The sequence below is a fragment of the Etheostoma spectabile genome, chromosome 6 (genome assembly GCF_008692095.1).
Source record: "Etheostoma spectabile isolate EspeVRDwgs_2016 chromosome 6, UIUC_Espe_1.0, whole genome shotgun sequence".
Classification (NCBI taxonomy): domain Eukaryota; kingdom Metazoa; phylum Chordata; class Actinopteri; order Perciformes; family Percidae; genus Etheostoma; species Etheostoma spectabile.
Window position 1 is genome coordinate 9,488,379 of NC_045738.1, and position 144,179 is coordinate 9,632,557.

General features: G+C 41.2%; 2 protein-coding genes across 2 annotated transcripts; one reads left to right on the plus strand and one right to left on the minus strand.

Moving 5' to 3' along the window:
* Positions 1-1,285: 1,285 nt before the first annotated feature.
* On the minus strand, positions 1,286-33,275 carry efna4 (ephrin A4). The gene is made up of 5 exons (XM_032519551.1): positions 32,703-33,275; positions 13,186-13,484; positions 9,443-9,511; positions 3,842-3,868; positions 1,286-3,145 (listed from the first exon to the last, which is right to left on the minus strand). Exons 1-5 carry the CDS (start codon positions 32,813-32,815, stop codon positions 3,057-3,059), a joined length of 597 nt encoding a protein of 198 aa, XP_032375442.1. The 5' UTR covers positions 32,816-33,275; the 3' UTR covers positions 1,286-3,056.
* Positions 33,276-57,634: 24,359 nt separating this feature from the next.
* efna3b (ephrin-A3b) lies at positions 57,635-113,233 on the plus strand. Its single transcript, XM_032519217.1, has 6 exons — positions 57,635-58,256; positions 58,488-58,700; positions 102,391-102,683; positions 104,496-104,561; positions 105,668-105,745; positions 111,718-113,233. The coding sequence occupies exons 2-6, from the start codon at positions 58,591-58,593 to the stop codon at positions 111,834-111,836; spliced, it is 666 nt and encodes a 221-aa protein (XP_032375108.1). The 5' UTR covers positions 57,635-58,256; positions 58,488-58,590; the 3' UTR covers positions 111,837-113,233.
* The last annotated feature ends 30,946 nt before the right edge of the window (positions 113,234-144,179 follow it).

A 144,179-nucleotide genomic window follows, 5' to 3' on the forward strand; every position in this document is an offset into this window, starting at 1 on the left:
TTGTATTTCTGAAGATGTTATCAACACCGGCAATCTGAGCCTTAAATATTCAGCAGAGGTCCAAGTAAATATAGGCTAACTTGTGGAAAGGAGAACCTGCTGCATAATTACAGTGTCATTGGTGGAAAAGGAGAGCGGCAATATGGATATGCAACAAGGATTGTTTTATTTTTAGTCTGACAGATAATTAAAAACTAAATTTGTCGTCCCAGAATTTTTTTTGGATCACAGTCGCCCCAGAAAGCCTCGAAGGAAGCTTTGACGTGGGATTTTCATGATCTCCTAAATGTATATTGCAACATCTGTCCATAATTACAAAGTTTGATTTCGGAGGGCAAGTTCACTTCCAGCTTTAGTACATCGACGTACAGCAGACGTCTTCAAAACATCAACATTGTCAAGTTAAAAGAAATTCAGAAAATATAATAAATGTTTGACTGTTGTCTGGAATCAAAGACACAACAAACTCAATATCACACTATTGCATGAAAGCTTTTGGTCATACATGTTTCTACTGGAATAAAGCCATATAGTTTTTACACACCTAAAATGGAAGTGGACACAGGCTCGCATTACTGCTGCTGCTTTTTAAGTCCTTTTCTTTCAACATTGGTCTAAAAGTATTCCCCACTTTTTGCTGATTTCAGTATGTTTACTTCATCATTCACAATCGAAAAAGAATAAAAACATGGGCTTTGAAAATTGTGAAGGTCAAAAATCAAAGCCAGCTCATAGCATGCCTCAACACTGACAAACATGTCATCAGAAGTGATCATAAACCATGAAATAGAAGCATTAGCCCTATTATCCAGGAAATTGCCTTTCTGGCTTCACAAGAGGTTCTTGCCTACATAAATGAAAACGCATTTTAAAGCTTATCATGATGTACATTTTCACATTTAAAAAACAAAATCATCTCCTCTTGCTTTGTTTTCTACCTCAGTTCTGTGTTTACTGTAAAGAAATACAGTTACTTTAAGGTCGATGTATTGGCAATGATGCTTTAGGGTCTATTAATGCCAGGAGTGTACTGGAGTTATATCAGGCTTTGGCTGCCCATAAATACAAATTCAGCTCGATAGTCTCTAAGTTACTCACATTGCAATGGCCTCTTGCACCACAAGGTCATTTCAAGTCCCTAAGGTCTCCCTATCTTCACACCCATGTGTATTACACTGGATGTGTTCTGCAAATAAGAGTTGTGTGTGTGTGTGTTGGTACAGAAACCTTCAGTTACATAAAACCTCAATACTTTCAAAAGTTAAAATACGATTGACTGGAAGCATTTAAATGCAATCGTATTTATTTTTGTTGTCTTGCCGCGTAAAAGAAAAAAAGAAGGGCTCAGATTGCAGTTGGCTCTTCACAGAAGAAGCTACGTTCTTCACTAAAATGTGAAAGCAGAACAATCAAAACAAATTCCTAGTTGTACATGATTGAAAAAGTCTACATCACTAAAAACATTTAACACATCTTCAAACAGCGGTTTTATCACCCATTTAGGAAATAAAAAAACAAAAACAAGTGGCCTTACGGGTGTGATTAACAACATGAGGAAAAATATAACAAGTGCCAATAATGTAATTTTCTTTTAAGATGGAATAAACGGTTTAATAAATTAAACAACTATTCAATTTCCCGAGCTTATGTCACTCAAATTCTGTGGGAGAATAACCATGTAACTATAAACATATAAAAGTTCATTTAATTTCAATGAAAAACACACACCTACATTATCTCTAATTTCAATTTAAAGTGTTTAGTCATTATGATATTTTGATATTATATTTTGTCTTAATCTATGACATTCAATTAAAGCAATTTCGTTAAAATAATATTTAGCAAAAAAAACTAAATTGTAGCAGAGGATATTGAAAATACCAGTCCATACACATAAGACATCTAGAATATAAATCATTGTTTGTGTATGCCAAATAAGTATTTTTGCACTTAAATATCAGAGATCAGTTCTTACCAAAATATTGAATTATGCAGTTAATATATCTCATTTTGCAGAATACATTAACTATCCAGTAAAACCTAAGATCAAGGGTCCTGCTTAAAAAAAAGGACAACAAAAGGAACAAAAAGCTTGTGTGCATATCAGCACACTTGTTGGTCACCAGAATCATCGAGCAATCAGCCTCCTCAGTGGTCCGCCGCATGTTCAGTGGAGTGTGGGGAGCTGATGCTCTCCGTTTACCCATAAACCCCTCTGTTCAGTGCTTTATTCTGAAACAGAGAGAGGCGTAGGGAAGCAGAACAACAGGGGGTCCAATCAGAGGACAAACTCTGTCCCATGTCCCATTATTACCAAACAACACCACAATCTGACTTTATGGCCAACCCAGTCCAACTCCAGTTAAACCAGTATAATCCCAGTAGGGGGCGCAGCAGCCCTGCTTGACTATTCCAAAACATTCCCCATTTCCTCCTAAAACTACTTTATTTCCGAAATCTAATTCGTTAAAACAGTTTGACATATTTATCCTAATTCGATGCAAATGAGACAAAAATGTGTCAGTAACTTGTCTAACCATGTTAAAAAAAAAAAGTCACCAGCTAACTGATTGACCTCCAACCTGGTGTTTATTTGGCCCCATTTTAAACAGAAGGCAGCTTTTCGTAAATACACAAAAACACAATGAGGAAAAAATGAGAACCGGAACGTGAAAAAGTGAGAAAACTTGGATGGAACAATTCCAGACAGACTCATTGTTCTTCTGGCAGTGGGATATGAGTCTTATGATTCAGCCTTGCTCTGTGTGTAATATTCTGAAGAAAATAACAAAAACTGAATCACTGAGATTCGGCTTCTCTGTCCCTGAGTCACTGTAGCCCCGTTCTGGATAAGACACCCGGATTCTTTCTTTCTGGAATTTGACAGGTAAACCAGCCACAAGGTAAAATCTGTCATATGCACTAGCTTAGCATAGATTGCATTATGCCATTCAATGTCTGAGCGTAGACTGCGTTGTGTACTTGAACGTCTGAATAATATCCCCCGATCTGGGGGAAAACGGGCATGAGGTCAGCGGTGAGGAGGAACGAGGAAGTCAGGTGGTCAACAAGAGGAGGACAAGGATGAGGAGGAGTGGAAGTGAAGCAGTCCTCAGTGAGCACGTACTACTTTCAGGTACAGTTTCTGAAAGAGAGAAGGAAACTTTAGGAATTAAAAAGTTTGTATGAAATGCACAATATGGCCAAAAGTATGTGGACATTATTGTGACTTTTGGTCGACAGCTTGGGCTCAGCAGCGCCTAATTCCAATTTATGAAAATCTTAACGTTACAGCATATTATTGACAATGGTGTGCGCTCCTAACTTTGTGACAATATTTGGTGGTAGATCCTTGTTTTCGGAGACTGGCGTAGCCGTAGAAAACCTTAGAAGAAAGCACCTCTGGGATGAATTGTAACACAGACTGCCTTATCGCCCTATATCACTGATGCTCCAGTGGCTGAACAGGAGAAAAAACCTGCATCCAGGTTCCAAAAATCGTGTAGAAAAATGTCCCAGAAGAGAGATGCATGTTACAAAAGCACATTCATGGCCATTGTTCTGGAATGAGGTTTTTAGCGATCACATAAACTGTAGGTGTAACGTATTGGTGTCCTGATCAATCAAAATTGAGTTTTAAGTATGTTGTCATTTTCATTATTTCATACAGATAATGCACCATATTTTTGTTATTACTGATTTTTGAAAATAAATTACATTTGAACTTAAATGATTAGAAGAAGAACAGAAATATCAAATATGCAATTGTGCATATGTAACCAACAAATTATAAAGATGCAATGCTTAATAATACATTGAGTTTAAAAATGTTTCCTCTCACCTTGTATTTGTTTTGAACCCTCTGATGCTGTAATAGGAGAGAGGGGAGAGAAGATTTAAATAAAGTTGAGGCAAAGAAACAAGTTGCTGATTAGTCATTTTCGTATGCTTAACTTTCTCAATAAAGCTACTGCTTTGTGGAACCAAAGGAGCAAGAAACAGACAAATGACCAGGGTAAGGTATTTACCATTACTCAAAGCCTTACGCCATGAAAAATGTGTACTGACTGGCTGCTCAACCCTAAATATGTCCTCTATGCAAATTCTCTTAAAGGTCGGATAAAAAAAGAGCTTGAAAAGCATGGCAACAGGAAAAGATAGTGTTATGTAAATTAGGAGGAGTAAGAATGATCGAGATTATACAGAGAGGATACAGGAAATGAAAAAGGAGGAAAAAACACATGAAAATTCAAAATGACAGAGCGAAACCAAGATGTGGACAGAAGATGAAAGGAAGAGCAGTGGAGACCCGAGTGAGAAAGTATGGTAAAAAAAAGGTTGAAAAGAAAAGATTGAAACAAGGTCAGACAGGGAGAAAAGGGAGGGAGAGAAAGAGACGTGAGGGGGGGGGTTGTTTGTGTCTGGGCGTCACTTTCTCAGCAGGGGTTCGACTAAAAGGACATAATGGAGGGAATGATGGAGGGATGGTTAAGATGAAGGGATAGGGAGGGGTGGGAGCGCTGGTAAAAAGAAGAGGAAAAGCTTCACAAAAAATACAGGTGGAGAGACTAAAAAGCGGAAACGGGTAAAACCCCTCACAAAAAGAACGAAAAGGTCAGAAAACTGGGATGAGGCTGTACAATTGCAGCCGTTATTAAATCGATCTTTGGCCTTGAACCAATGTCTAAGACACACACACACACACACACACACACACACACACACACACACACACACACACACACACACACACACACACACACACACACACACACACACACACACACACACACACACACACACACACACCACACACACACACACACACACACACACACACACACACACACACACACACACACACGGTGACTGAGATTATGAGAGAAGAAATGGGACAACTTGTGGGCTGTATTGTCACATAGTGGAAGATTTATTAAATGAGGGTGTTTCCATCTAGTACCTACAGGTTTCTGCAGCAATGTGTCGCTTCGACAGACATGAGACACTAAATGACTCCCAGGTTCTGTACAACTCAACGAACATCTAGGGGTTAACGAAGCATTAAATAGCATGCTGGGTCTGGGCCTCTGGTTGAGTCGCCGTGTGTGTGCACATGCCCGTCTATGAAACTGTAATAGTGAGTTTTTGAAGGGGAAAAAAATCTAAGCAGACAAAAGAGAATAGTAACATTTCAGGATTTAAATACTGCTGCTGCATTTACACATAAATAAAAATCATCATCATTGTGTTTATTAATGGAAAAGGTTTAAATTTCTGCAATCAACAAATTTTAATACAATTAAACAACATATTATTTCTTATTTATATTAATTAGCTGTACTTTCATGTTTAAATTTGTTGATAAAACTGAAGCATAAAAATGTGTATAATTTTAAATCAATTAGCAAATCTAGCAAATTACTTATAAGAACAAAAACCCTGGTTATATGACTTTAACTCTTCTTTAGTCAGTTTTTTACAGATTTATTTATGTATATTTCAGATACTGTAAACAAAGCTATAAAATGAATAATTATCTTATGATAAGTGTAAATATGTTTAAATCAAACTTATTTACTTGGGTAGAGGAAAAACTTCACTGAAAAATAATGTGTGCGTGTGTGAGTGTAACCGCCGCACTTCAAAACTAAAACGTTAAATGCCTTGTGTTTACCCGGCTGTGTGTGATATGTGTGTTTTGATCTGACTTTAATCACATAATTTGCGCAACAGTTGAACATCAAGGACCACTAGTTTGTGTCAACCTCATAATTTTGGTCATGGCATGCACCGCCACAAAATGGCGACCATGGTGGCATGACTGCAAGAACTGTGCTGTCTCTGCAGTGCAGTCAGAAACATGCAGCATGTGTAACTGTACATGCACAACCATTGCTAAATGTGTGAGTGTGTGTGTGTGCGTGTGCCAGTGTGTGTGCGTGTGTGTGTGTGTGTTCTCCGGTCGGCAGAACACCCCACTGCAGAGACAGACACTGTTCCACCATCCCACCTCTCATGCCGCCATTTTACACACACAGGAGCTAATACAACCATAACTGTAGTGCTTTATTAAAAATGAAGAAAAAAATAAATAAATAGCTAAAGCGGAAAAACAGTGAACGTAAAAACGCAAATCGCCGAAAGTGGTTAAAGTCAAATTCAGAGTTTCGAGTTTGGGATCGGAGAGAGCGCGGATGAGCAAGCGGTGTGTGCGTCTGTGTCCGAGTTGTGTCCTTGTGTGTATGGAGTTCAGAGGGTACAAAGGTATTTGGGAGAGAGTGGAGGGGGTAAAGGAGGGCAGCGATGTAAGACATTTCTTAAAAAAAAAAAAAAAGAAAGAAAGTGGGGAAAATGGTGAAGCTCTGCAAACTGAAATGAATGCAATGGACTGCTCACAGCAGGAGAACAAGGGAAGAGAGACGGTGAGGGGACGAGAATCAATTAGAAGGAGAGGGAAGTTGGACTATAATGGTTTCTCACAGTAGGATGGCGGCAAAAAGAGAAAGGCGGAGAGGCAGAGCGACAAGGAAAGGAAGAGACAAACAGGAGGAGTTTGGAGAGAGAAGTATGGAGTGAGAGGCGAAACGAGCCGGTGAAAGGGCGCCCGAGATTTCACAACACCAGTATGCTGATGCCGATTCAGAGCCTTGCTTCCTGATGCAACACAGACTCAAACACCTTTCACCAAAGCACTTTGTCTGACGTGATTCACGACAGCGCTGTGTTCCAATAAATATCATTACACACATCACTGCGCCAATAAAAACATAACCAAAACTTAAAACAAAGCCAAATCATGCTTTACAATGCTGCACGCAAACAACCAGGACGAGGAAACATCTCACACGCGCACACAACCACCCACACACACCCACACCCAGGAGGTCATTAGGAGCTTCCTGCGTCACTAAAGCTGTCTTGCGTGGTTGGTTGTGTTTTTGGGTTAAATTAAGGCAATAAACACACACGTTTACACACTGGAGAGGAAACCGAGGGACTGGCCAGCGGTAGCTGACCTTGCAGCAATGACAGCGTACCTGACGGACCCTCTCACTGTCATCACTGTCCTTCAGACCAGTGTGAGGCAGGGGTGTGTGTGTGTGTGCTCGCTTATAATTAATTAAAACACCCACAACAGGGCATCCCCGCATGGAAATACCATTTAATCACATTCTTTCCGGAAGTAAAAAAATAAGTTTGGGGAGAGAAGTGCACGGTTTGAAGTTAGATAAGAGATGTAGCTGAAGGACAAGAGGCTGCCATCACCAAGGGCCACACACACACACACCACACACACACACACACACACACACACACACCACACACACACACACACACACACACACACACACACACACACACACACCCACACACACACACACACACACACACACACACACACACACCACACACACACACACACACACACACACACACACACACACACACACACACACACCACACACACCACACACACACACACACACACACACACACACACCCCTGTTGCCATGCTACCTGTCAGATTAAAGGGAACCTGACCAGAAGAAACCCGAGGGTATGTAAGATGTTGCCACAGGGAACAACAAAACAGCTGTGGTAAACCACCACTAATGGACAGTCAAAAAGAGAAAGAGAGAGAGAAAGAGAGAGAAAGAGAGACACCCTCAAACTCTCCTTCATCTCCTCTATCTCATTTGCTCTTCTTTCTCTGGCCTCATGTATTCTCATCCCAACGCACTCTACGCACAGCATGCCCACAACAGAGATGGAGCGGAGCAGCGGTGAGCGGGGAGTCGATGAATAACTGTGTGGTAGATATGGAGATACAACAAAGAGAAAGAGAAGACACAGGAAAGGTGGAGGAGGTGGTGGTAAGGAGGAATTGGGTGGAGGGGTGGGGCGGAATCCAGGGGGAGGGAGGAGGAAGTGTAAGAGACTGCCATGGATGGTGCCTAGATTAGTTTTGCGCCAGTAGCGAAAGATCATAAAAAATGAGGAAGGGCGGAGAGAGCTGAGGAGACAGAGAGAAGGGGAGGATTAGTGCCACTTCAGGAATGACAGAAGACTAGAAAGAAAGAGCAGGAGAGTTGGGTGGGGGCAATGGAAGACAAGGAGAGAGAGATCCTGACATTTACTTGGGATTAGTTTTGGTTAAGGAACAGGATGAGAGAGAGAGAGAGAGAGAGAGAGAGAGAGAGAGAGAGAGAGAGAGAGAGAGAGAGAGAGAGAGAGAGAGAGAGAGAGAGAGAAAAAGAAAGAGAAAACAAATAAATGAAACAGGAGATGGAAGTATGTGCATCTTTTTGGGTTGAAGTCTTTCTAATGTAAAGTCAAATGTGTCTCCCAGCATGCCTAATCCAGGTGATTCCAAATATTTGATTATTTTCGGCTCAGATAGGCTGGGTCAAAAGACTACATTAGCAGTTTCTCACTGAACAACTATCCGTGGTATTTCTAATTAATGACAGCAGGATAATTAACATGTTAAAAAAGTCATCAGTCTTCACTCTGGTAATAAGGCAGCAAATTACTCCCTGTCTCGCGCCAGAACAGGGATGGCATTTAAGAATTCATTTGAGACGGATGGGGCTCTTTTTATTCCGCCTTTTAATATTTTTTTTACCTTACATCAAAATGACACAAATTTAATCGAGGCGGCGCCGTTGGGAGGTATTTGTTAGACGGCACATAGGGATTTAGTGAACGGGTCTCACACACATGCAGAGACAAGCAACCTTGCGACCAGCTTTCCTGGAAAAAAGTGTGTTGGTTCAGCCTGGGACAGCACGACAAGCCCCCTGCAGAGAGCACTGGGATGGGAACTGGGACAGACGTCTCAGACACGCATATGAGGAAGCAAGCACACACACACACAAACACACACATACACAACACACACACACACACACACAATTCCCACAGGGACTGGGCAACATTCCCAACCGGAATGGGCAGCTCATTGGACTGGAAGACTAACATTACTCCAGGCGTGTTCTGGATTAGATCAACTCTGGGAATTTCACACTGGGACAGAGAGATGGAGAGTGGGAGAATGAGGGAGACAAGGAGGTAAAAAAGGAGAGAATCGAGGAAGGGAGGAGAACAAAGAGAGAGATAGGAGAAAAAAAAATATAGGGGACTAATGCTTTAAAAAACCTCAATCCAATTTGGTTTAAAAGTGGAGAGTGGAGTAAATCTCATTTTACAAGGTTAAAGATAATGCAAGATTCTGAGGGGTAAAGATGAATTTCCTTGATAAAAGTGGAGAATTAGAGCATTACCGTCATTCAGAAAGAGAGGGGTAATAGCAGTGGGGATGAGGAGCAGTCTGAAGACCATGCCCTGGTAGTGGAGATGAGAGAGATAGAGAGAGGAGTCTCTTGGTGTACAAAGGGGAGAGCATGAAAGGAGGAACAGATGAAAAGAGGAGTGTACTCACTGGGCTCACAGCACACGGTGACACGCAACTTCATACATGGCAGAGGAGGGCCTTCATCTGCGGGTAGAGCTAGAAACAACAAAAAGAGTGAGAGAGGAAGATTTAAATATGCTGCTTACCTATTAAACACACCAAGTGGTTAGTATTCAAAATGCTAAAGTGTCACATAAAAGAAATTTGCATAATGCCAGATGAAATCTTTCCATTATATCCATTCTTTCAGAACTCTTGTTATGTTTGAAGAATTTATATGACAAAAAAAAGCTAAAGAGCAGCGACCACCATGTCAATACCTCACACAACGCATGATATCAATAAAAAGAATCACACCATCTGCCTGTGTCACAGACACTACTTCACACTTATTTGCACAACTAAATAAAAACAATAAAATACGCGTTTGAGAGTGCAGCCGTAAAAAAAGAAGAAGCAACTGCTCCGATATCAACACTGATTATAGCTCATATGGGAAGACTGGCAAACATCAGCTGTATTACCTGTCAGTCTAGCATTGCTTTAACAAAACAAATCTGTCTGGAATCTGCAGTTGAAGAGCTTTATATTTGAATTATTCACAAACAGCTGCTATCTCAACAGGGACCCACCACACAAGCTGAGTGTATGATCACTAACAGTCTGTCTCACTTTGTATCTATTTCAACTGATAAGTTACAGCACTGAATAGCAGTGGGACCAAGTTATAGGGCACTATCTAAAATGGCTGAGAGAGCTCAACTCACACAGACAAAACATCTTCATCATGTTGACAGCACATATGTCGGATTAACAAAAAAAGGCTGCTAATAAATGAAACACAAGCTAAGAGGGGAGCACTTTCACAAGTACAGAACGTACAAGCAAATACAGAAATGCTGCAGAAAGTCATACGCAACACGTCAAATGTGAGTTTCAACACTACACGAGTTTCCAGGGGAAAATAAAAACTGACGAACATGCCACGACACGCAATTTTCTTCAGATTACCACTTGTCACTGATGTTGGAAGATGACCTTTTTTTCAGAGATTTGTCCCCCTCCATTCAAAAAGGACATTTGCGTGCTGTTACTTCACTTGTGTTGATGAGCTTCACTGTGCAGAATGATATATGTGCTGAGTTTGACACTAGAAGGCTTTTCACATTCATCTGCTGAAGGGAGAACATTTCTCTGTTCTCACCTTAAATCTCAGTTAAAAGAAGTGTACGTACGAGCAGGATTTTATGACATCACTACTAGTTTGAAAGCAAATCATAGTCCAGCATGCAAGTGGGATGTAGAAACTTGAAAACTCCAGGGCACATACAAAAGGTAGAATGGACTAAGAAAGTAAGAGACATCTTATATCTGGTAGTTAAACGTTTCATATGAACAATATTTGCATATTCATAGGTTTTATAAGTTGTTTTTGTTTTTTTAAATCTGAGCAAAGTAATGTAAAAAAAATTAAAGTAGTTCATTTAACTTTTTTGTGTTGAAAGAATATATTAGAAAATTATTCAAAGCAGAGTATTCTATATGTATTAAAATATGCCTTGAGGCGTTCTTTAAAATTTGTTTTTGTCAAACTTCTATTGCTAAATATATATTTCAGTTTCAACAATGGGATCACACAAATTTGTGTTTGACTATTTGCTAGTGCATGCATTCTTTAGTTTTAGGTGTCCCCTGGAAACGTTGCTGTTGCCTCAAATGGTTCCACGTTAGGAGCAACTGACGGTCAGAGGATTTCAAGGTGTTTCCTGTTTGTGTGGATCTAGACATGGAGAAGCAGCGGGCGTTGGTCAGCAGGTCAGGCGGAGAGCCAGAGACAGTGGGCTGTCAGTATCATAGTCTGTGGAGCTGTAGAGAGGAGATCAGCCCAGCTCAGACTGAGCCAGCTAATGCCATTAGTGTTTCTAATACTATTGTACTGTTCTCCCAGGCTAATGCCATTATACTGTCTCCAGTGCCGCGGGCCCATTCAGCACACAGACCCCGGAGCCAGACATTTGGACTAACTTTACGCCTTATCTTTGATGTAGACAAAACACACACAATCACTGCAAGCCCGATGTGGCCCGACCGGGGAAGGGGGTGGGGGGTGTTTTCCATTGTTGCTTTTCTCTGAACTGGCCTGAACAACCACAATAGCCCAGTATGTGAGTGTGTGTACATATATACATGTGTGCGTTAGAAAGTGTGTGTGTGTGTGTGTGTGTGTGTGTGTGTGTGTGTGTGTGTGTGTGTGGTGTGTGTGTGTTGTGTGTGTGTGTGTGTGTGTGTGTGTGTGTGTGTGTGGAAGCACTCTCTCATGCCCTCACAATGCCCCATTGTCCCTTGGACCGCAACAGTAATTTATGTAAAGATTCCTCTTTTTCTTCTTCCCATCCATCCCTTTTCTCCATTGCTTTTGTTGCTCTCCCTTGTCTCTCTCCAGTGTGGATTCTTCTCATCCGGCGTCCCCCCCCAACCCTCACTCCCTTTACTGTCAGACAGTGTCCATCTTTTGCTCTCTCTCTCTCTTTCTCAGTCACTCCTCTACGCTTCTCTACCTCTGTCTGCTTCTCTGCATGCCTTTTATTTCCCACACCTCACTGTCGTCCTGTATTGATCTTCATTTCTTCCTCCTACACTTTGCGGTCCATCTGTCTCTTTGTTGTCACCCTTCCATACCATGCATTCACTTGACTCTTTCATATGCTGTCTTGTTTCATGTCCTGCCCTCTTGGTTGGACTGACACCAGAAGTTGTAAAAAGTAAGAAAAAAAAAAAAACTGGATTTTACAGCCACTCAGCCATCTTCTGTGTCTCTCCCTCCCTTTTCTCCCTCCAATGGTTTGAAATAAATAAGTGAGGCAAGAGAAGCAAAGGAGAGTGAAATGAGGAAGAAAAAAACATCAATAAAATTGTGTAACAGCCTACAGGTTTAAGAAAACATCAAATTAATTTAATTCAGCATGATTTAATGGAAAACAGTAATGATGTATACCCTCCTGTTTTTACCTCCTTATGAGGTTCTCCTAATGTCAGCAATTGATTTTTTTGTTGACACTCAAAGCCTAATAAAAACACATGGGCTAAAGTTGCCCTCAAACTTTTTATCCCTTAAAAATGTTGGGCAGGCTGGCCACCACAATCCCTCCAACACAGGTGTCTATGCACATCTTTGTGGGCTGTGTTACTTGGCTTCAAGTGTGTGGAGCCTTAAGCAAGAAATGTCTTACAAGACATTAAGTGAAAATGCACTTTGCATATTAAAAACTGATACCTTTTAGTGATGCACTGAACCTCAATTCTTTATGAGAAATGATAGTAACTGAATCTGCAAGTATAAATTCATATTATCAAAAAGAAGTCCTGAAGAAGCAGATTACCTGAGTCTTGAGAGGAGAGAACGTTACCCAGTTCTAGATGTTTTCAAAGCTTGAACTTTGAGTTTTGCCCATTGAGTCGTGAATATTTAATGTTACAGTGAAATACTTGGGCGTAAAAATATTTGTAAGCAAAAATCCCAAACATCATCTCATTCCAGCTTCTTAATTGTAAGGATATGCCACTGTTCTTTGCCTTAAGTGATACTAACCTGAAAATCTCTGGGAATTTGACCATTGGTTGGACAAACAACCTTGAACCTGGAACTTAAAGAGGTGTCGTTTTGGTACCGATATATAAAGTATTTTAAATGATACCCAGCCCTTCCTGTAACCCACGTGAATCTCTGAAACCCCCCCCCCCCCCCCCCCACACACATACACTATACTCACAGCTGTAGTAGTAGTGGCGCCCTGGCAGAAACTCAAACCCCAGTGAGAAGGGGGTGAACCTTTGGATCTTCTCAGAGAAGCGCACTGGTCCAAACGGAGCGTAGGGGGTGTTACACTCCCACCTCTTGATAGCCCCTCTGGTCTCCACGCAGCCCTTGAAAGAGACCTCTCCCACCAGGTAGAGGGCCAGTGTCTCCGGCTGCCCGGGACTCTGGGTCGCCTTGTCGGGGTAGTGTGGGCAGTAAATGTCCAGGTAGTCATTCAGATTCACCTGGATGGACAGATCTCCTGCTGTTAACCTGGAAGACAGAATGACAGCGACATTAATATTCCACGTTAACGATTACACGGAGAAATACATGACTGAAGGGGGAAGAGAGGTGATTAAACCCAGACAGAGAGAGAAAGAGAGAAAGAAGACAGATGACAGGTATTCCATAATTCCTTTGTGCCTGGAGGAATGTAGATACAGCAGACGGCTGGTTCATCAATATTACACAAAACGATTACACAGGGTGATAAAGCAAAGTTTTGCATGTCTTATAGAATGTTTTACAATTTGATATATCACACTGATGCAACTGCATTTTACTTCCAGGCTAGCAAGGGAGCCATGTTGAGCGACAGATAGCGTGAACAACAATCCCTCATATGCTAATTAAGACCATTGAGGGGAGTTTGGTGCAAAATAAACTTGACTCCCTCTGCTTTCCACTCTCCTACTACACAGCACACATATACACAGGCGTGCGCAAACTAATGCGGATGTGCACGTGCATGCACAACCACATCTTCAGTCAAGGTTGATTGGCTTAAGGCATAACAACAACTCTGGACAAGACAGCATCATTAGAACAGAAGAGCTGCATAATGCATGCTTCTTTAGACCGCAGATTCTGACTTCCTGTCAGCTACAGTATAAAGAGTTACCTGTGTACAAACTAATATGGAGGAAGAGAAGAGAAGATGTGAGACAAATTGAGGTTGAGAAAGTCGATATAGGACAAAGTAAGTGAGGTGAATTCAACATGAAGAAATCATAAGACTTTGTAAATGTAAATGTAAATGTGCTGTATTTATATAGCGCTTTTCCAGTCTTAACAACTGCTCAAAGCGCTTTTACATCTACAGGGAACATTCACCATTCACACACATTCATACACTGTGGCCGGGGCTGCCGTACAAGGTGCCACCTGCTCATCAGATAAACTTTCACACACATTCACACTCCGATGCGCAGCACCGGGGGCAACTCGGGGTTCAGTATCTTGCCCAAGGACACTTCAACAATGACTGCAGGGGCGGGGATCGAACCACCAACCTTCCGATTGGCAGGCAACCGCTCTACCACTGAGCCACAGCCTTACCGTATGAATCATAACAGCATGAAAAGACAAAACAGGGGACAATAAATGATGAGAGATATGTCAAATGGAGGGAAGGAATGCACGTGATTGAGTGACGTTGTGATGAAGCAGAGAGAAAGACCAATGGAGACTAATGAAAAGAGAGCTGTTGAGACAGGTTGGAGCAGATAGATTAGAACACAAGAAAATGAATAAGAAAGCCAAAAGAAGAGGAAAGTTAGAAGAACAGGTAACAAAAAAAAGTGGAGTAAAGAGAAAAGAAAGTAAAGTGTTTTAATTAGCGACCCTAGAGTGTCTGAGTGCAGACACACACAGAGGTGAACAATGGAGTGGAAGAAAAAGAGGAGACGGACTTTAATTGGGCTCCTCTTCACGTGGAGCGCAAGAGAAAAGAATGAGGGGCAGAATATGGCTTGGGCAGAAGGTTCAGGACCATCAGTGGGAGTCTTTATAGAGGGGTGACAGAGCGGAGGAGAGAGGAAGGGAGTGCTGGGAGTCAGTGAAGAGGAACATAGAAAAGAAAAAAGTGTGGAACGGGGAGGGGAGGATGGCGGTAGACGGCGGAGAAGTCTTAAGTTAAGTAGGCGGACAGAGAAGAGACCAAAAGAATAAATGAGAGCGAGAGGAGGAGACAGAGATGACGAAAAAACTGAAATTACATGATAGGAAGCAGGGGACTGAGATGGTCCAGCAAATCTGCAGAGGGTGTCAAAGATGGATTGTGCATAGAGAGGAGAAAGGACAAGAGCATATGGCACAACTAAAAAACTGAAATAGAAATCAGCGTTTTCTGTTAACTCTGAACCCAAAAGTGAGGTGCAGTATTTCTGAGTGAGATAATGGAGCAGAAAAGTGTGTGTCGTGGTGGTGGATGCAGGTGAGACGCTGGAGGCAGGTATCACCAAAAGCTGCTTCCTGCTCAATAGCTATCGTGCAGAATTGGCGATCTATCAACGCGACAGAACACCATTGATCTGGATGCTTTGCTCAGGACACACACACACACTCTCCTCTGATCAATATCCTCTCTGTAAATGGCGCGCGCGCGTGCATGTATGTGTGTGTGTGTGTGTGTGTGTGTGTGTGTGTGTGTGTGTGTGTGTGTGTGGCATCCCGATAGCTCTATTACCTGTGTGTGCTAATTACAGCCGAACAAAAGAACTTGATTGTTTGGTTAAGGGAACACAAATGCACATTAAGCCAGTGTGCACACGCACATGCACCCACCCACACCCACTTCGTACTATGCTTTCTGAAACTTGCTTGAGACAGAGAAATGTTTACTTAGGTGCACCAGCTGTGGAATTGTGTGTGTGTGTGTGTGTAATAATAGACGTGTGCTGTGTCAACATGCTGCTACCCCTGCTATACGTCATTCACCTCAAGCTTCTTCTGCACTGCTCAGGTCCTGTTTCCCCTCTCACCCATCCCCCAATCTGCACTCCTCCTCACCCCCTCCCTCGCCTCGATCTCTTCCCACTTTGGAGACTGCATCTCCCCCCTATTTCTGATTCCTCTCTATCCTACACTACCCCGTCTTTCTCCCACAAGCTTCCAACCTTGGCCTGCGCCATACGCACGCCAGCAATTACAGAGACGGCGTGCTCTACTGATGTCAAACTGTCAGCCCTCTTTCTATCCTCTTCCCTTCCTTCCTCCCTGTTCCCTTTCTCTGGCCCTGGTAGGCTTGGGTACGCCCTAATTACACTAACAGCATCCTCCCCTCCTGCCAGCCACCGTGCAGCAGAGTGGTGACAGCACAGGGGCATCATGGTAGCACCAAAGGGCTCTGGGTGTAAAAGAACAGAATGCTAGAGCATCCAAACAGCAGGAGAATCCTCTGGAAGTGAAGGAGAGGATTGGTTTAGTCCAGTGGTGGAGCAGAGGAGAGAGAGAGAGACACAACACACACACACACACACACCACACACACACCACACACACACACACACACACACACACACACACACACACACACACACACACACACACACACACACACACACACCACACACACACACACACACACACACACCACACACACACACACACACACACACACACACACACACACACACACACACACACCTCTTCAGGAGAATAAAACATGCACTATCCCTCATGCCAGAGGGTGATCAGTGACACCCTTCTGAGAAGTGGTGCAAGCTCTTGGTTGATAAAGAAAACTCGCAGAGGAGCCAAATTAAAAGTAACATGCTGGGCTCTTCAATGGAGTACTTGAAAAGGCTAACATTTATCCTTTTTATAATTGCAGAATATGACATTCAAAATGCAAAAATTAAACATAACCGATGTCCTACCGTTGTGTTTCCATGTTAGTGTGTATGTGCACACGAAAGCACATTTACACATGTGTATATGAGTGTGTGTGTGTGTGTGTGTGTGTGTGTGTGTAGTTGTAATGAAATGCAGAGGGTTGACTGTGGCAGAGACCTTTGATCCTTTAATATGAGAGAATAATTAAAGGAGCAACAATCCCACAACATGGCTTCAGGAATACAGAACAGAGCAGCTGCGTACTATGCATACTGAATACACTTGGGCACTTAACGCATGTACTGCACATAAACATGGGGGTTACAAATATTCTACTATAGTACAAGGGAAATGCTAATAACATGATACACTGTACTATGCATCCCAAATGAATGGTTACTGTAGATACTGTAGTTTTAATAAACACTTTTATGCTTGAGGGAACAATATCAAGACCACAGGAAAAGTCAGTTGGTTCCTTGTAGTGAAGACAGGAGGCTGAAAGGCTTGGTGGAGCCTCAGTTCTTCTGTGGTCAATCACAGCAGGCTGATCTCCAACTCTGGTCACTATGCTGACTGGGCACAGCACGCGGTGGTCACTGTATCTTGGCTGGGCATAGCATGACACAGCTTCGGCCTCTCTGGTGGATGCTGTAATAATACTTCTGGGGGAATGGGAGGGGGTTTGGTGCTCTCTAAGAGGAGGATTTTGTGAAATGGTATTGTTTATTTTAGTTTTGGTGTTGCAGGTGGGTGGGATTTACTGCATGATGAAAGATGAGTAGATGTGTCAGGTGAGTCATGGGTGTCACAGTTGTGTTTATGGCCAAAAATCTATTCATTTAAATGGAACTGCTGAGAATAAGTAAATCTCTGCAGAGCTTTTGTGTTTAATTCTAGTGAACAGAAAATGTTGCACTGCTGAACAACTACAAACTGTCTAGCTACTGCTAACTTTTAGGGAGAGGGAGAGCCGGAGTAGCTTTGTTGCATTATGGAACTTTATACAACGCTGCCAGACTAAAACTCTTCCATAAACTGCAAAATTTGCAGTTGTTTCAACTTATTTTCGATTGGCAACCGAGATAACATGCCAGCGAGCTAGCTTGGTGGGCTACAGTGGTAAGTTGCTACACCTCACAAGCCACAGCAGCTTGCCTACTAGCCCTGCTTACTATGTCACCAGCCTTTCAGTTCCACCTGTTTTGAGGAGACTTACTAATGATTTCTGCTGTGCCACTTTCTGGTGACATCCAGTAACTAAATCACAAAGAATTATGTGCAAATATTTCTCAACAAAGGTTTGACTGGACAGGGACTGAAGAAAAAAGAACACACCTAAAAACCAGTGCATTCTAAGGTTGGCAGGTGAATAAGACCAGACTTCAGAAGCTGTTCATGGGGGAAAACAGTGCTGTACTGTGGAGAATAACTGATGCAAAGTGTGAGGGAAGTTCATGACAAAAAGAGCCCAAAGACAGTACAGAAGGAAAGGAGGGACAAGGCAGAACTAAAGAGCGAGAACCTTCTTTCCTTGAGGTCTCCAAAACCTCAGCAACCTCATGCTCCACAGGCTATCCTATCTTCAGAGGAAGAAACAAAAAAGGAATCATACACCTGTAGTGCTTCACCCATGAGTCAGAGGACGAGAGACAAAGAGAAAGACTTCATCTACTTGATATCCTGTCCAACAAACCTTTTGTTCCTCATTTCCTCTCTGCTACTGGATCTTTCTCTGCACAGATGTAAAACATAGCAGACCCCCCCCCCCCATTGTATAAGCCCCCTTCCACACAAAGCCAGGCTGTTTTTCAGGCCTTAAACACCAATGTTGTGTCTAACCTGATGCTTACTCCCCTCAATGCGCACAAACAAGGACTTCACCCCCTACCTCTGGCCATCTGGGGCCCCCCACCACCCCGGCTGCCCGGCTGGCCAGAAAAAATCCCTTTACCACCACCCTTCAATCTCACACACTCAACATTCTACAGACCCCGCCTCTTTAAATCTGGTGTCACCAAACTGTGGCCAAAGAAGGTGATCAACCGCCCCTCATCGAGAGGAAAGAGGGACTTAACGGGAACAAGCTGTTGCTCTTATCTGCTCTTTCCTGTTTGGTATGCCTACGTTTGTGTGTGTGTGGTGTGTGTGTGTGTGTGTGTGTGTGTGTGTGTGTGTGTGTGGTGTGTGTGTGTGTGGTGTGTGTGTGTGTGTGTTTCCTTCAAGGTCAGCAGGAAGTGTTGCTTATTTTTAATCTCCTAATCTCCAAATGTTGACGGTATGCTAACTTTCCTTCTTTTTATTCTCTTCCTTCTCTATCCACTTAAGTGTGTGGTTTTTCTTTCCATGCATGTTATGAACACACACACACACACCACACACACACACACACACACTATATATATGCATTAATATCTTATTGGTTTATGGCCTCTGCTAAACCATTCCCCAGAGGGAAGTCCTGTACCATCAGAAAAACCTAATGCCTCTGCCCTCATCAGACTAAAAGGATAAGAGCACACACACATTGCACTGTATCATATCAATATGAATTTGGTGCATAAGCGATGGCCGTGAGTGTATGTGTATAGCCTAGATGAAGTGATTGGTTGCAGCTTTCTTGCCCTGCAGGCTCCATTAAATGACCAGGAGAAACTGGGCATTCAAACTGTGTGGATCAGCAGGCTGCCTCCTGGACCCACAAAACGCACACACCTGCTGCTTCAGGCCCTGAGGGATTCTCTGCCTCAGGTAAAGACGGACCTTATTTTCTGCCTGTTACAACATAGGTCCTCCTCTCTGTGTGTATGTGTGTCCATTCTGTGGGACTCAGCACCACAACAGGATGTATAGCTACGGCCGTCAAGAGCTGAGGAAAATTGCATGATCCGGGCCAAGAGGACCCATCAGTATGGAAACCAATCCATCGGAACCATTTTGATACGGCTGCAGGTCTGCAGAAACCATCATCCCCCTTTGTGGCAAAGCTCTGTCATGCATAGGCACCCCACTCCATGTGTGGTCTAGTCTGATCCTAAAATAAGCTTTCCAGTGACTTTTCTGGAGGTATGAAATTATTGTCCACAATATAAACGCACAAGAGTGCAGACACATAGTCTGTGGTTCTTTTTGCCCAAAAACGACAAAAACACTCACTACGCCCTCCAGCAGCTTTAAGTGTTCTGACTTGACTCCCTCACCTGCTCTGCGTGGAGGTGGCCACGCTTGTAAGGAGTGTAAGGGTAAAAAAAGGGCACAAGAAGAAGAGTTTCAGCTCTCACGCAGAGAAGAGTGACGGGGAAAGTGTGTGGCAAAAGAAATGCGCATGGGCGAAAGCAGAGTGCACGTAAGGCGAGCGGTGTACGAAAGGGTTAATAAGGTCAGACGTGCCGTTGCCAGGACAACAACCAATCCCAAGCTGGGATTGGTGCCAAGCCAATGCCCCACCCATCCATCTTTCGCTCCATCCGTGTTTTTTCTGCATCCCTCTGTCGGACAACCTAAACCTCCGAGTAATAAGTGCTCTCCATGTTCCTGCAGTCTAAATGGAGCTGCAGTGTAAATACAGGGCTGATCTGTACAGGTGCCAGGCTCGGACACATAAACCTGAATATAGCTACAGTACCTCACCGCTCAGACACTGACAGGACGGACGAAGGAAGACAGGGACAGCGATGATGGGTGGACCCAAAAAGCCATGATTCAAACTATTTATGAAATCTATCAAAGTGTATTGCTACAACGTGAAAGCTGGGCTGATCCACTGTGTCAACATCATTTGTCTCATGTTTATGTTCCAACTTTGCTGTTGGGGCCCTTCAGTTTTGCACACAGTGTCGGAGCAGATATGTCTGGCTAAATAAAGAGTGTTAAATAAATCAATGTTTACTTTGAAGTAAATAACACACAAAGGTCGGTCCTATTGGGTTCATGCCAAAGTGGCAGCTGGTGCATAGCTGTGGGGGAACTGGGCGATCTTTTTTTCTAATGATTCAAAAAAGGCGAAAATCATATTTCATATTTTACCAAAAACAGACAATATATACTCCAGATGTCAATCATATACTGTTATACAAAATACAAAAATTCTCCAGTAACAGCTACACAAATATGAAGATTTGCAGCGTTTCTCTGGTTACGATCATACCACTGTATGTTGAATATCTTTGGGATTTTAGTTGATAAAATGTTACAATACTTAAGATTTTGTCTTGGGCTTTGGGAAAATGCTCAGCAGTTTAAATATGATAATAAAAAAAATTGTTGGTTAGTTTAGAGGTTGAGTTTTTTCACGATGTCACACTTTAAGATGATTTGACCACTTGCTCACAGCTGTCAGTTGCTTTACAAACTCATACTAAAGTGCAGCTTGCCAGACTTCTTTTTATACCCAACAAGTACTAATTGGGATTCAACCAAATACGACCCATATTTGTAGCAGTGTTTGTAATAATGATAAATTAGTGAAGTGCTTTTTCCATGAAAATATGATACAGAACCTAATAGACTGTTTTCATATATCCCTTTGTACTTTTGTCTTGATTTCTTAAAAAGAGTGTTATTGTTCTTTTCCTTTTTTTTCCCCTACAGAGTCTCCTCGTCTTAGCAGTATAGGTTCTACACCCTCATCTATTATATTAACTATACTTAACTACACTTATCTGTGTCTCAGGTCTGTCAGCACGGCCCACCTGTGTAAGTGGGTTAAGGAGGACATGCGAGCAACACCAACCTTAACACACACACCACACACACCACACACACACACCACACACCACACCACACACACCACACCCACACACCACACACACACCACACACACACACACAACACACACACACACACACACACACACCACAAACAACACCACAACACACACCAACACACACACAAAGAGTAGTTCGCAAATACATTCAGCCTATTAATCAGACTTGGCTTTGAAAACCATCATTTAATAAGTGGGTCAAACTTCTGATGCCGTAGACACTCTCTTTCCCATTCTTGCACTCCGTTTTTGTCTCTCTCCATGATGTGAAGGTCGATGCTGGATCGGCAACATAGACTATTCATCCCAGGTGTGCATTCCCTCTTGCGTTCTCTCTGTGTCTGATTATTTGCTGGTTGTTGGAATGGCCAGTTAGAAGCTCTTGAGTTGTCCTTCAGTCACTCACACGCGCACACACACACGCATCGAGAAAACTTGCCCTAATATAGCTAACATGGCTGAATTATTTAAACAGAGGGAAGAAGAAGATGGAGAGAAAGAGATTGGAGAGGCACAAGAGTTAAGGAGTAAATAGTGTAAGCTGGCCGCTTCCCGTCCCTCTGACTCTTGCTGAACCTATTTAAAAACTTATATACTTGGTTTCACTCCCATCTGCTTTCTTTCACCCCATCTTCAGCAGGTCTTATTTCCTCCCCCTGTCAGCATGCCTACACCTTCTAGTCCTCTCCTCCCTCCACTGCTTCTTCCACCACCATTTCTTCCACTTTGCCCTCCCCTCTCTGTCTTTCTCTCTGTTTATCTAAGCACTTTCACGGTCACTGCTTTGGAATCCCAGGAGTCTAAACTGGCCCCCTCTCCCTCCCTCCCAGCCTATCCATGCTTCTCTCTCCCTCTCCATCTTTCTCCGTCACAACAGTTAAGATTCATATCGCTCTGTGCATCGGGGGCATGGAAGGTCCCCCTTATTCCCCCTCAAGGCAGCCAGCTTTGTCCTGTTCTAGTCACGCACAGCCACCCACCCGACCCCGCAGTCACACACATGAACACATATCTGCACCAGAGGTAGGACACTCACACTGATGCCTAATATCAATCCGCTCAAAAAAGAACAGAAATAACATTATTGAAACACAAAATTTGTCCACTCACTTCAAGGCTACTGTAAGTGTGTTATTTACAAAATCAATACAGCATATTCAGCTCCACTATATTAGCGTTAAATTCATGCTTTTAACTTTTGGGCTTCTATAACGGGCCGCCATTATCTGACTCAAGGCCAGAAGATCCTGAATTTCTTAGAAAGGCCAGTTAAGTTCCACAACACAGATGAAGGGTTAAGACACAATAAGAGGAAGTGGTGAGGGTCAAGAAGAGTGGTGCAGATGGCGTCTGACATAGTGCTAACAACAACAACCTTACGCTTCACTGGGATTAGTTGATTAATTTGGGATTAAAGATGACTGGCCACTACTTTAAGTAATGAATCAAGGACCCGAAAGATTGACACACACGAGGTACAGTGTGAGAGAGGTTTTTTTTCCTTCATTAGTAACACAAAGTCCACTGTAAATCAGTTGCAAAGTAAGCAAATACAACAAAAACTGCACTTATTTAGATATTCAGTATCTACCTTTGATGAAGAACAACACCGCTCCGAACAATTTGCTGTTCTGAAAGGAAATCCATCAGGGAACCTCCGTAAATGTAAAAAATGTAGTGAGTAAGGCATTTTTTGACTTCCATCACTAGGCATTTGTCAGCGGGTGTATTTTGGGACACACAGATTAATTCCACAATCATAAAATGTGCAGCGTTTCCAGTGTTTTGAGAAGAGCGCTGCGTACAAGAACTCCATTTCCAACTGAATAGGAGAGCAATGAGATTCATGAGTTCTCCTGCTACAAGGCCACAGCTATGGAGATTTGGGACAAGGCTATTTACCCCTCTTCCATTCAGCACAACAGCACCACGCCTACTCTGGACGCTCTCAGACTGTGAATTAAAGCCATCTGATCAGTTCTGATGAATATAACAAAACATAAAGTAAATAAATGAATATTTAAAAAAATAAACTTAAACACCATTCTATCAACCAAGCCACAAGGAAAGTTGGGTTTACTGTTTGTACAGTACGTTCCTACTCTGCATACTAACGTGTCAGCGGCCTGTCTGTGTAGTAGATGGTACAAGCTAACTTAACATTCCACAAAAGCAATAGCATACGGGCCATACTGTGCTCATCTAGCTGCACAACTGCAGGTAGATCAAAGAACTCATTCTCAAAAAAAAAAACACAGTCATTGAACTCATAAATAAAAGATTTGATTTTAACAAAATGTTGAAGAAGAAAAAAAGAGGAGGAAGGGCAGAAAAAAGAACAAGGAAGCAGAGAGAAAAAATAGCAGTCAAGAGTACCAAGAGACAGGATCAAGCTGCGCATTACTGCACACCCGGAGATCATGTGGTACTGGTTATTGCTACAAAAATAACATCCAAATATGCTAACACACACACACACACACACATCTTGTCATCTTACTGTAAGCCTAAGAAAAATCTGATATGTTTGAAAAGCATATAATATCACATACCATTCATATTTTGTACTTTTTTTTGCTAGGGTAAAGAGACTATCATTTTTACAACACACACACACACACACACACACACACACACACACACACACACACACACACAACACACACACACACACACACACACACACACACACACACACACACACACACACACACACACACACACACACACACACACACACACACACACACACACACACACACACACACACACACCACACACCACACACACACACACACACACACACACACACTTCTCAATGGGTGTAATTCCTACTCAGGCTCTCCCCAGAGTCTGAACAGCCATGTGCGAGTGTGTATGCAGGCAGGGTGATGGTACTATTGGCAGCGTGTGTGTGTCTTTGTACCACACCTGTATATGAGCATGCGTCACAAAGCGTGTGTGTGTGTGTGTGAGCCCCTGTGTGTGTGTTGGTACGAAGGGAGGGGAGGAGAACGGGGGTTGCTTCTCACGCCTGCTTGTGACAGTGATAGTAATTCCTGCTGACATGGTTTCTTCCATCTCTCCCTCTCTCCCTCTCACTCATCCCTCCATCCCTGGGGGCCTTCCCGAGCGGTTTAGGGAGTGGAAATCTGTTGACTCTTTCCTTACCATCTTTTCCTTAACGCATTCTCCATCCCTTGCTCCCACCACTGCAGGACTAATGTTTTTACAATCTCTGGGGGCTCAGAAGAAAAAGGAAGCAGAGAGGGAAGAGTGTATATTCATATGTGGTGTGTTTGTGGTATGTGTATGCCAGCCCAAAAAGAAACAAAGAAGAGGAATGTGTGTGTGTCTCACATCACTGGGGGCTGGAAAGTAGGCTGTGGTGCCATACTTCTGGGTGGCAATGGCAAAATAATATTAAATCTTTGTTCCACAATGGAAAAGTTTCACAAAAATCATACAGTAGATTCAAAATATCAACACATTTGTCATCTCCTCTGGAAATCACAAAGCACAGGATGAAAGTTTTTTTTTTTAGAAACAGGGAATATAGCAGAAAGTGTTATTTGAAGCTCTTTTTATAAGAATATAATTCTGATAAGCAGAGAAGAAGAAGTAGTAGAAGTGTCTCTTTGTTGCGTCTAGATAAAGTGGAATGGCGCTGTGCTTTCTAGCAGGTTTATTAGTCCATCAAGCTCGCTCTGGTGTGAAGACGGCCTCTTCTATCTCTACTCTACGGCTTCCAATGCACACCATCTCAAGTCAAGACACACTGCTGCAGCGAGCAAATTATAGTGTAACCTACAGTACATGCTAGGTCACAAGAAAGTTTGGATTTGTAAAAGACAGAATTATAACATACTGAATCAACAAATAAAACCTGACAAACTGGCAGTCAAAGATAGCAACTGACGGGAAAACCATGACAATTATTGAAGTGTGTTTTCTGCTTTTTACCATTTGAGGATTTTTCCAGACCTGTAACAGAATCTGTAATCTGTATGATTGATTACATTTGAAAGCAAAACGTTTTTTTTATTCTTCATAATGCTTTTCCATTGCAGAATGCCAACTCCCAATTATTGTTATTATAGAGGTATGTCATGCAAATTTACAAAAACACAATAAAAACAATAATTTCTCAACATCAAATCTTAGAAAAAAACATTACTTAAAACTGCTTCTTTACAGTTTTTACATTGAAACAATTGTGAAAAGATGTAAGCATGTTAAACACATCTAAATTTGTTAAAGTATGTCATTCACATGGACACCTGCTTTAGCACCGTGTCCAAATTAGTGGCTTGTAAAACACTTATCAGATTTTAAAAAAGACGTATGACAAGATGCAAAAAAAAAAAAAAAAAAAAAAAAAAAAAAAAAAGGTAGAAAATTGATGTTTTATCCTTCCTAGCTGTGAATGACAAGACTCATGTAACTAAAACTGAAGTAATTAATACTGGAAAACCTGTATCAATATTTGTCATAAGTTCATAGAAACAAACATATTGAACTGTTTCTTCACAGGATTCATCAGGTTTGTTGAGTAAATAGACATTGGCATGTCTCTCTTTTCTTGGAGATAAAGGAAAACTACAGCAACTATTGGTGAGCAATATAGACAACACAGGCAGAAAAAGAGCTTTGGAGCGACTGTTCTTGAGCACCTCTGAAGACTTGAGGTATGATGACATGTCTCAGTGTCCTCCTGGCAGCAAGAACCCTGTATGGTACAACAATCCATGTTCCTGCTACAGCCTTTTGCTCTGCCTGGGTCAATACTAATTCAATTTCTGTCTCAGGGAATTCCCAGGTCGCCTCTTGGCAGGATTTCTGAGCTGAGTGGAAGAGCATTGTGTGAGGATATATGTACTTGAGTGTGTGTGTCTGCCTGTCTTGAGTGCATGTGTTTGTGTGTGTGTGTGCGTGTAATTCGGAAATGCGTGCATTGGCTAAACAACAAGCAGATTGTGTTATTTTGATCAAGCTAAAGTCAACAGTGTTTCCCAGATTCTGAGTTCATAAATTCTCCCGCCACAATTTCGTTGCTGTTTTTTATGTCACAGAAATACACAGTTGGACTGACATCTACAACAATGCCAAGTCATTGTGTGCCATGAATGAATGAATGAATGATGAATGAATGCGCTCCCGCTCGGTGCCCACAACAGTCCTTAACCACCATAACCTCCTTCTTCACACCCATACAGCTCAGCAGCCATTTTGTGCCAAAACCAGGCTGTGCTGTGCCAACCGAAGGGCAGACCGCTGAAGCTCATTTCATCCCACAGCTGTTCCATCCCAATGGAAACATTTGTACAATGCAACTTATTACAGCTTAATGCAACCTAATATTGATGTATGTGTGTACACAGAGAAACAGGGCAGCGTAGGGAGAGAAATTGGGAAAGAGATGGGTCCATATGCAGTCTGGTGATAATGCGAGGGGCCGGCGATAAAATCTGGGTGTTAAATTGGTATCGATTGACTAAATATCCTGACCAGGAGGAGAGAGCCGCCGTCCTTTCATGCTCGTACACCATGTCTGCTCCGACGGCTCGAAGCCACACTGTGACTATCTGATGCATTTAAATACAGACATCCTCACTGCTAGGCCTCTGCCTAAACCTCATTTTCAACACAGTGTGCTTGAATCTTCCTCTCTGTGTGTGTGTGTGTGTGGTGGTGTGTGTGGTGTGTGTGTGTGTGTGTGTTGTGTGTTGTGTGTGTGTTTTCAATTCAGTTGCAAAGATTATTTTTGTCTTGCAACTTTTATGTTGGTTTCACTCTTGGGTATAACATAACAAAATATTGAATATATCTAACAAGGGAGGATTACTGATTTCACACAGATATACACACAGTTGGTAGTCACCTGTAAAAATTCCCTTGACACAAAGTGATCCCACGTGACACAAAAAAAACATGGTTGCACAATACTCTTATCTGCACGCCCCACCTTTAAAAAACTAAGTATCCAAAGGCAATAACATGCCTTTTCCCTCCAACACTTTAGTCACACCTCAAATCAACTAACAAGTGGAAACAAAACAATGACCTATTTAGACGGGAGGCCGGCACAGCAGTTGGTAAATGTTCCCACAGCTGGCCGGAATTGAGAGTTTTTCCAGTCAAAGCCACTTTCACTACTTGCTGTGAGCAGAGGAGAAATCTCGGAAACTAGTAAAAACCACAAATCATCTGCAAGATCACAAATTAATCATAACTTATGTGTGCCTTAATAAGGCTGGGCATCCTGGGTTTTGTTTTTCCAAAACTTATATGTAGCACACTCCATCGCTTCTCACGGTAACAAAGAGTTACACACACACACACACACACACACACACACACACACACACACACACACACACACACACACACACACACACACACACACACACACACACACACACACACACACACACACACACACACACACACACACACACACACACACACACACACTTCAACCGACAACAATGGTACCAATTCACAAGCGTACAGATCACTAAAAACACTGCCTCGCATTGTTTTCCCGACAGAGATGAAGAAGCTTAAATGTACAAAAAGTTAACTCATTCACAGTTTACCTCTAGATAATACACTCAATACCACAAACAAACACATTTACAGAGAAAGATAAGGTACACAATCAGCCTAACAAAACAACTCTGGATCTACACAGAGCACAGCGGCGAGTGAGACAATAGGCATTGACACAGAAAGACAGAAAAGGAGGGAGATATTGATACAGTTAGATGACAAATGAGAACAGAGACACACAGAGAGAGTGAGTGAGAGAGAGAGAAAGAGAGAGAGAGAGAGAGAGAAGAGAGAGAGAGAGATTGCTTTGTTAGCAGGACAGGGAATAAAGTGGTAATTACCTCACTGTGGGTTTGTTGATTATAGTTCAGCCAGGTTCTCCATGTTAATCATTTACCAGAGGAAGACAGAGATTAGTACAGAGACAGACACAGTGAGGAGGGATAGCAGGCAGTAAGAGAAACACAGTAACACACAGTAACACAACACGCACACACACACACGAAATATAGAAGTGCAATCATCTTCTCTGACAAGACACAATTACAAGCACTGTCATGTGTCTGCTCGCCCACAGATCAGGTGTGTGTGTGTGTGTGTGTGTGTGTGTGTGTGTGTGTGTGTGTAAGAAGGTATGGTATGCAGAATGTGATTTACTTTGGTATTTAAACTAGATCATTCATGACTGCACACAAAAGGGAAATGATGCATAAACAGAGCAGAAATTACACAGAAGACTTATGAGGGCTGCTTTCAATAAAGATACAGAAAACCAATACAAATATTCATCTCCTCACACACCGTTTAAACATGCTTCACTGGCTTAGAGCTCCCCCCTGAGCTTTTGTCAGAAGAGGGGAGAGAGACACAGACAAGAAGAAAGAGAGAGAGTGTTCAGAGGGGTCTGGTGTTGTTGTAAATGCTTTAAGGTCTGTGTCTAAACTTGCAGAGTACTTCCAGTGTGAGCAAGAGATACGGATACAGGTAAGAAAAAAATGGATAGAATATTCCTGTATTGCCGAATCTCTCTATGTAAATGGTAAAACACTACCTCCAATTGAAACCCAGCTAATCCACTGCTCTGATGAAATGTAAAGACAAGAGGAGTCTGGAAACGAGAGTTTGAGCTGTGATTCAGAGAAACTGTTGCAACAAGTTTGCCTCCGACATGCCATGTCGGATAAGAGGGAGAGCAATAGTAGAAGCATGAGCCAAGACCAAGGGTAAGTCATCCACAGGACAGGGAAATGGAGTAGCTCATTTAAGGCTCTGGTTTGGGTGACATTTATTATTGTTATAGATGTATGAGCACATCATTTATAGATGGCAAAAGCCTCCTTCAAACCATCTTTTGCAACAACAAAAAGGGAATTCAATCCTTAAAGTTTTGGTGCACTGAGTTAACTTCCTGACAGATTCTGAGTAAATTTATGAAGACGAATGAAGCACAAAAAGGCAGACACTATTGTATCAGCAAATAGGCTGGTCAACAGGTTTTAAAACACACTATGGCACAGAGGAGGGGGCTGAATACGCCAATAAACTAGTCTGAGCTTGCTACACAGGGGACAACTGAGGTATACTGTCAGCAGAGTCAAGCTTACAGCACCGTGGTTATATTTTACCAACCTTTTAACTGCTCCAGGAAGTACAAGATAATTTCTCCTCTAATAAGGAACTATCGCTCTGAGAGAAATACCATGATAAAACCAAGAACGGTCGTAAAATCTGTTCATAAAATCATAAAAGGGCAATCGAACCACTTGAGCCCCACAATAAAAGAGGCCGGGGTATCTTGATTCCTTGATGTTTGACGCTGACCATGCAGTCAGTCTATCACTTCCATTTCAGAGCTCCATTTTTCAATCTAGAGGGTGTTAAATGCTTTGCAGAGCCTTTGTTACACTAACATTAGCCAGCGAAGAGCAGAGCAACAAGGCCCTTCAGTCTCCTCTTCACTGCCCCAGCTTCATTAAAACCATAAATCTAGATGTCGAAGTAAAGGTGATGGCCAGATAATTTTGTCTGTCTGTATTATAGAGGGGCCTGTTTGCTCGCCAGCTACAGTTATGTTACTGTATACAAGCCAAGCGTTAATGTAATGTCTGAAGGCTAACGGCAGCTAGCTCCTCTTGAGTTGTTTTTCCAGTGAATTCCCTACATCAACATACATCCATCCATCCATCCATCTTTAACCCCTTATCTAGGGTCAGGTCACGGAGGCAGAAGCTCCAGCAGGGCACAAAAAACAAAGTCTGATAATATGTTCCAGTAAATTTAGGATGAATTTTAATCTTCATTAATTGATATTGGAAAACACAACATCGACATATTAGCTTTTAAAGTTGCAATGTTAGCAAACACATGCCTATTTACAGACCTAGCAGATACAGACCAACATTAGCATTTCAAGCTTTTGGCAAGCTGGTGAGTGTAAGTCCAAACTTCCCTCACCAATATTTGCCCTGTTTTGTTCTTCACCAAGTTCTGATACAAATATCTGGTTCTTTAGCAGCTACATACTCCACTAGTTGCTAACTGCCATTTGGTGATTACCAAGTAGCTTAAAGTGGCTTTTTCAGAGCTATTTTGCTATAAGCAACAGTGATGAAAGTGGTGTAACTAAATGAAAAAAGAACTTGGCTCTGAAACCAAAAAAAAATGCCAAAACGCTTCATGGAGCTAAAAGGGAACTCTCCGTGTGTTCGTCAAAATGAAAGACTCCTTTAACATTTTGTCATCTGGTCTATTTTTAATATAACAATACTGATTGGAGCAGCTTTGAGAAATGAGCCAGAAGCTCAACACTTACAATAATAATAGAATAGAATACAGAATAGTTCAACTATGACAACATTGTGGACAAATAAACAAGCCAAATTTGGTTATTTTGTGATCTAGAGTCCCTGTGTAGCATGAGTGGAGTCCTGCATCCTACCGTGCAGCGTCATGCCAACAAAAGTATCTCTCTTCAGTTCCTATGCTCCTTTTCTGTCACCAGGCTGCATTTAAAGGCCTCTGGACAACCAGGCTGGCTGGCAGCTAATAGAAAATATGGTATGGGAAAATGACTGAAGCTCAACTAATCACACCGGCAATATCCATCACTGGGCAGGAGTGAGTCAGGAGAGATTAAGGGGGTGAAGGGGGTGAAGGAGGTGGGGGGGGGGAGTGCAGACGAAAAAATGAGAAGGAGAGTGGGATGTAACAAGGGAGGTAATGAAGAGAGAGGAGAGGAGGAGAGAAAAAGAGAGTCCTAGCAGTACACCCAGGGGATTCTGGCCCGGGTGCAACATCACGGCTCTGCTGATAGCTTTGTGATTGGGTGGTGTTGCTGATGAGAGTGATTCTCTGCCACAGTGGGTTACCCTCTGCCGTGATGCTGATGGCATTGTGATTGTGTGGTGTTGCAGCCAACTGTGTGGCCCTGCCACAGACTGCGACCATTCATGTCTGAATCCCTGGGGAACAAGAAGGTGCTTCCTAATCCTCAGTGTTCCTCCCTACCACATTTCTGTTGGATCCCATTTACAGGACTGGGTTTTACAGTACAGGGTGGTCTGACAAAAGGAACCCTAGGGGAAATTTTGTCTTCTGAGTCATATCTCTGTACATTTGTGCATCCATAAATGTAAAACAACAAAACAGTCACTGAAAAAGTGGTCTCTGTGGCCAAAAGCTATTAGCTAAAAAGGTCATTCATTTGAAAGATTGTTTGGGGAATCAGGCCTTACAGAGAGCGAGAGTCTCTAAATAGGCGGGTGAGAAAGCATGTTGTTTTGGCCAGTAACCCTACTACCCTGCAGGTCTCCCACCTCAACCCTTCAATTATCCAGTCTGGAACACCTGGATCAGCAGGTGACCCTCACTCTGCCTTGCTAATGGCCCCAATCAACTCTTTAACCACACTCACAAACACACACACCTTCCCATTATCCAACTACATGTTTGCTTATGCACAGCAGCACTTTAGACTTTAATATACACCTGTGTCCTCCGAATGCTAGGCCTATCTAGGACACTATTTAGAACAACCACTTAGGAAGAAACCCTTACCTCTGGCATTCTATAAGTAGAATAATAACTAACTCCAAAAGCCAGTGTGCAAGTGAACGCCAGAGTTAGAGTGGGGTAATTATGATAAAAATAGCTGCCTGAAGAAGGTGAGATCAGGCCACTTTGGCTCCCCACCGTTTAGGGTTCTTCATTTAACTAAAATACCTGTCTGCTAGCTTTTGGGTTAGTGCAGGTTTTAAGTAATCAAACCAATAGCCTACACGAGGATGTGATGTGGCGCATAGCAGAGATTCTTTAAACCATCAACACTCTGACTCATTTAATAGGAATTATTGTGGTCGTTGTGGAATGGCATGGCTGTGCAAGTTTAGGCCAGCTCTATGCAAAGTACGTCAAAATGAACAAAATCTTGCTCTTCATATGAAACCTTCATTTGGGCCGCAGTGAGATGGGTCGCAGAGAATAGGTATTCTCATCTGGTAGGCTATGCAACTAGGCTACTGAAAAGTAGCATCTTTTAGCGCACAGTGTTTTCTCACCTTGTGTTTGTGGAATTCCAATACACGACGTGTCTTTTGGACACAGCAGCTGAGATCAAGTTGAAGAAGAAAATCGTGGCTTTCCAAGCAGGCAGAGCTCCCGGTGTCCCCATCCTCGGGGCCGCGGGGAGGGTCTGCACCGGCGGGGAGTGGCGTGCAAATCAGGTGAGGAGACTCGGCCGAGAGAGGAGCTCGGTGAAAAACTTCCCCAAGCAAGCTTCAACAACTCATGAACAAACGTCTACATCATGTGCTGCTGCAGTTTCGCCTGATGCATTAAGGTAAACTGATTAAAGTTGCTCAACACACACCCCCCCCCACCCCACACACAAAAAAACAGGTTAAATCACAGGCTGCAGAGTGGGAGGTGTGCACTTCCACAGGGAAACGTTCTTGGGAGTTTCTCCGTGGTCCGCATGGTGGCTTTGAACTCTTGATGTCTTTCCTTAAAAGTAATAAAAGATAGGCCTCCTAAACCTGAGATTAGAGGTCGTTAACAGGATATCAATTGAAAATGCCAGCTGGTTTGGCAGCAACTGGCTGAGCGGAGCGTTGGAAGGGCGGATCCGCCGAGCTGAGGGCGGTGTCGGGGAAACTTTGGGCCAATCGGTGGACTAGGGTGTGGTGATGTTTCATACTGTAGTGCAAGGTCAAATCCTTGAGAGGTGCGCCGACTGGTGTGGGGACACAGTCTGTCATAGGTCCAGTTTTGGGACCCTTTTCTTCTTTTCTCCCTCCTGACATGACTCGCCTGGAGCTGAATAGTTAAATAGCTACTAAATACAGTAGGCTCTGACGACAAACTTAGAGACACCTGTCAGACCATGAGCAGCTCCTCTGTTCAGCCACACCTGGCTCCATGAGGTGTGTGTGTGTGCGTGTGCTTGTTAAGTATTAATTCACTGGTTGTTGTAATTCACTGGTTGTTGTCAGCTGCCCCAGGGGAGGGTGTAGTGACAGTTATCACTATGCCTCCATGGGCGAAAGCCACTGGTGGTCCTCTCTAATTATCTGATTCTCTGTGTGTGTGTGTGTGTGTGTGTGTGTGTGTGTGTGTGTGTGTGTGTGTGTGTTGCGTGGGTGTGTCCATCACTCATGCAGACAAAGACATTGATAGCTTTTTGTTATTTGCTGCAACTGTTTGGCTATTTCCTTCCTACAGGACTCCCTCCCTTTTCTGTCTTTCTTTATCTTTTATCCTGTGTGTGTGTGCGTGTGTGTGGTAATTGTAGGCTACATGTGCGTGTGGCACTAGGACTCATTAGCTCACTTCCTGGAGGTCCTGATCATTAATTTCCCATGATGCCTCAGTGCTCCTGTGTGGCTAATTTGTCCCTAGTGAGCCAGTGCTCCTTCAGCAAACGTGGAGCGGACCAGGGATGAGTAACTCACTCTACAGGAATCTCTCTCACTCTCATTTTGATTGATCTAAAGGACCAGACAGAGCCTAACAAATTTTTGCCAGAGTGCCAGAGGTTAACACTGCTTTGTGAAAATTCATTTCATTCTCCTCCCATTGCTCTGAAAAACTTTCTAACTTTCAATTTGGAGTTGTCTTCAGAACAGAACAGTTTCTGTATGCAGTGGCCCTGCAGCTAATTTTTTTGTCTTAGACTATAAATTGACCAGTTTCCCTTCTTGACTCAGATTAGATTAGAGAGAAAAGTGGTCTCATTTACCTCATGGGAGCACCAATTAAAATCATACAGTTATTTTGCACTAAATTGAGAGCCGTGTTGATTGCATAGCCGAGGGATTTTGCACATACTAATGTCCGCTTTAACTAAACAGGAAGAAAAATAACTCTTAGCACTAACTTTACAGCTTCTTTTCTCAAACCTTCTCTGTCTCCTCCTCTTTAATGTTTCAATTCCTGTGTGTCTGCTATTCATCATTATCAGCACCCTTTCCAAAATCTTTACCCTCTTTTTTCTTCAATCTCTATCTATCATCCGTCCTAATCTTCCCTCTCATTGATCTTCTCATTACTGGTCAAATATGTTTTCTCCACCACATCTCCCAACATTGTTTATCTCAGCAAACATTTTCTGTCCTTTACTCAGCTTTTCATGTACAATTCCTATGAGCCTAATTTGTATTTCTCTATTGCATTTACTATATATACTACAGATTATAAATGACTATATATGCAACAATTTATACAAGTTTATGTTTGGAAAAAAAACATCTTTAGTTTGTCTAAAAACTTCTAAAACGCTAAGTCAGGACTGTGGGTGTTTGATCAGATTTGATTAGCAGTTGCCTGGCAACAGAGGCAAACAGCCCCACAACTTATCATCATGTTTTTATTAAATGATTCCTAAACTATAATTGGTGCACACAAGAATGTGACATAACAGAACATTTCTTGTGAAATAGCCCAAACTGTCTTTTGGCAGGAAATTGCTTAAGACGGCACACCTCAAGAAGATATTTTTTCCAACGTTTTTTTCAAAGGTTTTCCGAGGCCTTTTTTAACCAACTCGGATCAAGCTAAAGATGATTCATGAATATGTAAACTTGAAGTCCAAGTCTATATTGATTTTTTTTTTCTCAGTTTTTCCTTAGCATATTGAAAGTTAGAAGTCCCTGTCATTGCTTTTAAGTGTCATTTATGTGCATATTATGTTTTCAGGACTGTTTGTGTTATGGAATCTGGGTGAAGAGGTTTAAGAAGTGGTCAGCTGTTTTTTATGTGTATATGTGCATGCCCAGATACAGAAGGTGACAAACAAAAGAAAAGAACAAAAAGAAAATAAGTGTCTTAGTAAGGTTTTGGGCTCCCATGAGCCTCCTGAATGGCGTCAGTGATTGAGGAGTGATCACTATTCTCCCATAAGATTCCCTCAATTGGTGTTTTGATGATGGTGGTGTGCTGACTATTGTGTTGGTCTAAAGCTCTCCCACAGGTGTTCAGTTAGGTTGAGATCTGGTGCAAAGGCCATTTCCCACAATTTACATAATTTTTATACTATTAAACCATTCAGTGACCCATTCAAGTGCCCTGTGTGGAAGCATGTGCATTCAGTGGCTTATTCAAGTTTGTCACCCATTTGACATTTTTTAATTTAATTATCACTTCTTATTTTATGTCATATGCCAAAGGAATTTTCAGAATTTGAGGGGAATATTCCGTTAGGTCCCTTGCATTTTTCCCTTTCCTGCTGTTCCTCCTCTCTTGCTCTCCTCACCATCTCTCCCTCTTCTCTCTCTCTCTTGTACAGTAGTGTCAGTAGCCTCTTAATCCGTTATCTCCACTATAAAAGGCGACACCAAGCCCGCGCCAAACTGTAATCACTACCCTACACACCAACACACCACACACACACACACACCAGCACACACACCCCACCTACACACACGTCCACCACACAGCGGGACAGGCCATCCAGCGCAAACCCAACCCGAACACTCCTCTCCCAATCCTCTGTTCTCACTTCTTGTCAACACGGATCGCAGGACTGGCCCCTTCTCAGTCTTGTCTGAATCCCTTCCCTTTCCTTACTATTTTGATCGCTAGCCTGCGTTTTAAAGGGGTACATCTACACATTTCAAGAAACTAGTGGCCCCGATTTTGTCCACGTCCTCTCCCCCTCCTCACTTTTACCTACTATTTTTCTTTCCTGATTTCCTTTTGGTCCTAACATAATAGTTATCTGCACTATAAAAATTTTAATTATTTTTGACAAAGACACCAAGTTACAATTTTTACTCATCAAACAATTTTTACAAAAAGCTTTTCACAACTTTTGCTTTTCTTGCCATTTGTGCTTCTGGGTGCAATTTTTTCCCTCTTCTGCCGCCTACTACTCTTACAGTCCAATGTTTTCGACATCTTTACTTGTGTGTTTTTATCTCAACCTTTTCCTTTTGTAAGAACATGGCGGCTTTCTTTGGTGTACTCCACTCTTTTCTCTCCCCTTCTTTTGGTCTCAGTTCCGATACTTCGGACCCGCATGATGAAATGCCTTTACCCCTCGCTACCATACTCCCCCTCATCTCCCATCTTCTCTTTTCTACCAAGCAATTACACTTGGTACTATACATGTTTATTGAGCTTCGCCGTTCACCCCCCTTAGCCCCGCCCTTTTTACTCTTTTTTTTTTTCTCAGCACCACCTTTTTGTCTTGTTATGAAACTTCTTACTTCTCTGTATGGTCCGCTTTCGCATTCATTGTGGTTGATGCGAACACTGGACACTTTGGGATTTGCATTTCAGGCAGACATTAAAACCATGAGTTAATGGTGATGATCAATGCAGTGCTATTGTGGTCTTCCATGTTAAAGTAGCAATAAGTTTAAACTTTTCCGCATGCTAGGCTATCATTCATCTGTTTGCCCTACTGAATCCACCTTGGTGGGCAATCCATTGTGTCTTTGTACTCATCATTACGACACAGTGCCAATCTGCTTTCTGTCTTTCTCTATTGGTTTTCGATTTTTCTGTTCAACACATCTAACTCTAGCCTGAGCCTTGTTTCCTCTCACCTATCTTGATGGAAGTGGTAATCAATTTAAACTCCTTTTAAGGAACGCTTTGTTGGGACTGCACTCGCAAGCGGTCCTTTTGCACAATTCTTTCCTACCTTTTCTTTGATCAAATACGTACTACTACACTATGTAACTTTTGCTAAAGATGGGCTGGTGGCCTGCTGAAAGTTCAAAGACACAAACTCATGTTTTCAGGTCACTGATTATCACAATCCTTCGACTCCTCGATTGGCCCGTTACCATGAATCGGACGAATTTACTTTTCAGCAATACCGAGCCTTGGCTCTTTTGTTGCATCTTATCCGTCACATTTATGAGGACCATGGTTAACCGTTTCTCTGATCTCCGTAATTCCAACGTAAACTGTGATTTTCTTGCTGCAAAACAACTTTAATGTACCCATGGGCCCAAAAAGTTCCTTCCTGACCTTTTTCGCACGACTGTTTTCCTTGGGTGCTAGATCCAGCCCAAGACATGTGATTGGTTCAAGAGTGCCATAAAGATTTCTCCTCCCAATGCTTTGGTTACCATCCCCCTCAACGTTTGGAGAAGTCTGCAATGAGACTAGAGTGAAATTTAATTGTAATGTTTAATTTTGAAAACTTTTATCATTTACAAAGGGTTGGTCTATTTTTCCTTCAAAGTACAGAATTCTGCCAGTTTTGATCAAATGTTCAATTTGACAGCTAAAGTATGTTCACAAATGAAATAATAATTTGACTGGTTGTCAGGGGCTCTCTATATACGTACACTATACAGATACAAGAGTAAGATACAAATAGACAAAACAACACAAAGACAAACAAAAAAGTTCTGTATTATGTCCCGGAAAGTAGGTCACATGATGAAAACCGACCCATCTGCAAACTCTACACACTGATGATTAAGTCTGATGATTTATGTCCAAAAAAAGTTATATAGTAGGAAAAGCACAAGTGTTTTTTGCGCAATGTGTGTTTTTTGCACAATGCCTCTTTAATGCTCATATAATGTAGCATTTGTGGATGATTAGTAGAGTCAGATGGAAGCAAGAAGAGGACACACAGCCCGCTCTGCATATTCATCTGTCCTTCTGTTCCTTCTACACATATATCAGCCCCTTGCTGCGGTCTCTCTCTGCTCTCTGTCCACTTTCTCTCCATCCTCCCAGCAAGCCAGCAGCCACCCTCTCCCCCCCGAACACCTTCACAATTTATCCTCTCCTCTCTCTTTCTGTCCCCTACTATACTGTGTCTCCCTCCGCTCCTCCTGTCCATTCCAGATGGACTGAGTGAACCCTCTGTAGTAAAATTAACTTTGAGATGAACGAGCTATGGCTGTTTGTGCATGCAGTTTGATATTCTGCCAAAAATGTAGTGTAGGTTATGTCTTGATGTATTTACTGCCAAGACACTCCACTTTTGCGCCTTGCAACTTCTATAATTACGCTCTGGTGTCTAGTAAGAAACAATTCTTCCTGGTGGCAAAATAGAGATTTCCATTTAAATACAGCCAAGCAGGAGGCAGCAGGGCGGTTAAAGTGACTGTCCCATTACAACACATCAAGGTTTCAACCCCATCAAAGTGCCTTTGAGGGGGACACAAATCCCACACCTCCTCAGTCATGTGGCTCTGAATGAGATAAGAGAATAATTGAATAGCAGCTGTGTGCTTTGATAGAAGAGGTCAACATATACAAGCCTACAATTGTCATTTTGTCTGTTTTTATAAATACTTGCTTTAGATACCAATATAGAAAAGCCAAAATGGTGACAGCTTTGATGTAAAGTCATACTAGTACATGTCTCACATCTATGCTTTCCCGTTTGTATCCAGTCTGTAATCCCTTGACTGTCAGTGTGTGTTTTTGTGGGCAGCGAGCGATCTGATGGGGATTTGGCAGACATGCTTATGTGGTAGAAACTAAAAGCAAGTTAATTGTTCCCTGAGGAAACGTTCAAACAGGCTGGACCACTTAGAATTATGAGCTGAAGATAAAAACGCAGATTTTCTTTTTTTTCCCCCCCTTCTGTCAATGACTTTTTTCATGTCAACGATTTTTGCTCTGAGTTATTACTGCGGAATCAGACACTAGGTGTGTGTGTGTGTGTGTGTGTGTGTGGTGTGTGTGTGTGTTGTGTGTGTGTGTGTGTGTGTGTGTGTGTGTGTGTGTGTGTGTGTGTGTGTGTGTGTTGTGTGTGTGTGTGTGTGTGTGGGTGCGGGTGGTCGTGTTTTGGGAGAGAGGGATATCTGGGTGTGTGTGTTTGTGGATCTGGGTGTCATAAAATGCCTCCTTTTCTGCTGTTCTTACATCACAATGTTTGACAGGTTTAAAATTTAATACCTGCAAAAATTAATTAAAGGGGTACGGGTGCGCATGGTTTACAAAAATCCCACTTCATATATTGTAATTAACTCTGTATACACTTTAACTTACTTGCTCTAGGAGACATGCTGTGAACGAACAAACAATATACTGCCTATAGCTAAGAAGACAAAATACAGTATATTACCTTGATCAGATAGTTACCTCCGATCAGACACAGAAAAGAGAAGGTTTTGTGACTTCCACGTGTGGATACGGTGGCTGCTGGTTTGTGATTTGAATTATTAATTGCCAGTTATTGTCTTATTGCTCAAGGATGTGGACTGTATATGTCTGCTGAGGCATTCTTCCCCTCCTCAGAAGATGGGTGAAAGTGATATCTTCTAATGATTACCCTCTCATTCTCCCCTCGCCCCCTCTCCTTCGCTGTCTTTCAGTAAATGAGTGAAAGTGATATGGTTCTCTAATGACCACTGTGAATAATCGCCATCTAAATAAAGGCTCTGTTTGGTGCTAGAAATCTCCCAGTCTGTCTCTCACTATCTTTCTCATTCTCTTCGCCCAATTAGCTTATGAACATACTTCTCCAGCCTTTGACTCTCTCTCTCTCTCTGTTGATTTTACACCTCTATCTGTACTTTTTCTTATTATCAAGAGGGACAGCACTCCACTCTTTCATCATTGATCTTCTGGTTAAAGTTTTGTTTTGTTTTATTACGATGTTTCCCTTTACCATTAACTAGATGGTCCATCTTTTATGTGGTGGTCAGTTTTCACATTCCCAGTCCATTACAGCTGTTGGGTGTGTGTGTGCATGTATCACAGATCACAGAGTAGCTCAAATTGACATCCATTCCGGCTGCACGTTTAGCTTTTATATCCTCAGCCGAAGTGAACAGTAAGAGGAACCGGAAGACATGAAAGAGTAGGAGAGTGCTGGGGAGATAAAAGAAAAGCACTAGAAAAACCTTGCTGTCTGTCCGCACGTTTATTTTGTGCTTACTAAAGTTCTTCTTCTCGCACTTTCTCTCTCTCTTCGTCCGGGTGAGTAGGAGCTGAGTTATTAAAACGCCAACCTTTCCAACAAGAGGCAATAAATCAAACTAAATATCCAGGAGAAGAGAGAGGGAGAGAGAGAGAGAGAGAGAGAACATCTAGGAGGGGGATTTGATGAGCAGAAGGTTTGGGAAAGAGGGAGAGGAGACGCAATGAGAGAGCGGTATTATAAATTGATGTAAGGGATGAGAGGAGAAGAAAGTAGCGAGGAAAATAATGAATCTCATCCGGCTGGTCTGATGCCTGCCCTTGCCCCATTCACTTTGATTACAGACAGACAGGCTGGCCAATCAGGGTTAATTCAACATCACTGTAAATCAGTCAGCCAGTCAGTGGGCGACTGATTTTCATGGAACTATAAATGTTTTCCACAAATGTGACATCAACTGAAAAAAACAGCTAGACCTGGCAACCCAGAGAAAACATGTGCTAAGTTCTAAATCAATTCACTTATAGTGTACCATAAATCAACATACATTGCCATTTTATACCAACAACTATGACTATGGAACACTGCCAGTTTAACTTTTAAAAAGACACCAAAATGTTTTTACAAAGATTGAATACTTTTCTGTTGTTTGTTTCGCAAGATCTCTCTGACGCTGTCTCACCATTCTCTGTAATTTAATAATTCTGTAAAGTTGTGCAGCTGTGATTAGCTGCTGTGCATCAACATTAACATTCAACATTAGTATATATTTTGGACTCGGGACATGGCTTTATTGTGTCGGCTTTGCCAACAACAAAAGGTAACACTTCTTATACACTTCAGCCTGCGTAAAGAAATGAGCTAACTTTTTTTACCAAAAACAAAACGCCGTTTTAAGAGTGTCACAGCCTGTTTTCATAAAAAGAAATCGACCTCCTCCCATTGGCTATTCCTCTATTGTTTTCAACATACACTGCCATTAGTTTCAATTAAATGATACATCTTATCCTATCACATATACTCTTCTAGTGAATGCACACTGATTTTAATTTCTTTCAATATAGTTTAGTGTTTAGTATATTATTCTAGTGTTGTAAAGTAGAGCTGAAACGATGAGTCAATTAATAGATTTTTGGAAACGGCCATTGTCAAAACAATCTCTCAACAAGGTCCATTTAGTAACTTTTCTTGAGCTTTCGGTCGTATCACAGGATTTTACTTGGCAGATGGAGTTTACTCAGTTTGTAGATTGTAGATGTTCAAAAACATTTGAAACTTAAAAGTCGAGATCCAAAGATTATTTGATGCTAAAGAAAGAATCTATTAGTCGATCTACAGAAAATCAGAATCAACTTTTTTTTGCCAGATATGAGGACACATACGAGGAATTTTTCTGTGGAACATCGTTGATCACAATGCGTTTACACACACAAAACAACCAAACAATATACACACTAATATATACATACTCTAAACAGAAAAAATATAGAGGCTATAGTGCAATGAGGGCAGTGAAGAGTGCAATAAAAAAATATTTGAATGTGGAGCATAGTGCAAAGGATGCTGGGATAAATAGTATTATGTTATTATATTACAATATGGACAGTATGAACAGCTCTGGAGTAGAAAATGAGAATGATGAAGAAAAAATATATAATAAGTGAGATATGAGAATGAAAATGATGAGTAAATAGTGAATAATAAGTGAGACATGAGAATGATTAATAAATACTAAATAAGTGGAATAATAAGTGGAACCAGTAAACAGGTGCTGTTTAGAGACAGTGTTGCTGGGTTATTACACAGAATTGAACCTGACACTGGGTAAGGGTGGGTGAGAAGTCAGCTCAGGTCAGATCAGAGTGATGGCCTGTGGAAAGAAACTGTTCCTGAGTCTGTTGGTTTTGGCGTACGGTGCTCTGTAGCACGTATGTATGTATGTATGTATATATACATATATATATATGTGTGTATACATATATATACATATATATGTGTGTGTATATATACATATATATGTATATATACACATATATATGTATATGTATATGTATGTGTGTGTGTGTGTGTGTGTGTATATATATATATAATATAGAACCATTTCAGGTGACTACCTCTTGAAGCTCATCAAGAGAATGCCAAGAGTGTGCAAAGCAGTAATCAGAGCAAAGGGCTTCTACTTTAAAGAAACCAGAATATAAGACATGTTTTCAGTTATTTCAAATTTTTTGTTAAGTACACAATTCCATATGTGTTCATTCATAGTTTTGATGCCTTCAGTGATAATCTACAATGTAAGTAGACATGAAAATAAAGAAAACAGATTGAATGAGAAGGTGGTTCCAAACTTTTGGCCTGTACTTGCATACAACAAGGATACATTGTTAATTGTTCTTGTTTCATATCACTGTAAATTTTATTGACATGGGAAATTTTGCTAGACATTTTTCACAATTTTCTGACATTTTATAGACTAAACAATAAATCAAAAACATAATTGATAGCATTATGCATAACACAAATAATTAGTGGCAGCCCACAAAAATACAAAGCAGTTGTATTCCGAATCATTATACTTACAGTGCATTGTACACCTTGAACAACATTGTTAGAATAATTTCATTATTAAGAATAGACAGAGACCACTGAAGTTATATCAAAGTTCCTTTTTACTTGTGAACACAAAAGAGACAGTTTCCACACTACAGAATAGTACAGAAAACGTAAGCCTCAAACAGTAGCTCATTTATACGTGAAACACAATCATACAGAGTTGATAACGTCTCCCTTATCTGGTCAGAGAGTGCATGTCCTTTTCTCAGCAACACAACTTACTTTAGACAGGATAGCCAGTGGCTCCATGTTATCTTGTGAGTGCAAGTAGTGTTTTGGTTTCTTGACAATATCCACACAACAGTTTAATTTAACAGAGAGAGAAAAGAGTAATCAGTATAATATTAATTTATGCAAACAGTTTAATAATAACACAAGGAAAAGTATGCAAACCATAATTTTCCTAACAAACATGATCATGAAAGTAAAGCAGAATTAGAGCCGGAGGCGTTGTAGAGGAGACACAGGACAGAGGAGGCCATTTGAACGTGACATTGAGAGGGCTGCCAGGTTAAGTGCTTAAATGGTTTAAGCCCTCTTAAGGGCAGTTTTTTCCTCATCCTTCAACATCCTGCGCTCCCTCTTTTTACCTCGTTCTTCTTTAAATGCTTAACTTGAGAAGAGATACATCAATCATAACTCAGACACACTCAGAAGCATACACACACACAATCATTATTCCTATCCACATGCTGTAAATTATGTAGTGTCCAGTGTGTGTATGAGTGTGTGTGTGTGTGTGTGTGTTTAGAGATTCAGGAGACTTCCAGGGTAATGTAGAGATTCAGGGAGCGTGAAAGAGAGATGGAGCAATAAAGAGTAACACTCTTGTTCTCTCTCCTCCATCTCTTCCCCCACTGGACCCTGAGATGGGCTGTATTTCACTACATGCATTTTTAAATAGAAAAATTCATTATTGTTTGCCAAGTCTGAGAATAATTATGTTTTTTTTTTAACAAGCTTTCTCTAAGGACAGTGTTTTGTATTTTGAAAGTGTTTGACTCCATAATGTATAAAAAATAGAATTTAGGAATCTCCCTGCCGAGAGCTAATTTAAGTCACTGTAAAAAAAAAAAAAAAAGAACCCAGCTGATTAAGACTAGGTTGGTTGTCTGAAAACTCTCAGAAGTCAGATTTTACTGCTTGTCTCCTATATTAACTTAGCAAATGTTTTCCTTAATGTAATCCTACGTTAGTCTTAAATTAGATTTCAGTCACAAGGAATACTATCTACATAATGACTAATCCAAGGTATAACCCCTACTTTGAGAAACTGGCTTAATAAAATATTGTGAAAGTTCATCTTTTAACTGAATGCCTGAGTAGTCATCTCTGTTTTTGAAATCCTGAGGAATTAAGATCAGACAAAGAGAACATTTTTTTGGCCTTCTGTTTGTATGTTCAGACTTCTGTGTCTGAGGCAAGAGTTGACCCTTAGAAACGCACTTGAAAGACGGTGGCATCATCCTTCTGCTGTGAGCATGGAAAACAACTGTGAGTGCACAAAAACAACATGATGAATAATGGAACAGCAAACAGAGAGAACATTAGCCTGAGACTACGATTAGGCTATTGTTTGCTTTTCTATCAATTTTTGAAGTTGTATTTTCTGTGTTTTTAAAATGCAAACATCCCATATTTTGATTCAGTATTTTTGCAGTTTTTTTTATCAGAATCTTAACTTACTAGGTAGCGTTATAGTTTACATTTGACTGTGTATATCTCTGGGCTTTTCTTTTCAGCATGTACATGTGTGCCTCTTCATGCTTGAGGATCTGAAAGTGATGTGGGAGAGGGCCCTATATTTATTGAATGGAGTTAGTTCAGCTCTGTACTTAGAGTGCGCACACACACACACACACACACACACACACACACACACACACACACACACACACACAGACACACTACCATGTCATCTACAGGAGCTAACAGGCACTATATGCGGCTACTAATTGAATCACGTATTACATTTCCTGGAGGATTAGTTTAGCCAGAGAGACTGGTGGCTGCATTGGGCTGCAAGACAGTTGGTGTTTGTGCATCTGTGTGTATACTGTGTATTCATTGGGATGGAGAACCTTCATATCAATTATTCATCTTGTGTGCTGCTCAATCAGATACTCAAGAATCCATCTCTCTCTTTTTCTCACCTGCAGGGATTATAGAAGGTGCAGTGATGGGACACACTGGTTTCACAGTAAATTATCATGCTGCTGTTGTGCTGGCCAGGAGGTATGTGCCACAATGGTTACTGATGGAATGCAAAAGACGCTCATATTACTGGTTTGTACTGGATGATCGACTGTTGCAGTAGAGACCCACACAGATTGTGGATAACTGAAGGAATTTCAACCTCCATGACCTCAGAGGGGGCGCATAAATAATAAAACTAACCCGTAAAGGGTATTGCAAACTGCCAAGGAAGTATTGAACAATAAGGCAAGCTTTGTTAGCTGATTTAAAAAAAAAAGATTTAGGATCATGAGAATGTGGTTTTAGTTTTAGAACAGGATCTTGCTAAGTGGGGCCAACAGATGGAAATTTCTGATGCAAGTGTCACTCAAACACATATACTTTACACTTATATACCTACCTATAGCCATCCATAAGCTCTGTAAGTTGGTACTTAAACAGAGCGGAGTGGTGCTTGGAGCTAAATGCTCACAACAGAATTCTGACATGCTAACAATGACAATGCTAACATGCTGATGTTTAGTAGGTATGTTTAATATGTATGTAGCTTATTAGCAGTAATAAGGTATGGCCAAGGCTGATAGGCGTGACCTTAGTTTTAAAGGTATTCAGTCATAAACCAAAAGAAAAAGAAATAACAAAGCACTAGATGAAGAGTCATTGGATCAAAGGGATTACAAATCCTCATCTAGGGACCATAAATATCTGTACCAAATGTTGGCACTCCATTCAATAGTTCATTAAAAAAACAAAAATGGCAACTTTATGGTGATGCTAGGAGTATGTGTTGTTTGAGAACCATAACATAACTAAACCATCTGGTAGATGTTAAGATATTTCACCAAATTAGTGAAAAGTTTGACCTGCTGGTGCCACTAGGGGAAAATAATCACCAAAGTCATTAGAATGTATCCTATAGGGCCCTTGAATTTGTAGCAAGTGTCATTGCAGTCCATCCAACACTCAAGATATTTCTCTCTTAACCACATTTGTCAAATTCATAGCGGCGCTAGAGGAACAGTCAGGGGATCAACAAAGTCATTAAGGATTATTCCCCTGAGGACTATGAACATCTGTACTTAATGTCATGGCAATCCATACAAACGATGAGATATTTCAGTCTGAAGAGGCAGACTGTCCGACAGACTGACATTCCTAGAGTCATACCACAAACATATATTTATTGATTATTGGTTTTTAAATAAGGGAGGATAAATACATGAAAGACTTTTTTTTGAAGATAATTTAACTTTTTGTTGAAATAGAAATATTTTTGACCCAGCATGGAAACCTGGGGAAGAAACACACTTCTCTCTAAAGAAGTACATTATGATGGTGCACTCAGATTGAGTCGGACCTTGGACCTTGGCTGCAAAATTGTTCTCCATCTTATCTGTCTTTTCCCCCTAATTTTCTGCCATCTCTCTACTTTCAACTTCCCAAAAGAGGAACAGTTTCCTCCAACATAAAAAACTAATATAAGATAACCAAATCACTAAACCACAGCTGGTTGTAAGATAGAAAATCAAAACATGTAAATAATGTGAGTAAATCTGTTGATATTGGCCTAAACTTGTAAAACCAGTAAATTATTGACTCATTTAAGGACATGATTGCCCTCGCTTGCATTGTGACCACACAATGCGGGTGCCTCATGCTGTGTATGAAATGCCAGAATTATTGTATGTCTACAAATGCCAGAAACAAGAACTGGCATGGACCACCCTGAGCTCCATTATCCCTCATTATTCCCTGCATTCCTGTAGTCTCATGAGCCATGGATGCAGACGACAGCAGTGACAGGTTGATCTGCTCCTCAGTAAGAGCAGGAAATGAGGGATGAGCCAGAGGAGGACAGTGACATGATAAAGAGAACAAGAATAGTGCTCAGAGCTTCTGTGCAAAAAAGAGAGAGAAGAGAAGAGAACGCAAGATAAGAAGAGGTAAGTGGTTTACAGTGCTGTGTATACTGTAAGTAGGAGTGGAGCAGGAGCAGCAAGACTAGAGGAGGCATTGACTGGCTTGGCGAAACAATAAAAATAGTGCTGACATGGTACAGTTAATGTGTGTGTGTTTGTCAGCACGTATACAGGGAAATGGGAGAGGGAGAGTGGAGATGAAATCCTTCCCGGAGCAGTGATAAAAACAGAAGTAATGATGTGACAACAAAGAATAGAAGTCAAAGTGGAGGAAAGGGAGAGCACAGGTTGCTTCGATTACGATTCCAGATGTTGAATCGCACCTATTAAGTTAACTGCTGATGGGATCGATGGGGGGAAATTGAGAAGGGAAAGGGAAGATGGAGGGAGGAAAGTGAAAAGTGGCAGAGGAGGACCGGAGACAGTGGCGGTGGGCATGTGGGGAGAATTGTGAGAAGAAATATCATTGCCATGCAAAAAGAGCAGTGGAGAACAGAGGCAAAGAAGAAGGGAGAAAAGAGGGATGGAGGGTTGCGATGATGGATGTGCTGCTCTCGTTTCGTGCCCCCTAACGAAGACTCTAATTAGTGTTTGTGTAATTCCACACTGTCTCCTCCGCCTGCTCATCTTAATTAACTACATTCATCTTCCCCTCCCTCCATCCATCCCTTTCTCTCGCCCTCCCTCCCTCTGCCCTCCTAAAATAACATACTGACTGTCTGAACCCCACCTGGACCAGACCTGCTTTTACTTACTCACTATCTTTCTTTCCCTCCCTTTCCTCCCTGCCACCAGAGATGGCAAAAGTACTCACTTCCCGTACTTAAGTAGAAGTACAGATACTTGTGTTAAAAATACTCTGGTAAAAGAAGAAGTACTGATTTAACTTATTTACTCTAGTAAAAGTAACAAAGTACAGGCTTGGAAATGTACTTAAAGTATAACAGTAGTAACAGTAGCCTTGCGAATGACAACCATTATTTATGCAAAGCTACCTGGACCACACACACGTTACTAGAGTGCAAGCTGAGAAACCTCAGTAGACATGAAAAAAGGCTCTTTATACGCCATTGGCTACATTTTAAATGGATATCTCCCAATAGGCCTAAAACATCCCATATATGATTATTGTGACAGAGACTGGGACTCCAGGTTAATAAGATTCTGACTGAGTAGCAAGATATGAATTCAATTGTGATTCTGTGAGAATTCACAGATCCAGTTTCTCTTTTTTAATCTTTCTCTTAACATTTAAATTGATCTACGTATGTGTGTGTGTGTTTTCAAATATGGCTTTTGGAAAGAAAATAAAGGATAAAATATGAATTACTAAACAGACATTAATTAAGAAGTTCCCCGTACTTTAAGAGTTACACATTCGCCAGGAGTCATTCTTGATGCCTACTATCTCAAACATGCAATGATTTGCTGCGAATGAATGCAGCCGAATCTGTCGAGTCATATTAGTGGTGCATCAAGTGTAATGTGCAAGGGGGTAAGCCTCTCCTCTCTAAGCGTAGCTCCCTTGGCGCCATTTTAATGCTACAACGCCATCACCTGCAGTCAGCATCCCATTGACTGCCATTCATTTTGGCGCCACTTTGACAGCGAATAACTTTACATCTGAAGCGTTTCAAGACTATATTTGTGCATTGTTTATTTCTAAAGAAACACAACAATTAATAAAAGGCTCCTTTACCTTGTACCTCACGTTATTGCTCTGTAGTAGACGTTTTTGTAAAAATAGGCTAAGTTGACAAATCACCATATTGTCAGGAGAATCATGCATACAGTTTGGACTTCCATTAGCTGTTTTGGTTTAATTACTAATGTTAACTAGCATGATAGTTAGCAATAAATAGTCTGTTTCTATCTTATCTCCTAACATATACCTGCGCTCTCCTTCTCTGCTGATTGGGAATGATTGAGATTTCTCTCTGCACACCTACCAGAAAACTTACAACTTTCAGACATGTTCAACATGTCACATCTTTGTCGTCAAGCTCAGTTGGAGGCTGCCAATAATGCCTAGCCATCTCCTGAAAAGTGCTTCTATTTTCCATCACTGGTCTCTGTCCAGAACAACTGGATCTGTTGGTCCATTTTTTTAACTTTCTATGGTAACGTAGGCCTACAGTTTATTCCCATCCAATTAGATTGAGTGAAGTATTGTTGACGCAAAAAAAAGGTAACTCCAGTGAAATTATCTGAAACTTGTTAGTGAGGACTAGATTAGGACTTCCAACTTCGCCCCAGGTGTGTCTGTTAAAACACGGACGGAGACAACTTCTCTCTGTTGATGCTTTATTACAATCAAGCAACGTGCCACCTTGCTAACAGGTAAAGAACACAAACAACAAAATCACTAGCTAACTTACTTTAAATTTGCCAGAACTATAGACCACAACAGGCTTAAATGAACTGACAACATAAGTTATGAGCCCACGACTTACAGTTCGCAAAGACGCACACACACAGCCTCAACTGATTATCCTCTGGACAGCTAGTCTCTTTTTCTTTTCTCTCACTTTTCCCTCCGTGTGGCGCGGTATGAGATGCGTGTCCGCGCTATTCTCCAACATGGCGACCTCTTGTACAAAACTAAAGTAACAAGCCAATTTTTTTTTAAATGTAAGGAGTAGAAAGTACCGATATTTGTGTTGTGTAAGGAGGAGTAAAAGTAAAAATATTGCCACAAAAATAGTAAAGTAAAAATATCTGAAAAATCTACTTAAGCACAATAACAAAGTATTTGTACTTCCCATCTCTGCCTGCCACTCACTTTTTTTCTCCCCCTTTCTCTCCATCCTTTCACTGTATTCATTTGATGTCTCTCTTCTTCCTCTTTTTTCCGAACACACCTTGAAAAAACTCTCTAGTCTTTTTTCGCTCTGTCTCTGTTGCAGCTGTGTTAGTGCTTGCCTGGTGTAAAAGCCTTCCCACCCCTGAGTCTCCAGAGCCATGTATTGTGACGGCTCATTTAGTCATTCTGGTCATTAATTTCATCAATAGGCTCAAGAAGTAGCAGCGACACCACCAGAAATACTTGCCAACTTCAAGTTAGTCGTACATTAAAGCCAATGACATTCCCCTCCGACCAAAACAGCAAGCCAATAAATTCAGCAGTAACTCTAAAACAAATTAAGGATGGCATGAGGCAAAAAAAAAACAAGGAAACCGGGGAAAAGGAGCCGCACAAATGATTTCACTGAATATGGGTCTACTTCAGCTATAAGAGGACCAATTGGATTTAGGGGGGAATTACACAAGTGTTTGAATGGCAGTCAGAGTAGGAGGAGAGATGTAGGAGGCTGTGTGAAGTGCATTTCCAGATGAAGATGACAGGGCTGTTGATGACATGTCTGTATTGCGTTATTGTAGCAAGCTGCAGATGGATCGGAGTACCTGCCATCATTTAGCCCCTCAGTCTGAAATGGCTTTCCTGCTTTCAGCCTTTCGGCAGTCAGTCAGTGTAATAAAAGACTGCTGGGAGTCAGAACCTCAGTTTCACAGTACCCTATCTCTGAAGAAAACACACGCGTGCATGCACACATGCATCCACAGTCTTAAATATTCTGCCCACATGGCTACCCATGCGCATAAACCCAATCAGACGAGCTGCGAAGGAGGGCCCTTAGCACTCACTGTTGCACAAATCAGGTGCCATTCTAAGTCTGTACAAGAAAAAACATTTTATTTATGTCTTGTGTTCTATATGTGTGTGTATGCTGATGCTCTGGACACAGCATTAAGCTCCAGTTTGCTGAGAACAGCAGAAATGTTTTTTCATCTTTTTTGGCATGGACACCAAAGACCCACTTACACCCATATCACACCATCACAACCCAGAATGCATTTTACCCTTTAAATGTGCTGGCCCAGATAGCCATCATACTGACCAGATGGAGAAAAGACACACAAATGCTCAACCTACACCCACACACATGCTACATTGATAGCAATTACAAGCCAATAGGTCCCACCTCCTGCTGAGGGTCAGAGGTTAATCTATCAGGGTTTCACCTGACAGAACTTCCTTGCAGCGCTCGAGCAAAAGGAAGAGAGAGAGGCCGAGAGCAGGCAAATAGAGATAGAGCAAGGAAGGAGGAAGCCAGGGGCAAAAGAGCGACAGAGATAGCAGAGGGGACAGAAATAAGGGGATTGAGATAGAATGACAAAGAGGAGGCTACTGTAAAGGCAAGACAGAAAGAAATGAAGAAATGGGGAAAGAAAGAAGAGTGAGCAACAGATACAAGCGTAGAGGACACCGACTGTCTCCAAATCGTGCCCAAAATGGGCAATAATCTTCCCATTGGCTTTCAGCTTCCTTCACAGATGTGATGTCACAATAAGAAGCTCCAAGGATCCATCCTTGAGGGTGGAAAAGTGCCTTTAGGCATTGATCTCGGATCAGCTTAGCCACTGGAATACCTAACCTTTAACAATAAAAGGAAAATGCAAATCTGACCTTAGATGACAGTGTAAGTTAAACCTTTTCCCGCTCTCCTAATCTCGGTGCCCACTGGGCTCGGCGTCACCTGTGCTGCTGCTGGGGCTGATGAAATGTAGATGTTACAAAGAACGTGTGGCAGCTGGCTTTTTCAACCTGCACCTGTTCCTTTTCCATGTGTGTGCATGTGTGTCTGTCTGTGTACCCATAGGGGAGGCGTGTTCTTGTGTATGTGTTTGTTCCTCCTTGCGCATACCTGCTGTATTCAGTGTTTCTGTGCTGTCTGCAGAAGTATACACATGGGTGCTAATACAGTGCTGAGACTTGTGATATATGAGGCTTCAGGAACATTTGTCTGACTAGCTACAAAGCCCAACCACTCTTATACACAAGCTTGCAGCAGTGCACATACTTGCTTGTAGAATGACAGACGCACACACACACACACATTTACATTCTTGCCACTCTTGATGTAATTTGTACGAATGGATAACAGAAGAAAGGGAAAAACATGATAAATAAATAAATAAGTTTAGAAACAATTAAGCAATCAAGATTCTATCATGCTATAAAATACTGAGCAAGCATAGCTAAGATTAGCTAGATTTCGGGTCAATATAGCAAATAGTAGTAGAAAATTGTATTGACTTCATTCCGTGATGAATTTCTGATGGAAGTGGTTGCTTCCAGGGTGACAACGCTGACATTTGGGTAATGATTGGTTGCAGTCAATGCAAAAGTCATACAGCAGTGAAGAGCCAATACAATATTCTATATAAGGTTGATTAGACATAATGTAGAATATTTTAGTTAATTTAGTTGATGTTAACACTAAATTCTATTCGTCTTCAAGTTAAATTGGATTTTATTTTGCAACTGTGAAGTTGTTGTTTTTCATAGTAAATATGAAGTTGTTTGCAAACCGTCTGTCTAATTGGTCATTTGTATTCCTGTGTGTCATTCAGTTAGATATGTTTGTTTCAGTCAGTTTTGTTTATATAGCTTTTTGCAGCTCATGGTTGCCCAACACTGCAGACAATTGATGTTGGATTTTTTCCCTTTCACATGTCACCCATATGTACATGTGTAGTGCATATGGTGTGATCTATCACAGTTTCTCATCTGAGCATAATTACGTAATGGAGAGGACTCTTTCCTTCTTTGAAACAAATTGTATTACTGGTATTGTAGTGGTATATTAAAAGTATGAGCTATGAACTACAAAAAGATGTAAGGCATTATTATGTGAACCTCAGTGCTCAAAATAACTGTGCTAATTTCTTCAAAAAAATGCTGTCAATTATTTATCTCTTCAATATTTTTGTATTTATGTGCTAAATATACAGATTCTTATTATTTTTAAAAGAAAAAGAATGTAAGTGAAGTGTTTGTTACTTTTTAGCAGAGTATACACATCCCAAATTTTTAATGCGACCCAACTTCTTCCTCATTTTATTTCCTCTTCAACCACTAAACTCATCTCTCCCTTCACTGATGGGCTCTATCTGATTTATGTCAAGATCTGGTTAGAAAAAGCAGAGTAAGTGAATGCAGGTCATTGTGTGAGTTGGGGCGGAGGGATGGGCTAAAAAGAGGTAATTGCAAATGTGTGTCATTTTCTGTGCGCGATATAGTCATATATTTCTATCAAAGCAATTGTTAAAATGTCTTAGCTGGAGATAATAATAATAATAATAATAATTTTGACTTATATAGCGCCTTTCACAAACCCAAGGACGCTTAACAAACAGGGGGGGGGGGGGTTTAAGAGGTGGCCAGGAGAGATTAAATTCCATAAGCCTCAGTGAAGAGGTATGATTAGATTAGATTACACTTCCTTACAGGGCTGCACAGCCTAAATTAAAAAATAAATGTATTTATACTGAAAGAGACATAAAACATCATCCCAACGCTTTAATAGCCAATGATGGAGGTATGTATGTATGAAGTGTCTTCTTAAACCATCTAAACTTTTCCCTACTTTTTTTCATTTCATTTTTCAAACAAATTGCTTATGTGCTTTCCTCAGAATCAATCAACAGTGGTTCCCTGCGTTAAATATGTCTGAGATGGGAAACTCAGCAGATTCCAGATTTTCTGGATCAGTGCCGGTCTCCTCTCATTGAAATTTAGGATCATCCTCTTGCAGCTGACACTGACTTCTGAAGTTAAATAAATAAAATCATTTCTCCATGGTAATTTTCGTCAAACCTGCCAAATGCAGCCTAAATATTTGACATGGAAGGAGAGAAGATCAGTGAGAAGTGAGATCAAAGGAGGGGGGGAGGGTGTGTGTGTGAATGCGTGCGAGTGTGTGAGTGTGTGTTGGGATGGTGCAAGTAGTGATGAAACGTTCTCTGCAGTGATATTTTCAACACCATCAAATTCCGCTCCATCTCCTCCACACATAGTAATCTAAACTCGAAGCAACGTTAGTGTGTGTGAGTGTGTGTGTGCATGCGTGTGTGTGTTGGTCTGCAGCCAAGAACAACTATTCTTCATATTTCTGTCACTTCTTCTTCTCTCTCATCTTCCTCTGTCTCCAAAACAACACATACACACACAAAACGATTGTATTTGTCTTTATCAGTCTCTCCATTTTCCTCGCCTTCCTTGTGTTCGGTCTCCTTCGTTCAATATTTCATGCTGTTGAGAGCGCATCTATTCTGAGCTCTCTCTCTCTCTCTGTGCACACCCTCTCCTTCTTTTTCTCCATCCCTCCCGTCTTCTTAAAAAAAATACTCTCTCTCTCTGTACACATCATTCTTGCTGTCCTCTCCCTCCTTCTGTGCCTCCATAAATCTCTCTCTCCCCCTCACTCTCTATATCTCATTGCACTCGTAATGTTCTGTGCCCCATCTAACTCTTTCTTCCAACTCTGACTTACATTCTCTTCCACCCTTTCATTTCCTTTTCCTCCTCCTCCCCTCTCCTCTCCTCCGTCCCTTCTGCTGGCTCAGTTTGCGTGACTGTTCAAAAGTATCAGCTCCTGTTCTCCTTCCCTTAACCCCTCTCTCCTCTCTCCCCGTTGGATTCCTCTCCAACCAAAACACAGAGAAAGCCCTGTTCTCTCTTTTTGCACCTATTTCGTTTCTTGCATCCCCTCCCCTCCTCCCTCCCCCCTCGCGGTTCTCCTTCTTCCATCCAATCTTGGCGGCACCTCTCCTCATCCTCCTCCCTCTTTTTTTCTCCTCCTCTGACGCTCTGTCGTACTCAGCTCCATCTCCACCCCCTCCCCCCCCCAGTATCCTCCTCGCTCTTAGCCTTTACCAGTGTTGTTTTAGGCACAGCAGTGAAAGGTAAACAGAGAGATTGAAAATTCATGTCAGTCAGTCGGGTGAGAGAGGGACAGGGAGGGAGGGAGAGCAGCAGAGGTGGCGAGGGAGTGAGAGGAGGCGGGGGGAGTGTCAGTACAATTTACTAACACAACAGTGAACAGCGAAGCAGGCCAAGACACAGAGCGAGCGGGAGGCGGAGTGAGAAAGAGACTCCCAGTTCAAGAATGCCATTGAAATGCAGCACACATACAAGTTTGCAAAAAATATAAATACACTGATATTTACATGATGCTTGTGTACATGCGAGGGTCCTGCTGTATTCATATGTGCATTGTTTACCTCCTGGGGCCCTAAAGAGGGATGTGAGTCCTAAAGGGGCCTATTATCCAATTATCAGGGCTATGAGAAAGCTCCGATTAGATTTTGAGGTTGCAGAAAGGAGCACTTGACAGATGTGCTGTTGGCCGGCTCTGGGTTGGAAATGTCATAAGAACCTCGTTGTCACAACATGCAGTCAGCCCCGAGGTCGTTTCTCATAATAACCCCAATACAAAAGTAATCCAATAGCACTACAACCCACGCCTGAAAAATCCAACCTGGAGGATTAGAATTGACAGTGGCGTTTGCTGAAACACAACATGTCAGCGTCTGTTTCAAAGAAACCGAACTGAAAAGTGAGAAGTGGGATTTTTTTCTTATTAAAAAAAAAGAAGCAAATCTCAGTTTCCACCGGTGTTCAATTTCCAACTTTGTCATCTTTCCCTTGATTTACAGTTTCCTTTCAAATGTAGCCATACAGTATATTTACAACCAGCCCCCTGTCTTTGCCATGCAGTCAATTGTCCATGCGCTATAGGCTGGAATTTAAAGGGTCAGTTCACCTAAAGGGCAAAAACACATTTCCTCACTTAATAAGGGGTATCAAGCCATGCAAATAGTTAAAGTTTAATTTGCACAGACATTCAACAAGTTTTTTTCAATGTCAACATCTTTACAGAAACAGTATCCCTGTTGCTCGGTACACTCCTGTACAACAAGCTGTAAACTGTTTTTAAAATGTGTGATAAAATATTTTCATGTTCTAGCTTGTTCTGGAGTTTTGACAATATTCCATGGTCTCTTCAGTAAGTGGAACTTGCTCATGCATCTGTGATCAAAAGTGTACCTTGAGTTTAGAACATTTGATCAAGGTCAGTAATGAATCTTCACGTTTATTTTCATAAAGATTCTGAAAAGTGATGCTTTTCTTAAAGGGAATAATTTGACAGCACAGTGCCAGGCTAGCTGTTACCCCCGTTTCCATTCTTTATGCTAACCTAACTGCACTTCATATGTAATGGGCATCATGAGAACCATATCCATCTTCTCATCTGATGCTCTGCAAGAAAGGAAATAAAATTCACCAAATTATAAACAATTTTATGCATCTTTTAATGTTGTGACCAACAAAAGTGATATTCCATTTATGGCATTGTATTGGGACAGACCCAAAACTATAAGCATGGATACCACCAGGCTTAATCATAAAATATAGTATGTGTATGTTTAAATGTGTGACTTTGCTGCTGTGACTATATGCAGTGTAGTGATAAACAGAGAGACTAAAGAGAAATGATAGACAGAGGAGCGAGGAGAGGAGGCAAAGGAGGAGTGCTCATTAAAAACTTGCATGCCTGCTGTAACGGAGAGAGATGGAGAGAGGCAGAGGCGGAGAAGACAGGTAGACCACCAGAGACAAAAGCTAACAAAAGACAGAGGAAAAATAGCAGAGCCATGTATCAGGGATCGCAGAGCCAGTGGAGAAAGTTTGCATTGGAAATGGGAGAATAAGGCAAGGAGAAGAAGAGGAGAGAGAGAGAGACGGGAGGGGGGGGATTAAATGGACAGCTCATGAGAGAGGTGGAAGGACTCAAGAAGACAGAGGGATTCCCCGATGGCATCTCATCTCACTCTCTTTCTTGCTCTCCTTCTCCCTATTTCCCTCCTTTTTTCTCCCAATAAATCATTCTGACTTCTCCTTAACCAACTCATTCCCAGCAGGCGGCAAGAAAACTGTAACAATCTTTCTCCTATCTGCTATTTCTCTCTTTTTCTCTCTCCCTCTTTCTGTCTCTTTACCTGTCTGGCCTGTTCTCCATTCCCTTTCTCTCTCTCTCTCTCTCTCTCTCTCTCTCTTTCTCTATCCCACACACGTTTCTTGCATAAAAAAAACGAAATTATATTATAATTGCTTTAATAGCCACATTTTAGATGTGAAATTTAATTTATGGGATAATTTGCAAAATAAAACAGCAATTTACTTTTTTTGGACAAATCTTAGATAAAGTCACTATAACATAACTGTTAACACAGTAGCCTATATTATTCAGTTTGTTTGTTTTCTTCATAGTGGATCACGCGAAGGACATTCGTGTGTGTGCGCGTGAGTAGCCTATGCGTGTTAATATGTTGAAGTTATAAGAGGATTACATGATAATAGTGCTGTATTAGACTAACTTACAGTGTCTGGTGGATCTAAACAAGGAGGGGAGACTATAAGGGCATGCGTGAGTTTTTAGAGTTTTTAGACTGTTAAAAATGCAAAAGTGTGTGCGTGTGTGTGTGTGTGTGTGTGTGCGTGTGTGTGTGGCTGTGGCTGTGGCTGAGGAGGAGGAGGTGTTAACGTTGAAAAATAGGCTGCATAGGGTTGCTGCAGACGTATCTGGTAGATGGGGGATTCAAAGCTTTCTACTTTTACACTAGCAGTGGAGGTCGAATAGTTGACAAAAAACTTCAAGTCGCAGTGATGCCTGATGTGCTGCGACTCGGCCACAATATTGGAGGAATGCGCTTTGCTCGCTCGCAGTGGGTGGAGTTAGAAAGTGAACGAGTGCTGCCTACCAAACAGAGAGAGGAGAAGGAGGAGAGAGAGAAAAAGGAAAGAGACGGGTGGGCAGGCTGCTCACCGTAAACGATGGTTGTCGGATAGAGTCTTGAAGACCTAATGAAATTGGCTGGTTGAATTGTTTGCAGCGATTATAGAGCTCAGTGGCTCGGCGTGCTCCACATCTCTCGAATCCTTGGATGGAAAAACTGCAGCAGCACGCACATACACAGTTTAAAAAAGAAGATTAAGAAGACTTGCTAAAACCTATATATTATCTTACTAGCGTTTTTTTCTACTCTTCATTTTCCTCCCAGTAAGCCTTTTTCACATCAGCAGCAACTCTTTCGCAGCGGACAGGACCGTTTCATGCCGGGAGCAAGACCAACCTCCCACTTGGACCCCATACCGGCCTCCCGCACTCTTCTGACCGGCTCAGAGGCAGCAGTTCCCGGTGAGAAGAGAGGACCAGGCGCAGCTCAGTTTTTAGGATTTCCTCCAGGATTTTTTGGGGAGGGGGTTCGCAGTCTGGTTTATGGGGGAAGGGGGCGACCTTAGTCACACACACCACAATAGACTTTTACAACAGTTATCGACCAGAGCAAGTCTTACATATCCTAGTCTTTGAACGTATCCGTTTGTATGCATGTATGAAGCTTTTGTCTTCCCCTCTCCCGTCTGTTAGGCTTTTGCTGGGATGTTTGAGTCGCGTTGTTTGGTGGGGTGAAGGGACCGAGAGAGTGGCCGGAGAGACCAAAGGGACGGAGGCCGAGAGAGGAGCCGAGAGCATGGCTCTGGTAGTGCTGTCTCTCTGGGTGCTAACGAGTCTCACCTGGGCGGACATGGTCCCGGTGTCAGCCAACAGGCATTCCGTGTACTGGAACAGCTCCAACATACAGTAAGACCCTCATTCATCAGTGCTTATTAGAGTGAATGCGTGTGTGGTTATATGCCATCTCTTATGATGTCTCTATTCTCCACCTGTTAAAGGAAAAAGATACATGTCCTGATCACTACCTGTGCTCAGGTTCACACCATCACACTTTTAGTTCATCCGTGGTTTATTGCTGTTGCTTTGCATAATTGTGTCCCTCTAATACTTTCACATGTTTATAGCAGCCACCATCCTAGTGTGTATCTTTCTTTTCTTTTCAAAGGTGGAAGGAATGATTTAGATCCACACAAGCTATTTAAACAGGCCTATCATGTTTTCTCTGCATGGTGAAGCTATTTTCGAGTCTCAAACTGCTCTGTCAGACCCCTACTGGGAAGTCAAGGTGGCTCCAAACCATCTTTTCAACACCTCCACTTGCACAACTAGTCGGACATATTCCGTTTCTGTTCCTCAGTTCAGCCGCATTGTGTGCATGCTACTATTTATTCAGTGACTCCTCTTCTTTTCTCTCCTCTCTCCTTTACCTTCAGCCATGCATGGCCGAGGAGTAGAAAGAAAAGGAGAGCGGTTCACGTGATTCTTTCTCCTCTCTCCCATCGTCATGTGTCTCTCCTCTCTCAGTCTTCCACGGCTCTTGCTCTTTCCTCTATCTGGTTCAATTAGGAACACTTCTTCATCCTGACCCCATTGTGTTGTAGCAGTGTCACTATTCAATCTCTCCTTCTCGCTCCCTCTCCAACCTGCTCTCTCTTACAATCCCTCTCTAACCTTGTTTACACTCAGTTCCTTGGCCTTTTTGTTATCCTCTTAACACCTCGCTCCTTGCCCCTATCTGGATACAAGCTTTTTTCCCTTCCTTTATCTTTTTTTGAAAGCTGTCTTTTTATTACTGTCCTCGTGAGTCCATGGATCTGCTGCTGGAGCCTTAAGAATGCAGAGTCAGTCTGCTTATCTCTCTTTCTCTCTACTGTAAAATCTTGTTTCAAGTTTATGTTGTATTAGCTGTATTTCCACATGTCCCAATCTGTACATCCACGTTCCTTCTCTATATGCAGATAAAAATGTTGTTAATTTCCAACTGAATGCCAGATTTTACACCAAATATTGGCCAATTTTCAAGAGTCCCTTTAATGATAAATTAAGCAAGCTGTGTGATCCAATGTATTTTGATTTTTTCCTCAAAATAATGCATCAATCAACCTAAATTGTAGGTCTCGGAAGTGCACAAGAGCGCATGTCACACTAACACACAGCTTCATTTCTGCTCTCCATCTTGCAGTGAATCCTGTCTATGTGTAGGCTATATTTCGGCTACCAGGCGGCCCTTAAATCATCTCAGTTTGTGGTATTTACCTCTTCAGCAGAATTTACAAGGCCCCTAAGATGAGCAGTCAGATATACAGCGACTCACATTTCATGACTGCACTTATTAAAGACATAAACAAAATAAAAACTCAGAAAATATACTGTTGTTTTTGCAGGAGGGGGATCGATGACTCTGTCTGCCGATAATAACACCAGGCTGAGGATTTTTAGTTTACAGTGTGAAAAAAACTATGAGAGGCAAGTAAATATAGGCCTCACAACGGAATTACGTGTAGTAAAAGGAGCGGAAAACATACTATTATTTGTTGTGGTATAATACTGTAAACAATATTAGTTTTCCTGGATGTGAGAAAATTATTTTTTCGCGCATTGTTTGAGAAACTAATATTGCTTACACATTTGCTGCTAATGCATTTTAGCTGATATTTTTCTCTCAACGTTAAAGGCGCCCGTTTTCAATTTCTATACTTTTACGCTTTGTAACGATTTGATAATAAATGCTAATGAAATTCCACCTTAGGTTTCCATATCAGAGACAGAAGTTGATTTAGATAAAATGGGGGAAGAAAACGCTTAAAGGCTTAAAGAAAAAAAGGGAAGACATGAACCCGGGACATCGGTACAATCAGCTCGTCGTGACATGAGCAGCTTTGACCTTGGTAAAATGTTTTAAGTAATTTGTCAGCTGCTTCCTGCTCTATACTCATACTCTTTTTAAAGTGAAAAACAAGCTGCAGTTATTTTATCAGACAAAGACAGTGGGAGAATGAAAGCAGTCTGGGGCAGCCTAACCTTTAACCTGACTGTCCAGGACCAGAGTACTGCAGAGCCCCGCAGTCTCTCCTCTCTCTCTCTCTCTTTCTCTCTTTCTCTCCACACATGCTCACTGCCAATACGCTTTGTCTCCCAGCGGCAAAATATTCTTAGCCCCTGCAGTGTGAGGTTTAGTGTGTGTGTCTTTTATAAAAGACTGTGGTTAATTAAAGAAGACTTCATCTCAGTGGACCTGCCTCATCCCTAATTTTTCCATCTCTATCTCTCTCTCTCTCTCTCTTCCTCAGTGAGTGAAAACATACACAATGACAGTGTATGAGCAGTGAGTGTGGATAACTTTTTCAATTCAGCCTACTTATTGAATTAGAAGACAAAGGGGCCATGGACAGTGCCACACAAAAAAACAGATAAACTGCAAGATAACCTGTCTTATCCACTCTTTCATACACTTCCTAGCAAATTTTAAATGACGCAGATCACATTTCCAGCATTTATTACAACAACTTCCTACATTTCTCGGGTTGGCTGGCGTGTCTCTAGCCATTGGCAATCGGCCTCTCTGGAGTTTCTCTAACTCACAGTGCAGTGTGGAGGTTTAGAAGGCCAATAATAAGCTGTAGTGTAGCTGTCAGTTTGAGTGGTAAACACATTGTAAAGCCTGAGGACCCTGCAGTTTCTCAACCAGCTTCTGACCCCGAGCCACTCATCAACCACAAGAGACAGGCTGAGACTGTTACCAAGGATTAACCGCTTCACACACAAACACAAACATGTGCATGTACGCTTATGAGTTTCACATATATCTATGATTATGGGAGTACACACAAATGCACACACGTCCCCGCTGTGTACTTTTTTAACTTCGAGAAGATGGATCATTTCCTGCGTTCGCATCTTGCACAATGGCTCTTGCCACTGCCTATCTGTCACTTGTCACTGATATCCCTGGGCATGGACGTGTGTATAATGGTGTGCGTTTGTGTGTGTCTGTGAGAACCCGTGCATCTGTGTGTTTGCCCTGTTACAGATGTCTCTGCTCAGTGATGGGTGACCGAAACAAAAACAAGTCCATCAGTCCATTAAATCACACATTATCTTCCACCACCTGGCAATTAACCACTGCTGTGAGAGTGCTTGTGTGTGCTAACGAGTGTGTGTGTACTTATATATGTGTATGTGTGTGTAATCTGATAACGCAGCAGTTAACTGGTTTGCATAATAGAGACCTGGTGATATCTCTTAATTTATCAGTTGTGTATTGCGGAATGCAATTAGGTTGCAAATAAACAAACGCATATTTATTTCTAGACTGTAGCTTTGTGTGTGTGTGTGTTTGCATACATGTGCGTGTGTGCATCAATGACACTGTCACCTCGACGCATGCCACGGGAATAAAGCCAGCTATTGCAAGCAGAATTTTCTTCTCATATGGATGCACATGCATGTGTGTGGTAATCGATGCCGAGGTATACTGGTTTAATATTCATCCAGCTTGTCGGAGTGCAGAGACACGTCACGCAGGGCAGGAGAGAAATAATGCAACAATATGAGAATGGAAAGACAGTGAGCGAGAAATGCTGTGGTACTGGTTTAAGAAGAGGGGAAGTCAGGAAGAATACAGATGGATTTTGTGTTGAATTATAATAGAGCATGGGGAGGAGGGTCATCATAATAATGATAATAATGCTTGGCCAGTGCCCTGATCCCCACACTGAGTTCTCACATTATACAAGACCATAAGGCCTAGTTTATGTGTGTATGTGAGTGAGAGAGAGAGAGAGAGAGAGAGAGAGAGAGAGAGAGGGAAACAGACTACAGGATTAAGCAGGCCAATCAACCAACCCCTTGACAGCAACACAAAACTATCTGTCTCCCAGCCCCACTTAGGACAACAACATTTACATTTATGAATATCTGCACAAAGAAGTGTATTACTCACTCACTATCACAAGGCACACATCCCGCCTGTGTGTGTGCTCATGTGTGTACAACCCATTCATCATAGGCGTTTGCGCCGTGGCTACATATGTCAGCTACCGCTGTGATGTGTGTTTGCGCACATGCACAGAAAAATAAAACCTCACACACAGGCTCAGTGATCATCATAACAGTTATACAGACACACAGTGTTCAGGCTGTTCGTTATCAATGAATAATAAGGCCACATAGTGCACGAGTGAATGGATTCTGATTTGTGTAGCGACTTGTGGGTGTGAGAGTGTGTGTGGCGTGCAGACGCTCGCATATAGACGCCATTAATTAAAAGCAATAGGGAACACCTGTATGATGGATGAGTTCTATATGCATAATAAGATCCAGTGCCCCCTCCCCCTCACTCTCTCTCCCTCTGTGTGCATGCGTAGGAGTTAATACATTTTTCTGATTGGACGGGTATTGTCTGGTAGGTGAGCCGAGCAATAAGGGACATGTAAAAGATAGGAGGAAAAGAAATGAATTATTTTCTCGTCCTTTACTTTTTTTTTCCTCTTTGGGGATGAGCTAGATTTCAGGAGTGTGCACCCACCTCTCTGTTTTTCTCTCATCCTCAAATTGCCTGATGGAAAAGCACTCTTGGGGGTGGTATTTTGGGAGCTATGTAGTTTAATGTGAATGTTGTGAGACTCTTTCCTTGTCAAATTAACTTGGACTAAATCTTTCTAGTGCTAGGAAATATGTTGCCTTGCTTTGTTGTCTGGTTTTCCTTCACCTCACCTCACCCACACTTTCATTTTCTTTCCACTCACTTCTCTCTTGTTACACACTTTGAGATTTTGACCAAAGCCACCATCAAACACACCTCCTTGCAGATCCTATGAATTTGCACACACATAAAACACTCACATTGATCTTTAGAAAAAGACAAGCCTGAAATATCGAGCACACCAAGTTTTTTCTACATCTCCTGATTGGTTCCTTCATTTTCTCAAATGCTGTCCCACTTACATGATCAGCTAATCGGAAGCATTACTGAGAAAATGAAGTATTGATGTTTGGTGTTTGCGCTTGCTCTGTCTTGGATCAAACACAAACTCGTTACTGTAGTGGTTTGGATTCAAAGGCAGTAGGTTCTTAGGGATTTTAGAGATGTAATTCTGCTAAGACCAAGCCTGTACAAGAGTCGCACCAAGTTGAGCTTTTCTGACCCAGCCTGACATAAAATAAAGGTCTTATATAAATGCCTGGCCGAGGATTGGGTTTGATTTAAGTGACTGCTGATTCCATGCTGGAGGCTCAGTGATTTGCACAGATGCTTTGCAGGCTGTGTTTATCAAGACTTTCACAGTCATAGAAATCACACTGAATGGTTGTCTAGACCGGGTGTTTTTTCCATGAAATGTCTGACACAAACTTAGCAAGGAAAAGATGTCAACATTTACAACAATAATAATCAAAGCAATGAATTAATGGTGATTTTTAAGTTAATCTTAAATTGGCCAGATATTATTTAGGTGCAGTAAGTCGATGCAGGAAAGATAAAATAAAATACAGTAAATAACATCACTGTTAGTGTTTCCCACAGGTTGAGAATTTATTTTGGGTTGTCAACTTCAAGCAACATGGAGGTGTAGCGTGGTGGGCTGCAGTGAATTCGCATACGTACATTAATGCTGTGTTCTGGCAGGCTTTTCCGTCAATGCTCAATTTCTGTTCGCATTTTGCACGAAACAATGGAAGAAACAATAAATACTGATTATAAAACATATGTGTGAGTGGGCCACACAAATACATTTTATGCAGAGGAAGTGTTGACTTTTATGACAATGTACTTATGCTCAAATGAAGGCTTTTTCTTGGACAGATAAACAGGAATTATAATGGTTTATACTATTTGACACTGCATGCATTTTTTCTTGAACTCCTCTTAAATGTTAATGTGTATTGGTTAAAATAATGGTCGACACTGCTGTCGGCCTGTCACAAATCACAGAAAGCCACAAATGTAGACACTTTAAGGGAAATGTGTGGTATTGGAGGTTGACAGTTGTTATGTCCCAGTTAATTCAAGTATTTCTTTGTTTTTAACAAAGCTTAAATGGCATGTTTGGCGCATTATATCCCACACAAAATCAAAATGATTAAATAGTCAGTATCTTTGAATTCCTTTTATAGACTGTTGCTCAAAATAAAATGTTCAGATTTTAATATTATTACATTTGCCAAAACGTGCATGTTTATCATATCAAATGCCACCTGCTGGGAGCCCCTAATAGCTAAGAGCAGCTCTGCAGCTAAACGTTTCTCAGTTTAAAAAGATGATAAAATGGCTTTATTGCTATGCCTAAAGTGATAGCCAAATATGCCCTAAATGTGTAACTTTTGTGCCAGTTAGGACTAGTTTCCCAATCAGAGATAGTTGATTAATTTGTTTCAAAAATGTAGTCTTGGGTGGAGTTCCCTATTCCACCTGCTTTTAACAACATGCGATTAGTTCTATTGGACAGTCTAAATTACCCAAAGGTGTGTCTGAGACTGTGAGTGATTGCTCTTCTTGCTGTTCTTTGTGTTGCGGCCAGTCTCTCTCAGAAGTGCTGCTTGGACTGTCTGAAAATGATGAAAACCTCGTTTCAGGTGTTTGGACAATGCGGGCCTGAGTTGTCCAATTATTGTAACTTTCCAAAAAGCCGACAAGCTGGCACACCTGCGTCCTGGCCAGGTGTGCACAGGTGTGAAAATGGGGTTGAGCTCCAAATGTGACACAAATTCTTTACCGGTCGCTTCCATGTTGGCAACAGCAGAAAGGCTTTATGCTTTCGGAGAAAAGTCGTAAAACAAAATTCGGATCAGCATCTGAACAACAACCGGCACAGATATGAGTCGGTAATACAGACTCTCCGTTCACCTCCACTGTACAAAGATGCCCATTCTAAAGCTTTGTGAGACCACACCAGTATTTTTTTATGGTAGCTACAGAACAGAGATCCATTTTACATGGCAATTAAGTGACTTTTGATTTCACACAAAGTCAAACAGACCAGTATTGGCTAATCCAATGGTGATTTCGAGATATTTGGTTGTCTGTGTTCACTGTTCTGCATATAACCTGGTTATCCCAGGACAGTGTTTGTTTGAGTAATGTAACAGCATATAAAGAAAATGTAGAGCTTACAGATAGATTAAATAGTGACAGTAAAGTGACTTAACTGATATTTTCAGGACAATTATCTTAATGATAAATTCTCAGAAATCACATTGCAATTAAAAGGAGGAGCTGTGTCCAAGTCACACAGTTCTTGTGTTGATTTAAGTTCAAACGCTGCTGGCTTAGGCTGATAAGTAGCTTTTTTTATTTACAAATGATTTAATGAATATCTTTCCTCGTTATCTCTTTAGATTTTAGGTAAAACGCGAGGCCAAACTTGAATTTATCTTTCCCACCCATGTATTAAATTTGAACAAATTGTCCACAGAGAACAAATCCCACAGCAATTGGCTGAAGGCAATACACAAAAATACAACACACTCAGACGCACACACTCAATGTTGTTGTTGATATTAACATTATTCTCTGAGCCAACGCCTAAGCTCCAGCAGTGTAATCAGGTGCTAATAACAAGGCTGTGATGTTTACAAGCGGTTTCAAAGCGCTTTATGTATCTGTGTATGTGTGTGTGTGTGTGTGTGTGTGTGTGTGTGTGTGTGTGTGTGTGTGAGTAACTCTATTCCTCACCAGCGCTCTTGGGGTTTTTTGGGGGGCGAGGAGGGGGGGTACTAATAATGTAGCCTGTCAGCTCCTACACACACACACACACACACACACACACACACACACACACACACACACACACACACACACACACACACACACACACACACACACACACACACACACACCAGATGCTCATATGGTGTGTTTGTGATGTGGCTAATGGTAGCAGCGTAGTGGCAGTCTGAGGCCATATGCTGAGCCTGATCACAACAGAGCAGAGTGGTCTAGCGTTAATAAACTTTACCGACATGACAATTAAGAATCCTCCGCATTAAGACAATACAGTCGCACGTGAAAATGCAGCTGTTTTCATCAAACACACAGAATCAACTGTCGCTGGCTTGGGCAGGACAGAGGAGCCGCAGAGAGGAGAGCTGCTGAATTTACAAGAAGAGTGTAAATTGTCACTGCTCGCTGGGCAGAAAGATGCGTGTTGTTGAGTTTTGATCATACATATTGTTATCGGTCCGTCAAGCCGTAAACAACTTCAGAGGTTTTGTTCCGATGGGTTTTCATAAGAAACAATTATGGCAAGATATGAGAAAGTCCTGACTGAGAAGGTTTGATTTAGCAGCCAGAAAGAGAAAAAGGCAAGGCTAGGTCCTCACTTCAGCAAACTGCCGAGGACACAGAATTATGCTTATTCCATCCACAGAGAGAGCGCGGCAGAGAGGGAGAGAGTCTTTAATTGAGGTTTTATCCATTTAAGCTGTCACTAAGAGGCCAACTCTGAAACCTTTTAACCACTCTCCTCTCAGTAATGACACAAATCAGAGAGGAAATGTGTCCGTGTCTGAGCGTCGGTGCAAATGTGTGCGGGTGCGTGTGTGTCCGCGCATGTTAGTGTTCGTGAAGCAGGAGGGTAATTATGCGGAAATTGGGAAATGGCTAAGTGAATTATGACCTTGTTTCAGCAGAAGGCTTTAATCAGTCCCAGCCTAGGCCAGGGAGGGAAGCAGAAATGTTCACTACACAAGCACTCTTCTCCTGATGGCAACAGCAACCAGTCAGTGAAACTGCCAACCAGCCTGATGTGTCAGCCAGTAATTCATATGGTGATGGGCTTATTTAAAAGCCATTCTGCAAATGCATGTATGATCATGAAATAGAGGCTGACATAGTTTTAGTAAGTAATATGAAGTAATATGTGTGTGTGTGTGTGTGTGTGTGTGTGTGTGTGTGTGTGGCTGAGCAATACTTCAGAATCATCACAGTATTGACTTTTTGTTTAACTATATTGTAACAAAAAGAACATTGAGGCTACATTAACAATAATCAGTATCAATTAATCTACAGATTATTTCTCAATCAATCGATGGTTTGTTCTCTAAAATCAGAAAATAGAGAAAATTGCCCATTGCAACTCATCAGACAGCATCAGATTGCCTGTTTTAAATAAAGTATTTCTGATTTCTGATTGTCCAAATAACAGCTTAAATCCCCCAAAATATTTAGTTTACAATGATATAAAACTGAGAGAAGCATTTTGAGATGCTGGAACCAGAGAATGTTTGCTTAAAAAATGGGTTTAACAATTTATTGATTAACAAAATTGCTGCTAATTGTCCGATGAAAATTACAAAACGCTTTTGCCCAAATGAATCATTCCAAGCAAATTAGATCAGAAAATCAGTTATCCATATTTTTGAAGAGTGCTGTCTGATGAAATGCATGCAGTACTTGCACAGAAAATTACTGGATTATTTTCCATTTTGCAGTAGCATGGAAACCAAATAAATCTGTTAGCTCATGTTTCATTGAAACAGTAGGGTAATGTCAGAAAACAATTTGCTTAAATGCCATGATTTTGATTTCAGCCATACAGCCCAACACTCTTCGTGTGTTCCTGAGTCTGCCGACAGTTCTCTACAGATGTTTTCCTGTTTCTAAAGTGCACCTACCAGTACAGTGGAAACACACAAAAAACTTAAAAAATTCAAACATCTGTCCCTGCGGACCGGTGCATGTTTACTCACGTGCGGTCTGTTTGCTGCAGGAAGCTTCATGCCTGATGGGGTAGAGGACTCGCAAATCATTGGATTGGGTATTATAAAAGTTACATTTTGCCTTTATAATCCTTGCTCAGGGTTTATGTGCATTTACGTTAAGTGCATACATTTATGTAAATGTAAGTGCACACATTGTCTCACAACCCCAGTAAGCCTAGCCTTAGAAAGCTAAACTGCTTAATCTCATAGGTAAAAAAGAAAAGAAAAAATATAGCCCAATGGACACCAAAATGAATATTGCAACTCATTTAATATTTGCACAGAACCACATTGTTTGAAGAATTTAGAATGGTTTGGCCAAGCTGTGATTGATGACTGTGCAACATGTGGCTTATATTACCTGTGAAATCATTTACAATTTTGTTGTAACCCTGTTCTGCCTTAAATGTGTGTGTGTGTGTGTGTGTGTGTGTGTGTGTGTGTGTGTGTGTGTGTGTGTGTGTGTGTGTCTGTGTGTGTCTGTGTGTGTCTGTGTGTGTGTGCATGACTGCTAATGTGTGGATGGCCAGTGTGTTTGCTTGTATGAATAGATCCTGCTGTGCAGATGTATGTACTGCTGTGTGTTAGGGTGTCTCTGAGGGCCTTTGTCGGTTCTGGTCTGGCTGTCTATTTCTGTCAGGGTTGGATCAATGGCGTCCCACAGACACTGCACTCTCCTGGATGTTTCAGCCTGTTCCTCCTCACTCTCTCTCTCCATGTATCTGTTGCTCTGCCCTCCCCTTCCACCCTCTGCCTCTTCGACTCTCCCACTGCCTCTTCCGTCGGCTCGGGAGAGAGTTGTTCTCTGCAACACTTCTTCTTCTCCTGCTCATTGTTCTCCTCTGCATCACCATACTTCTCTTGAGTCACTCTTCAGATCAGACAATAAGCTCTGTGTGTGTGTGTGTGTGTGTGTGTGTGTGTGTGTGTGTGTGTGTGTGTGTGTGTGTGTGTGTGTGTGTGTGTGTGTGTGTGTGTGTGTGTGTGTGTGTTGCTGCTTCTTTATGAAGAACCCCTGTTTTTGGCCAATTTGTGTTGATGTGCTGAATGCCAATATAATGCTGCAGCTCTCCTATGTGTTTTAACAAATATGTTTGTGTGTGAGCAGAGTCTGTAACAATCAGTTGATACATTTATGATACCAGTGTACAGAAAATTAATTGACAATCAAAATGACAAATATTCATTGGTTCAAATTTTTCTAATATAATGACTTGCTGCTTCTCTCAGTTTTATATTGTTGTATGTCCAACATGTTAGGGTTTTAGACAAAACATGATATTTGAAGGGGTCATCTTGAGCTGTGGGAAATTGTGAAGGGAGTTTTTTTCATTTAACAATTACGGCAATCTTTTGATCGAGGTTAAGAATTATAAGTGATCCTGGATAATAAAAAAAAATTCATTATTGTGGTTCTACTGTGACTAGAAGTGGATAATACAATCTTTTATCATAGAACACTGTAGGTAATAGGTTGAAACAATAAGTTGATTTATTGATTAGTCAACTATTCTGACAAAGTGATATATTGTTTAGGTCATTTATCAGGCTAATTGCCAAACAGACGCTTTCCAAATGTGAGAATTTGTTACCTCTGTTGTTTTATATAATACAAAATGGGAAATTTATACATTTTTAATGGCTGGATAGACAAATAATAATCTGGTAAGTGCTTTTAAAGCATCACCCTGATTTATTGAGATACATAAAATAATTATGATTTGCAGCCTTCAAATATCATTTTAAATTGCAATATGGAAATAGATATCATCATACTAATTTTTTGAGGACAGTTCTGTTGAAAGTACCAAAATAAAATTCAAGTCTAAACATTGTTGTGTAATAAAGTGAGTGAGTTCAAGGGATGAACAGTGTGCAGGAGTTTTGGGGCTGACACACAAGAACTTTGTAATAGTGGATAGTAATTCTGGAAATTCTACTGAGAAATCATTCGTAAATGAAATAATCAAATGGTAAAGTCTGTTTTTGTCTTTCCCACTGACGAATCCAGATACTTTATTATTATTAAGCAAAAATACAATACTTTCATAAAGCACTCCTTGAAATTGATTGGCAATTGACAAATATCTATATACTGTATATTGTCTATTCATCCAACATTAAGGTGGAGTGTGTGTGTGTGTGTGTGTGTGTGTGTGTGTGTGTGTGTGTGTGTGTGTGTGTGTGTGTGTGTGGTGTGTGTGTGCAGGATTTTAAGCATACCCTTGTGTTTTGACCCTTGGCGGACAATGTGCAAATGCATTTACACGAGGACAGCTGTGTCTTGTGTGTACATGCGTGGGCACGGAGCAGAGTCAATTGTTGTCAATGGAGGGAGATAGAAAGAGGATGGCTGTCCTCAGTGCTTACACCCACACTGTCTGCAGGCTCTGCTTTCCCTTCCTACGCTCTGAGGCACAGGAAATTTGTGCAAGCACTGCTGTAGTAAGGCCGCATATGAATGAGTGTTTACCACCTCTCTCAGCTGCTGGAGGTGGATACGCACACGTCTTTATTTCACTTGTGTTATAGGGAGGGAGAATGTAGAAGATAGGAGTAGAGGGTAAAGGGGGGAAGGGGTGAATGAAGGATGTGGGAGTTGCAGGGTTGTTGTAATGAATGTACTGCAGTTAAAAAGAATTCTGTGTCACTTCCCGGGAGAGGGAGAAATAAAGGTGGTGGAGGGGGAGAGGGAGATGTGGGAGGAGATGTGAGAAATAGGATGTTTGTGTTGATGGAGCAGAGTTCTTTGCATCCAGGCACCTAGTGTGTGTGTGTGTGTGTGTGTGTGTGTGTGTGTGTGTGTGTGTGTGTGTGTGTGTGTGGTGTTGTGTGTTGGTGTGTGTGTGTGGTGTGTGTGTGTGTGTGTGTGTGTGTGGAGGGGGCACAGTCTAAAAGCATACCACCCACACACATTACCCACATGTATTAGACCCATACATAGCATACTCTTCACTCTCCACCTCCTCTATCTCTCTTTCTATTTCCCCCCTCTGTTTTCATACACAGAGACACATGCACACACACACACACACACACACACCACACCACACACACACACACACACACACACACACACACACACACACACACACACACACTCACACATGCAGGAAAAACTCGTTTCACAGGGACAATCTCTGTCGTACCTCCCACAGCTTCCTTAAGGGAGTACATTGTTATTTTCTTCCAGCCCTGATCAAATAAAGCGAGAACACACACACACACATGCACTCTGCATCACACAAACATGTATAATAACACTCACACCATACACTCCGTGATTGATTAAAGACACCCACCCGTGCACTTGGGTTGTAAAATGTCGCTCACACAACACACACTCAGTATTTCACTCCCTTGAGTTGAATCTGAGCCTATGTATTGCATCACAGGTTGCAATTTCCACAGTATCAGTTCAGATAATCAAAGGCTCCATGACACTCTTCTCTTAAGGAGCAAATAGGGCTGCAGAGATGGCGGCGGATAGGCAGAGAGACCAGTTAAACTCTGCGTCAGCCATATCTATGGGCCTCTGTTAGTGCTGGAAAGTAGAAAAAAAGAAAGATAGAGCACACAAAAAAAGACTAGACAGAGAAGAAAAAAATCATTGATGGAGGGCGAAAGGGAAGGAGGGGAGGGCACAGAAGAATAGAGAAAGGAGGGCCCTGCAGAACAGTACTGCCAAAACCGAGGTCAATTGTGATGAAAATGGCCGTTCACATGACCACAATAGCAGCTGAGTGACAGCACTAAAGCAGCATGGACGGGCTTATCCTGATCACTCAGGGCCTTGACTGGGGAAATCACAATGCCCTGGAGATCTGTCCTTTTTGGGCTTGGAGGATCACAGAGTGCCCACGGTCCCAAGCTTTGGCCCTGAAACGTTCCTGACATTACCATATAAATGCCGCCTCGGCTATTCCGCCAAGTAGCAGGGCGGATAGCGATAGTGCCTCCCGGTTAGCATCACCCTGTGCCTTCACAAGGCTATTCAGCAGGGAGTCAATGCTAGCTCAATGCTAAATGTGAAAGGGAAGAAGTGTACGCTTACTCCTGTAGCGTGAACCCACGTCTGGCGGTCCTTTCAGGCCAGTGTTGGTGTGTGTTTGAGTTTCTCTGTGCATCTCTTATTTATCTCTCTGCCCCATTTTATTTTTCACATTTTAAAGTGTTATCATGTTTATCTTTTTTACATATGTAGAGTATTGAACATTTTTTTAAAAACTAAAAGTTCCTCGCTCTTCTTTACTTCTAAATAATAATTTTATTTAGATCAAGTTCCTCTACAGCAATGACAACATTTAACATTTCAGTTTGAGACACTTGGCTTCTTTTATTACGTTATAGAAAAACACAAATCCTCAATCGTGCAATGACAACTGGGTAAACATTTACTAATAAAAATCAGTATCAAACCAATCAAACCAGTTTCCACTTTGGAGATTAGGTAAAGCTCATCCATCTTTCCATAGAAATCATGCAATGTGCCTGAAAGCTCCAGAATAGCTATAGACCTTGTGGTAAGCTTATTTTCTAAACTGCTGTTTCCAAGGTCCAGGAATGAAAACCAGCATGGACGAGGAGTCTTCAAAATGGGCAAACTCCTACTGGGCTGGGTTGGACCGGCTGTTTTTTTTTCAAGTTTGTCGTAAATACTTGATAGTTTCAATCTAGTGATTTATCTACTAAATGAATAGGTAAGTATGTAGCTCTGTCCTACTGAAAGCAATCAACATTGTAAACGTCAAACGTCAAAGTCAGTAGCACCACAAGCTGTAGCATAACATAGAAAAATAAGTTTTAGGACGCCAAACAATATATATATATATATATATATATATATATATATATATATATATACATAACTGCCAATCTGTTGTAAATGTAAACTTTATTTAATTTCTATATGATTACTTGCAGTAATATATGTGTTTAGAAATGGTAGTATTCATATTTGCAAGAAAATGTCAGCATTGTCTGTTCGTTCAACAGTTATACTTGGCAGATAGCCTACAATGTGTACATTTTTAGTAATAATAATCTTTGTGTAAGAACTAGTTTGGCGCTACATCCTGTTTATAATTAGCGATGCGTAAAGTTTGACCTTAGTGTAGGCGGCTCCTGCTGATCTAGATGATATGGTAGATAGATAGATAGATAGATAGATGTTTATTAATCCCAAGAAAAATGGGAAATTCCTGTGTAACAGCAGCAAAAATCAGTCACAAAGCACAAATATAAGTGTAAATGAAATACTTGGAAAAATATACATACATACAATATACATGAAATAATAATACGAATAAAGTAAAAAGAACAAATATTTGAATATGTACAGGATGGGGGAACAAAAATGTGCAACTGCTTAAATAATATGCTAAAATGTAAATTTAAATAAACGAAATGTCCAGGTTGCATTAGTGCAGTAGTGTGGTGTCCAAAAGTCTCATCTACCACCCAGTGATGACGTGTTAAAAAGTGTTATTGTATGTGGAATGAATGATTTCCTGTAGCGGTCCGTGCGGCATCGAAGCTGTCGGAGCCTCTTAGAGAAGCTGTATTAAAGCTACAGATCAGCTACTACATGGACCTTGTGGTGAGATGTTTTTGTATCAGCACTCTGATATCATATCTTTTTAAGTTTCTATCCTCCACAACCTTGTACCACTTCCCTCAAATATAAAACAGCAGATTTGAGGGTGTTTAAGAGAGTATGGTGTGAGAACAGGTTACAACCTTCCCGTGTTGTAAGGATACATGATACTTACAGTGGATGACCTTTAATATCATTACAATGCAATTAGAGATATTAGACAGTAAGAGTACAAGCCACAATGCGGTGTTAACCTCATTATTACGGCATAGGGAGGAAATGGATGATCTGGAGAAGAACGGCTGGGTTTCAATGATGCAAAAGAGATCGAGAGAGTGAGGAAGGAAGGAAGGAAGGAAGGAGTATATTGATGGCTCAAAGTAAAGGATGCAAAACTAAAAGGGCAATGAAGAGAGGAAGACAGGTGACATATTGGTCGTAAAATTCTTGCTTTGTCATTGGGAATCAGAGCCGTAGGGCGGGACTTATTTTGTTCTTGTTCTACACATATGCACACACACACACGCACACGCACACACACGCACACACACACACACACACACACACACACACACACACACATACAGGCAGATAGCTTCCAGCCTGCCACTGTGTATCGGCAGACCGCTGAGAGGTTATCATGCGTCGTCAGGTGCCAGACTCTTGGTAGCAGGTTTGTCATTTGTAATTAGAGAGTAAAGGAGAGCTGGCTTGTTTTTCCTTACCTCTCTCCTATTCTCTGGCTGAAGGCTGTCTCTGGGTATCGACAGACAAGTGGCAACACACACACACACAAATACATGCACTGACACACGTTTGATGGGCCAAGTTTGATTCCATTAAGTGGAGTTTGTCAGTTAGTCAGTGAAGTGTTGGGATGAATGCTGATGACCAGACAGCGAATCCCACAGAGCCAAACAGGATCTAGAGCAGCCTGTTCAGACACTCACAACACTGAGGGTGACTGAGCAGTGGCAGGCCTAACTATGATTATTTTATGTCACACACACACACACACACACACACTATCTGGTGTTGTATGGCTATGTGGTCACGGTCCATGCGGCTCTGAGTTCTGGTCACGGTTAAAAAGGCTTCCTTCTGGAGAGGAGGGGGAGAGTGGAGTCTTAAGACGGAGATGTGGAGGGGGGATGGAATAAGAGGAGCAGGAGATAATAGGAGAGGGCTAACAGTGGGGGTGGAGGGCTGGGATGGCCCAAAGAGGGAGTGAAAGGGGGAAGATAGAGGCTGAAGGTGGGTTTTCCGAGTATGAAAGCCTGCGTGCCTCCATTCCTGTGCCATTGATGTATTCTAATGCTAAGTGTGTAAGGCTGGGCCTCGACTGGTCTCTGGGAGAGACAAGCCTTTGATAGGCACAGCCAAGCTCTGGGACAGACCCCTCACATGCCATTCATATGCATATCTTTCTGTGTGTGCATGTCCACATTTTTTTTTGGCTATTTAAGTAACTGTTTTTTTGCCATTTGCACCAGTGGTAGATTGGTCTAATTTCCATATCAATGTGGCAATGTTTTAGGCTGTTTTGAGCATACCACACACTAATCCTAAATTACCCTTTAGGACCATGCTGGTGGATTTTTTATGATCTGGCATTCTATGATTCTGTGTGTGAATTTTTCATGGAATTTGAACATGCAGCGTATTGTGTGTGGTCGCGGTGTAACGGACCACATCTGATCATAATTGTCCATCTGCAGAAGAGGGCAAAGAGCAGAATCTCAAAGAGAACTACATCTCACCAGCCTGTTCAGAAGGTGTGTGTGTGAGTGTGTCTGTGTGTCTGTGTGTGTGTGTGTGTGTGCCCTATAAACTATGTGTGTGAAGAGATGGCGCGCTGTTGTGCCGATTGCTTTGTTTGCCATGTGTTCCGGTCCCTGACCGATTATAGCATGAAATTCCACACACATTGTATAGCAATGGGGAGTCTCACATGTGGACAGGCACACACAAACAAGCAAACACCCACAATATCACACCAAAGCGAGAAGTCAGAGAGGGCTGTTAATGACTGTCGGGGACAGAAAGGGAGCGGGACTGTCGTGGTGTCAAGGCTTTGTGACAGATGCTAGTTGTAAAATGCCTTGCTCACAGGTTCATTGTTATGAAAAAGTAGCAGTCAGATTCAGCGAGATTGATGACATTCCTGCTTTCTTTCTCTTTTTTCACACACACACACACACACACACACACACACACACACACACACACACACACACACACACACACACACACACACACACACACACACACACACACTTAATTTTAAATCATTTTGGATGTGCATGTTCTTCCTGGTTTGAAGGCCTACCAAACAGCACAGAATAAATTAATAGGAGTAATTCTGAACTTGGGCCATAGGTCTCATCTACTGTAGGTAGATTGTTGAGCTCAACTGGCTCCCTGAGTTTTGTGTTACTACTGTATGTCAAGATACATGTTGTTATGTGTTGAGGACCACAATGGACTTTATTGTGTTTTTATCCTCGATTGTGTTTAATGTCTTTTCTTTTGTAAGGCATTCTTAATGCAATTAAATAAATCAAATTAAATTAAATCACACACACACACACATACACACGCACACCCTCGGTCCTAATCCATCTCTTGAGCCCTGGAGAGTCTTTCCCATCACTGACCCTTCCTACTCACATTTGTTCTTCTACTTCAACCTCCTCTCCTGCTTGTTCATCTTACTTCATCTCCTCTCACTCGCATACTTCACGCATTTCTATGTGTCTATCTGTGTGTGCGTGCGCTGTGCATGTGAGCGCATGTGTGTTTTTGCGAGAGGTAGGAAGGTGGGGGAGTGTGTCAAAGAGTGCTCATCTTTACACTTTCATTGCCTCTCTCTTTCTGCTCAAGAATATGATGGATGTTTCAAAACAGAGCGAAGCCTGAATATCAGTGCCAGCCACTGATGTTGCTTTCACCTCTTGAGTGTGTGTGCGTGTAGTTGTGTGTGTGTGTGCGCTTAGAGGCACTGGAGGTTATTTGATCTCATTGTGTTGTTGGAGAGGATGCTGCTCTCTTGCTTTATGACCGTCGCTGTAGGGAGATATTCAGCTTCACCTGCCTCTCCTCAACAATCCATCATCCCTCTCTCAGCAGACAAACGCACTCCACTCATCTTATTACTTCCTCTCACACTCTCAGAAACATTTAAGACTTTCTCTCGCTACCTCGCACTTACACATGCCTTAACGTATGCACATATTCTCAGACTCCACAGTTTTTCCCATAAGCTGAGTGAAATGAGCAAACTGTCTGTGTGTTTGTGTACAAATAAGTGACAAAGTGAGTTTGTGCGTGTGCTATAATTCTGATAGTGTTTCTGCAAGTGATTATAAGCCGATGCAGTGTGAAAGCAATGCAGTTCCTTCGTTAAGATGTTAAGTGTGTGGCAAACTGAACAGGGACGAGGACTCGGCTAATGACTGTTTCTGCACACTTCATCAGATTGCTCACCCGCAATATTGCCTCATATCACTCTCTGGCACCATTGGCGTTTAATAGTGTGTGTGCGTTTGATAGTGTTTGCGTGCGCGTGTGTATGTCTGATTACGACGTATATTGCCTTGTAGAGCCATTACAGTTTAATAGGCGTAGTGGAATGCACGGTGCGTTAATGCTCCAGCAACATGGAGTAATGACATAATAAAACAATTAAATATGGTGGAGGAGAATTACTTTTTGAACAAGCCGCACCTAGAAACAATTTGGGCTGAGACGGAATAAACAGAAAGTACAGATTACGCTTATTAGGCTCTACCTCTCTCTTTCTCACTCTCTGCTAATTCATAGACTGATGAAGCGAAGAGAAATTCTCCTTGGAATTAGAGAGAGGGGATCTCTGAGTGATTATGTGCACATGTACGTGAGCGTGTAGTAATGGGAGGTAATGGGTTCCTCGAGAACACATCACAGTTTTCAAATTGAGAGCTATGTATATCCATTATTGATCAGTCGTTCGATTATTAGTTTAGATTAATTGTTTAGTCTATAAGGTGTCTGAAAATTGTGAAAAATGACCATGACAATTTCTCAAAGCCCGATGTGATGTCTTAAAATTGATTTTTTTTTTTTTTTTGATGGAAAGTTCAAAGCCCAAAGCTATTCAATCACAGTGATATGAAGTTGTGGGGAAGCTAATATGTTGCTGGAAAAAGCCAATGTGTGGCATTGTTTTTGATAAATGATGAATTGATATCTGAATCGATGACAGATTTCTATCAATTGACTAATCGTTATACAGCACTATTCAGATAATCATTTTGGGGTTAAAATTCACAATCAATAGTTCAGCAGCGTTGCATTAAATCATTTAAAAAACATCAATTATTCTTTCTGTCCTTCTGTCTATCCTTCTCAGAGCATCTGCGTGGGTTTCCCTTTGGTGCTCTGGTGTCCTCAGCAGTCCAAAATCCTGCGTGTTGGAACTTGTAGTTGGGCCTATAGTTGTGAATGTGGGTGTCCTATGGGTGTACCCTGCCTCCTGCCCATTTTATGCTGGGACAGACTCCAGTCCCCGTCCCCTTGCAGTGGAAAGAATGTGTTTAAAAAATGGGTGGATGATGGAATTTTTTATTATTATCTATTTCTTGTTAAGATCATTTTATTGTAATCTACGGGAGAAGCCATTGTACCAATCTTATATTGATCATTACAAGTTGTACCTCTTATGAAGCCGACAATAAGGAAACACCACTGTTGTAATCTTTTTTCACATTTTCCTAAAATGTTGTCAAATTAATGTTGAAAGAAACAAAAGTGTTTTCTATTTGCATGTAACATATAACACAACATACTGTTATGAGTTGCACTTTGAAGAAGGAGTAACTTTACAATATAAATAGTTACTAATTGTTTATACCTAAATAAAGTAACTAGCTAATTGGAAAGTAAGTGTGCGTGCATATGTGTGTGTGTGTGTGTGTGTGTGTGTGTGTGTGTGTGTGTGTCATGGAGCACTGAAGCACTTAGCAAGTGTTTTTAAGGTGAGGTACCAGTTAAAAACAAGGCAACAGTTAGCAGTACGCCTCTCTCACAGCCAGTCAGTATTAAACAGTTCCCTGTTGCATGTCTGTGTAATTTTGAAAATATAAAAAGAAATGACACAAATGAACTTTGCGATCTTTTCCCAAAGCAAACTAACAGATTAACAAACAGAAGGAGAACAATTAAGGTCAGACCTCCACCCATATTCAGTGTGGGCGACAGCCATATGTGTATATTTGTGTTTAAATGCTGAACTGTTTATGTGGTGGTAAGTGTGGGAGTTTGTGGGAATTCTCTGACTCACCGACCAGACTGCAAATCACCGGGAAATTCGTTGATTTTATGTAGGTGTTTGTCTAAGAGTCTTCTTCTTCTTTTTTTTTCTTTTTTTTTCTTCTTCCTCTCTATTTGTCCTCTCTCACATGTGTCTTTATGTAATCGTTTCTAGGGATCTGTTGAGAATTAGTGATCGAAAACCCATTTACAGAGGTTACCTGCGTAAAGTCAGCCTATGTCTGCTGTGAAATCGAAACCTTACCCTCTGCCACTCTCTCCCTTTCTCCTTCTTTTTTTCCCCGCACTCTCAAACAGTGTCTCCCTCAACCTCTCTCTCAGAGGGGTCACAACTGCACAATGCAGGAGCGATAAAAGCAGAGATAAGATGATTGGGAAGAAATGAGGGAATTTGTTAAAGAGAGACGGTTTGACAGAGAGGTTGTTAGTGAGGAATAAAGAGCAGACAGTGTTGAGGTGAAGCCACATCTGATGGAGGATGAAGAGCAAGGCCACATAAAGGTGTATGTTTAGGTTTTATTGTTCCACACCAAGCAGATGATTTTCACCCTAAAGACAAAGCTTTTTGGAAATGCTCTCGAAAAATGGATACATTTAAAAACAATACATTTGGCCTTAAAACATTTGAGTGCCACTTTTCAGAGATATGGTCAAGGGCTGGGTGATAACTTGATGGTGGTGATTCAGTTTTTGAGATATTGCGGTTCTAATTAATCCATTTTATTGAAATTTGTTAGTGTGAGAAATTTATTGAAAATAAATATAGTTCAATATATTTACCGCCCGCCACTGTATTTGGGTGTTTGAGTGTAAAATATATGCAGTTTATAGCACCCTAAAACTTTCCCAAAGTGGAGTGAAATGTATTGTCCATGGCAATATCAATCACACAATGTAATGTGTCACATTTTATGGATGCTAAAAAAAGTCTTCTGTCAGTGACAGCACAAAATGGTGATTCATGATTATCCAAAATCTCGTTTTATTGCTCACTATAAAGTAAACCACTGAGTGATTATTATACAAAGAGTAATGAATAACTAAGTTATTTCAGACACAACCCAAGATGTAGTTTAAGTGAATCACCCTATGTGGACTCTCGACACAATTACTTTGAGGTAATGGTGTTGTATTCATCACAATATTAATTTGATCCATATTACACAGTACATCAGACATGCAGGCAGCAACATTAAGCATCAGAGTCTCTGTGACTGTTCATTTTTGTAAGCCGACATAGCTGAGGATGCAAAACAGACACATATTTACATTCATGTTGTCAGATGATGCACAAATATAAAGTAGTGTGATTTGATTAAGGGTGTAATTAAAGCTGCAGAGGAATCATCAAACCCTAACTCAGGCCTTGGCAGAACAGGTAGCATTTATAACCTTCGATCCCTGCTAACGTGGGTGTTGATTTCGGTGGGGACGGTGGGTATGCGTACCTATCAGATTTTGTAATGAGTCATTTTGTACCCACCACTTTTTAAAATAAAACTAAAGCTCAACTTAGTTAAAAAAATAAAGTTCATAACACATATAATTCTTGTGGGCCTGATGCCAACAAATCCACAAAAAGTTTTATTCCCACAGGGCGGGCACAGACACAGACACAGCCACAGCCGTTCTGCTGCTGCTGGCTACACGCTTCTTTCCTTTCGTAGCTCCTCTCTCCGATGTCATGTCACATTGTCTACATGGATACATGAAGCAGAACACAGTGGGTCACATGTCCAATGGTTTTTGAAAACTTAAGGCATTCTTCTTCATAAAACGTGTCGGACATCGTCACATTTTTGTATACATTTTATTCAATTACATTAGTAAGCAACAGGACAGCATTTTTCAAAACATGACCTGCGCACAAAAAAAAAAATGAACATACTTCTGAATTCATCTCTGTCCCCAGCACATTGCAAACCAAACTGACGTCCATGACGGCAAAGTATTACCTTGAAAAGCAATAAAGCGATAAAGTGGAGGAACAATTTTGTGTTTGCCAACTGAAAGAGACGGATGAAGAAGAGATTTAGCTGCCCCCCCCCCCCCCCCCCCAGCTTACGTATATGGAAGCCTGTTTTGCACCAAAATAATATCTGCGTTTTTGTCATGGTAAAAGTGAATGAGAAAGATAGATAGGAAAAGATGGGTCGGAGGGGAGGTGAGAGTGTGTTTTTAAATTATGCTTGGCGACCAATAGGGGGGTTGTGGTTTGGGGATTTATGGTTAGAAATAGCATGATGTGACCACGATATTATGAAAAACAGGAAAATGCTGTGGGGAAGTGGTTTGGACCTGTAGCAAGGAGAACTGTGAGTGAGTAAAGCGACAGAGAGGGCCATTGTACGAACATGAGAGAGAGTGTGAGAAGGAAGAAGAAGAGGCAGAAATGAATCAAAATAGTGATAAACGGGAGCTGGGCGAAGGAGGACGAAGGAGATGTGTTAGGAAGAGGGTCGAGACAATGAAGGGAGAGAGAAGCAGAGGAGGGAGACAGAAAGTCAGTGTAACTGTAACAGAGTCTGACACAAAGCTCCGACCTAAGCTAATAGGCTGTCTATTAATATCTCTTGCTAATGACTGCCACTCCCCATCACAGAATGGCAGAGAGCGTAATCCTTATTCATCAGTTTTTAACTTTTACTTCCTGAATAATGATCCTGATAAAGTCTTTAAATATGGAGGAGAACAGAGCGACCTGCTGAGTGATAATCTTTTTTTTTAAATGACATAGGAGCTGTATTAGCCTAGGCTCAGTAAGAAGAGACTGGCTTTAAGGCTGGAGGGTTGCTGGTTTGAGTCTCTATTCCAACAATTAGTAGGGGACAGTGATTGAGTAACCAGCAACTAAAAACAGCACCCTGTTTGACATTTTGGGATCAGGGATTTTCTTCCTGAGAGATGGATGAGAAGATTGATACTACTCATTATGAAACTACAGCCAGCAGACCTTAGCTTAGCTTCGTTTAGCATTAAGACTGTGAACAGGGGGAAACCGCTAGCCGGCCCGTTTCCAAAGGTAACAAACTACCACCTCTAAAGCTCTCATGCACACAAGACACAAGACATAAGATTTAACTTTTGGACAGGGCCAGGCTAGCAGCTACCTGTTTTGGATTTCTTCACTTAGTGCTAATGTTGGTCTAAACAGCCTAATGTCCTTCTCTCACTTAGCAAATACTGCTTTTATGCCCTTTGGCAAAGCTCTTAAAGGTGCAGTGTAAGACTTACAAAACTAACTTTCTGTCATATTTGCGTGTCTAACTGCGTGTCAATCACTGCTCATACACACAAATTTCAAAATTCATAGCGTCCTTTGCATCCCCCTTCCCCGTGCACAAGCTGCAGATAGGTTTCCCCCCACTTTGTTGTGCACAGATCTCCTTTGTGGGGGGAGGGGCTTCGGAGACCGTTTTGGGCTTTAGTGGAAAGGGGGTAGGGATTGTGAAGTTGTCAATGTTCAAATTTTTTGGTCCTGGATCTTTGCGATCCTACCTACGGCACTTTTAAAGTAGGATTCCAATGGGATCTGAGTTTTTTTTTCTATTTCCCATTTTTCATCCTTTTATTGTTAATTCTGTTTTAATACGCAAAGTTAAATACATTTTTAAATACTTCTTGCGATACCGCTCAGGCTCATTAATTCTCATTCAATTGCAAAAAGCACAGAAATTCTTAGCGACGTCTAATTCAGTCAGTGAAGGTAATCAGTCAGTGTGAATGAGAAGCCAATAATTGTTTTTTAAAGTGTTGCATCAGCACACTTGGACCAGGCAACACCGACTGCGCTGCAAAAACAGATCATTTGACCTGAAGTTTGTGTTTTACTATTAGTCTGAATTCCTTTCTTTCTTCTCTTAAAAAGATGGTGGACCTCAATTTATAGTCAGCAGGCAGGAAGATAGAGAAGGCAAGGATGCATTCATTGCAAATTAAGAAAATACAAATCTATTGTTCATTTCTAAAGATGGTTTAGAGTCTGCCTTCAGGAAAAGCTTTAGCTAACACCTCAAATCTATAGATAAGCCAAAGCAAGACACGTGCTGGTCAATTGAATCAAGGATTCCCAGCTTATAACAGAAATCTCGGCTACTGTTATATTTATTTAGTGTTTGTTTTGGAATTTTAAAGCTATTCCATTGAAGGAAAGAGATAATATGTAACATTCCACCCCACGTTCAACAAAAACGGGAAGCAATCTGGAGTTTAAGGTGTTGCTCCTGTCATGTAGACAGGAGAAGCTACAACCACCTACAAAAGCGCTGGAAGGCAATCACGAGTATTGCAAGAGACTGAAGAAAATGAGAAATGTGCAATCAAGGAGGAGTTTTCCTCCACCCTGTGTGGATCCCATCAATGTGCTCGGTTACCAGCAGAAGACTCTCACTGGAGAATTAAAGTGAAAATGTCGAATTGCACACGGTCCAGTGAAAGGGACAATGCTAATAAACAGTAACCAATTACACTATACCCTTCACCTCCCTTCTCTTCGCTGCTTGCCTTTCATTGGGTTCTTTTTAATTCCCAGAATTCCTTCACCTGCATCCTTTCCTTTCTCCTTAGTTCCTCCCACTTCAAGGCCAGGAAGAGATGTAAGGTTACGAAGTGAGACAGCGGAGTCAGTGCAATACATATTTTTGTTAAGTGGGATGTCTTTGCTCAGCCTAGTATCATTGTATGCGACACATGTTCCAATTAATGACGTCCACAAAGAATGCAGTTGTATGTCTACCTAATCGGGCTACCCTGGAAAGCTTTACCCTCTGAGAACCAGTTGAATTGTCCTTGATATCCGAGGGTCTTGATTGATTTTCAGCACATCAACTGAATGTCGGAGTGTGGCAGAGGTTAAAAACCAAATCGTTCCATCCTCTGCTTCTTTCTCTAGACTGCCTGTCCGCCTCTCTCCTCTTCTTCAGCATATTTTTGTCTTAAAACATCTCCCCATAGATTTGACCCTTGACACACACACAGACACAGAAATAAGGGTATGCAAAAGTCAAAACACACACACACAGTAATAGTTTTGTTTTCTCTCTGGCTGCCCCAGTTTGCTACTTGCACAGTTGTTATGTAAAGACAGGACAAGTGTGTTCTCACTGTCACACACACACACACACACACACACACACCACACACACACACACCACACACACACACACACACACACACACACACACACACACACACACACATACTGTATAGTAGCATTGTCATGTCATTGTCAAATGGTGCATTAAGCCCTCTGTAACGGGCGGTGAGAGAAGCAGTGAGATGTATAAACGACATCTTATAGGCACAGTTGTGCCAGGAAGACATGATGGCGTGACATCATTCTCCCTCTCTGCCATAACGGCCGCGCAGGGAGTGAGGCGTGGAGCAAGGGGAGGGGGGGGGGAGTAGAGATTGTGAGGTAGTAAGAGAGGAAAATAAACAAATTGAGAAAAGAGAAGCGAGAGACAAGGGTGTAATAAAGGGAAGGCATAGACACGAAGGCTGACACTGCACATTCCTACTCAGTGGGAGGCCCAAAGTGTTGTGTGTTTCTTACACCTCTGAAGTTTCTTTGTCTATTATTAGTCTCTCATAAGACAACACTGTGTGTGTGTGTGTGTGTGTGTGTGTGTGTGTGTGTGTGTGTGTGTGTGTGTGTTGTGTGTGGTGTGTGTGTGTGTGTGTGTGTGTGTTGTGTTGTGTGGTGTTGTGTGTGTGTGTGACATGTATCTGGACCGTCTGCTGCTGCATTAACTGGCATGTAGAAGACCTTTAGAGTCACCAGGGTGGTATAACACACAGACAAACGCCTGCTACATATAAATGAACAGCAATCTGTTCCTTGTTACTGCTTGTATGAGTCACTGTAACAGAGCATTGCCTCCGTCAAAGGGCACACATACAGCACATTAGCCAAGCTTGAAGGTATATTCTGCTGGAAACACCAGTACAGTCCCCCCCTCTCCCCTTCATTTCCGCTCAGACCTCTCGCTCTGTCTTTTTCTCCCTTTCTGACCACCTCCATCCATCTCTCGCTCCTTTGTTTCACATGTCACTCACCCTTCCTCCTTTTTTTGTCAGTTTCACCACCAGCTTTCCGAGCAGGAACATGCAAGTCAGGGTCTGTTTTTGCAATCAGCACACAAACCAAGACAACATCAATGATACGGTTGCATGTGCTCACGCAGACACACAACATAAACAAGGATTTAATTTGTGTGTTTATGCAAAGCCAGCATTTGCTAGTCAAACCAGCCGACCACGACCAATTACAACCCACTCAATTACTTTCTACATGCAACACTTGATATCAAGAAAAGGTCTGCTTAGACCTCAGTGAACAATGCTGCGATTCAAACAAGCACATGCGGATGATTGTGTATGTGCATGGGTGTGTGTGTGAGTGTGAATGTGTTAGCTGACCTGCAGGTTATTCCCTGGTTGGCTCATCGTCATGTCTGATTGGCTGACTGCCGGTTTCATCAAATTGCACCAGAGACAGAAACAGACCTTATGGCCTCTCACCCACAGGTCTCTCTCTCAATCTGTCTGTCTGTCTGTCTGTCTGTCTCTCTCTCTCTCTCTCTCTCTCTCCTCTCTCTCTCTCTCTCTCTCTCTTCTCTTTCTCTCTCTCTCTGTGTCTCTCCGTCCAATGTTGGCTGACTTTGGTTTTGTCTGGCAGGCCAAGCTGTAGGGAAGCACTTTGATTAAAGAGACAGAACAAAAGCTCACACTGCCATCTTTGAAGCAGCTGTCCTGACAGTCTCACGCGCACACAGATAACACACACACACACACACACACACACACACACACACACACACACCACACACACACACACACACACATGCACACATGCCAGACAAATTCAAGTGTATACACAAACCTACACACACACTCGTAGGCATACACATATCAGGGCACGTCAGCCTGCAGGAGCAGCTGTGACACCTGCAAATGTGTCTGTAACCTGTCTGCTTCTCACACGTATTTGCAAATTAATATATTTTCTCTTACCTGCTTAACACACACACACACACACACACACACTAACACACACTAACACACACTAACACACACACACACACACACCATCTGCTTATCATCTCTTCTTTAACAGCTAATGTTGCTTCATCTTCATTTGTTCCAATTTCAGAAGGTGTTCAGAGCAGACAGTCAAAACAGCCATGTCTCTTACAAATTACTTTCCCATACAACTGAACTCCATCCTCTATTACGTCTTTGGGGAATCATATTTTTGTTCCGGGTTTTGTTTGTTTTTGATTTATCACTAATATGTGTCTAATCAAAGTCTGTGTAGGGAGGAGGTCAAGGTGATGGCTATGTCAAACAACATTACCAAGGAGGCCACTGTTCCTTACTTACATATCGTACGTCACAAAGTTAATTTACGTAACGTACTTAATTTACATACGTGACTTAAGTACTACAACTGTAATCCAAATCATGAACTTTTCCTAAGCCTAACCAAGTAGTTTTGTTTAAATTTACAGCGTTAACCATGTGTTTCAAACTGCGACCATTTTACAACGTGTACAGTACTTGAAAAAGGACTTGTAAAGTGATTAATCAATTAATAAAAATATTTGCAAAATAATTTTCTCAGGAACATTTTCTGGAAATTGAACTAAGAATCTATCGTGTATATGGAATCAAAAAAAAGAGATGGGAATTGACAATAGCTCAAATTTTTCTATTCATATTTTAGAATAAATACCTTGATAGTTATGGGTTATGATGTGGAGGTCGGATTACCAAAATCAAATCAACCACATTACTGTAATGAAAAAACCCGGCACAGTTTGTTGATAACCAAATTGCAAATATAATTGAATCTTAAAAGGTAATGTTGACAACACTGTACATGCACACCACATTCAACAAATGTTGACCATCATCATTTCCTCTTCTCATTGTGTCTGATTCACATTGCTGTACCTCTGACTAGAAAAATGAAAAATTATGGCATGAACACATTGCAGAAAATGTGAGACAGAAAATAGACAAAAATAGAGGGAGGAGGCAGAGGGAGAGGAAGGAACACAGATGCCTCGGTTAGGGGAGCTAAATGCACGTGTGCTGAAGCATTTAGAGTGAGTTAACTCTGCCTCAGAGAGACTAAGTTCAGAGCGGCCGCTGCTGTTAGCTTGGTGGCAATGATAAACGTTACAGCAAACTAATGGATGGACGAGTCGGTGGCCACTGCCTCTGATGTTCCTTTATCTTCTCACAGAACACCCATCACCAGATTGCTCACAACCTCCACGGCCTCGGACAGGAACGTGTGCTAAGCAAATCGCCGACCGCACGGGCAGACAAATAAAGCTTGGGTTTGAATTTCAATCAGCCCGTGACCGAGAGGAGGGATGGAAAGATGGATGCAGGCCAGCAGAAGGAGGGCGCTGATCAGAGGAGGAGAGATAGAAGGATGGAGGGAAATAGGGGAGAGATGAAGGGGTCAGCCCAATGAGATAAGGGAGGGTAGGGAATGAAAAATTGAGTATTAAAGTGAAAGCAGATGGAGATATTTTACATAAAGGTAGATAGATGGATGACAGGGGGTGCAACGAGGGGACAGGGCGAAGAGATAATTACTAAGATAGAGAGTGAAGTAAACGACAGGAGAGAAAAAGGGTAAGGGATTACGACTTTACGCCACGCTGGATAGATTGGCAGTGGCCGACCGAGCGAGAGAGAGGGAAGACGGAGAGGTGCAGGAGACGGGAGGAACAGGTGATGTCAAACAGAGGCACAAAAGACTGAAAAACAAGTTGTGTTTGAAGGGAAGTAAGGACAGTGAGCGAGGGAGAAAGTCCTTGCCAGAGGGGACGAAAACGTCAAAAAGTGAAACACTGTTGATTCATTTCTCTTATGTGTTTTTTCTCTTATATGTTTTTTTTGTAATGTCAGCGGTGCCCGTTTGTGTTCTTTCACACTCACATACATCTGTGAAGGTGTACACACACATGCTCACCAGCTCATTCTGCATCAATCCTTAGCCAACTACACACACGCACACACACACACACACACACACACACACACACACACACACACACACACACACACAACACACACACACACACACACACACACACACACACACACTACCATTTACAAAGGCACAACAACGGCCTCCCAAGACATGACAGCATGTTTTCATATTCCTGAAATTGGCTGAATCAAAGTGCTGTTAACAAGGCAGGGAGTCGGTCTGTCAAAAGAGCTCCACAGCAGCTGAGGTGAGCAGGTGGCACATCTGGTTTCAAAAGAGATATTTTTAAATCTCAAACTAGTCCCTGAGTATTCCTACATTCACATTTTGGGCAGTATCCAGTACACCCGAGCTTATACTGGAGCAAACTGGAGGTGTATTGTATCCCAGAGGAGAACTCTGTGAAATAGAGTTGTGTAGTAGGAGGAGATATTTTGGTCGTCCAGGTTTCTAGAGGTAGAAGTCCTTTTATTTCATGCAAGAAAATGTTAGGTGATGAGCAGCTTGGGTGGGCTTGAGTCTTTCCTAGTTGAATCATCAGTACAAAAAAGTAACACTAAGTTAGAAAAGATCTGGTAAACCTTACAGCCTTTTTACATGAGATTGTCAGGAGACAAAGTCAGCTACGACTTCCAATATCCAGTCGAGTTTGAAATGTAGATGTGCACATTGCTAATGTGGCTAATGCTTAATTCAGACAGAAATGCAAAGCACATTTAGTTGGTTCTATGCTTTCTGTTTAAAATTACATTTTGTGTTTACTTTTACTTTCCGGATCTATTTTAGGTAAAATTGGCTACTGCAGTGCAGTAGTCAAAGCTTTCTGACTACATGCCTTTGCCTGGCTTCTTCTCCATAGCAACAGCAGATGAGACTCATGGGTAATGTAGTATTTAGAGCTATACCAAATTGATGAAAAAAACATGATTTCTCAGCTGTTGGCCATAATAATAATAAACATATAGTATTGTTAAATTATCCAGGACACTCTATGTAAGAAATGGGAATTGTCAGTTGAGAAAAATACTTCCCTCCAACTTTGCACCTCTGCACATAAATAGGTAAATTATTACACCTGTAGGTAAAGATTGAATTCCCCCAACTTATGAAACTTGTGAAAACAAGGTAGTTGGAAAACCGTTCCGAGTACGCACACACTGCACATTTTTTCCAACTCTCATTCTTTCCTCATTCTCACAAATAATATGAAAGCTTTTCACCAACTGGAATTGGCTTTTTAGAAAGCAGTGTGAACTAACAAGAGATTAGTGCCCATTAGCAGATTGATGTTGGCTGCAACTGGGCTGACAAGTTTTAGGGGAAGTGAGATGGAGGGATGAGGATGGAAGAGCTGAAGGAGTAAAAAGATAAGATAAAGATGAAGCCCGTCTTGTAGCTGTCCTGTTTGCGTGTGCTCCTGTCTTTGTCTGCATGGATGATAGAATATGACGCTGACTTAGTGTCAGACTCCTTGCTGACACATGGTTCAGTTAGAAAGAGATTTGAAAGATGTAATAGAAAGGAGGGGAGGGGGAAGAGGAAGAGAGAGAGAGAGGGCGAGGGATGGAGAGAAAGAGATGAAAGTGCAGAGACCTCACCTAGTGGAAGTTGGAGTTATCATTTCTGTGAGTGAATGAGAATTTACTCTCTCGGGCCATTTTGTTTTCCCCTTAAGAAGAAGAAGTCTTCTTCTTCTTCATGTCTCACTTTCACTTTCTGTCCATCCCTTCATTGCTACTTCCTTTATTTTGCTGCACTGTTAACAGTTTCCCTCACTTTGCTCTGTATCTGTGCTTTTGTTGTCTGCAAAACCAACTGGCCATGAGTTGGTCTTTTTCTGATTTACTGTCAATGTGACTTTGACTCTCTCTCTATCTGTTTATCTCTCTGTCTCTCTCTCTCTTTCACTCTCTCAGTGTGAGTCTGGTATTAAATTTTAATACCCTGCAGTGGAGTGACAGAGCCTGACAGAGGCATGGTAAAGAAAATATAGACAAATTGACAGCATGGAGGTGTGGCACGTGTGCATTTTGTGTGTGTGTGTGTGTGTGTGTGTGTGTGGTGTGTGTGTGTGTGTGTGTGTGTGTGTGGTGTGTGTGTGTGCGTGTGTGTGTGCGTGTGTGTGTGTGTGTGTGTGTGTGTGTGTGCGTGTGTGTGTATGTGCGTGTTAGAGAGGAACAAAGACATATGTTTATATATGTTTCCCTACGTGTCGACTATTTTTCACTGTTATAATGTGGCAACTGCTTGTAATGTATTTAGATTAAGACTAGAAATGGGAGTGAGCAAATGTAGACAAATGTTAACTCTCTTCTCTTTCCTAAATGTGCATTTGCGTGTGTCCATTTGAGTGTGTGCATGCCGTTGCCTGTTATTGCGTGTGCTCTGTCAGCAGAAAGTTGGCACTGAAACTGATAAACCATTATGCACAACGTGGGAGTGCATGTTTATGTGCCATTTTGTGTGTACGTGTGTGTGTGAGCGAGCCTGTGTGTGCTAGCTTTAATGATCTTTTTTGATGGTTTGGTGTAGCGGATATTGAGATGGATGGTCCATATGCTCTTTATGGTCCATGCATATTTCATATTCCAGGAGCAAAGCAGAGCAGAGCAGGCATTGCTTATATGGCTAGGATGTTGCACTGGGACGTGGGCTGACTTTATGAGAGCTCATATACACATCCCACTGCTTTGTCCCCTTTGAATAAACGCCCAAGTACAAAAAAAATACAACACATTTCAAAACCCATCCCGAAAGACAACTACAAATCCAAAAACCTTAATGTCCCACGTGGAATATCAGATTTTAAGTGGACCCATGTGGCCACCCGCTGTATGATTCATTGCTGTTGTCACTGGTGCATGTCACTCAGTGCAACGGACAGTTAAAGTAATAACCTGTGGTATCCTTATAGATATAAATACTAACTTCCTTTCTTTCCATTTATAAATCACAATAGCGATTCAGGCGATACCTTTTTCATTTCCTGTTCTTTCTTAAGAAATACCCCCAGGCACACAGACAGTGATGTCTTTTATGCTTGCGGCTGCAGCAGCAGCAGTTTGTTTTGGAATATACAGATGAATAGCTCAACAGTTAGAATAAAATAAAAGAGCAAAACCTACAAAAGAGTCAAACTTCATCAAAAGATGCAATGAAAGTGCAATAAAAAAGGCATCACAGCGTTTCATATTTTGGTGCAATATTTCAGTAAAAGGATCATGTTTATTTATTTTGAGAGCAAAAAGCATCTATGGTAAGCAATGATCAGTTAGCATGGAAGACATTGCCAAAATAATAAAAAACTAAAGGTCTATGTGAATTACCATCTAAATTAAAGTAGTAAGTCACAGTGAAGGTGCAGCGTGAGCACAGACACATACAGTACACCTACACACAAACACAGATGGGAAAAAAAAAACTTTTTGACATAATGGAAGTCCATGATACACTTTGTCAGAGTTGGTTTGTCACCTTCCACTGACTAATTTCCATGCACAAATTTACTGTCCTGCTTAGAGGTGCACATCAAATGTATGTATTTGTGAGTGGCTTGTTTGCTTGTGAACATGAAAAAATAATAGATCCATTATTTCAGATATCTGTGCTCATTTCCTTTCCCTCTGAATGATAATTGGATGGATGACAGCAATGAGTTTTTTTTACCACACATGTTCTCAGATGCATTTGGAAAAAGCCCCATCCACAAGGTCCACATTAATGCACCTTCTTCTAATGATTGACAGGTCGCTACCACATGGGGAGGCATTTTAACTTCATGAGAGAGAGAGAGAGAGAGAAAGAGAGAGAGAGGGCGGGGACGACAGATTGACAGGCCAGTAGAGGAAGACAGAATGGGAGGGAGAGGTGTTGTCAGAGGAGGAGTGAGAGGACGTCAAGAAGATTGAACCTGAAATGAAAAATTGAACGAGAGACGGATGGAAGGACACTGATAAGGATGGAGACACAGAGGAGGAGAGTAGGGCAGAGCGAGTGATAGTGGGGGAGAAACAGACAGAGAGAGAGAGGGGGGAGGGAAATGGGAGAGGAGTGTTCCACTGATAGACTGTCAAGTCAGACAGAGTCTGTTCATGTTCAGTGGAGAGCGTCAGCCACATCATGAAATACTGACACCCACAAACACACAAACAGATACACATGCTTGTATGATCAACTAGGATCATACAAGGATCTATAGCCACATGTGCATAATCATACTCTAACAGGTCTCCTTAAACTACACCTCCCTTTACTTAGATGTTAATTGTCATGGAAGGATCCAGCATTTATTCTGTTGTTGCCCGGCCTCAAGCTAAATACGTGTCCTTGCTAATCATTCAATTTTCATTATTGTCCTCCATTTTCATGTTTTATTGTTTGTATTGACTCTCACAGGCTTGACAGAGTTGTACGTTTCTGACAGGTAATTTGCTGGAGTGTGAGGGAGATATTATGCAGCTGGCCGGGCTGATTCTGAAATATTCAGGACTGGATAAGAGGAATAATTGAAGATAGCAACGCTAATACTTTATACACTTGCATCTTACCAGCCCCCCCCCCCCCCCCACACACACACACACACACACACCACTCTCACACGGCTATTGAGCGATACACTGCACAAACTCATAGCTTTTGTTTCCCCCCTGAGTGCATCACCACAAGTCACTTGTAAGCCTATTGTATGCTGAGTTCAAATCTGGCATTGATAGATTTTTTGCTCATTCATCACCCAACAGCATCTTTTTGTTTCTGTTATCACTTTGGCCTGCACACTGTGGAAGGTGTTGCACTGAAACTTCTGTGCTGCGCTTGTCTTTTATGTTCTGTTTGATAAAGAATAAAAATAGAAAAACTCTCGGCATGAAGTGAGGCTGAACATTGTTTATTTTTTCAATAAAACTTGTTTTATCCAAGTTTCATTGTTTTACTCCATTGATTACACACAGTAGAGTTATTTACCTAAATGGGAACTGGAAAACGTTTTGCTTAGATAAACATTGTGTCTCAATCGGCATGCTTTATATGTGGATACATTGAATTAATTCTCCACATCACAGTGCATTAATAGAACCTCCATAATGCTTGAGATGCTCAATGTCATCTTCTATCTGACAAGAATACCCAGACGCATTTAAACACTTCACTTAAAGACTTCATATTGATGCCTGCTTGTCCTACCAAGTCTGCTATTTTCCTTGCTGCCCTTTTGTGTGTGTGTGTTTTTGTGTGTGTGTGTGTGTGTGTGTGTGTGTTTGTGTTTATCCATCTGTTGTACCATGAGAGCATAGCTTCAATTTGCCCTTAAAACATTAAGTGCTTGCTCATGTTGTGTGTTTTATCTCTTTCTGAGCAAAGTAAAAGTTTTAAGAGATGAATTATAAGCATGCAGCTTGTCATGTGGTTAGTTGATTGAAGAATTTCAGAATGATGCTTCCTTTTTAGTAATGTAACTGATGTAACAGGATATATACTTTAATAAAATATTCAATTCAGTCTTTATTTTGCCTTTGGATGTCCCCTTTAGTATCCACATGAAGTCTCACAGCCCTGAGGTCTAGCTGGTTGTACAGTACACGACCAATGTAGCCCTTAGTAACACACCCCTACTTTCCCCCTCTGCTTTAAGACTTAATTCTTCGTTCGTATTGCAGCCAAACTGAGATAAAACAAAAGACAATCTCCTGAAAACGGTGTGAAACAGAATTTGCCACAGAAATAGCTGATGATTTGTGATAATGTTGAATAGAAACAAGTGGTACTTAATTAGCCATTAGAGAGACAGAGGGGAGATGGTGGATAAAGAGGGGATAGATGGGTTTTTGCACAAAGCAATGAACCCCTGTAGCCCCCTTTTTTGCTACAATAGCTCCATAACTAGGGCTTCTTCTGTCGTCATGGAGACTAATGTTGAAAGCCAGCTGTGGTTTTGTCTTGGAAGCCCATTAGGCTGGAGTGCTCAGTTGGCACTCCTCTCTGTCTCGCTTTTCTTTCTGGCCTCACCTCCTTGGACTCACAATGGCAAAAATATCCTCTCCGTGTTGAACTTGTCTGTGATATTGAACATGGGTCAAAAAGTGGTTGCAAATCATTCAGAGCTTTTGTTTTTTCCTGTTTGAAGTGCTTGATAGAGGATTTTGTTTCTTACATTAGCCAAGTTGGCCACGCACACACACAGTGCTGCTGTGGCACCAAATGCATGCTCTTGGGGGAGTGTGGTCTAGACCTACTCTATTTGTGAAGTTTCCTGAGATCATTTCTGTTATAATTTGACACTATAAATTAAATTGAATTGAATTGAACTCTTTCCACATTATCCTTCTGTCTGGCGAGCACTGTTTTCTTGCCCTGGATCCTTTATTTAATGTGGCTCAGGAGAGAGATCTGAGTAATGTTGTTGTTGTTGAGAACGGTTTATCCCAGCTCTGGAGCACTTTTCCCCGCAGCCCTGATATTCAAGCCTCCAGACCCTGACCCAAACACATCAGTCAGCGGGACATGGGTGCCATGTGACTCGGCCAGGAAGTGGGCTGAGGCAGGCAGGGAGAATGATTGTTATGCAGCAGATTGATCAGGTTTCACAGGACACCGCCAAACTATCAATCTATAGGACTGTACACACAGACGAGTGTGTGTGTGTGTGTGTGTGTGTGTCTGTGTGTGTATGTGTGGTGTGTGTGTGTGTGTGTGTGTGTGTGTGTGTGTTTGTGTGTGGTTTTGTTTTGTTTGGTTTGATTTTTGCGCGAGCAGGGTCAGGACTAGTGTTGTGTGTTTTGGGCAGCGAATGCAGAGAATCAATAGCTGGGTCAAAGGGTAATGTCTCACTGAGTGCTGAGTCTATACACAGCCATCAGACAGGATCACTATCAATCATGGGAGAGCTTAGGGAACATACACTCTCTTTCTGTTCTGTGTGTGTCTCTTTGCCTCTGCTGGCCCAGTGTCTGATGGGATCACTATTGCTCATGTAAGGGCTTTGGGAACAGAGACAGCAGGAGATGTTGGGAAACAGAGAGATAGAGCGGCCCAGGAAGGATTGATGGAACAAAGTGATAGAATAAGAAGGAGAGATTGGTTGGCACTGGCAGATAATTGGTGAATGACACTTGAGAGGTAGAAGAAGCCTTAAACCCTTTAGAGCGTAAAATAGGCTGAGCGGGATAGTTGTGAAAGGGACGATGAATTAAAGTTGAAAACAAAATCAATAAACACGCAAATTAAGGTAAAGACCACAAGTCCAGGTCTCATTCACAGGTTAAACAAATTTTTTCTTAATCAAAGTGTGCTGTCTTTCCTCCTTCCCACTCTTGTCGTTCATCCTTTTATCTGCCCACGTCTCTGATCTCCTCTTCTTCTTGCTTTTTTCTCCTTTGTCTCCGTATTCTGCATGTGTTCCGCCATCTGGTGTTTCATGCAGTTGTTCATTGTTATTTTCTCACATTCGTCCATCTGTGCACATGTGTGTTTGGACAAAAAAACACAAACTAAAGCATGAATGATTGATTGTAAACATGTATGTACAGGAGAAAGTGACTGTTGTAAACATAATGGGTTAGGTGTGTGTCGGTAAAACGTGGCTCTGTGTTAAAACGAGACAGCTCAGTTCAAAGGCCTAATAACGCCTGCCATTAGGTTTTCGTGTTGCCGGAGCACTCTTTCTCTCACACCACATAGTCAATATCTACAGGCAGAGAAAGGAAGGGAGGAAGGGAGAGGGAGAAGATGATGGATGGAGGAAGGAGTGGAGGAGAGGAAAGAGAAGGAGTGCTTAAGAGTTCAAGAGAAGCCAGACAAGAGCAGAAAAATGGAGCAAACGAGGTATTTGAGAAGGGTGGAAAAAGAGAAAGAGAGTGATTTGGAGAATGCTGTTCATGTTAAGAGATCATGTCGGTGCTGCGTGTGAAGCCACTTGGCAAGAAACCCTGTTAGCTGTAATACTTTGATCAATTACCAATGATGAACCATCGCTCTGCAGGGCAAGACTGTGTGTGTGTGTGTATGTGTGTGTGTGTGGTGTGGTGTGTGTGGTGGTGTGTGTTGTGTTGTGTGTGTGGTGGCCTTGAGAGAAGGCAGCATATTCCAGTCTGTTGGACACACTCTAGACAGGTATTGATTTCAATGGGGAAAATTTAGAACCCACCTAACTACTAAACCCTATCAGACCACCACACACACAAGCACACACAAGCACACACACACACACACAAGCACACACAAGCACACACACACACACACACACACACACACACAACACCAACAGGCAAGTTCCGTGATGGGGAGAAAAAGAATAAAGAGAAGGATGGTATTCTTATTTACCAGACGTTGCACATGTCAATATCTTTAATGTCAACCACTATTGAAATAGATAACTAAGGTGCATGCACAGTATATACACACAACTTGTGACAAGTTATTTTTTAAAACACTATTGCCTGCATGCTTCCTCTCAGGTGAAAGCTAAATTTAGACAGGAACAGTGAAAGTGAGAAGAAATGAAGTTAAAGAGACAAAAGACAGAGGCAGGGCAGATGGAGTGGGAAGAGGATACAGTAGGAAGGACTCCTGCCTGTGTTTGACGAGGGCCTCATTGATGTTACAGATCTCTGAGAGTCTCCATTCAACGGGGAGCCATTCAATTATGCTTGCCGCGCTGCTGGTTGATTGGAGTCCTCCCTCACAACGTTAGCATCTCTGTACCAAACTGAGATGGGATTAAGAATTCTGTCCTCGAGAAGCACAGTGGTTTTTAAGTCCTGATTGGCAATCATTTGTAACATTGCTGGACAAGTTTTAATCCAGCCCTACCTTGTACCCATCCGTAGTGTCTCCTTTGATTTTTTTAACCTTGATATACCTTGGTATATCTGATTGTTTTTTGGCAGTTAAACCCTTGTAACCCAATCAGCCACCCGTGGTTCACTAATTTTGATTATTGTGCAGTTAGTAGTTTTAAAAAAGAATTTAAAGAATTTAAAAAAAGTATGTCCTTGTGTGCCCTAGCTTCTCAGATTTTCCATGCTAACATGTTAGCATTCACTTTTGACAGCTAGATTTATCTCTCATGAGAAAGTAATTGTGAAGGTCAAGTGTCTCAGAGGAATAAATACATTTAAATTACTTAATATAAGTCTTGTAAGGTTATGTCAGGTCGGATAACATTAGACAATCTTACTTGGGGGAATGAAACACATCATCCAGCACAGTGTCAGAAGTAATGTAATACATAAAAGGTAAATAAATAAATACGTGATATATGAATATGTGAATCCACAGACTACGTGATGAAACAATTTGCAACAAGTTCAAACTTATTATTTAGGTTGATGGTAGCTAAGCTTCTCATTGGCTGATTGTTGCTATGCATTTCCCTCTGGTTTCGTGGCAAATGATTTATTTTTTTTGCAACATTTGCTGACCTGTCATTCCAAGAGGTTTTAACAAGCCATGTGTAAAATGAACCTAAATAAGTAACATTTCTCAGCTGAGATTATTTAGCTAGAGCACCAGATTCACATTGACAGTTCTGATTGGTTCAGACTGTTTGCATAGAATCAGAGATTGACCACCACCATGTAAATAATCTTACGGGCACACATGCATGATTTTGGCGTTGTCATTGTTTTTTGTTATATCGACCAATGTGCTTTTGTATTGGCTTGGCATGTATTCATTGTAATATCATGCTGCGACTCTGTCATGGTGGAAGGGAAAACTACACTCACTTGCTTAAACCTTTGAGCTTCCAGCCCGCTTCCCCCATTCTCCACAGGGTCAGCCATCTTACCAACAGAGAACAACAGAGTAATCTGGTCCTCCAAGCTCTTGTTACAAAAAGGGATGATCGCTCTTACTGTCAAAGTGTTTTATTGATGTACAGTGATCCAACAGGCCAGCCAGATAATAAGCAGGCAGGGGGTAACTCTGCGGCATTATGTTGCCCTCAACTGATTTATATAGGTAACATTCTCTGTCTCTCTCTCTCTCTCTCTTTCTCTCTCTTTCACACACTCTCTTATGTGATTTTACAGTAGTGACATTGATCCAGGCCCACTTTGATCTTGCTCTTAGCTGTTGCTCCCTCCCGCTATCACCCTCCGCTCTCTGGTGGCCAGACTTTGCATCTTTTAACCCTACTACCCTACTACCCCTCGTCTCATCCTATAAACCCTCCCATCTTTCTCTCCACCCTACCATTTTGCTCATCGAAGCCTCTGCTTTGCTCCTCAGAGTTTTATTGTTGACAAAACATCCCGCTCCATCGCTCGGCTCTCCCTGCTATCAGCTTCAACTAACCAGGTGTCACGTACGAAGGAGGAAATCAGTGGTGATCCAACACAAAATGAAAGGGAGGCATCAGGAGAGAGCAGAGCAATGACATTTCATAAGTTACTCCACCTCTTTCTGCATTACTGTGTCTTTCCATCTCTCTTTATTTGGAATTTTCAGGGAGCATTACTATCCAATAAACTCCAATATAATACAATGGAATAAAATAGGGTCGACATTTTGGAATAAAATGAGAATCATGGTTTCCCCAATCAGAGTGGATTATCTCTCACGATTCTTAGGGAAACTAGTTTTTAAAAAATGTATTGCATTCTCGTTTTTCAAGCAGACTGGATGAAAAATACGATTGTGACTGGTATGGGGCTGTCACACCAACTTTGCACAAAGAAAGGGCACATTCACAACAGACAGTTTGTAGCCCACTTCTTCACTTAAGTTAATGGTTCTTTTATTCTTTTTATCATTGTCACAGAGCCTATTTTTTTCTATAGCATAATTCTCTCTGTACACATCAGCACATATACCCTTGTGGTTGAAAACATTAGGAGGAAAACCATGTTGACACTGTGTGACCAGAAAAAACCCCACCTACAATGAAATACACTACAATACAATGCCAGGAGAGTAAATCTTACTTTACTAAAAAACTGACTGGGACTCTACTTCATGGTGCATTATATTGAAATGTTTTTCTAATATTTATGATATTTATAACTTAGCTGTCACACATTCAGACACTTAGATTCTGGGTACTGGTTAATACTAAGTACCAATCCAATAACAGGGCTCTTTTTCAGCTTTAAATCTATTTAGCTGTGTTGAATTGAGATTCACTGAAGTGAGAACATTTATACGCCAACATCTTCACTCCTCATTTCTTAACGTAATTGAATGTGGATCTACCAAAAGGTCGGTACAGATATGTCAGAAGGGTGCACAAAGTCAGCCCAGGACTGTTGTATTGGATTACATTATGTTGTTCAGGGTGTTCAACATTACTTGTTACTTAATGCACATGCAATATGTCATTGTAAGTAAATGAGACATCATAGGAATTAGTAAAATCTTGCTTTTAATACCATTAAGTCTCCAAAACATGGTCTCTTCAACACAAACTCACTCTCACTCTTATTCTCTGATATTTCTGAAATTAAAGCATAATGTGGTTGTATTTCCACTGCATGGTACGCCACAGCTCTGCTCAGCTTGACATGCTTGCACAAGTTGTGGACAGTACCTGGTACCTGCTTATTTTGTTGGTACCACCTCGATGAGATTCCTAGCGAGCTGAGCTGATACTAGAAGGTTGAGTTAAAACTCTGAGGAACACTGATTGGTCAGACAGAATTGTCACAAGCACCACACGGGACGTCCTGCACACACCGGCCATTTTTAAATAGCCAATAGCAACCGCAATTTTCTCATTCATTTTCTCTAGATTTTACAAAACGACAGCCTGCAAAACCACGTCGTACAATTGACGAAGTGCAGTGTTTGCTGTTAAAACACACTTATTGTGACTCACCCATTCTTTGAATTTTATCTGCGTACATGTCTGTACTGTATGTCAGAGACACACTCCCTAAAAAAGTCTCTCCATCTAATATAAAAGGTTGGCAGGTCACACATAGGAATGCACTCACACACACCAAAGCAGGTGTGTGTGCAGTCATAGACACACAAATACATGTATACACAATAGGAATCCTAATGCCAGCTTTTATCTTTGAAAAGTGATTTACTTTCAGATTAGTCAAGATGCTCCGAGTTGCCCTCTCCCATACTTTCTTTTTTGCCATCATCCCTTCACCTCTGAGAACTTGCATTTCTTTTGTTGCGTAAAACTCTACAACCACCTCTTTTTTTCTGTCTGCTCCTTTCTGGCTTTCTTTACTCTTTTACTCAATTTGCATTCACACCTCCCTGGTGGAACTAAACTCATCCCTCACTTGTGTTCTTTCTCTCTCTCTCTCTCTCTCTCTCTCTCTCTTTTTTGCATTCACTCTAAATATAGTTCCCTTGAAGCATTTTACGCTTTTTTTCTACCAGTAATATCCTCTGTAGGTTAGTAAGTGATGTAATGAGAGAAAGTGAGGAGTGGAGAGGGGGAAGAGAGCAAAGGATGAATGTTGAGCAATTAATCTTCCGTTCATGTAAGTCTGAAAGAAAGAGATGAGAGAAATGGAGAGCAGGGGGAGAAAGACAAATTCAGGAAGGATTTGAAAAGAGCAGTAAGAAGTGATGGAAAGAGGGAGACACTGGAAACAGTGTTTTGATCTTCATTTAATAATTGAATAATAATTCCCCATGAGACATGACCTAGAACTGGCAAAGAGAGAGGCAACACCAGTCTGAGGATGACACACTGCTGCCCCTTGTGATTTTATGATGTCACCACTATAACATCTGAGTGAATGAATGTGTGTGTGTGTGTGTGTGTTGTGTGTGGTGTGTGTGTGTGTGTGTGTGTGTGTGTGTGTGTGTGTGGTGTGTGTGTGTGTGTGTGTGTGTGTGTGTGTATGATTTACATTGGTAACCTGTCTCTGTCACCCAGATATGGACCTGTGTCTGTGATGGGGAGAAAAAGGGTCCTTTTGGATGTCAGAAAAGAATATTTCACTTTGTTGCACAACCTACACACACATACACAGACACAGATTCAAACCTTATCTTCCTGTCAAGCAGTCTTTTTTGGGGTTGACGCTGATATATGAGCTTTGGGGGGGACGTGGCAAAGATGTTGACGGCTGACGTGAGTGCAACGTTGCGCTCAGGTTGATGTACGAGCACTGGGGTTAGGGGACAACGCTGCGCTGACACCAGGAGAAGGAGCTGTGGCCCTGGGGCCTTCAGTTCATACTGAAGAGCCAGCTTCGCAGTCTCTGTATGCAGCAGCCCCGTAGCCACAAACACACACACTCTTACACACCCCTGCTTTGTGTTGGTAATAACCTAATAACACTCACACAAAGATTTTTTTGACCACAGGTGAACATATGCGAGTAAAAAAGGTTGCACACACAATTGGTAATTAGAGTCAGTTAACTTCATGCTAACTATGACAACATACAACAAATAGTGCAGCTACAGTGTGTGTGTGTGTGTGTGTGTGTGTGTGTGTGTGTGTGTGTGTGTGTGTGTGTGTGTGTGTGTGTGTGTGTATTTGTGTGTGTGTGCCATTGGAAAAGTTGCTACTTTGTGCAAATATTTAAATATGTGTGCTAGTGTTTAGTTGAAAATATTCAGTGTAATATGTGTGGAGTACTATTAATTCATTTATTTGTGTGTTTCTAAGCACCATGAGCAGCAGCATCCAATGCATGAGTTGCACTATATAAATAACATTTATTGTTATTCATTAGTGGTTGATAAAAATGTTATTAATTTCAAGGGGCAGCTTAGACATAATACTAAAAATCTCATTGGCAGGCAAAAGCAGTTTTTCCTCTCAAATTCTGTATTATTCTGTAAACATTGTTTTTCTATTGGGGGGAAACAATCAAGAACATGTCCAATAATGTGTTGACTCTAGTTAGTTTGAATGTGTCTGTAAAGAAAAACACAATTATTTTTATTGTCTAAAAGAAAAACAACTTTTTATTAGTATAGTAATAATTAATATGATATGTGTATTGCGCAGCTTTGTTATTATGCTTATTCTGACGGTTTACGCTTTCTCTCTTTGTGTCCAGTCTGCGTAGGGAGGGCTACACGATGCAGGTGAACGTCAACGACTACCTGGACATCTACTGCCCTCATTATAACGACAGCCAGCGCATGGTGGGCACCGGCGAGCAGTACATCCTCTACATGGTCAGTTATCGCGGTTACAGGAACTGCGATCCCCAGCTGGGCTTCAAGAGGTGGGAGTGTAACCGGCCCCACGCCCCCCACGCGCCCATCAAGTTCTCTGAGAAGTTCCAGCGCTACAGCGCCTTCTCACTGGGCTACGAGTTCCACGTTGGACAGGAATACTACTACATCTGTGAGTGGAATCAAACCAATTCACTATTATGTCCTTGAAATACATTTTAACACTATGAATCCTAGTCAACTCTTGTGAGACTAGAGCTGCAATGTGACAAACACTCCCTGTAAGATTAAACATGTTATTCTTTTATTGTTAAGTGGATTTGATGACTAATTCAGTCCATCCTCAGGTAATTTCAACATAACAAATTGCTATATCACATCTAATCATATCACCCTGCAGTCAAGAATAGCTCATCCATTTTCAAATTAACTTAAAACACTTTGAACAAATATGACAATGTATGAATGATTTATTTTGGGCTTGTCATGAAACTATTTAAAATACAAATATGTCAGGCCAAGGATAAATGTCTTATGCATTCAGTGGCTATATGATGAGTGCGGCAGTCATTTATGCTACTTTACTCTACGGGAGACGTGCCTGGGAAATTTTTGTTTTGTTCTGCAGCAACAACAAAGCTGCTCTGTGCTTCACTTCATCTATCTTCCTTGTGTTAGGGTCTTTTGGAGGCTGATGTTTGCAAAACCTCAAAACTGTCTTTCAATTATCACATCAAAGGATTATATCCATTTTAAACTTGTATGAATTTCGTATAACTGGCTGGTTATAATATTTAAATTAAAGACACTACAATTTGGGAAAAGTTTTACAATTTGAATGTATGCTTTTTTGTTGTTGCACAAAGGCCTTTTTAACGGCAGACACTTTGTCAGAGAAGTAAAGGCGCAGATGTTACTAATAACATGAAGAATAGCTCTGTTCTACTCAAATGCAGTGTGAGGAAAAATCAATGTAGACAACACATTGTTGTTGGGGTGATGTGCCAAAAACTTTCAACTATCCACCACATTTAGGAACCTGCAGTAGAACCACCCTGTTTTGGGCGCCCGGGTAGCTCAGTTGGTAGATCAGGCGGCCATATATAAGGGTTTACTCCTCGACGCAGCGGGCTCACACTCTGACCTAACTTTATTCAGGACACAAATGGAAGGCAAATTGTACAATAAAAAAGGACAACATTTACAAAAATACAGCAATACATATATAGTACAATTTATATAAGTTAATAAAAAGGGCAACAACCTTCACCTGTAATATTCAAAGACAAGCGCCAATGTCTCCAGAGTATAGATGTATACCTGACAGTGCTAAAATCAATGTGGGCCAAAGCTTGTTAATTCAGTTTTCTGAGACTGACATTCTACATGTATCCACATCACATATATATTCACATCACACATATTGATAAATAAGATATCTCATTAAGGCAGAAAAGGTAGTCACACCAACACTAACCAACATTTGGCCAGCACTACACAATCTTGGTTGTTTTAGAAGCGGTCTCATGCCATCATTATATGCTACATTCAGTCATAACACTTCAAAAGTTGATGTAAACCAGCACTATATGGGCAAAGGATTACCAATTAATCTGCATACATAAGGTGATTAATGAGCATATCGCCTATCATACAGTACATCCTATATTGGATGCATTTAACTGTGACAAATCATCCATATACACATTTAAAAGGAAAGGAGACAAAATTCCACCTTGACGAACTCCGTTCATCAGTGTGTTTTGGGATAGTAAAATAACTGAAAATAAATAAGCGTAGTGAGTGTCAGCGCTTATACTGATCCACAGGTTTGAATTGGTGCATTATTTTTGATATGCTGCTTGCATTTGAAGCAGCAAAACCCAACTTTGGTCAGTTTTTATTGAGGAACACCACATGATTCAAAGCATTAAATGCTTGGTAACGCACATGTTGATCTATTGTGCATTTTATGTTTTTACAGCCACGCCCACCCACCATCACGGCCGCAGCTGTCTGAGACTACGAGTCTACGTCTGCTGCTCCACGGGTTAGTCTTTCACTTTGTGTGTGTGAACTAATGCAATGCTTGGACCTGTTTGCAGACTTTTCCTGCACCCATCTGGCAGGCACCGGGCTCCCCACAAACCCCCACACCACTTATTACTCTCTCACACACACGCACGCACGCACGCACACACACACACACACACACACACAACACACACACACACACACACACACACACACACACACACACACACCCAGCTACATACAGATGCATATATAATCTAAATACAGTCTAAACAGGCAGAGCTATAAATACTGCTGCTGAGTTTCCCCTGCAGCATTTTCAGTCACAGCACAGAACCCTCCTTGCTCCTCTTTTTCTTTCCTTCTCTCTCTCTCTTTTTCTGTCTCTCTCTTCTTTCTCTTCATGCTCTCCCTCCACAGCAGCAGAGTGGAGCAACTCCAGCTCACCCCCGCCTCCTTCCTTTCTCCCCCTCCTCTCTGCTCCCTCTTTCCTTCTTTTTACCCCTCCTCCTTTGCTCCCCGTTAGAATCCATTTATTGCTGTGTGCGGTCAGTGGGTGGCTATGTATTTGTAGTCTTAACCTCTCTCACTTGCTCTCCTGCCTTCCTTCAACCTCTCGGCCCTGTCTCACTGACACTCTCTCTCCTACACACCACACCACACACACACACACACACACACACACACACACACACACACACACACACCACACACAGACTTTGATCCTTGGCCTGTCCGGTCCTTTTAACTTCCACAGCCCTGTAGTATTAACCTCTCCTCCTTTTCAGCACCCCCACTGCTCTCCTTTCCTTTTCACACACTGCTTCTCTTCAGTTTGATCTGACTCTCCTCATCTTCTCTTTTCTTACTCGCTCACTCGCTCTCTCTCTCTTTTTCTCTCTCTCTCTCTCTCTCTCAGGACTTCTGGTGATGTTGTGGCTTGTCAGTCTGTCTGTGCTCCGGGGGATTTTCTTAACCCTTACACCCTTGGCTTGCCGCTCTCTTGCATGTTTCTCTCAAGATGTCAAACATGAATCTAATTAAATCTTTTGGGTTGGAGCAATGGTTTAACCTATGCTCCCTCACCCTCTCCCGCCCTATTTCTCTGTCTCTCTCTCTCAGCCTCTGACGTGGATGATGAGCCAGAGCCTACAGAACCAGACTACACACTTAGACCAGGCCTAAAAATTGACGATATTGGTGAGTCATGCACACAGTCTCTGAAATGTATACACACAAAGCTGAGGTGTGGAGAGCAGTCATCGGGGCTGTCTGGATTCATAAAAACAGACATAGACTCATGTTTGTCATTACGATTGCATCAGCCTCAAATCAAGGAAATCATATTATTCACACTGTCCATATCTCAAACTTCCTGATTTCCATAACCTGTCTGTGGTAAAGGTAAAGGTAAAGGTGTAAATCATTACGAAACAAGTCACAAACATATTGCTTCATTCAACAACAAAAAACAACAACAGCTGGACACTGCACTTTTTAGCAAAAGTTACTCAAAAGGGAGTTAATGGTGCATTTGTTGGAGACTATTTTCAATTATGGCAACAGGATGAACGCAAAATAAATTCCTGTGCCTGTGCAATATAAATTTACAGGCAATATTTCTTAGAGGGATATATTTATTGTTGAAAAAATAAAGATAAAAAACAGAATACTTTGCTTGATATTTCCTGTATTTAAAGGCCTTTATATCAACTTAATGAACAGTGGTTTCTATAAATATAAATAAACAATATAAATGTTTGTATCATTGATACTTGAATAATAAAAATAATTTAACCAAATAGCTATTCTTTGCCCTTTACTGCCTTATCTTTGATTCGTGATTATTGTGCCATCTTTTTAGGAGAACATTGTTGCTTCACATGTAAAGGCTGCATTTGACCCCACCTAGCTCAGCCAATCAGAGTCATCACGACAGCCTTATCATATATTAATATGTTAAAATAAGCAAATCAACAATATTTATTGATTCAAAGATTCTCTCATTTGTGTTATGAGAGCTGGACAATAAGATGGCACTAAGTGGAGATATTGTAGTGAATCACTCTTAGCTTTAAAAAATGCTTTAAAAAAATAAAATGGAAAAATGATACCCAACCTCAGTGGAAATGACACACTTGTCATTTTATGGAACAATATGACAATATAGAATATCAGTAGCCTTATCCATTAAATACTGACAGCTTATTGATTATTTATTCATTTTCATTGACCATGCAGCATCAGAAATGGCCATCTAAAGTGAAATGTGCTGATTTCAAAGGAGACCTTTAGCTCAGTTAACTTCACAGCACCAGCTGGCTCGGCATGCTGCTGATCCTGCTAAACAACTACATGCATATTCAGTTCACACTTGCCGTTTTCACCCGTATATGCAAAGAACACAGAGTTTCACGGTGAGTTACAAAAAATAACTCAATTCGGATTTACTGTACTTACTTCTAGATCTTGGCAAGCGCTCACACTTTGCTCTCATGTTGCTCTCGTCAGAATTACACAACTGGTTAAATCATGTTAATCACGCTAAATCTGTTAGCACTAGAACGTGATGAATGATGTTTGGCAGCGATGTAAGGGAGAAGCTGAGCAGTAAATCAATAGGTGACAGACTTTAAAATAATCTCTCAGATGATCACGGGGTTGCTTCTCAGTGTTATGAGCAGCACATCAACAACATGTACAGCTAGCTTGGCCTAGCTAGCTGTACACCAGTTACACAACCACATATCATATCAATCACCCTGTCTTGCTTTCACACTCTTCTCCAAGGTAGCCTGTAAAATATGGTGCTGTGTTGTTGTTAATCTGTTTGTGTGGTGTTTGTGTGTGTGTGTATGTATGTGCGTGCGTGTGTGCGTGCGTGCCTGCGTGCGTGCACGCTTGCACGCCTGCTATGCCGTAATAAATCAGTCTGTACTCATACAGTAACTGTCATAAGAAAACTCATCACTGGCTGCGGCGAATGGCTGCATGTCATATGAGTTTGTCGAGATTCCTCTCCCCCACTTCTTTTTCCTCCCTCCATCATCCTTTCATCTCATTTTTCTCCCTCACTCCATCCCTTTCTCCATGTCCTCATCCTCCTGCTCTTTAATTCCCATCCTGCATTTCTCCTCCCAGAGCACAAGTGGAAATGCAGTAGAGGGGAAAGCCACCAAAACTCAGTTTATTCACCTTTTGATGTGTGAAATTGAGTTTTTCAATCTTTTAACTTTTTTGTCCCCCCCAATACGATATTAATCTTAGGACTATAGTATGCATTAAAATGCTATCACAGTGATGTAAGCTATAATAAAATAGAGAAAATATTCTATTCCAAACTGATTTTTATTTTTATTTATTTCCACAGAAAAATTGTATTGGATATACCTCAACTGATAAGTAATGTGAACTACATGAAAATATTTTACCAAACGGCTGAAACAATAGCAGAGCACAAATTACCCCAGTTCCTATGGGTCATTGTCACCTGTAGTGCTGTGTACCCAATTAAATAAATAGGATAGCTCAAGTGGTGCAAGAGAAAGTGAGGAAATCAGCAGGGAGCAGTGAAATGAACTGCAAACAAAGAAGCAATACAGTTTCCTATTCCCCTACCTCATACTCCGTCATCCTGACTGCCAATTAGACTCATCACATCCTAGTTTTAATTACCGGTACTGTTATTCAATGTTAACATCAGCACCTTCAAGGAGACGCTCAAACTGCTCAGTTCAAATCTGCCTGATTACCGTTTCTGAAAATGTTTAACTAAGCTGAAAGTTGCAGGCTCATAATGTAAACCACCCGCCTCTCTATCCCCTTCACTGCTCACAGTTTATTTCCTGGGCGCTGCCCCTTTCAATCAGTGTCTAGAGCTCAACAGTGGTTCCCTCCTGAATACAGCTTCTAGTATTAGATTTCATTTAGATCTCATTTACAACACAGATGGACTGGTGCTAGCATCTCCCCATGCAGCCATGTGATTACTGATGGCTTTCAGTGGGAGGATACTCATTTACCAACCCCGTTGGCTCAGGTTTCTGCATCTGACAATCAGGTCTGGCTATTAGAAGAGCAAATCAGAAGCTCTTTCTTTAATGGGGTTTATTGTAGTAATTAGCACTACTTTAAGTGACAGTGTGCTTGGGTTACTTTGCCAGCAACATCAAACACAGCACAAACTGTATTACTTCTGTTTTTATAACATTTGTAGAAACAGATGTTTTAATTTTCATTCTAAATTTTCCATATCAAATTCTGGGAATCATATATATAGTAAAATATATAACCTAAGTATAAACAAATTGTGTATTTTATCTTGCCAAATTATCATTCATACTGATTCCATACATTGTACAAATATATACATGCTAATTTAATACCACATCTAGAAACAAGGTGATTCACTGATATTTAAAACATATTTGAGTATAGTTACTTCAAAAAACAACATTGTTTCAGTTTCAGTCCTTTTTTACCTAAAAAGCGCCAGGTAGAGGTATCATCAGCTCATTAACACCAGCGTGCCAGCTGATTGCTCAGCCTGAGCAGCTCAGGTGCATTAATTAGGCTGATGATGTCACAACCTTACAGTGCTTCTGAGACGGACCATCAACACACAGCAAGACATAACAACACCTGATGCGCTCAACAACATGCAATTACTTTCACTTTCTTAGATGCTATTAAATTGCTGTTAAAGTTTATATCTGCAAATACTGCTTCTTTTTCTTTTTGTTTTCTCCCTGATGCTTATTGGGTATGTTACTTAGCTGATAATATGCATCATGGGGCTTTAAAAAACAGTTATGCTTCTCTAATGGTGCTCATTCTTTTTGCTTACATACAGTGATACGCCAGAGGGTGCCGTTCAATTCCATAAATGAACACTGTAAACAGTCAGATGCCAAAACATTTTGATTTTTTTTTTATTATGATTAGGCTACCATTGTTTGTCCAACCTAGACATTTAGAAATGTAAAATTAGTGCCGGTGTAAGATAAACTGAACATGTTAAAAATCTAAATCTAAAATCTAGAAAATAGCTGTGTATTGTCTTCTGTGGCTCTGTAGGAGCTTTGTTAAGATTTGATCAGTCAGGAAGGGTCTAATGAAAGACGCTTTTGAATCTATTATGTCTCCAAAGTCTTTGAACTTTATGGAATTGCAATGCTAAATGTCTGGAGTGACCCTTTTATGAGAACATTTTGATCTGAGCACACCACAAAGTATAACATCTGAGATTACCACATATTTGAAACAACACCTCTCTGACAACTACAATTAAAGATAATTATTTTCATAATGTAGTTGTTACCAGACTCATGAATTGGTAACAATGTTCAGGGGGGTTCTACTTTTCAGTTCAATCATTAAACATAAAATACATGAAGCATATATTAACACATATATTAAATTGCCATATTTTAAGCTTTATTGCGTAACTTTTGATATTAATGAACGTCTGTTACAATCAGGTCATTGCCAAATGAGTTGCTACAAAGCTAATTAAGACTATCAGCTCCACACAACTCTCCCTGTATTTCTCAGAAGATTGTGGCGTCCGGCGACAAAGAAAATTGAACGAAGACAATTACCTCTTTTTGGGGGGGGGGTATCATGTGGACATGCCGACAGTTTGTTGTCATTACTTAGAATCCCTCATTAGACAGAAACTACGCACTATAGCTTTAATGCAATGTTCAAAAATATTGTATCTTAGGAACGTATGACACATACAGTACATTGTATTACATACATATTTTTATACTTTAGAACGAGGCGACGTCCCTGCCTTGTTCCAAATAGGTGTTTGAGAAATGAACCGTGGTCAGTGATTTTGGGGTCCTTCACTCCAACAATGACAAACCAAACAGGTGTAGTCTCCCTATGTGACTACGAATTGAAAAGGCAAAAAACTACTCTCACAAACACAATCAGAGACTAAGATATCTTCTTGTTCTTGTCAACATGACAATGAAATGCATTGACGCCTGTCGGTGTCTGAGCTTCCTAATTATCAGGCGGTTGTAGCCTGCCCTTCTGCTCCAAAATGTGGCATGCACACACACACACACACACACACACACACACACACACACACACACACACACATAGCTTTCTGGTGTAAACTGATGTTGATGGTTCAAGAACATGTCGGAATGTCATGCTGCGCGTAACATGAGCCCTGCACAAACAGCATGCCAATATTGTGTTTATCTGTGACCGTTAGTGAGAGACAGTGTGTACGTGTGTGTAGATGTGTGATGAGGAGAACCCGTTTTGCGAGAAGCTCTGCAGTCTGTTGTTTGTGTCTTCAAAAGCACATTCTTCTGTCAGTCAGCGCCAAAGTAACAAAGTGTCCCGACCCCTCAGCTGCATGCTCGGTTACAGAGCGGTCAAAGCCTTTAACCTGATCTCCATTGCTGCATAGACCTCATTAGATTGGCCAGAAGAGCATACCAGAAGAGAGCATCTCTAAAACCAGGTGTCAGCCAGTCATTACTCTGCTGTCTGACCCACAGAGCAGCTGAAAATATTCTGGAGCTGGATATGACTGACTGGAAACACTAAGAATCTTACTTTGATGCTATTGGACCGTTGACACAATAGCTCCTAATCAGCATTAGCCGTCCTGTGTACAGACAGAAAATTGTGCTTCTGTCTGGCCTCCAGTCCCATTAATCAAGGTAATACAGAGGGTGTGTCTGGCTGCACGTGTGTCTCATAAGTGTAGGCGTGCAGCGAGCTGTGGTGCTTTTAACTAGACATCAACACTTGTAGCCCGCTACAAAAGACGGCAAACTATTTTTAGGACATCACCAGGTGTAAGTGCAGGGGGATTGGGGTGGTTACACTATATACGGTGTGTCTGTGTGTAAAGATATTAGTGTCTGGGAATGTGTTACTTTATCAGAACAATAAGAGCTCTCTGATAACAGCTGCAGCTGTCTGCTATGGCAACGCTGTATTGTTGTCTTTGTAGAGAACTCAAGAGCTGGCTTTTTCTGTTCCATTAAAAAAAGTGTTTTAGTAAAAGCCGTGCTGTGTAAGCAGATAATAGCTCAATTATAAGCACAGATAAACTAGAAAAAAACTCTGCTAGCACTGTATTGAATTGATATGAAGACTTCACTCTGCTTTCTTTCTCTCTGTTTCTGTTTTTCCAGATGAGTTTAACCCTTTTGTTCCCAAGCTGGAGAAGAGCGTCAGTGGAAGCAGCCCAACCAGGGATCGCCTTCTCCTCACCGTGACGATGCTCCTTCTTGCCGCTCTCTTCATCTCCTAGCAACGGCCATCCCATCAGTGTCACCATGCCAACTAGCCTTGGGAGGGCGTACAGTATCAGTGGGTGGGGAGGTTGAGGGGGTGGGCGTTGGGGGGGAGGCCTTCTGGCACTCGGTGACGGACTGAACCGTATATACATTAAAGTCAGCCTGTGCATACAGTTGCAGATGTGTTAGAATGGTGTGTGTGTGGTGTGTGTGTGTGTGTGTGTGTGTTGTGTGTGTGTGTGTGTGTGTGTGTGTGTGTGTGTGTGTGTGTGTGTGTGTGTGTGTGTGTGTGTGTGTGTGTGTGTGTGTGTGTCTGTACAAGCCACATGTTGAATCATGCACACCATGCTAAGCATTTATACACTTGGAGAGGCAGGACTGAAATCCATGTAAAAGAAGAAAAAAGCATCAAATCTGCCCACCTTTTGAAAACCATTTGAAGACTTTCCCCTGGATCTGATTGGCCGAAACACTTCCTTAGTGCTAGTCGCCATAGTTTTCTTGCAACAAGAATTAAACTGAAGTCAAATGAACTGAATCAGATAGATTTCATCAGAACTGAACTGAAATTGCCTTTTGTTGTTGTTGTTGTCCACGGAGGGAAAAAAGGAACCTTCTGACGAACTGCGCAGGTCCTATGTAGGATACTAGTCAAAGTAGCTGATAGTTCATAAACGCACCCTGGGACTCCAGACACCAGTGTTTTAGTTGTCATCTCCACTCTGTCTGCTGTGTCACCCTGTGTTCACCATCAGTCTCCAGCAAGTCTCTGCAGGACTGGACGGGTCACGGGGAAATATTGAGCATTTAAACAATGAATCATTCACTTAAAAAAAATTAGGGGGATTTACTGTAGATGTGCTATTGACACTGAAACTGCAAGGGTTTGTTGATGTTATAAGTTGCTGTGTTACTTTTGTGTCCTGTCTTTGAAGTACTTGGTTAGTCCTCTGTCATCTCTGAGGTTAAAGAAGCACACGATGGCTACGGACTGGAGCAGCCATTAATCCACCTAGCAATACTGCCCTCCTCTCAACCCACTGCAGCTGTTTGGAGGAAAGCAAGAGGAGGAGGGACACCGGAGGAAGGGCAGTCACTTACACAAGCATCTATGAACAGGTCCAGTCCCAGACAATAAGGACTTCTCCACTGATCAATGTTGGTGTAGCAGCCCGCTCTACCAATCTCATCTCTGTAAACCCATTCATCAGATGCTACATGTAAAGGTTTTTTTGTTTTTTGTTTGAGCGTGCTTGAAAGAGAAAACATATGTCTTAGTGTGCCATGTGTGTGTGTGTGTGTGTGTGGGGGGGGGGGTTGAGAGTGAGAGAGACTATTTTAAATGGTACTAACAGCCTGAAAATACATCCACATACTGTACATCTTAAGTATAAAAATGCAAAATAAAAAAATAATAAAACACAAACTAAAGCAACAAGTAATACATACAAACCAAGTGCTTTGATGGGGAGGTATGCCAATTCAAAACTCAAACTCTACCAGTTGGTTGCTTCAGAATAGCGTTTCCATAGCAACTAGCACCTTATTCACCATGGTTACCCCACCTTGCCAATGATGGACTCTAGTAGGGCATGGTTTACCATAGTAGCTGATAACAATGATGAAGGTGAAGATTATAATGATGATGATGGTGATGAGGTCTGCAAGCTGATTGTTGGCCGACCAGGTCAACCAGCAGCTCACCCACCGGCATGTTCAAGTACTCGTGTAAATGTCACAACAGACAAAGAATGGAATAACAATGTCTTGAAATTTGCCAAGGTGAAATGTGATGTAAGCATTTTTACAAACTTGAAGCTCAGTTTTCTTGTGGTTGTTTTTTTATGTTTTTATTATTATGTTGTTGAGTTTGCTGTGGTGTATTTCTTGGTTTATCTTAAGGGGGAAGACGGGTTAAAAGTTGGAGAATTGGGTGGGTTGAGCCATATGTAAACTTGGGCTGCCCTGTGTGAGTCTCTTAACCAACATTAAGGTTTTCTTGTGGAGTATTATTTCCAGAAAGATCAATATTGACAAATCATATATAGCTGTAGTTCCCTTTTGTCTTGTGACCCATTTAAAGGGCACTGCACCAGTTATACACATTAGGATGGTACTACAATTTACAAACAATAATTTTCAAACAGTTGTAAAATATCTCCTGTGGTTTTGAAGGGAGCTTTTTTAAATCTGAGAAATGAACCCTTGTGATTTCACTATGCTTAGTTTGGATTGGATTTTGAATTCTCAAGTAAACCTGGAAAGGTTAGAAAAAAATCTGAAATCATAAAACAGATTCTGTGTAATAGAATTTCTTTATTCTGCTTAACCATCTCATGGCGTGTCAGATTTGTGTTGCAAACCCTCGGAAGTTCCAGTCCACCAGGTTGTTAACCACTGATATATTGGATTTGATCCTAAATAAGTTTGTCTTTTTCATTGTTCTTGTGGTCTTGGAGTAATGTGGTGTTTTTCCAAAGATGTGTGTTAGTTATTATTAGCTATTATTTCCTCAACAAATCTGTAGACAGCCCTCAATTAAACAACAAAATGACACATTTTGCCCACATTACATAGAAATGTAATCACTCTTGTCACCCAGAGATTACCTACATAGTTTTGGATCATTGTACAATACACAATGAATCAGTGTATGAACCAACCCAAGTGTACATATGGCTCTTGGTGTGTAGGGGTGGGGTCGGGGGTTGGGGGGTGGGTGGGGGGGTGGGTTGGGGGTAGAAAGGGTTTTGGATCCTGGTATGGAATGGGAGGGTTGAAGAAGTCTGCAAGAGGGTAAATCACTCTTCAAGAAGTTGCACTTAAGAATTTAGACACGAGTGTAAGCGTTGGTTTGCCCGTCTGAATGTGTGTGTATGTGTGTGTGTGTGTGTGTGTGTGTCAGGCAGAGTAAGAATCAGAGCTCATCACTGTTCTTCATGTCTGTATGCAGGAGCTTTAGCGTGAGATGCTATGTGTGTGTGCGTGTGTGTGTGAATAAATGGGTGAGTGTGTGAGCAATAGTTTCTTTGTTTCTGCTCTTACCATGTGTGTATGAGCGAGAGGGTGTGACCGATTGTTGTCTGGCAAAAGAAAAAAAGCATTTAATAGTGTTGGAAACAACAGTTACAATCATGTTTACCTTCGACTGGAATGACTTTAAATGAACTTGAAAATAAACTGTAAACTGAACAAACCATAACAGAGGTTATAACAATGATCATGATAACTAAATAATAATCTTACAAATCTTACTTTTAACAAGATTGTGTGTTTGGCTCTTTATTTTCCTCCCTTTTCTAATCCCCCCACACACACACTCCTCGCCCCCCTGCTCTCTCTGTCTTTGAGGATCTGGAAAAAAGGGAACAAACATGGAGCTAATCCAAGACAACATATGGAGGGGTTGCAGAAAAGGTTTTCCCAGGTATATTCAGTTCTCTGTAGATAATGATGTTTTGGAGCGCACAGATGTGAGTTTTTATATCAAAGTTGGTGTGGCAACGCTCTCCCTCAGCAGTAATACCTTTACACGCTCCTATTAGGAAAGATAAGCACTTCAATTACCCGACCCAACATTTGAATGACAATGTGATAGGCCAGCAGTATGTACCTGTATGTCTGGACTGGCCGATGGAGGGATAAAGCTGCTGATGTCAGAGGGCAGCCATGCTCGCTGTCTGTGATCTTATGCAACATGTTTTTGTTATACAGTAGATATATTCTCCACTGGGTGACAGGACAGCACAAGGAAAAAGATAGAAAGATAGAGGTCAGCACTTACGTTGGTGTTGTGGTAAGAAGATAGCTTAAAAGAAAAAAACTTGCTTCATGAAAGATAAGTACAGTTATGTTCAGGTTTACAATCTGCTGGCAGCAGTCATGCAAGTTGAGGTTTGGGTTTTGCAAGGAAAGTAAGTAAAAGCTGACAAAAATCATTTTTTTATATCTTAGTGTCAACCTGTGTTGCCTTGACAGGTAGCTGGTAAAAAGTATCCATTGAAACCTCTCAAACCCTTCCAAGTCCAGATCTAGGTCTAGACCAATCTAGATCTTAAACGATTAGCCAATGAAATGATTCATAATCAACAGAAAAAACAGACAGTTAATCAGCAACTTTTTTGTTAATCTATTAACTGTTTCAGTAAGTAAATTGCCAAACATTCACTTGTTCATGCTTCTAAATTGTAAGGATTTTTTTGCTTTTGGAAATTGCGACTGTCAAAACGTGTTATTTTTCATTGGTACAGGTTCAGGGACTGTCTCAGCAAATGGAATCTCACGTTAATGAGATACAATCAGAAAGTCCTAGTTTTGCTTCCAACTGATAAGGGATGGATAAGTTTAAGACGTGGTCAAGTTGTTTGCTTTATTAACACTCAATCATTGTACTGTACTCTTGAATGTTTCCTTTAAAACATTTTTTTCCTTATTACATTTCATCACAAATTCCTCAGGTAGCTGCAGTGGTATATGGTCCAGTTGTCTGCTTTTTTAACACCATTACACTCTCTCCCTTATTTATTTCAGGCTATTGTTCTTCACTATGCTTGCTATTGTCATTGTGTTAAAATTCAACTTATTAGGAATTAACACATTCCCATAATTAGCCAATAGTAGAACTTAATTTAGATAAAAGCCTTCTTGTTGTTGTATCCCAATGTTAAAGTTGATGCAGCCACATCACAGTTTTACATAAAGAGGTGAATGACCAAAGTTTGAAAAACAAATTGGGTTAAAGGGTCAAAGTTTGCAACATAAACATTTGTGAATTCACTTGTGGGTCTCACAAATGTTTTACATGTCGGCTTTGCAGTAACCAGTCCTAATCACTAGGTGCCGCTGTTCAGTCACAGCTTTGGCGAGTAGAGATGATGCTCCTTAATGCCCCTGCCTTGTAATCCTTTATCTGAATACAAAAATCCATTAAAACCACAATGACCATTGTGTAACCAGAGTCATTGGGATTAAACATGCAGATTTATATTACAGGGTTATGATGTAACCGTGTATTTGCAGCGTTGTTGAAGCAGGCAAGTTTATAGAGACGGTTTTCTGTGGCACCCTTAAGGTGGGAATGTGACAAGGACTTGTACTCTAGCATACCAACCATTATGTAAAACTGAAATTGCAGTTTATTAAAATTTGTTTTTTATTTTTGTAGCTCAGGCCATTGGTTCTATTGATAACACAAATCTGTTGAGATCTCAGAATGTGGTCACGCATGAAAATGTGTACAACAACTACTGTTGTCTGCATTCATTTATCACAAGGAGTTAGACTAAAGAGAAAATGTCCTGCTTCCTCTGTTTGTGTTTGTTTCACAGAGAAACCAATATTATGCATGGTCAGGCTCGTAAATATGGAGCTGTTTGCGGTAGGCTTGTTCTAAAAACATGCACATGCACAACATGTTACTCTATTGTGAGGACCTCTGACATTGCAATTAACTGTCTCCACTGGATGTTTAACCTAAATGTCTTAAAGAAGTAAGTAACTTTAAGCGTAATATATGGCTCCGTGTAAAAGAGTTATGGCTGACACATGAAGCTGTCATAGCTATGCTGTAGCTCATGTGGGCCTCCTCAAAAGTCTACAATCATAAGGATTCAAAGGGAAACCATGATTTATTACAACTTGGGTTTTATTTTTGTAGTTCAGGCCATCTGTTCTATTGGTTATGATGACGTTGTACCCACCGAAGTATTTGCTAAAATCCCAAATGCAAAAACTTCTCAAAAATAGCTCCAGTGTGGCTGGTTAGACAACTTTACCGTTTGTAAACAGACCACTAGTTTTGACAGATGAGCTACCACTCTATTTAAAGGTAAAAACCAAAGTGAGCAGACCCACAGTGATACTAATAATGCCTTATTACATAGAGATATAAGTAAGGCAAGTATGTTAGGTCAATGTTGAACTACAAAGTTTGTCTGAAAGTTTAGTAGAAGTTTGATTTTTTTTTTTTTACAAATTTGGATAACCTAGGGATGTTTCTTTACAACCTGTATGATCATCTGACCACTTGTGCTTTTTATCAGTTGTAGACACATATTTTGATGAGTGACCACATTCTGAGATCTCAACAGATTTGTGTTATCAATAGAACCAATGGCCTGAGCTACAACAATATAAGCAAATTGTAATAAACTGCCATTTCCGTTTTACATAATGGTCTTGATCATTTAGAAATCATTAGCCTCCCCACACCCATTCATCTTCCCACAAGATTCTAACACCCAAAGACGCATTTGCAGAAAGAAAGACCATGTCATATATGAAACAGATGATTCCCATGTGTTGACACACGCCTTGCTCCCCATGCTCTCTTAGTCACGTCTGCGTGGTGATTGGCCTTGTGACTAGCGCAGCAACACGGCAGAGGAAGACTTCCTACTCTGCCTTATGGCTCCTGCATACAAAACATGCTCCTCGGCACGTGAACACACCTTTTTGTCTGGATGTTAATTACGTCAATAAGCCTTGAATATTGTGTGCTAGCCAATCAACATATTGTATACACTGTACACAACTATTGGTGATGCAGCATCTTTCCAGAGCCACAGAAGTTGTATGAGTCACTGAAGTCACGTTGTGACACCTGGGGTCACATTCAGAAAACCCTCTCACCCACCTGCTTAAGCATCAAGTCAGTGGGGGGATTGAACTCAGGTGTGGTTGATCAAGCTATTAATGGAGGTGAAGCCTCCCCTGGGCACATCAGGGATTGCTCCAACAGTTTTCTAAGAGCCTTCTAAAGAAAGGTTGACACTTAACTATTTTGGAGCTTTTCCATGTTTTTATTTGGATTAAAATCAAAAACAAATGTCTAAAACCTTGTACTTTTTTTTCAACCTCACACAAGTTTAAGAATCCCCACACAGGGGAACACATGGCCCATAATTCCAGTTATAGACTTGCCTGGTTGACGCCAAAACAGCTCTCGTAGTGCTCCAGAGGAATCCCACCGGGTTTTAATACTGCAATTTCATCACTGATCACTGATGCCGATCATTTCATTTCTCAAACCTCAGGGTAAAAGCCTTAAGGTTGAAGCAATAATCTGTGTCATTTTCATATAAATACATTCTTGATATTCTATGCCATATTAAATCAACTCATAACGTGTTTGCAAAACATTTCTCATTTTGTACAACCTTGGACATTTCCTGGGAAATGTTCTTGAGAACAGGAAGTGATTTGTAATTTTTTATGGCAGTAGCAACGGTAAGATCTTTGGAGTAAATAGAGGAAAACTCCGAAATTAAGTGTTGAAAAGAGGGCCATCAAGACCACAAGAACTCAAACTGTAGCTCAAAATGTCCAAAGAAGAAGAGATGCAGAATTGCAGCTTCTTAGCTCGACACACAATGCATTGTTTTTTTCTTACAACTCACTTAAACAAACTTGTCTTTTTTGACATTACTTGATCCAGTATTTGTTTGTATTAATCACATTTTTTGACATGCTTTAAAAGTATTGCGATCTGCAGACATCTTCACTCTTTCACAGTAACACTGTGACCTGTACAACAGTAAATGGGAATGCGGATGACCTGAACGGTCCAAAAACTTCTTGGCTGAGAGTTCAGACACAGCTTTTCATACCATCAGCCATGAAAAGGCAATCAGTCTCTGTAGCTCCTCGCATTTCTACCAATGTAATGTCTTGTCTCAGCCTGACAAGCGCAAAACAGACAAGCTTTTGATTATAGCTTCTCAAAGACAGAAACACATATAGCCTACAGTCAAATTAATTTGGTTTGCATACACTCGCACAGATATGAGCACATTTCCTCTCTTTAGACCAACAAGCACATCACCCTGACTTTATTGCACAGTGGCTATTTTTAACCAACTACATTTGTTGTTACACTACAGGCTTTTATGATATGTTATGACAGTGTTGAACATTACAAATTTCTCTCTTTACATCTTCAGTCTATCTCTGTCTTTATCTATTTGTATGTGTTCTTTGCCCCGATTCTTCATCCTTCACATACTACGTGCTTGGCCCCATAACAACTTTGTTCTGCCTGCTTTGCGGTCTCTCCATTTCCTCATCCTCCCTCTGAACGGCTGTTCTGACGCTCTCAGATTTATGCTTTTGGTGTTAGTCACTGCCTGACTTTACCCTCGTCCTCTCATCGCGTGCCTCCCCTCCACCCCCCCTTCTTTTTAAGTTTAGCACTAATCCTCTATTTCTGAGACAGCATCTGCACAGCCTGAAACAGATGGGAGGGTTATATTTACTCTGTCTGACACACACATCCATACAATGCACACACACTTTAATACTGCACAGACATTTAAATACACTGGGGATGAAAAACTCATTAATTAAACTCTTGAGACTAGAGAGTGAATGTGTCGATTGAAAGTGTAATTTGATCTGATCCCTGTGTGATTTGTCGGGTCAAGACATACTGTTATATTATATATACTGTTCATATGATGCACCATCACGCATGTGACAGTGGTTTTTACATGCTCATTTAACGTTTAACGTTTCTGCTTGTCTGTGTATCATATCTCGGCAATGGTCTTTAGGTCAGACAAGATATCAGATAGACTTAATGGATTTAAGATTAATCAGAGCGGTGGAGCTGTGTGGTTTAGCTGTACCTTTAACCAGTTATGTCCTCTTTTCATATCCTTTAATTACCAGGTTATCTGCCCTAGGATTTCTAGAATGACTGTCTCCGGAGTATTTGTATTTCTGACAAGAACAATAACAACAACTTGTTTTGCCTGTTTATGAAACATGCGTGGTGGAAAAAAAAGTATTCCTTAATGTTCTGAGGGGCAGCATTTCCATTTAAATCTCTTGTTGGGCTCACCACCACCACACAATACTCCCTATTTATGACATACTGTATGACATCTGAATATTTTCTCATGTGTTTTACCTGAGACTGATAGTTGACAATGTTAGAGCCACCACACGCCTTTCCTCACCACTGTCAATGACACCAATCATCTTCTGTACCCACAATTTCCACTGCTGCCAACTGGCCGCAGATACAAGACTCGGGGTAGAGAAGGAATCGCTTTGGCAGAAGTTTTGTCACTTCTGCCAAAGTACTGCTGAACAAACTATCTTGTTGACTTTGTAAAGATCCGTTGTCGTTGTTGTAAATTATGTTGTTTCTATGAATCGTATTTGTCTGTCTATTTTATCTGTTGATGTATTTGTCTGTGTATATTGCCATGCCCATGAAAGAGACTGAAAACAAATCTCCCTCATGGGAAAATAAATATCTATCTATCTATTTATCTATCTATCTATCTATCTATCTATCTATCTATCTATCTATCTATCTATCTATCTATCTGTTAAAATATAAGACTAAAAAATATGAATCATTATGTGATCCAAATCTAAAAGTTAAAATACTATTTTTATTAATTTCTAATCAGTCAATCAATCAATCATATATGCACAATTACCTATAATTAATACAAATTACAAATTTTTAATTTGACCTCCAGCTAACAAAACATTGAAGAATTATATGGCCGCACAGGAAGTAACCATTTCTAAAACCCTGAGATGTACTTCTGTACAATTGTAATGATTTCTGTAAATAACCCACGCATGACACTGGCACCGTTAAGTGACGTGATGTGTGGTGAGTGAGACATATGTGACAAGCTTGTCTGAATCATCTCTGTTGTCAAAAACATGACACATGTATGCACATATTCAGTACACGCCCTCAAACAACCTCCAACTGTAAATGTAACACACACACACGCAGACAAAGTACGCAGACAAAGTACTCAGACAAAGTACGCAGACAAAGTCCACACACAGACAAAGTACACATTTTAAGTGTCAAATGCTCCATCCCTGTGGACAAAGGTGGCTTTAATACATTTGTAATTTCCTTATTTGCAGGAGGTTATCACAGATTCCAATGTGGCAAGTGATCATGGTGGAAAAAAAAGCCAGGTCGGCAGCTAGCCCGGCAGTCCAAAGTTCAAAAAGACACCCACCAGCACCTCCACAGCTCACCAATTAACACAAGTTATGTCTTGTTTGTTTAATCTATAACTTGTCATTATTACATTTAAGTTCCTTCCAGCTCTTTTTTCTCAATGAATTTCTGTGAATTCATGTATGCTTCTTTATGCCATTAATTCATCTGGAAATGAGGAACAAAATGAAAGGCTTAATACTCTACTTTACTTGTTGTTTGGCAAAGTTGAGCTTTGAAAACCCATGGGGTGCGCATTGAGCGCCAGCTTGACTGAAGCACTGGATAATGTGCCATGGGGCATATGGTGTTGTCTAGCTGCTGTTTTGTCCCTAGATTTCCTCTTAAGCTCTTACATGTCTCATTTTGACTCTGTCTACTTTTCTGTCCTTTTTTTACTCCAAGTGTCCCATTTCCACTTTTATCCAAACAAGTCCCTCAAATGCCCAACTACTTTGAAACAAACAGCTAAGCCATCTGCCAAAAAATACGCACACACACAAACACACACACACGCACACACACACACACACCACACACACACACACACACACACAATGAAAAAACACAATGAAAATCAATCATTTAACATTCCTAATTTTCCTGAGAGAATGTTATGCTGTCAAATTGTAATATGTTTTTAAAGTAACCCCAGGTCTTATGAGTTAATTAGAATACCTTATCAGTTTCTGCCGCAAGGAGTGATCTCACTGCACAAGCTCTGCTTCTGTTAAAGTGGTTTTACATATCCAACCCTCTCATTCATGCATTCAATCCAGCAAGTTTAAAATGTACTTGTTTGTCAGTTCAATTTTAAGGAGAGCACGCTGACAGTACTGTAATTTTGCCCCTCATTTGTCATTTTGGCCTCAGCTCTCCTCTTTGTCTGTCTTCTATTCTTCATTTGTCTCTCATTGTCTCTTCAAATCACATGCTTACTGCATAATGTCTTGTTGTTCCAAATGTCTCAGTAATACTAGAAATCATATCTGAACTCAAAGCCTTCTGGTTTACTCAGTATAGGTTTACCTGCCTGTGCCCCTCTCTCTCAGTATCACACACTAACACACACTCAGACACTGATTACTAAACATCTCTGAGGCTGAAACCTGCGTCGTGACAATGTAGGTTATTGTAAAATAATATTTAGTCAAAGTCTCATTACACGTGTACATATTTATGTGTCTTTGTCTGTATGCTTAATTTACACGTGTATTTGTTAGCACACAGAAGCACAGAGATACAGAGGGAGGAATCCTCCCTTGTCCCCGATGCTCTGAACAGACAGTGCAGTGATCTAAGCCTGTAAAGATGAGTGTATCATCCCGTGCCCCCTGGAAGTCAAGACATGCACTAAACCCCCACTCATCTTCTTATCTCATATAATTACAAATCAGCAGTGGCTTAATGTTGCAGGAGCTCCATGTTAAGTTTCTCAAAGCTCTTCTTCTTGAGTCCCAGACCGCCTTTTCATTTTAAGGGGGCAAGTTACCTCAAATCAACACTCAAGTTCTATATTTAAAATCTCCTTAGGATTTGGGGTTTATCTTGAGCTGTATCCCACATAAGGGCCCTTTATACATACTGAAATAAAGTTATTAGGGTCTACTTTTGGCATGTGAGGATAAAAAATGCCAGATGCTATGCTAGATGTAATGGTGGAATGAGACATCAAGATGGCCGCAAGCCTACGCATCTTCCGCCGAAGGCTACAAACTAGTGCTGTCAAACAATTAAAATATTCAATCGCAATTAATCAAATTAATGTCATAGTTGACTCACAATTAATCGCAATTATCAATGTGGAAAAGTAGATCAGCAACATTGGCATATGGCCTACTGTAGTGTTCAATTTCACACGTAACATTCTCACTTGGAGCAAATAATCTCTCACACAATGTTACGCTGTCCATCAAAAAAAAAGGGTGAAAAAAATACTTTGTTGAGGTGGTGGAGAATTTGCATCAGTTGTGTGCTTGGCCATCAAGTGGCATTTCAGACTGGACGTGCTGCGATGATAGCTGCAACAAAACACACAAGTCACTTTGGTCTTGTTAATGGAACCATTTAGCAACTTTTTAAAAGTAAACGTTCCAATTCAGAATCTTATTGGCATCTATTTCGGCGTCTCACACTCGCCATCCACTCAAAGCGTAACATTAACACTCTTTGGCCGGCTTGCAAGCGCAAACAAGTGTGTGCGGAATGCCTGTTGTTTTGTTTTCGGTCCAGCTAGATCCAGTGTGATGTTGTAGTTTTTCTAACATCACTAGTTGTTGCAACAGCATGTTAAAAAGAACGTTAATCTCGCGATAAAACAATCTACGCCGTTAAAATGAGTTCGCGTAAACGCTGTTAATTACATGTTTAACTGACAGCACTACTAAAAAAACATCTCTTCCGACTAAACTTTGGATAAACATGAAGAAGGAAAAGTATGTATATATATATATATATATATATATATATATATATATATATATATATATATATATATAAATATACATACTTGAAACTGCACTTTCACATATCTTTTTGTAGTTTTGCTCATTTAAAGCTAAAGCACTTTGCATAGTTGTGTAGTATACACCTTCAGGGTTGAAGTACTTAACTGAAAGTAGCTTTGAATTAAAGCGTCATGTAATGTAATGTGATGTAATGTGATGTAAAACTATAATTTACAAAATGGAGATTTTATGTTTTTCTGGGATTGAGTTATTTCCACAAGTTACAGACATATCATACATTTAATGATCTGCATGAATCCTTTGACATGTTCATGCAAGTTGCTTCTTCATGCTGGGATTTCATTGAAGCGCATGGCTCGTTATGTTCCAGTAGTTTCATAACTCAGGCTCTTGGCTCTTTTCTCTGCTAAGCCCTGTTGTGCCCTGACCATTGACCTTTGCATCAATCAGATGCCAGAAATACACCAACTGGTTTGATAATGATAATGAGAAGAGGGGTATTATGGCCATTGTATAACACATTATATTATTATTGTTATCATCGCAATAAATCTCTGTCTGTACAGTAGATGTAACCTCCATAGCCACAGGCAGTATTTAAGTCGCAGCAATTCATAATATAGATCCCGCAAATCCTTATTATCTTGTCAGTGCTGTCTCATTAACACAATGTGCTGCAGTGCACTGCAGCCACAATGCCTCTAACAGAGGCCAAATGTATCTGAGACATTACGGTCTGCAAAAAGTCATTAGTAATGAACGGCATTGTATTGATGTGGTATCTACTCTTCTCCCCCTTCATAATCTGTCAAATGTAACCCCTATTTACATCTCATGTAGCCAGATGAGGCCTCGGGTCCCTCAACGCTCAACCGGCAATATAATTTGTCCTCCTGGTTGTTCATTAATTCAAAGTGAAATGTTCCTCAGAAATATAACATTAACTGTGAATTTTGACAGCAACATCAGGTATAATTCTGTTTTTTCCACGTAATCTGCTTCCAATATTTTACTTTCTCTACAAGCTGCTTTCTTATAAATAACTTAACTCACATAACTCATGACACTCACAAAAGCACCTATTGAGTTCACTTCCTGTAATTATGATTGTCACATATTCTACTAAAATGATGATGCAGTGTGCTCTGCTGCAGTTATGCAGTTTGCTGCGGATCAAAAGATGTTCTTCTGCTGATGCTTCCTTTCTGTTCTGGGCTTTAGGGCGACGTTTGCATGCTGGTCACATATGTAATACAACAGTCTTTATACATGAGTAAATTGGCAACTGTGTGAGGCAAAAACAGATATTATTCTGCCAGTACATATGCCATATCATAAGGGTTGTGAGGGTTGCACTACCACTGCAATTTCATGATCAAATATCTTTAATAATTCAGGTGTCTCTTCCTTAAAAATGACACATATAAACCCTTTAAAATCACAGAAACTCAAATAAACTCAAAGAAATACTTTTACCAGCAGACGTATGTCTATTATGCTAGAATATGAGGCAATTCTTACTAATATTTCTTATCTACAACTCTTGACAGAATATGCAAAGGTGTCTCTATTCATAGCCTTTCAAAAGGAAGCAGCTGAAGGACAGGTACTATATTCACTTGAATCTGCAACCTTTGATTTGAAATGCATTGTTATGTTTGCCTCATCTAGTGTTTGTCTTATAAAACCTGCATCAGTCTTTTGCAAAAAAAAATATAATAAATAGTAAGGTACACAAAATGGTGTGTGGTGTTATTGTGGATCCCAAGCTTCTCTACTTCCACAAAGCTTCTGTTTTCCAGGGAGCTAACAGATGATGATACCCAGGGGTGACACTGGGCACAGGGCTTTTCACGTTTTCCTCATCCTCCATCCTGATGCAAATGTCCTGGGTTGCTGGAGGTACATTAATTCAACAAGCCATCTCCTCCTTTAAACAACTACCCCAAAACACTGGCCTCCTTCAAATTCAGAAAAAGGCATACGGCTACTACAGTATAGCACAGAGTAGTGGGCCACAATTTTATCTGTTCACTCTTGAAATGAAAATAGGTACTTCAGTCATGCAAACAGGAGGATTGTTCTATGCTGAATTGCCATTTTATGTCAGTCATGTTTAATCAGCTTATTACCTTAGTTTTGTCAGCAGTCACATTGTTGTGCACATTAATGTAAACAAAGCCATTGAGCAAATGCGGAACATCAGGTATGTTATACAAATCGCAGACAACCTGCAAAATAATAAAAACACATTTTGTGGTGCTGCCACTTCAGATGGAACTGCACTAAAAGCCTAATGATGTGCATCTTTACACTCAGGAAACATAGTGACGCATTGTTCAGTGTTTCCAGAAATGTGAGTTCAGCTTACAGAAGTGTACAATCTGTCTTCAGGAATGTAGTCTGAGAGCATGTATATTTATGTTTTGTGCTTTGTTCATTCACATTTTTAAATTGGAGTGCTGCACACCGAGTTGTCAATTTATTAGGTACACCCACTTTGTTGAATCCAATCCAATATAACAACATTGATTCATGCCTGCTTCCACCGCATTAATCGATAATAATCTTCTCCCTGTCAAGTTATTTTACAAGTGGTGCCACATTTTTAGTAATTGAATGACCCAAAAACAAGTAAACTTACTGAGGACATTGTGTTTTCCCCTTGTGTAGCATGCCACTGGTTCATGAAAATGGGTCCCTAAACTTTTAAATTTGATCTGGCACACATAATAGTCATTTCAAAACATCTATTTTGGGTTGTGCATAAGGAACAGGTTAATTATACAAAACTTCTTGATGTGATTTAATGCACTAGGGGAGACTTGATCCCATGTTCTCCCTTAGGTCTTCACTAAGGACGAACACGTTAGTTTGTGTAGAATACTCCTATCAACAGACCCAGATAACATAGGGCCGAGACACACACACACACACACACGTACGCCCGCACGCACGCACACACACACACACACACACAAACACACACACACACACACATTCACACGTCCTGCAGGCTCAATTGATTCATTTTGGCATCAACAGCATATGACACACATGCATATTGGGGGGTTATACCATTCTAGTTTAGAGGCTATAAATACACTCACGCCCTCCACAGAAGAGTTGTATATGACAAGTCCCAAAATCCCACTTGTATTGGAGATGAGATTAAATGGTAAAAGACATTGGCGGACAGATACATGATGAAGACATGTTTGAGGGGGAGTGAGATAAAGGAGATAAAAGGTGGGGATTACACAAATCAACAGCAGTAGGTTAGTGGGGTAGGATAAAAAGGCAAAGGATGATGGACGCTAGAGAGATGGAGGGATAAAGAAAGGAAAATAACACTCTGGGAACATCTGGACATTCTGGCACAGAGGTGGTGTCTTACACTGACAATCATGTATTCATACAGTACACACCAACAAACTATCCCTTTTAGAATAAATCATTTTTTATACATGACCTAAAAAAAAGATCTGGTTTTAGTGCTTCGTCTTGCAGTACTGTACTGGATATTGTTGTTTTGTGTGTTATTGTGGTAATGTTTTCTTGTGTCCTGCTGTAACTGCTTGTGTTATTCAACCTCAGTAAGTGATTTCCCAGAAGAACTTTCAACATCCCACGGCAAACTTATCCAGCTATTGTTTGTATGTAGGTGATAGTGTTGGTGATAGTGTAGATGATAATATAGTAGCAGCAAGACTCTTTTTGTGTCCATTAGTCAAAACACAACATGTGTTTTTGGCTGGTTTTGCCAGACATTGTGACATTCCATAGCAGAAAAAGCATAGGTGTTACTAATTATATTAATGATGGCAATGCCCTATACCGCCTCCACCACCTATGCCCCCCCTCCCCCACCAAAGAGGCCCCAACTAGACACAAAGGTTGTCTAAGGGGTCATAAGACAAAAAGCCACACAAGGCTTATGTTTAAAATCTTAATCTGAAAAAGTAACCAGTAACTACAGCTGTCAGATAAATGAAGTGGAGTACAAATTACAACATCCATATCATTTTTAATAACAAGCCATATTCTGTCATTTGCGTGTTCAAGTGTGTGTCTCTGTCTGTCTGTGATTACTGACTCAAAAGACAAGGAAGTTTTACCCTCTCTGTTTGGAATTCCTCTCTTGTTTTCTTTCTCCCACATTAGTCTCAAATCTCTCTCTATTCTCCTTTTTTGCTTTATAGCTTGTTCTGTCCTGTCTTAGTTCTAACAAATAGCCAGTTAATGAGTTTGTTTAGCAATGGCCTTGAATGCCTGCTCTTCTCACGGTGGTACACACACCCAGCAACCCAAGCACACAAACACACATACACTGAACTAATTGTTTCCCTTTGGACACAAACAAAATTCTGTTCAGATCCATCACTAAGAAGAGACAAACAGAGTTTTGACAGACACAGAGAGCTCTGTGGTACGAGGAAATGGCAATGAAGCCAAACAGAGATTGGGTGATTGATGCAAGCGTGAAACGATGGGGAGGACGGGGGAAAGACGAGCAAGGCCTTTGAAATCCTCCAACCTAGAATTGAGAGTAGGGTCACACTGAACCCTGTACTGTCTGGCTTACAGTACATAGATAGATAGATAGATAGATAGATAGATAGATAGATAGATAGATAGATAGATAGATAGACAGATTGTACAACTCTTTGTTCATACCCAAAACGTTTCTAATTTGAGCCCTGTTTTCCTACCTTATTTATCATTTAATGGAAATACACTTATTGTTTTCTTTTTGAGGGTTAGATAAGAAGATTGAACTGCTGTCTGGAGAGTGGTATAAATCTTCTTATCCAACTATTGACAAAAAGGTTTCACATTTCCCAATCTGTCAAACCTTTTTTTTTTTACTTAGATTGTCGGTAGGCCAATTTGATTCTTCACAAAAGACAGAAAAATAAAGCAACATGTGAGTATTATGCCAAAGGCACAATATGGTCAAATAAATGCTCACAGCTCAGTAAGATTCTGAGCATGAGATTTACTGCATTTCACTGTTCCCTCAGCTCAGTCTGCTTTTCTCCTAAAACCAAATCAAACCTCAAGAAGAAAATGCATTTCCTGTAGAACACACTGGGGAATGCTGAAAAGATAATTTGCTAAAGCAAAACTAAATTGCTGTCATAATTGAATAATGCACCAATAATGTATTAAACAAAATACATTTGTGAAATATTTTAGGTGTGTTCTTTTTTTTATAATAAAAGTCATTTTATATTGTGTTGAAAAAACTGATAAAAAAGTCAGAGTATAGTTTTTTTTTAATTAATTAAAAAATGCTCATGCTTTTCCAGACTTACCAGGTCTATGTACACACTAATGGGTGATCTGAATGAGACTTTTACTATGAAAACATGTCAAAGACGGACAACAGGGCTGAGTGGTTAATTTGATACACTGCTAACCTGTGGGGCTCTGCACGCGTGTCATAGCAAAATACATGGTAAAGTATGTTGAAAAAAACATCAGGAAAATGGCCAACCTGGACTGGGAATTGAATTGGGTCAGAGTCTGCAGCGACTATTGAAAACAGTTATAGCATTAGTTTCAACATGTTTGTATTAAATAATTAAACATTTTCTTCCAGTAAACCAGATGTGGTTGTAATGCGACCAGAAACCAACATACAGTTGCAGGATTCAGATTTGTTTATGTCACAAGTCAAAGACACAGATAAATCCACCCATATCCTTGCATGGTTTGCAGGACTGGTTGGTAAAACTAATAAACATTTGTGTTTAGATATCTCCCTAAACACTCAGTGCCACACAAAAGAAAAGACAAAGTGTGTGTAAACTTTGTTTGATGAACGTGACGGTTGCTGTTGGCCATTATTGGAGATGGTGCAGTGGTAAAAGATGCTGTCGGGTTCGATCCCCGCCTAAGGTAAGTCACACAGGAATGTTTGGGATGAGTGAATGCAAACATTTGCAATCATGCTTTTGTCGGTTTCAACATGCAAACTTTGACTCGCGGATTTGCAAATTTCAGTTTGGGAATATCCAACTTTACCCGGCATTTAAAAAAATATTTGTTCTTGCTTTTATAGTTTTAATATGTTAAAAGGCTATGTTCATGCGTTTGTCATCCCAGTTCCACTGAATATGTCCAAAGAAGTCAAAGTACAAAAAAAAAAAGTAATGGTATAGTATTTTATAAAAAGTCATATTATAGCATGTGGGAAAATCCATAAAAAGTCATAGTATAGTATATCAAAGAAAGTCATAGTATAGTATGTTGAAAAAGTCATAGTATGGTATGCCAAAAAAAGTCGGAAAAAATCCATTAAAAAAACATAGTATTGTATGTCGAAAAAATACACATGAAAAGGGCCAACCTGGACTAGGAATCAAACCTGGGTCAAAGTCGGCAGTGACTGCTTGCTGGTTGCTTGTTGGAGCAGTGCTAACCACTGAGCCACCGTGCCAAAAATAATAGTCATAAAAAACAGTCATAGTATAGTTTCAACGTTTTTTTATTAAATACCTTAAAAAGACTTGACTTAATATTCTAAATACTATAAAAGTTGGAGAAAAGTTGAAGCACAAGCACAAATGTCCTTAAAGAGCTAAACATTTTGATATATGAAGTTAATTTGTTAACTTAGGTTCGGGAGCAGGGCCACGCCTTAACCACACCTCTAATCACCAGACAAACCTACATATACAGTGCTGCGCAGCCAGGCTTGTGTCTCTGATTGCTTGACGCAATAGGGTCAGCGTTTCACGATCTCAGTCATGGATCCGGAACTACAGCCAAGCTCACCTGATGTCAACGACAACCTATTCAATCTATTTGAAACAGGACACGTTTCAGTCACGCCGCAGCAGTCGGATCCCGTCATATGTCTCAACGGCGCCGATTGCGGTCCACGGTCACTATGCCTTGGCTTCGCCCGGATCTCCTCTCCTTCGCCCATTGATCCCCGGCTCCCGGCGGCTTCAGCTTCAGCTTCCAGCGGCTCTGAAGCTTCTTTCCCTCAGTCTGTAAGGTCAGGAAATTGGAACCGCAGGGATCAGCGTCTACCCTCTCCTCGTCATCAGCCTTCCTCCCGTATATCTCCTCCCGATATCAAAGACTGGACCGTGGCCCGCCTTCAACGGTACCTCGATGACACCAGTACTGCATTGTACCGGCTCTTCCAACTCTACAGTTACAGGAAGTCATACATTTTCAACAGAAGCTGACTTCTCTCAGCTGCAAGGAGCGGTATATCTGTCAGCGTTGCGTTTTGGGCGTTTTGAGCCTGTTGAGCATACAATCGGAAAGTTGAAATTTTCAACTTACCGGGTTACCGATCGTTTATAATATAACGTTGATTGTACACAGGGACCAGATAACGTTACCTGAAAATGGTCCGCTCACAGTGAAGTCCTGCACGATTAGTCTGGCGGCTGCTTGCTCCGCCTGCACGCCACTACAGTTCAGCGGCTAACGAGCGAGCTAACTGCTAACAGACCCCGCAGCGACCAATTAATAATAGAACTTCCGTCATCATATATGTTGTTTATAAAAGGTGTCACTGTCCGTGTATTGGCTGTGCTGTGGCTGCGTGAGCTTCTCCCGGTTGAACAGAGAACGCCGCCGCGTCAGAGAGGCCAAACCGCCAAAAAGCTTCCCCGTACTCTTCAACAAATGTCCTTGGCTGGGCAACCAGAGCTTTTTTGCCGCTCAAGTTGGTGGCGGTGTGTACGTACGGTAAGCCGTCACCCGCCGTTAGCATATCATTGACTGCCATTCATTTTAGCGCACTTTTGACCGCAAATAACTTTGGATCTATTATCTTTTACAGTGACTGTTATTGCCACTATTAATTTCAAAGATCCCAATGCCTCCCAATGGCCTGGGTCTGTTTGCGGTTGCTTCCTAAAATGGAGTTTTTTCCTACTGTCGTGCTGCTTGCTCTTGGGGAACTACTAGAATTGTTGAGTCCTTGTAAATTAGAGTAGTCTAGACCTACTCTGTCTCAAGATAACTTGTCATGACTGGATGCCATATGTAAATTTAATTTAATTGACTAGAATGTTAGTTAGTGCGCCTGTGCCTTGTTATCTCCTACCATGAACCTACGCGCTCCGTCTCTGCAAGATCAGGTACGTTTCTGATTTCTTGGCACATCTACCAGAAGACTTACATCTTTCAGACAAGTTGGTCACGTCACATCTACATCTTCATGCTTACCGGACAAGGGCTTCCGATAGACTTAGACATCATACCCGTCGATCATAAGCCTTCTTCTTTTCAACTGGTCTGTCCTTACCCCCATTAAAACTTTCTTCTGCTCCAAGCGCCTGTTATTCGCGCTCCTTTGGCATCTCAATTCTGCCATTTGCTTAGTTCTGTAAGCAAATTCCTTCTTGTCTAACCTTCCGTCCACTGCCGCTGCCATCCCCTCTTTCCACGTTAGCGTTGTCTTGGACGGGGCGTGCAGATGCACTAACACACCAGCTGAGAAACCTCTTACGCCTTACAAGACGCCATCATCAACAGTCTTGCCCAGCACTCTCTCAGCCTCCTTAACTGGCTGGAATTGCTTCAAGGCACATCAAGCCACATATCGGCTTCCATTTCCCTCTCTGGACGTTACGTCCATCTGCAATTTCATCACCCATGCTCATTCCATTCAACGCTTTTTCAGCTTTTGAGGTGTTCAGAATTTGCACCGACTTTATCCGTCTATATTCCTTCTTGTCTATCAGACATCACCATCAACACCTTAAACTCTCTCATTTTCACACTTAGAAGTTTCCTTCCCCATTTATGTCTTCCACCTCAGCTCCAACCTCAACCCCACAAGCCACTAATCAAATACATCGACTCCAGTTATGCCACCAAGGCATCTCCACAACATCCACTTTTCACTATTCCAAAATGGCCACTTGATTCTGGTTTCAGAAATGTCTGAACAGAATTCCCTGCATTTCAGCCATATCACCCAAACATTACTCCAGCCACTCCTTCCGCATCGGCGCAGCCGCCAGATCGGGCATCTCCGACCAAACCATTCAGTTCCCAGGCCGCTGTTCATCCCAGGCATACCGATCTTACATTCACAAACAATCTCAACGATTTCCTTCAAGCCCACGCACAATTCAGTTCTACGCAATCTGACACTTTTGGGGGTTTGTAGACTATTTGGGCGAAAACTGCTTCTGAGACAGAACCCCCACTCTGAGTCTCCTCCACCCATCATACATCCTCCCAGAACAGCCATCAGACGACACCCACATCAATTTATCTATCTGCACATTCATAATGTTTATTAAATCTTTAACTAACACGTGGTTGTGACGTGGTCCATGCTAGTGAAGTGAATGTTTTTTTTAGTTGAAAAAAAGTAGTAGGCAACCAGAAACCGTACGGAAGAATTAGAAAAAAATACTGTACATGCTGCTGAATCAGCATTCACACAATAACAAAGTCTAACAAAAAGCTACAATTTGCAGGTACAAAATACTGGAGTGGTAATACTAAATGGGTATCATAGACCGTAGCGCTCAGCAGAAGGTTTTGAGTTTTAGTGCCTGAAATAAAGCTGATAACACCATAGCATCACAAAGGAGTGGAAAGAAACACGGAGCAGCTTGTGAGGTGAACAGGAGTAGTGTTTTTGGATGATGTAAACAGTGTAGTATCAGTTACCCGCCTCACCAGCAAGCTGATGTCACCTTATTTAATGTGTGATAAGACAAAAGGCCACGGGGAACCACGTGCCAGTTTGTTCTTTCTTTTCTTTCTTCCTTTCTACTATTATTTGTTTCTGGCTTTTTCTGCTATGGTATTGTGGGAATAATATTTATCAAGAATATACTGTTAAAATTCTGATTGCACTGTTTTAAAATAACTTTTTTAACATTTTTGGCAGGCCATCTCGGCATCAATTCAATGGGGAAATGTTTGATTTATTTTATCTTCCCTTTTTTCTCTGTATTTCTTTATACTCTCTCTGTTTCACATTATCAGATCATTGCTTGTGTTGTTTTTGAGTGTACAGACCCCAAAGTCCATGAGCTCCCTCTGACATTCTGGCATGCCATCATGCATGCATACATAAACCCACATGCTTATACACACTAGTGCAAACGGCAATAACGATGCACATGCATGCACACACAGATACAATGGTGGTCTTAGAGAAGGCACAATAGTGCCTGTGTGCCTTGTTGAGTGTTGTTGTGCCTGTCTCTGTAGGAGTTAAATGGATTCAAGCCAGACACACAGAAAGAAAGGTTTCAGAGCCGAGTTTAGCATTTGCATTGTCTGTTTGGCCAAAACAATCCAATTTCAAAGTCTGTTCTCAAGAAACAGGGGTGAACTTTGCACGTACACTTGTATGATAAAAGTTTTATTGAGTTATGATAACGAGCACAACTTTACAGGTTCTCCCTCTCTTGTTTTATATCTCTTTCTCTCTAGCTTTCTTATCTGTCCTGGAACAAGGTGTGCACAAATACACACACACACACACACACACACCACACACACACACACACACCACACCACACACACCACACACACACACACACACACACCACACACACACACACACATACACACACACACACACACACACACACACAGGTAATAGTTCTCACAAATGTGGAGCTTGCCATGTACTAATGCACGTACGCCGACACGTTGCACTCAGTATGGCAATAACCTCATGTTAGTGTGAGCATGCAACATGTGACTAATCACGTACCTGCTCCCTTCTATTAATCCTGAATGAAATATTATATATAATGGCACATTTTTACTGTTTGCTCATGAGTGTTTGTGTGTGTTGGCAGCTTGTACTACATGAGTAAATCACCAATTCTACATCCCATAATACCACCCAGCTGTGGCCATTGTTGTCAAGGTAACCCTAATTGAGTGGCCAGCTGGGTGCAGGACCAAATTACAATCTGCCACCTTCCACTTCCCATCCCTACATCCGTCCTTCTCCGTCTGCATAAACTCTTCCTACCTTTTCTTCTCTTTACAATTCAGGCTTAACCGAAACAAGAAAATGTGGCTTTTTTGATAGATATTTGAGACTGGGGGCTTACTCTCCACTTGTTCTGTCTCTCTAGCATCTGTCAATTACATTGTGTCTGTTTGAATCCGTCTGATCCTCCTGAAATGCAGAGACCAAGTAGGCCGATCCAGATTTGACTGTAATAACCAGTCCTTAATTTGGGAAGACTCTAACAGACTGGATCTTGCAATAAGGATTTATGGATCGGGGCTGAATGTCTGGGAAAATGACCCAAAATAACAGTTTGCCCTTTGACCATCTATCTGCTTAAGTCACATAAGTGAATGCACAGCCTTGATTTTCTCCGACAGCTGTATTAACAATGTACTAACGACACAGAGCAAGAATCCTTTAAGCTGTCATAGGTGTTTGTAATGTTGTTTATAAGCAGGGCTTAGCCTACTGTTGGCTGTCTGAAACTATACACAGTAAGATGTAGGCCGGGCTAACATCTTTGGATGGACACTGACAAGTTGGACACACTTTATGTGTATATACACCCTTGTTGTCCTCAGGGGGTCAGACAGACAATCTAAGGGTTGCTGGTCTTGTTTAGAATGCTACATGTCCACAAATCATGTCATTCTCTGCAGAAAAGTCAACACCAATCCTAATAAAACAATGACAGTGCCAACAAGCACACAGACGTAGTTCAGCAAGAGTCAATCACCTCATTGCTCAACCCCAAAGAACATGCACCCCACCCAACCACTCAGAAATAGACCACCCACTCCCCAGAGACCACTATCATCCAGAACTTTGTATGCATTGGGTGTTTACCTAAAAAAAACTATAATTTAACTCACATTTTCAATTGAAATCACCCATTTTTTGATATACACATGCTTTCTGTTTTTGTTAGCTACCGAGTTGCAGTAATTACAGCTTTTTGTTATCTCGCTGTCAATCATCTGGTTTACGTTGCAGGGCAATAACTGGGGCTGTCTCTGATTTCACTAAACCCTTCCTGGCCAGTAAGCAGGCGATCTCAGTCTTTCGTTCACAGCTCTCTTCCTTGCTTGTAGTGTCACTTATTTCTAATCTAACATGTTCTTTTCTCTTGCATCTCCTGAACCCAATCTACGATATTTCAGACTCAGGCATTCTCCCTAGCCCTGTAGATCTGCGTAGTGACACAGAGCTGTTTCGGTTACCCTCTAAAATAAATCTGACTTTATCAGGACAGAGATCAGGTTACCCCCCCACCCCCACCCTCACCCTACCCCTCTTTGCTTCTCTCTCTTTTCTCCTCGCTCTTTCTCTCTGATTCTGCCTCTCTTTTTTTAAATGTTTTAAATCTCCCAATTTCCTTGTATAACTGGAAACATTTCCTCTCTAACGTATTTCCACCATTTTATTTCTGCTTTAAAATTTGCCCTCCCGCTCATTTCCTGCACTCTCTGGCGCAGTAAAATGAATGGCATAATTAGAATCACACACTCCTAATTGGCTCTTTCCTAGCACTCTTAATTGGCTCTTTCCTAGCTCCGTTCATAACTACACTATTTAAAATCACACCCCTCTCAGGGTGCCTGGTCTGTGTTGTGTGTGTGTGTGTGTGTGTGTGTGTGTGTGTGTGTGTGTGGCGTGTGTGTGCGTGTGCGTGTGCGTGTGCGTGTGCGTGTGTGTGTGTGTGTCTGTTACCAGTGCATGTGTGTGGCGTGCACTCATTGGCCCATGTCCTCTAATGAGAGCCACTGTGGTTTAACACCTCGGCCCTATAGACCGGGCCTCGCTATGCCAGGCTGAATCCAGCCTGATTGTAATTATGGCAGCCAGTCTGAACAGTGCATTAAAAGCCCTCTCGCTGCTTCGTCCTGTTCTGTAATTAGACATGTCAGAGCTGACCTATTCCGTATCTTTGGCCATTTCTCTGCCCTGCTTTTACAGCCACATACAAGACAAACAGCTGGAGAGGGAATTGAACCGGCCACCCAGTTGGCAGCCGTTTGTAGTCAGGGAATACTTTCCAGTGCAGCCATGATGGAGTGGAAGCCAGCAAAGAGGTGACCATGACCGTGTGTGTGTGTGTGTGTGTGTCTGTGTGTGTGTGTGTTTGCATATGTGTGTAACAGAAAGGGAGAGTAGTGTGAGCACATAAGTACAGCCCTGAACCACTGTGAGCTAACAACAGTAAAGGACTGCAATTAGGCCTTTTCTGAGAATAGTGAGAAAACAGGCAACTTCTTTACTAACCATGGACATTAAACATACACAAATATCAGTGTGTTCTGCACATGCCAAGCTACACTCTTTCTCACTCTTTCTTTTTAGATATGAATAAATCCCACTTTAAATGTCTCTGTAAAATCTGTTTACAGTTTACAGTTGACTCGTTTATCAGCAAACATATACAACTCGCAGCACATGACAACCTTGAGAGAGCTCGACTTTTTTATTTCTAACAAATTTGCATCCCCCTTAAAATACACAGTGCAGAGTGGATGCCAGTATTACAAATCATTTTCAAAAGTTGACATTTTATTGAAATCCATATCAGTGTTGCCTGGTAGATCCTATGAATGCTAAATGCACCTGTCGCTCATTTGGAAATCCTCTTAGGTCAAGCAGGGTAACAGTAAACATGACTATTTTTTACAGTGAAGAATGATCACTAGTTTTTGCTGTAATCACTTCCATATCTGACATCTTTCTTTGACTGATTGAGGTCAATGCACTTACATACTCCACAGTGTTTTCACAATAGAACACAATGTTGAGTGTGCTTAATTTACACATAAATTCACAATCACCCACAATCCCCTGTGATAGGCATAGCCACTGACGTTTGACCACTTAAGTATAATACCCAATAATTGGATTAGATCCTTTATTCCATTTAAGGAGAAGAGTAAAGAGAGAAGGGGTCCCACATGCAGTGAGACAACCTTAAAATCAATCCTGTGTGGCATTATGAGATTCATTCTTATACTCCATTTCTCTTCCTCTATATTCTCTCCTGTGAAGTTAAACCAACAAAAGATGTGAGATTTTACAAGTGAGGTGCTGTGCAGACTAGATGACAAATATTAAGAGTTCTCAGCTATGATGCATAGTGTTTTGAAGCTCACATCCCTTAACCTTAAGCCTGTTATATCCACTTACCGGCCTCCTCCTCACATCCTCACATCCCCTCATAGACGCGCACACAGTAATGCGATTGGTTTTAATCGTATCAGAGTAACAATTGAGACTTTGGGGAGGTAAGTAATCCTGTCCGGTACTATTCCTTGACTGTTCTTTTTGCAACCTAATGACCTGCCCTTTTAGTATATTCTAGACTGACCTCAAGCTGAAGGACTGTGTTACATGACATGCTTCCACTATACAGAGGTTGTTTTCAGAAGGAAGAAATGTAGGTAGACTTCCAGAGGAGGTTCACAAAGTCTTTTTCTTTAAAGTCTCTCTTAGTATAAGGAGCTTAAGCCTAAAATGTTACTGTCATCATTCACTGTCTCAAGTCTTGGGTCAATGTTACACCCAAATCTAGGACCTGTCAGATTCTGTGATTCCATGTTTCCAAACGCTGCAAGAATTATAACAGGTTTGGCAAGCAACCCTTTGCAGATGGCAGTGATCAAAGCCAAATATGACCACAAAGTTTTCATTTTGCCTTCATGCACCTATCCAATTGGGATTTAGTTTGGAGTTCACTTCCAGTCTTACTATCTTTGTCAAACCTAAGTACAACCAAGGGGCATGTAATCTGCAAAATGTATTGTGATGCATCAAATTCATTTTTTAAGTTACATTATTTGTGTATCATGCCACAGTGACTAAGACGTCTTGATCATAAGCATATTCCCTCTCTGACAGTCCTATAAAAGCCCACATCAGAAAAGAACATTGTGTTTGAATGAGTAGAGTCCCTGATGAAAAGGCCTCTCCAAAAGAACCTCCCTTTCTTTGCAACTGAAGGATCTGAAAAACATCCTTCAGATTCCCATGAGCCTCTTTCCTTGCAGGATCAATGTGTGTGTGTGTGTGTGTGTGTGTGTGTGTGTGCGTGTGTGCGTGTGTCTAACTGAATAAGGGTGTTTCATTCCATTAGTCCATTCTGGTAGAACACACCATCTGTTAGCTGTTAGTAGAGCTTGGGAGGAAATCACCGCCCCAACTGAACTTTCGTTCACTGCTTGTTTTAACTCTTCCAATGACCTTCAAAATGTGACCTGGCATTCCCTCAACCCATCACCTGCTGTCACCAGAAAACTGGATGCACAACCTGTCCACACTAAGCTAACTTGGATCATTTCAGTGCCTGTGCGTCCATAAATCACTCAAGTGAAGCATGCCTACCTGTGTGTTGTGTGTGTGTGTGTGTGTGTGTGTGTGTGTGTGTGTGTGTGTGTGTGTGTGTGTGTGTGTGTGTGTGTGTGTGTATGTGTGTGTGTGTGTGGTGTGTGTGTGTGTGTGTGTGTGTGTGTGTGTGTGTGTGTGTGTGTGTGTGTGGAGATGACCCTTGTGCTGATCAACTGTGATAGAAACATGTTGTGCATGTGTCCGTGTGTGTGTGTGTGTGTGTGTGTGTGTGTGTGTGTGTGTGTGTGTGTGTGACCGTTCGTGCGTAGTGGTTGTGCGTCATGCGTGCATGTGTTGTCTGATTTAGCTCCTGTAAGGACTTATTGATCTAATGATGACATTTTGGTTTATATGGATGTTTTGGCGAGTCCTCATACTGATTTTTGGGGTTATTATTGAGGATAAGGGCTTGAGTAAGGATTATGGTCGTGGCCAGATTTAGTTGGTTATGTAGCAGCTCTGGTTAAAGGCAAATCCATTTGTTTTAATGCTAACATTTCCCTCATCAAATTATTTTCTGAGATCTTAGGCCACGTCAACATCGCTTAAAGATTCCAACAGGGCAAGGAAGGTCAAGTTAATAACAAATGCCTAAATTCACCATAACAATTTAAATAGAAAACAAAGGAAAGCTTTTCAGTCTTTACCCATCTGTCAATTGCAAATGGCCATTACATTGGGCAAATCTCCTGTATTAACTTAGACCTTCTTAGCCTACTTCTTACGTAAATTGTGCTCTTAGATTTTTTTTCTGTTGCATTAAGGGATTATATCATATTAGGTGTCTCTTCAAATTTACCCCAGCAGAACTACATATGAAACCAAACAGTAGGCCTATTACAAAAAAACAACTTAAAACTCTGATATGTGTGTTAATGTAAGATTCCTATTTGTGTCATTGAACTGCCAACATTTCCAGAAACATTACCTTTGTGTCCTCATTAGTAGCTTTGGCCCAGATAATACAGGTGCTGTCTATACAGCACCTGTATTATTCCACTTATTTAGTATTACTCATCATTCCCACTCTCACATCTCAATTATATATTTTATTATTTATTCATCATTCTCATTTCCTATTTTTCAGAACTGTTCATATGTTCATACTGTTCATACTGTTCATATTGTAATATAATAACATAATACAATTTTATCCCAGTACCCTTGCACAACGCACATTTAAATAATTGTATTGATCTCTTCATTGCACTCATGCCTCTATATTGTTTCTGTTTAGAGTATGTATATATTGTGTATATATTAGTGTGTATATTTCTGTTTTGGTTGATATGTATGTGTAAGCACAGTGTGAGTATGTAAGAATGCTCCAAAGACAAATTCCTCGTATGTGTCCTCATAACAGGCGAATAAAGCTGATTCTGATTCTGATTCTGATTCTGATCTGATCACTCATGTTCTTTGCCTTGGTGGACTGTTGCAGTGGTGTTGCCACATCCACAGATCTACACTAACGGTGTGTAAACTAATATAGCCAGCAGGATTTATTGTAAAGATAAAGGCATGTTGTAAAATGCTGAATTAACCTCCAGTTAATCTTTCTACTGTAACACACAATCAATACATAGTTCTCACTCACTCGCTATAGAAAAACTGTGTGTATATGTTTGTGTGTGTGTGTGTGTGTGTGTGTGTGTGTGTGTGGTGTGTGTGTGTGTGTGTGTGTGTGTGTGTGTGTTTGCCTTTGTGTAGTGGTGTGATAGCTGGACTAGACATTGCTGCCACCCACTTGTGTCATTAGGATACCCTGATTTAGGAGATCACCATGGTGACCACTCTTTGCCAAGAGGTTTACACACAAACACACAAACAAATATACATATCCTGTTTTGATGAAATATTAATGTACTGGGCTCACAAAATTAATTTCCAGTGTCTCATTAGACCGTCTCTTCAAGGATAATAGCTGTGCTTCCACTCTGACTGACTCCTCTTTGTACTCTTATCATTATCAACATTGGCTTAATGTGATCTTAGGGATCCTTTACGGAAGATGTGAAACTAAAAAAACCCTGCAACAAAAAACTGCATTTAAGATTTAGTACACAGAAGAGCATGATAACTCTAGATTGGTGGCTGAGTGGCTCAGTATGATATCGGAAGTTGTAATTACATCTACAGGTGTTTTTCTAGTGGCACATTTGCATGATGCAAAGCTTATGCTCAACAAGAGAAAACAAGAGATGTAGAGATGGTGCTTAGGAAACAGTAAAGACAAAAATGATTTATTAGGGTGGTGTGTGTGGTGTGTGTGTGTGTGTGTGTGTGTGTGTGTGTGTGTGTGTGTGTGGTGTGTGTGCGTGTGTGTGTGTGTGTGGGCATGTGTGTGTATTTGTGCTCCTGGGTAGGGTGTGCTTATGTGTAGAAGTAACAGGGACAGCACCCTGACATGGCAAGTGCCAGACTGAGTGTTCTTGATAATTAAGCGACTGTGCGATTATGCAATGATCGTGACCAGGCCAATGATAGACAAAGAAAGAACAGAAAGACAGAACAGGAGGCAGAGAGAACAACGTGACTGATTTGGATAGATTAATGACAAAAGAAAAGAAAAGAAAAAGACGTCTTGCAGAGGATTTAAATTAAAAGTTGAGTTGTTTTGCATGTTTAGTTGGAAGGAAACTTTTATTGAGTGCAAGTTAGGATTTATGCCACTGGTGAGCATGCAGTCAACTATATTTGGAGGGGGTCAGGCAATGTGTGTATGCATTTCGAGAATGCTGACGTATCCATGACACACATACATGCACTTTGCCCTTGCACCTGTAACATTGTAACCTTAGCAGACTGTGTGTGTTTATGTGTGTGTGAGTGTGCACCACATGACCTAAACTTGGTTAGCAGCAGGCTATTAACTTCTTGCCTTCTCTAACTTGTTGATCCTTTGAGCCTATCCATAGATGCATTCAGCATGCCATGCATGTTATGAGTGTGAGGGTCACTTCACACAAACAATACACATGTCATGGTTTGGTGTTTTTTTGTCTTATTTTATTGTGGTAGTCTGTTTTCTTGTTTTAAGTTCTTAACCTTTCTTGAGTTTATTGTATGGTATATTTGGTCTTGTCTTGTTCTTGTTGTGTTGTCCCATTAAGTGTCTGTATGTTCTGTTTCCTGTTTTATTTTGAAGTCTGGTCTCTGTCTTGTCTCGCTTTTTGTTTTACTTCCTGTGTTTGCTCGCCCCTGTGATTACCTGATGTTTTCCACCTGTTTCCTGGCCCTTCTGTCACCTTCCTCTCGTTGTCTCATTACCCAGTGTATTTAGTGTACCAGTGTACTAGTTGCTTTCTGAAGAACAAGAACATGCGTGAAGTCAGGCACTGAGGTTAGGCTCGCAGTTGGCATTCCAATTCATCCCTGAGGAGTTGGATGAGGTTAAGGTCAGGACTCTGTGAAGGCGAGTCGACGTCTTGCACACCATTTCTCATGGCCTTTGCTTTCTGCATAGAGGCATTGTCATGTGGAGGGCCTTTTCCTAAAATCTTGTCACAAAGTTGGAAACATACTACTGCCTAAAATATCATTGCATGTTGCAGCATTTAGATTTCCCTTTTGTAGGAACTATACTGGCCAAGGCCAAACCGCTAAAGGAGTAGCACTTCAATTTGAGAAAGATGCCTTGCTGTGGAGTGTTAAAAGAGACGATTGATACCACTCTTAAAGGCTCTCTGTGGAGTTTTTGACCTCTAGTAGGCTCTGTTGGAGCTGTTGTATGAGTGGGTCCCAATTTTGTTTACCTTCTGCATGCACTTGTGGTTGACACAATACACTGTCCTGCCCGTGACTATTCCACTGCTCACTGCATGTCTTTGCATTGTCTTAGAAAAAAATACTCATTTATGCTTTGCTATACATTCTGTAGCAGCTTGAATTAGAATGAGATAATTAAAGTACAGCAGGATCATGGTTTGTCTCACTCTATATTGAAAGCCAGAACTAATTCCTCATGAACATTCATCTCTCCTTAGCTGCAGTCAGATCAATTTTGTTGTTGGCCTTCTGAAAGAAAGAGATGCATATCATCATAACAGAGCATTCTACTGCCGGGAGAGAAGTAAGCTTTTTCTTAATCGAATGCTGATATGAAACATGTATGGCCATACACATACAGACAAAGTAACGCATGTAAGTACACACAATTGTGCACACATGTACCCAACAGCCGTGCATGCACACATACAACCACCCACGCACACCCTTGGAAGAAGCCACTTACACTTCGCCCCCATAGAGTACATGTCAGTCCATCTGGGATCATTAACACTATGTTAATGAATATAGGTTTGGGGCTAGGAGCATGTGAGGAGAGCGAGAGAGGTACAGAAAGAGATGGAGAGAGAGAGAACAGAAGGTGGGAGGATGGAGGAGGATAATGGATTTTCTTCTAACAAATGTACTGCCTGAGGTAGTTGTAGTGGGGCTGAAAAGATTAAAAGTGAGAGAAGGGGGAGAAAAAACAAAACCAGACCACACCAAGATGGGGAATGTAGAAACTAAGGTAGCAATAGAGCATATAAGAGGGTAAAGACTGACATTCTCTTGTTTTTCTATG

What these genes read in the sequence shown, in the direction of transcription:
- efna4 (XM_032519551.1), bottom strand. Translation starts at nt 32,815, where the DNA reads ATGGGGACACCGGGAGCTCTGCCTGCTTGGAAAGCCACGATTTTCTTC. An exon ending in TGGAATTCCACAAACACAAG is followed by an intron (nt 13,485 to 32,702) that starts GTGAGAAAACAC and finishes TCTGTCTTCCAG; the next exon opens with GTTAACAGCAGGAGATCTGT. An exon ending in GCGCCACTACTACTACAGCT is followed by an intron (nt 9,512 to 13,185) that starts GTGAGTATAGTG and finishes TGTTGTTTCTAG; the next exon opens with CTCTACCCGCAGATGAAGGC.
- efna3b (XM_032519217.1), top strand. Translation starts at nt 58,591, where the DNA reads ATGGCTCTGGTAGTGCTGTCTCTCTGGGTGCTAACGAGTCTCACCTGG. An exon ending in ACAGGAATACTACTACATCT is followed by an intron (nt 102,684 to 104,495) that starts GTGAGTGGAATC and finishes ATGTTTTTACAG; the next exon opens with CCACGCCCACCCACCATCAC. An exon ending in CTACGTCTGCTGCTCCACGG is followed by an intron (nt 104,562 to 105,667) that starts GTTAGTCTTTCA and finishes TCTCTCTCTCAG; the next exon opens with CCTCTGACGTGGATGATGAG.